This window comes from Lepidochelys kempii, chromosome 1 (assembly GCF_965140265.1).
Source record: "Lepidochelys kempii isolate rLepKem1 chromosome 1, rLepKem1.hap2, whole genome shotgun sequence".
NCBI classification, from domain to species: Eukaryota; Metazoa; Chordata; order Testudines; family Cheloniidae; genus Lepidochelys; species Lepidochelys kempii.
The window spans coordinates 184,122,452-184,266,630 of NC_133256.1; the positions used below are offsets into that span (position 1 = coordinate 184,122,452).

Sequence of the window (144,179 nt, forward strand, 5' to 3'; positions counted from 1 at the left end):
AATCAGTCATTGTCTTGCAAGTTTGTAACAGTCTTACCTAACAGTGGCTTTCTCTATAGTTGTCATTGCCAAGTGGCAACATTAATTTTTTTCTCTAACAAAGCATCTCACTCCCAAAGGTTCCACTGGGATCATTGGGTTTGGTTTTCCCTGGGTTGGGCTCCAGTGTGCTGGCTTCCTCTTGACTGGAGGAGATGAATTGTGGTATCTCCCAAACCCTCCCACCATGGCACCAAAATGGGATGTTACTCAAAGTAAATACCTTTCCTTTCTGACAAGCTTTTGATGAGCAGGAAAATAGTTAAGAGTGTCACCATTTAAAGTATCATCACTGGCATCTGAGTTAGCACCCACTGAAGGGGGAAAAAATCAGAAAGGCTAAGGCCCAAATGAGTTACACTTAGCAAGGGACATAAAAGGCAATAAGAAGAGGCTCTTTAAATACATCAGGAGCAAGAGAAAGACTCAAGTGTAGGTCCTCTACTTAACAGGGAAGAAGAGTTAATAACTGATTACATCAAGAAAGTTTCAGTCTTCACTAAAAAGGTCAATGGTGACTAGATACTCAAACACAATTAATATTAACAAGGGGGAAGGAATGAAAGCCAAAATAGGGAAAGAACTGGTTTAAAAATATTTAGATAAGGTAAATGTATTCAAGCCTGCAGGGCCTGATGAAATTCATTCTAGGTTACTTAAGGAACTAGCTGACACAGTCCCGGAACCATCACCAATTATCTTTGAGAAGTCCTGGAGGACAGGTCAGGTCCCAGAAGACTAGAGAAGGGCAAACATAGTTGGGAATTATAGACCAATCAGCCTAACTTTGAAACCTAGAAAAATACTGAAACAATTACACAATCAATTTATAAGCATGTGGAGGATAATAGGGTTATAAGAAATAGCCAGCGTGGATTTGCCAAGAACAAATCATGCCAAACCACCCTAATTTCCTTCCTTGACAGGGCTACTGTTCTAGAGGATAGTGGGAAAGCAGGAGATGTGATATACCTTGATTTCAGTAAGGCTTTTGACACAGCCCTCATAAGCAAACTAGGAAAATGCAGTCTAGATGAAATTACTACAAGGTTGGTGCACGACTAGTTGAAAGATTGTACTCAAAATGAAGTTATCAATGGTTTGCTGTCAAACTGGGAGGGTCTATCTAGTGGGGTCGCACAGGGGGTTGGTCCTGGGTCCGATACTATTCCATATTTTCCTTAATGACTTGGATAATAGAATGGATAGTATGCTTATAAAATTTGCAGATGACACCAAGCAGGGAGGGGTTGCAAACACTTTGGAGGACAGGATTAGAATTCAAAACTACCTTGGAAAATTGGTCTGAATTCAACAGGATACAATTCAATAAAGACACGTGCAAAGTACTTCACTGAGGTAGGAAAAATCAAATGCACAACTACAAAATAGGGAATAGCAGGCTAGGTGATAGTATTGCTGAAAAGGATCTGGGGGTTATAGTGGATCATTAATTGAATATGAGTCAATGTGCTGCAGCTGCGAAAAAGGTTAATATTCTGGGGGTGTATTAACAGGAGTGTCATATGTAAGACCCTGGAGTAATTGTCCTGCTTTACTAAGCACTGGTGAGGCCTCAGCTGGAGAACATTGTCCAATTCTGGGCATGACACTTTAGGAAAGAAGTGGAAAAACTGGAGAGAGTCCAGAGGAGAGCAACAAAAAGGATAAAAAACCTGGCCCAAGCAGAAAGGTTAAAAAACCCTGGGCATGTTTAGGCTTGAGAAATGAAGACTGAGCGGTGACTTGATAACAGTCTTCAAATATGTTAAGAGTTGTTATAAAGAGGACTGTGATCAGTTGTTCTTCTTGTTCTACCTTTAGTGGACATGGAGAAGTGGGTTTAATCTGCAGCAAGAGAGATTTAGGTTAGATATTAAAGGAAAAAATTTGTAAGTATAAGGCTTGTTAAGCTCTGGAATAGACTTCCAGGGGAGGTTGTGGAGTCCCCGTTATTGGAGGTTTTCAAAACCAGGGTGAACAAACACCTGTCAGGGATGGTCTAGGTTTACTTGGTTCTGCCATAGCGCAAGGGGCTGAACTTGATGACTTCTTGAGGTCCCTTCCAGTCCTACATTTCTATATTTCTATTAAGTGAATGGGGCCAGCCACACTTCAGCACTATTGTTTCAGACTCCCTGCAGATTCAGGCAGACATTGTTGCATCAAGTACAATCTGGTCATGTTTTCAAAGATTTTCATCCATAAATCTCTAGCAGTTAGTTTTCATTTTAAATGGATGTGGAGACTCTGGAGAGCAATTCAGATGCCTGTCTGCATCCTCACAGGCTAGGCCTTTGTGACCCCTCAACACCAACCTGAGCTTCACCACACTCGGGGAAACATTGGACTAGGGAGTTCTGCATGCCCCGTTCTAGCTCACTACAGAAACTTTTCCCTAAAGCAGATCCCGGACCAATTTCTATGTGTGTATGGTACAGGGCCATATCTGATGGCCAATACTAAGATTTGGAACAAATCCACCAAGCCCCAGGCTTAACCTCTGCAGATCCTGGGCCTTTCCGTGTGCCAAGCTGCAGTCACCATTTAATACACTTACTGAGTGGATGCTTTTTCTCATTCCTCTTACCTCCTTGCTGTGCAAGAATATTTCCACTGGGCCGGCCTGGTCTGCTGCACCTGTGGTTAGTGGTCTGGGCTGAAATGCAAGATACTGGGTTTAATTTTCACTACCGGTCCCCTACTCACCTTGGCTTGGTCTACGCACTACCAACTTACGCTGGGATAACGACATCACTCAGGTGTGTTGAAAATTGCAGTTATACCGACTTAACCTCCAGTGTACAGCGCTATGCCAACCCTCGAGATAGCTACCGCCTCTCGGGGAGGTGGCATACCTGTGCCAATAGGAGAAGCTCTCCAGTCAGCATAGCTAGCGTCTTCACTAAGGGCTATTATGGCGGAGCTGCATCAGGACAGCTGCAGCGCTGCAAGTGTAGACAAACCCTAAGCTAATAGAGTCCAGGGAAGCTTTAGAGGCAGCACCATTATCCCTGGGAGAGCGAATCCCAAGCTAGACATAACAGTCATGGGCTCTGAAGGGAGCATCATCCAGCCCTCTTCAGTCCAAGAGAGATTATCGTGATGTGGTGGGTTCCAGAGGGAAAGCTTTCACTGAGGAAGAAGTTATTCACTGAGAAGTTAGAGTCATACAATAAATGTTACTGTTCCTGAGAATATTAACTACAGAGAGGGCTGGGTATGCAATTGTGTGCTGCTTAATGCATCCCAGGAGAAACACGCTGGTAGAGGACATTCTAAGTATTACTACCACACTCGTAACCCTAGGATCGGAGTACCTTTCAAGTGTCTATAAATCCAGACAGGTGATATAGGCCTTGTCATAAATATAAAGGAAAGGGTAACCACCTTTCCGTATACAGTGCTATAAAATTCCTCCTGGCCAGAGGCAAAACCCTTTCACCTGTAAAAGGTTAAGAAGCTACGGTAACCCCGCTGGCACCTAACCCAAAATGGCCAATGAGGGGACAAGATTCTTTCAAATCTGGAGGTGGGGGGGGTGGGGAACAAAGCGTTTGGTCTCTCTGTGCGATGCTTTTGCAGGGAACAGATCAGGAATGCAAGCCTTCCAACTCCTGTAAAGTTAGTAAGTAATCTAGCTAGAAAATGTGTTAAGTTTTCTTTGTTTAATGGCTTGTAAAATAAGCTGCGCTGGAGGGAATGTGTATTCCTGTTTTTGTGTCTTTTTGTAACTTAAGGTTTTGTCTAGAGGGATTGTCTGTGTTTTTAATCTGATTACCCAGTAAAGTATTTACCATCCTGATTTTACAGAGGTGATTCTTTTACCTTTTCTTTAAATAAAATTCTTCTTTTAAGAACCTGATTGATTTTTCATTGTTCTTAAGACCCAAGAGTTTGGGTCTGGGTTCACCTGTACCAATTGGTGATAATATTATAATCAAGCCTTCCCCAGGAAAGGGGGTGTAAGGCTTGGGGGAATATTTTGGGGGAAGACGTCTCCAAGTGGTCTCTTTCTCTTTTCTTTGTTTAAAACGCTTGGTGGTGGCAGCATACTGTTCAAGGACAAGGCAAAGTTTGTACCTTGGGGAAGTTTTTAACCTAAGCTGGTAAGAATAAGCTTAGGGGGTCTTTCATGCAGGTCCCCACATCTGTATCCTAGAGTTCAGAGTGGAGAAGGAACCTTGACAGGCCTAGAGTTCTTTCTTCTCTCCCACTCTGAACAGGAGATAACAAAATTCCCCTCAGACATTCAGTACAATGATAATCGTGTCCTGTAACTCAAATGACAGAATGCTGCACATTATAATTAACATCCCCTCTGTTGTACTCTGCAATGTATGAACGGATTTGGAGAAAACAGCTAACCTGAAACATGGCCCCAAACAAAACCAAAAATGAATCTTGAAGCATAACATTCAGTTAAATGGTTTCTTCTTGGTCAGCTGGCGTACAATTCTATTATTTAGTGAAGTTCTGAACACATCTTTTACATTGTGATGTATGAATTGTTCCAATTTATGGGTCCAGTCCAAAACCCCCTCAAATAAATAGGAGTCTCACAATTTATTTCAATAGTCATTGGAAAAGGCCTAAAGTGAACAAATTAATAAAAGTTATATCCATAATCCTGATTTTAGCTCTCACAAGACAAAGGTATGCATAAAAAAGAAGCAATATCCATTAAGTTACCAAGCAGAAGATCAGTCTACAAATACTTCTAATAAATTCCCTAAGATCATTAGGTTTCAGAGTAGCAGCCGTGTTAGTCTGTATTCGCAAAAAGAAAAGGAGTACTTGTGGCACCTTAGAGACTAATCAATTTATTTGAACATAAGCTTTTGTGAACTACAGCTCACTTCATCGGATGCATAAAGTGGAAAATACAGTGAGGAGATATATATACACACAGACCATGAAAAAATGGGTGTTTATCATACATATTGTAAGGAAAGTGATCACTTAAGATGAGCTATTACCAGCAGGAGAGAGGGGTGGGGGGAGAGAAAACTTTTTGAAGTGATAATCAAGGTGGGCCATTTCCAGCACATTTCCAGGAGTTAACAAGAACGTCTGAGGAACAGTATGTGCGGGGGGGGGGGAGTGGCGCACGGGAGGAATAAACAAGGGGAAATAGTTTTACCTTGTATAATGACTCAACCACTCCCAGTCTCTATTCAAGCCTAAGTTAATTGTATCGAATTTGCAAATTAATTCCAATTCAGCAGTCTCTTGTTGGAGACTGGTTTTGAAGTTTTTTTGTTGAAGAATAGTCACTTTTAGATCAGAAATCGAGTGACGAGAGAGATTGAAGTATTCTCCGACTGGTTTATGAATATTATAATTCTTGACATCTGATTTGTGTCCATTTATTCTTTTACGTAGAGACTGTCCAGTTTGACCAATGTACATGGCAGATTATGGCATATATCACATTGGTAGATGTGCAGGTGAACGAGCCTCTGATAGTGTGGCTGATGTGATTAGGTCCTATGATGGTGTCCCCTGAATAGATATGTGGACACAGTTGGCAACGGGCTTTGTTGCAAGGATAGGTTCCTGGGTTAGTGGTTCTGTTGTGTGGTGTGTGGTTGTTGGTGAGTATTTGCTTCAGGTTGGGGGGCTGTCTGTAGGCAAGGACTGGCCTGTCTCCCAAGACTTGTGAGAGTGATGGGTCATCCTTCAGGGTAGGTTGTAGATCCTTGATAATGCGTTGGAGAGGTTTTAGTTGGGGGCTGAAGGTGATGGCTAGTGGCGTTCTGTTATTTTCTTTGTTGGGCCTGTCCTGTAGTAGGTGACTTCTGGGTACTCTTCTGGCTCTGTCAATCTCTTTCTTCACTTCAGCAGGTGGGTATTGTAGTTGTAAGAATGCTTGATAGAGATCTTGTAGGTGTTTGTCTCTGTCTGAGGGGTTGGAGCAAATGTGGTTGTATCATAGAGCGTGGCTGTAGACAATGGATCGTGTGGTGTGACCTGGGTGAAAGCTGGAGGCATGTAGGTAGGAACAGCAGTCAGTAGGTTTCTGGTGGTGGTGTTTATGTGACCATCGCTTATTAGCACTGTAGAGTCCAGGAAGTGGATCTCTTGTGTAGACTGGTCCAGGCTGAGGTTGATGGTGGGATATCATTAGAAATACTTCCTGATACATCTGCCAGTGCCAAAAAACTATAGAATTACATTCAGTCAGCAGTAAAAATGAATGTATAAATGAGCTGATCTAAGATAATTTTTATTCCTACAAAGATATTATCACAGTATCATAACCATTTCTGCTACTCTTATCAAGAATCATTTTTGTATTTTAAGGGTCTCTTTTGCTGACACTTCAGATAGACCAAAAAAGATTTTAATGCTTTCCTGGGAACAAGATACTCATGACACTTCACAGTTAAGATGAAGCTAACTTTAGAGAGTGGAATTTTACTGAACTGTAACCCTTAGCATATTTTGAAAACTGGTGTAGGAGATATCTTGTGGTTAATACATTGCTAAGGTATGAAACAAATAAATATGTCTAGAAAAGGGCATAAATAGTGACTAACCTTCAGGTGTTGAGACAGTTGGAAAGTTGCAATGGAACAGGGAACCTTGGAAACAGCCTAAGAGAAGAAGAATGTGTACCAAAAATAGGAAATAGAAAAGGATCAGAAAGAAACACGATAACGATGACAAGGGTATAATTACCATACAAGATAATGAGGAGGTAAAACCATCTGCAATCTGGATGCAGGATGTCAGTGAAGTACAGGGAAAGGTCTTCCGCAGCTGTTGGTAACTGTATGTCCCTCTGTGTATGTGATGTCTTTACTAACTGTTAATCAATACATCCAATCACATTGATTTATCGAAGATCTGTTATTATTAAACTAATCCAGATTTGATAGAAACCCTCTCACAAAACATATAATCCCAGTTAATTTTTATCAGTTATGAGTTATCAATTGGTTATTGATTGATAAATTATTATTGATTATTAATTATCAATACTTTATTGTTTCCATCTCTTTACATTATCTTTCTTCCAATAACTGCCCTACGATGGTATAGAGCATATATATTATGCACATAAATAAAATCATTATTTTATCATGGAGCTAAAATTGCCTTGAATATAATATCTGAAACAGTGCTGCTGTCATCCTAATACTCTGTATGCCAGACTCCTTCAATTGGCATGGAAGCTTCAACAAGAAAACACCTCTTTTAATTAAAAGAAAATAATTTAGTGCTGTTGAAAGAGTGCTGGATTAACAGGTCTGGAGACTGAATTCCTCAGTTTATATCCATAGCATAGTACTAGCTAGTGCACTGGCAAAGGCAGTGCAAATTTCCCCCATGCTGCCACAACAATCTGCCTCAAACTTCGTGTGAAAACTACCCTCCCAGGGTGACAGAATAGTCTCTGGTTTCAGAGTAGCAGCCATGTTCATCCGTATCCACAAAAAGAAAAGGAGGACTTGTGCCTCCTTACAGACTAACCAATTTATTTGCATCCGATGAAGTGAGCTGTAGCTCACGAAAGCTTATGCTCAAATAAATGGGTTAGTCTCTAAGGTGCCACAAGTCCTCCTGTTCTTTTTGCGAATCTGTACTCATTCGATATTTGGCCCCTTTGCTAATGCTGATCAGACAGGTGCCACTGCAGATTACTGCTATCTGATTATAGTTTGCATGATGTGGACACCGGTCTATTAGAATTTGCCCCGAGCCCAGCAACTCATTTGCCATAGACCAACAATACTGTCAGAGGGAAACAGCTTAGTCTTGTCTATGAAGTACTCCTCACTACAGGAGTGTGAATTGTAAAGCACAACACATTAGAGTGCTCTAACTGCCCCATGAGGACCCTGCTGGTGGCATGAACTAAAAATACCAACTTCGTTTTGACGTAGTCCTGTTTCAAACATGGCTATGTTAATACAAACTAGGTACCTTTTAGTTTGTGCCAGCAGGGGGCACACAGGTCAGAAATCTAGGGCCATTACATAATGATATGAACAATTCTGGTTTTTATTTACATTATTGTAAATAAAGATCCCAGTCAGGATCAGGACCCTTGGGTCTGGTGCTGCACAAACTCAAGTAGATACAATGCATAATTGAAGTTATCTGTTGACATGAACCATCCCATTTGATACTACAGAACAAACAGTATACACATATCCTCAATCATCTAAAATTTACAATGTTGACAAGGCATTAACAGGAGCTAAAGTGGGACCTTATAAGTCAAAGAAAAACTACCATTGACTTCTATCAAAGGGTTATTGGGCCCTAAAATAATAACACAAATGGAGGGGCAAAGTTAAGGTTGTTTGACTGTGGGTCAGAGAATGTTTCTGTTTAAATGGTTACCCTGTGTGAATCCCGTGTTAAAGTTGGTGTCATCCTTACTTATGTAACCTTAGTTTGTGATTTCCATATTTTCAAAATGTTCAGGGTGTTTACTGATATGTTAATTCTATGTCTTCTCTTTAGTTGTACTTTAGAAAATGGGCTCCTTAACTGCGATTTAAATAGATTAGTTTCAGAATACAGGATTAAATTCTGTGCTAATTACACATGTGCAACCCCACTGTACTCATGTGGTATAACCCAGCCCACAATTTGGCCCATAGTTTATTAAATAATTGTATGACTTTATATAATGTGTTTTCTGGGTTACTCTGGCCTTTTGGAGAAAACATGAGATATAGCTAGTGGCTGACATCTCCATGGAGCCATGGATTTATTACTTTTCCAAACACACTCTTCTTGGCAAATTAAACCAATGCAGTGGGTCAATACAGGGAAAGTTTTGTTAAGCATCTTTCATAGACAGCCAGGAGTGGACCTAGGATTGGAACATTTGGTTCTGTATTGTTAGAATATTAATTTTCATAAATGTCCTCTGACTGGTTATCATGCAAGACCCCCGACATGCCTGAAGAGTGCACACTGGTGTTATCTGGCGCAACCATGAGGTTCAGGCTCATGTTATTTCCTGTCTGAAAAACAGAGGGGGGAAAAGGAACAGATTTTTTTTTTTAACAGGTAAATATTAGTTAAAACAGACAGGTGAAAACTGAGAATAATGAGTGTAAAAGTTGCAAGGGTGGAGAGATAGCACCAGCTGGATTGTGATCATGCCAATGCAGGATGCATTGGTACCTGCAAAGCTCAGGTCCAGCAGCACTTTCTTGTTCACCAAACCATGTCTGAGATATACGGTTGTAGGAGCTGCTTCCTCCTGACACTGTGACTCAGTATATGAGTCAATGCCCTGTCTCAAGAGCCCTCATACAATGCCATGTCTTCAAAGATTTTCGGACAGTTCAAAAGGATGCTTTTTACTCAGGGTAATACTGTTCCTTCTCTTTCCAATATAATAACCCTTAGCTTTTCTACTTCTCATTTGTGCAGCAGTTTGTAAAGGGCCAGATTCTGCCCCCTTTCTTCACATTGAGTAGTTTCTTATACCACAAGTAGCCTCATTAAAATCAACAAAGTAAATCATTAAAGAGAGTTGCTGAGGCTAGACAAAGATGGTGAATAATGGACACCATGAGTCTAAGTGTTAGTGCTCTCATACCACAGTGGTGTAGGTGCCTGAAAATACCCAGACAGAAATTGAAGACCGAGATGTTATTTCCACTCAGACCCTTCAGGTGTCATTTTCATTTCTACATTCAGGTCTGACTCTTTTTCTTCAAGAAAACACGACGTTAATGAAACACTAAGGCTGGGATTTTGATTGCACAAGAGGCAGGACATTCAAAGTTAAAGTTGCTGTGGAAACTCTAATTCTGTCCAAAACTCTGAATTTCCTGACTTGTGTGATTAACAAAGCAGCATTAACATTGCACTGACGTAGTTGATGCCAAATTCTAGTTCTCCTCATTTGTTTACTTTGTACAGATCGAACAAACAGCAAAACACATAGGTCTAAATTTTCAAGAATTGGCTCCCCGAATTGTGCCACACACCCCACATACAAATGGGAATGAGTGCATGCAAACCAGATGCGTACATACAGGAGTGCTCATTCATGTGGGCGATCACAAATGTGGGTTTTAATCACTCAGAAAATATTACAGTGTTTGGCCCACAGTATCTGCCTCACACACATATGCCAGTGCGTACACATAGGGTATGTCTTCATGGCAAAGCAAAGGTGTGTTTATAGTGTGGGTAGGCACACCTGTGCTAGCTTTAATCTAGTTAGCATGGGGAATAACAGTAGTGAAGATGTGATGGTATGCACTTCAGCATGGGCTAGCCACCCAAATACAAACCCGCCAGGGACCTGGGTGCGTACTTGGGTTGCTAGCCCCTGCTGCCATATCGTCACTGCTATTATTACCTGTGCTAGCTAGATTAAAGCTAATGTGAGTAAGCCTACAACCACACCTTCACTTGCAGTAAAGGCATATCCAAGTCTGCCACAGACACTGGACATCGTCATCGGTTGGACTTAACATATGACTGTGGATGCTGTCAGCACAAAACAAATCCAAACATCACTTAGCTTTGTTAGCACAGAAGCAGAAGCTGCCTGTCAAGAGAGCTCGAGGACTGAAAATGAAATGCCCAGAGGTCAGAAGAGTTATTCCATCAGCACAAGGTGTTTTAATGGCATGCTGTAAATTTAGCCTGTAAGTTTAATTTACACTTTTATATATTTTATAGCTCATTTAAGTGAATATGCTTCGTAAATGTTTTGAGCTCTGTTTCTATAAAAAAAAAAAGGTACAATAATTAGTAAAGTTTGGTTAAATGATTAAAGAAAGCCCTAATCTCTTCTTATACTAGTCCTGCCCCTATTTTACTGTATATTTTACTTATATTATTAGGAAACATCATGTATGCTCAAACTGATCTTGATCTTTAACCAAGATTTTGGATCAAGACAAGATTTAGGAGTCAAATCAGAAGTGTGGTTATGCATGTAATACACATATGTCCCATAAAGTTACTTCTGAGCAAATATAGCAAAAAAATTGCATATTCTTCTACATAAAACACTCTGCTTCATTTCCCTGGCATTTGCAACCCATTTACTATATATTTCCAAACATTTGAAAAAGTCAGGTTTCCTCCCAAGAATTTTCACAGCAAGCTAAAGATTTGTGAATACTTGTGTGAATGAATATTTATGAATGAATGTGTGAATGAATATACACCCTTGATGTGCTCTCAGAGCCATTTGGAAATACTCTCCCCCAACCACCACCACTCACACAAGAGGTCTGTTTAACAATTATGTGTAGGAAATGACTTTGTAATAACTATCCATGGCAGTAATTCAAGACCAGAAAAAGGAAATCCTCTTGTTTATAAAAGCTTAGTTCATCCACTCAGAGAACAGAAACAATATCATGTGACCATACTACATGAATAGCAAATTTAATAGCTAATATTCATGCTGACAGGTTTGCAAGCAATCACTAATTTACATTTTCTGCTTAAAATCTGTGCATTGTACAACAAAATTATTAACAAAAATTACCTGTTTATAGATCATTCATGAGCAGAAAAAAGGGCTACATTTATCAGATGAATTATTCAAAACATAATTCAACTAGATCTAGTTACCTTACCATTGAGTCTCTATGTTTTGATTCAAGAAGCATCCAGTAACCTGGGACCATTAAAGATTACATCTCATGCTGTAGCTCTCGGTCCCTCTTACACGCACAGTCTGTACTATTAGGGTGGAAGGTGGAAAATAAAAAGGCACCACTAGAGGTGTTCGCCTCCCTCCACTCCAGAAGGAGAATCAGTCCTCTTCAGGAGGGAACAGAAGAGAGTGTGTAAGGTACACCAGCATCTCCTGGAATAGGAGAAGGAGGTGGTAGAGGAATTGGCTCCTCTTTTTCCCCTGTGGAGGAAGCTGGAAGTGGCTCCTTCTTCACCTTACTAGAAGTCAGATGGCAGAAGCAGGCTGGGAGGGAGCTATGGTATATGCTTCATCCATGTAAATAACTACAAAAGTCAGGACCTGCCTGGATGGGATGTTCATACAATCTCAGATCCAGTCTTCCCCTTTGAGTGTGGCACGCTCTCTGTTTGATAGGAACCAGACCCAAGATCAGTACCCTTGGATATTCCACAGAGGACAACACATCTTTACGATCCACCTAACTAGTCCCTGTAAATTCTTCCAGTAGGAAGCAGAACCGGGGTTTCCAGGGACAATTATCTTTTTAGTCAGGGATCTGATTGGGAAGGATGCATCACCCAAACAGGAAGAGATTAAGCCAGCAATTTTACATCACCCCACCAGGAACTGGGGTAACACTGAAATGGAAAGAATAATAAAAGTTTAAAAAATACATATCTAAATCCACCAAAACAGAAAATCTAAAGCAGAGTTGAGTGATTTAAATCAAAGTGATTTAAATCACTGATTTTAATCACAATTGAAATCAGCAAGCTGATAACCTTTATTTAAATAATACATTTTAATTGTTTTTTTGCATTATTACTTTTTAGTTATTTTCCTAATGAAAGACTGATTGTCATTGGGTGGTAACCATTAAAACATGTTGATTTGCAAGTAAATATGGTCTTTATACTTAATATGGTACTATTTTTTGCTAACCCGGAAGATAGCTATGTCTACACACATTTATATAAGCAATTGTATAGTTCAGCATACTTTTATTTTAGATTTTTAATTTTTACATTTTTATTATGTTAGAAAATAGTGAATGATGATTTTCTTATTTACTAGATTAGTTTTACACTCATGATTACTGTCAAGCTGCATTCTGATGGAAATTGCAATTCATTTAAAAATGCGCAAAAACATAATTTAAAACTTGTTTTATTTATTAGTTAAATAAAACTACCTTAAATATGCTGGCTACATAAGGGGAAGTAAGTTCATCAAACTTGTTTAACATTTAAAACTAACTGATTTATTAAACAAAGGAAATATCTGTAGTTAGTGAATTGAACGGCTTGTTTTCATGTCCTTCAAGGTTTTAGAACTAGCAGATCTCATCCCCACACCTCATTTTTATTCATAAATAGGAAGAGTAGAACAAACTTCCCTGCTTTTTCAGCTCGAATCGGTTTCTCAACTTTGAGTGAATTAGTCACTGAACTGAATAGCTGAATAAACTGAAATGAAGAAAATATTCTCTCTGCACCTGCAGAGGCGGCTACTGCTGTCAAAAGCTGGTTTAGCACTTCAACAAAGTCTAGTTCCAGGTGCTTAGCCAGTGATTTCCACCAGTTCAATGGTTTGACTTTCTTTAAAATTTCATCAGCAAACATGTACTGCTTAATTTTTTTAATTTCATTTAAATGATTTTGATAGATTATAGTAAATTTAGGCTAAAACATAGGTTGTCATAATTTGAAATAAATACATTTTTCTTTTAAAAATAAACCTAATTTAAATAATCAAAATTAAAATTAATTTAATTAATTTAATTAATTTAAATCAAAATCAGATTTTTTTTACATTTTTAAAATTTATTTTTATCCACTCTTTTCTAAAGCCAACCTTCTTCAGAATGTGGGAATGAAATTTAATGCTCTCTGATCTCTGCCCAACAGAAATACTAATGAAATGTCAATAGTATGTAATGGTCACAGTTTACTCCTAAAATCTTCCCGTTTCAGACTCTCAACTAAATGACATTGGATGCCAAATGGAATATCAGTGACTACTGTTATTGTCCTTTCAGAAGTAATTGCATTGAAGTCAGTAGAATTACATTGGTGTAAGGCCAGGGTGAAAGGAAAATATGGCCCATCAGGAATAAAACTTTGTATTCATTCTCAGCAATGTGTCAGGTAGTATAACTTTAAAGCAATAGTATTTTATTAGTGGAGGTTAGAGGTTTACCTTTCCTGCCTTCAAAACAAAGGGGTCAGGGAGATGTCCCATAGCTCTGAAACTTATTCAGGCAAAGAGAAAAGGGAATATTTGGTAGGATTTTAATATAATTTTTAAAATGTTTGGTCTACAACTAAATTAACTAATACCCTGTTTCTGCTGTCTTTCCATTGCGGGGCCTAGCTATGCCCCACCGTCTGCACAAAGAGACAATTTGACCAAGCACCTAAGTGTTTTCCTCCACTCCCCTTACCTGTCATATGGGTATTAGGGTGTTGTCTTCTGCTTGACAGGAGTCACTGACTAAGCTCCAAGTGACTTACCTCTGTGTTGTAAAGTACAGTATAAAATAGTCACAATAATGACACAGGAAATGATGCTGCCTGTCAGGAGATAGTGAAGTAGAAGGGAAAATCCCTCGTGCTCTAGGAAGATAGAGAAAGATATTAATAGTTACAGTGTAGGAGAGAAAATCCACAGGTGGTGTCACTGGTAGATGGTGTCTCAATCAAGTCACAAATCCTCTGACTAGAGGATATTCAGGATAAAATGGGTAGATGATCCACCTGATCTCTACATTAACCAATTGAAAAGTGGGTGTGCACACATGATACGGAAAGTTTAGGCGGACAAGGACACATTTCTGGGGTGATTTTAATTGACGAAAGTCATAGAAAGGTGGCTTAAGGAAGGGAGTCACTTTAGAGACATGGACAGGCTCACTGTCTGTTAATTCCTATCTCCATCCATAGGTATGCGTACGCTACATAAAACACCATGAACAGCAACATATTTTCTTCTTGTAGCAGCATTTCCTATGGTGACTACTATTATTTTCCATTAATGAACAGGCTTTTTATTAAAACACTATTAGATCTCTGTCTTACTGAACCCAGTGATGATACATGTTGTGTAGCAACATGTATATCTTAGTAGATTATAGGTGTACTGCAAGCTAGAGGTATACTGCGGCCAGATCAGCAATGTGCATACAAATTTCAGTTCTCTGGATCCATGAAGGTGCAGCCATGGAAGAATCTCCAAGGGGAAAAAATGGGCCAGAGAAAGAAAAGAGAAAGCAAATCAGGAACAATACAAAAGAACAATAATTTCTTTTTTTTCAAGATCAGGAGAACATAAGGTCGCAACTGTTCCCTTTGCCCAGGTCTGGCAGCTATTAGTACTTAATAATATTTCACAAAAGTCAGGAACATAAGTCCTGGTAGACAGTACTGTGGAGTGGTACATTGGTGAGTGACAGCGGTAGTGACTTAGCCAGGAGTGACTGTTTGGTGAAGAAGTGAGAGATAAGTAATGAGTGGGTAAGTGAAACTCTCAGGATGTTGGCCATGAGAGTGATTTCTAGTTAGAAGAGATAATACAGTGGGTTTTTATATAGTGCAGACTAGGGCTGTCAAGCAACTAAACAATTAATTGTTATTAATTGCACGATTAAACAATAATAGAATACCATTTACTTCAATATTTTTGGATGTTTTCTATATTTTCAAATATATAGATTTCAATTACAACATAGAATACAAAGTGTACAGTGCTCACTTTATATTTATTTTTATTACAAATATTTAACTGTATAAAAAGAAATAATATTTTTCAATTCTCCTCATACAAGTACTATAGTGCAATCTCTTTATCATGAAAATTGAACTTACAAATGTAGAATTATGTACAAAAAAAACTGCATCCAAAAATAAAACAACCTAAAGCTTTAGAGCCTACAAGTCCACTCAGTCCTACTTCAGCCAATCACTTAGACAAATAAGTTTGGTTACAATTTGCAGGAGAGAATGCTGCCCACTTCTTGTTTACAATGTCACCTGAAAGTGAGAACAGATGTTCGCATGTCACTGTTGTAGTTGGTGTCGCAAAATATATATGTGCCAGATGCACTAAAGATTCATATGTTCCTTCATGCTTCAACCACCATTCCAGAGGTCATGCGTCCAAGCTGATGATGGGTTCTGTTCGATAATGATCCAAAGTAGAGCGGACCAACAACACATGTTCATTTTCATTATCTGTGTCAGATGACACCAGCAGAAGATTGATTTTGTTTTTTGGTGGTTCGGGTTCTGTAGTTTCCTCATCGGAGTGTTGTTCTTTTAAGACTTCTGAAAGCGTGCTCCACACCTCGTCCCGCTCAGATTTTGGAAGGAACTTCAGATTCTTAAACCTTGGGTCGAGTGCCGTAACTATCTTTAGAAATCTTATATTGGTACCTTCTTTGTGTTTTGTCAAATCTGGAGTGAAAGTGTTCTTAAAACAAACAACATGTGCTGGGTCGTCATCTGAGACTGCTATAACATGAAATATATGGCAGAATGAGGGTAAAACAGAGCAGGGGATGTACAATTCTCCCCCCAAAGAGTTCAGTCACAAATTTAATTAACGCATTATTTTTTTAACGAGTATCATCAGCATGGAATGGTGGCCAAAGCATGAAGGGGCATACGAATGTTTAGCATATCTGGCACATAAATACCTTGCAACACTGGCTACAAAAGTGCCATGCGAACACCTGTTCTCACTTTCAGGTGACATTGTAAATAAGAAGCAGGCAGCAGTATCTCCCATAAATGTAAACAAACCTGTTTGTCTTAGCGATTGGCTGAAAAAGAAGTAAGGCTGAGTGGACTTTAGGCTCTAAAGTTTTACATTGTTTTGTTTTTGAGTGCAGTTATATAACAACAACAAAAAATCTACATATGTAAGTTACACTTTCGCGATAAAGAGATTGCCCTACGGTAATTGTATGAGGTGAACTGCAAAATACTATCTCTTTTGTTTATCATTTTTACAGTGCAAATATTTGTAATAAAAATAATATTAAGCACTGTACACTTTGTTGTAATAGAAATCATTATATTTGAAAATGTAGAAAAACATCAAAAATATTTAACACATTTCAATTGGGATTCTATTGTTTAACAATGTGATTAAAACAGTAATTAATCATGATTAATTTTTTTAATTGTTATTAATTTTTGAGTTAGCATGAGTTAACTGTGATTAATCAACAGCCCTAGTGAAGACATATTTTGCGGTCAGCAGTGGCTGATGTCATGGTATAATACATATATATTTTTGCTGTCAACAGATGACAAGATACAGTGCAAATAAATCTTCATTGGCCTCCTCAGATATTCAAGGTCTAGCCAGCTGCTACTAAAAAACAGAGTAACCAGAATCCCATCTATACATACACGGCTGCACCTCCACTCTTCTTCACTCAAACATTCTGTACCTCAGTCCCAACTACATACATCTGGTTTCTCTGCAAATTTGCTGTCAGCCTTAATTCTGAAATCACATGACTTTTGCATCGTCGAGATCTCGCTGTTGCATCAGTGTAGTTCTTGGCATGCAATAACTGGAGTGAAGAATGAAGTCTGATTCCCATTTGTTTTGTAGTTTGGCAAGTGAGCTACTAACAATGTAGCTTGAGGAGGGCAAACATACACACAAAATATACTAACGCAATACTGAGTCCACTCGGTCTCAGAGTATCAGAATAACCAAAGCCCCCTTAAAAAATTTTCATGTAGTTGTGAATTTTTAATGCTTGGACACCAAGGGTGGGATTTTCAAAAGTGCTCGGCATTGGCCCACGTGGTTTCCACTGAAATCAGTGGTGACAGTCCCATTGACTTCTATGGGTGCAGAGTTAGAGCAACGCTGAGCGCTTCTTGAAAATGCATTTGGTGAACCACATAGATGCTATGGACCTCTGGATACTTGGTTAAATCAGTTGTAGGCAAATTGTTTCTGCTGCTGAAGACTCAAAAGCCAAGGGAAGATCTTATTATCATTACAGAATATTTGGTTGAAGCTCTATCAAAAAGTTTATGGAAACTCTGTAGAGTTCTAAGAAAGGGATTTTAAAAAATACATCACTTTTTCTTTAGAGCTGCTATAGCAGGTTTGATTGTCCAGTGTAACTACATTGAAATCAATGTAGTTACTCCCCAGTAAATCAGATGTACCAGAGCAGGGAAGTGACCCCAGAATATTTCTATAGATCTTTTCCCTCCAAATAGGTGTTTTCGAGATGTCAGAACAGTGAGTCTCTGAATTCCCTGGAAATTCCCATACATAATCCCAAATCATGAGACCAGCATACAAATCATGAGATTCTTTAAAAAGATTAAATCATGTTTTTTAGTCTCTCTTCTGATTTTAGTCTGTCCTCTGCCCACCTCCAATGTGTGTGAGACAAACACAGTACCGCCGGCTCTTGCGAATGTGTTCAAAGATGATTTTGCCCTTGGCTGCAGGAACTCTTGCAAGAGCTGTTCCCACACAGTCACCTTTATGCCATTTTGCACTGAGTGCCTGCAAGTCCTTGTCCCTAGCTCTCGGCCTCCCAGGCCATGGCAGGTACCTGTTTCCATAGCCGCCAAAGTCTGTGCAGCTCTAGATGTGGCATTTCTCACTAGTGTGAAAAACTCATTAATGTCCCCTACTGCTGCTTTGGGAGCTGGAGGGACCACGTGAGGGACATTGGTGCTGTTATTAGTGAGACAATCTCTAATGTGGCTGCACAAAACTTCACTTCCCCATTTGAGCCAAGGAGTGATGAGGACGGGTGAGCAGGAGCTTCAGAAAGCTGGAGAGAGGGAGAGACGAAGGGAAGCAGCTACCTACTGGGGCTGGGGAAGAGGAAAGCAGGTGGCTGCTGGGAACATTGAGGGAGGAATCAGGAAACATGTAGCTGCTGGAAGTGGAAAGGAAGTGAGAAAGGGCACCAGCTCCAAAATCATGTGAGGGCAGGAGCTTTTCACATCATCATGAGAGCTCTTGCAGCCGAAGGCAAAACCATGGGACTTGTGGTCAAGTTGCAAGAGTTGGCAACGCTGGGGCACATGTAGGGATGTAGCTCTGGCTGATGCTCCCTGGTTATAGCTCACAGACACCCCCAGTCATGGAGAGGTGTCAGGGCATTGCCCGGTGTTACTGTGGTCCGACCTCCAAGCCTATAGCCATGGGTGGGGTGGGGAACTATGTATGAGGCTGCATCTCTATGAGTAGAGTCCAAGATGGAAGGGAGAGTGATCATATACATCCTGAATAGAATGGCCACAAACACAGAGGCAGCCCAGAGTATCCCTACAGGTCTCTGACTGAGGAGACAAACTCCTGGCCAGGTACAGAAAGCACCAGAGAGTGGGAGTGTCCCATCCACCTCTGGTCTGGCTGGGATGGGGATGAAGCTGAGGTGGCAGCAGGAGGAGCAAGGAGGCTGTTCCTTCCCTCCCTGCCTGGGTCCCACCAACCCTGGAATTTTGCCTGATTTTTCCACTCAAGCCCGTGGGAAGTGACACATCAGTTGCCCCCTGCCCATTACATGCTGTAGTTCTGGGCTGCACTCCACTGGGTGGGAATGTGACACAAGGTGTTTCTTACCTAACACACTCAGAGTGTAGTTCTGATGGAGACTTCCATCAATGTTTGCAATTTCACACATGTAATATCCTTCATCAGAGAGTCTCACAGGGTGAATCTGAAGGGTGGGGTCATGATCAGGTCGAGCTGCCCAGTCCATCCTCTCACTGCAATTTGTTCTGACAGTTTTATTTAAATCAGCCCTGTATGCTAATAAACAGCAAGCTCCATCCCTTAGTCTTATCTTCCATACTGCTGAGATAAGATTCACTAGTGACATATTAGAGCAACTCAGCACAGCCCTGTAACCAGTCACTGAAGACAGCACGACGTTATCTGGAGAGGATACAAGAAGGAAAGAAAAATGAAAAGTGTCACTTAGGATGCGATTACAGATGAGCAAATTCTGAATTCCCCTCAGATTAATGTTTCTGCTCTTGTACTCCATGGAAACCTCCCCATGAAGTAGATCCCAGGTCCATTTGGAGGTATTATCGGTGCACAGCTTTAAATAGCTAATTGTGTGAGGCGTGGGACAAAGATACTGATCAACAAGATTTATCTCTCCGCAGACCCATAGCCTCTTTTTGTGCCAGGCTATAATCACCATTAAATGACCTTTATTGGGATGAAGCCTGATTTGTATTCTCCCTTCCCTCCTGCTCAGTAATTTTATCATGGCCAGCCTGGTGACCATGAGATCATTGCTCTGGGCTTTCACCCAAAAGATTGAGTTTTAATTTCCAGGCTTGATCTCCCTTGATCAAAGCCAGCAGGATCTGAGAGCGCTTCAGAGGTAGCACGATCACCCCAGAGTTAAGGGGCATCAAAATAGGAATAACACTGCTAGGCTCTGAAGGGAGTCCCACCTAACTCTCCTCAGTCAAAGATCTCCATGATGTGGTAGTGCAAAAGGCAAATCTCTCATAAAAGACTAAATAAAGAGTTATGTTGAAATGTTAGAAAATTCTCATCCAAAAAAGCCATTTCAAAGCTGCCATAAGAACCAGGATGGTAAGAGGCAGTAACCTGTCACTCCTTCATTCTAGCAGGTATCAAAGTGATCATATCACTAGTTTACTTCACGCTGTTGCAGGGTGGCACCACTGTGAAGGAATTTGTGACAAGTAAACCTCTAAAATGTTCAGAAGTTCCAATAAACACCCCAACATTTGGACAATTTCAGATAAACACCCCAATTTATTTGATCTAGATGAATTACATGCATTAAATGAAGCCTCATCTTAAGCAGGTACAATTCCCACTGAATTTGGCCCCTGGGCAAGACTGGGCTGGAAATCTTATGAGGACTGAATTTTTCTTGAGATTTCCAATACTTTCTGTGTGTTTGGATTGCCATAGATATAACAAAAAACCAAACAAACATCCTAGCCCAACCCCAGCAGTTTAGTACTCAAGCCCTCTGGCAATACTTCAGTACGATCATTTCTTCTTCCAGCGAGAACAAGGAAATGCGTAGGAAACCAAAGCTGAAAAGGGATAAAGAACTGAATTTTTCAAACTTCAGAAGAGGTTTGGTTTCGTTTGGTTTGAGCCAGGGTTCCAGTCAGTTTTTATTTTCGTCTCAGCAGCCCACCCAGTTCTACTAGAAGCTCTGGCTGGGATGATTTAATTGGGGATTGGTCCTGCTTTGAGCAGGGGGTTGGACTAGATGACCTCCTGAGGTCCCTTCCAACCCTGATAGTCTATGATTCTCTGCACACGTAGCACTAAAATTTTACTTTGTGGATTCCGTCATTTAGTGGAAACATCTGAGACAATATGTAAAATTACAGAGTGGGTTTTGATACCTCTAGTGTCCTCCTCCAGCTCTTCCTGCCTTCACTGGGCCCAGTGCAACCCAGGGAGCAACTGCACTTACACAATCCCTCTGCTCCTCCGTGCGTAGGGTGACCATATTTCCATAAACTGAAAACTGGATGCACAGAGCTGGACCAAGTTGCCTGGAATTGCCACTCACCCCATCCCCAAAGGTTCCTCCGTGCCCCCAACTGAGCCAAGTAGCAGAGATGGGAGGTCGGGGGAGGGGGGGAGAAGAGGAATGGGTGTGGACTGGGATCTGGGCAGCAAAGGAGGGTATGAGTATATGAGTACTTTTGAGCTCAGAGCCAGGAGATGAATCTATTGGACTATGATCCAGCTAGTGGTACTATTCACCTTTGGGGACTGGGATAGCAGAGGGGCAGAAAGGAGGCTCCGGGTAGTGGGGGGACCAAAGAGACTCGAGACAGCAGCCCTGGGGAGGTGTGGAGAGGCTGGGATGTGGCAGAAGCAGGTGACTAGAGGCAGCCTGAGGAGGGAAAGAGGCCAGCTGGGGAAGGAGGGAGGGGGCTGGAGAGGGCTCTGGATACCAGCCCCAAAGGACAGGGGAGGCAGGAAGACCACAAGGCTGGGGTGGGAGCTCCAGGGTCCACATGGGGGGCATAAGGCCCATGGGGGGCATCCCATGCTCGGTGGCCCAGCACAAGGGGATGCTGCAGGACCTGGTGAGGCACTTACCAGCCAGGTTGCCCGGCAGGACCTGGGGCTCACAAGTCATGGGAATGAAGTCAGTGGTTTCTGAAAAATAAAAAAATAACGGAGCGTGACTTATTGGTAAATCAGTTTATCCTGGTCTTCCACGCGTCCTGTCCTGTGCGACAGTAGTTCAGGAACAGTTGGCATTATGACTTTACCTACCAGGAAGGAAAGGGAAAGGTGTATGGCAGCTCTTGTGCCTATCCTTCTCAGCTGAACACTCCCCAGAGTAGACACATTTAGAAAGACAACAACATAGGAAATGGCCGTGTTCCTGAGAGGAGAGGAGGGTGACATGTAGGATGGGAGAAGAGAAGACTGACAGCCACCTGTTAATTTGTTTTTACTTGTGGTGAATTTCCCATGTCCCATCCCACAGAAATGGGTAGTCTTGCAATTAAGGCACTGGACTGGAACTCAGAAGATCTGAATTTAATTTGTGACTCTGCTACAGACTTCCTGTGTGGTCTTGGGCAATCAATATCTCTGCCTCAATGCCCCATCTGTAAAATGGGGATAATACTTTCTTTCTTCCAGGCACTGCCTTTCTTGTTTATTTTAATTTTCTTTCTTGTAATTTTAAGAAGTTTCAGCACCTGTAATGTTTTCAAGGCTTAGTGGTTTGTGAGGAATTCACACCAGTGGGTGGTGGAACAAGTTCCATGAGATCAAATTTTCTCTTCCCCATTGTGCAATTGTGGTTGTGAGTAACGCAGGAGGTGGCTCCTTGGAAATCACCCACTTCCTCTCCTTTCTCCTACAGTGGCCCCTAATGCAGGTGGCCATGGGAGCAGCTCACAGGGACAAGGCCACAAAATCTGGCACTCAGCTTAAGCTACAAGAACGTGTCTCTCTAGACTCATGAAGCCATTAATGGATGCCCCTCCTTGAAGCAGTCTGTAGTCTTCTGTTGCTGCCCGGAGGAACTGAGAGGGGGAATAAGAAAACAAATGGGGGGGGACAAAAAGGTGGAAGAGGGAGGGGAAAGAGAGAGAGAGATGAGAAGGTAAAAAGAACAGAGAAGAAAGGCAGACAAGTACAGGACAGATAAAATACACAGGGAAGAATCTGGCCGCAGGGCCCCTGCCTCATTCAGTGCACAGGATGGACAATACTTACTGAACGATCACCTATTCTATATTTTGTTTTATCCTCATTGTTCAATGTGTAGCCACACAACTTATTTACTGCTCACTATTCAGACCCTGCTCTGAACACAGAATTAGTCATTTCCTGATGGGCTTTTCTAAGGTGCTCATCACTGTAGTATTGGAGTGCTTCACAAACACTCATTAATTTATTTTCACATTTTACAGATGAGACATCTGAAGCACAGAGAGATTAAGGTGAAAAGTATACACTATTTTGGGTGCCCAATATGAGATGCTTAGGACCTGATTTCAGAGTTCTTAGCATCATATAGGACTTTGTTCACTGAAAACCCATTGACTTCAGTTGTGGCTGTGGGCACTCAGCAACACTTCTGCAAATCAGGGTCTCAAGCTGGGCACCCAAAAATGAGGAACACACAATTAGTGACCACCCATGAAAAGTGTGGTTTAAGTGACTTGACTAGCATTGTACAGGAACTTTGGCAGATGCAGGGATAGAATCCATTTCTCCAGGGCAGCATTCAGCTGCATTAACCACCAGACCATTCTTTCTCTCTGCAGTCCCCTGCCTCCTTCACTACACAACTGAGTTTCATCTACAAAGCATACTACATCTTGTGTCCTGAATGAGGTGCAAGAATTCCTATTCTCGGTTCTGGTGCCTGGTGCGACAGGGTGCGTCTATACTTTGTTTTAAAACCTGCGGCAGCAAGTCTCAGAGCTTGGGTCTACAGACTCAGGCTCACACTACTGTGCTAAAAACAACTGTGTATACATTGCAGTTCAGGCTCTGAAGCCAAATCCCCTTCCCGGGCTTCAGAGCCTGAGCAGGCATGTCTACACTGCTGTTTTTAATGAAATAGCGCTGTCCCTATGACTAATGCTCGGGCTGTCATGAGAAAGATCTGGGTTTAATTTTCAGGCCTGGTCGCCCAATCTCCAACCCAGTAGCATCTGGGACCCTTCAAAAGGCAGCATAGTCAACCCCCGAGACAGGGACACGGAGCTAAAATAACACTGACAGGTTTTGAAGGGAGCCTGACCCAATCCAGGTTTATCCATGCTAGATAAAAAGGTGCATTTGTAAAATGTGATAGCAAACCTGCTTTAAAACCCTAACGTAGACAGGGCAAGTTGCATTAGCCACTCGAACTGAATGCAGATTAAAAGAGATGAAAGAATTCCAAACCTCTCTCAGGTCGGGACTGATGTGCATTTGTAAGGTGCTGGGATAGTGATGAGTGCAGATTTCATACTTCAGTAGAACATCCATCACCATTTTTATCCCCCTGGGATGCATTAAACAGCATCCAAAAGCAGATCTGTATTTAATATGCAGGAGCATACGTGATCCTGGTACCAAACTCACCTCTAAGAATAACCCTTATTGCATGGCTTTCATGGCTCAGGCTGCCCACAACAGCTCGGCAACGATACAATCCACTGTTACTCTGTTGAATCGACATAAAGTTCAGAACAGCCACATTCCCCTCTCTCCACACTGAGCGTCTTGTTGGCCCATCTTTCAGAAGTAGGCACTTCATCCCCTGTATCAAGCACCACTTTATGGCTGGCTTTTCTGTGCAGTACTTTACTGGACACTCTATACTCAGGGAGTCCCCAGGTTTGCCCTGATATTGGTAATTTCTTGGAACTTGAACTTCAACCATACAATTAACAGTTACATCACCTGAAAAAAAGAACAAAGGAACATTACACTATGAAATTCTGCCCTCTTTATCTCTAGCTGTTTATCTTAGAGCAGGGAGTATGAGGACAATAACAAGGTGTAAGTTTTAATAATATGTAATGGAGAATATAATAACTGCACTGAAACCCAAATGTTTTTATTTATCAATATTTCTTTAGCTGTTATGAAATTAGAAAAACACGCTGGGCTAGTTAACTTACTGGATTATATAAGTGTTTAAATGGTAGCGCAGGTAGATTACTAAATGGAATGACATCCTTTTTAGTCAGATCTTGCAGCTAGGTCTCAAGTTCCTTATTTTAAAGGTATTATTTTGTTTTGATTACCACTAGAAGTGGAAGGGCTGTAAAAAGACCTGCTAGATTTTATGATATGCTTATGTAAATTAAATACCGGATTCTGACTTATTCCAGGTTTTATATCATGTTATGTATCAAGGAAGTCCAATTAGATACCTAAATTTAGTTTTTAAAAGATTTTGCACTGCGCAAACATAAGAAAGAATACAGTATATTCAGGAAGTGGAAACATGATGTGACTGCAATGTAAGTTCAGTCAAACTCAGAAATAGGAGAGAGACATGAGGCCAAACTCAGAGATGAGTAATAGGGATTGACTACATGTGCAAGTTAGTGTGCAGTAAATGAGGGTGTGAATTTAAAGCATACTAGCTTCTCCTCACGAACTGCCCATGTGGACACTCTGATGGCACCCTCAAAGTGCTCTGGGGTGGTTTAATTTAATGCACTTTCAAATTGCATTAAGCTGTTGCGCACAAAGGCACTCAGTGCACAGTGTGCACTAGCTACTGCTGTCTTTTTCTCCCCCGCCTTGTAGACAAGCCCTAAGTGAGTATCAGGCTATGGATATGTCTGCACAGGCACAACTGCACCACTACAGCCACGCTGCTTAACACCCTTGTTACAGCAATGGAAGGGGTTTGCTGTGTTTGTAGCAAATTCATCTCTGAGAGGTTGTAGCTCGGTTAATGGGAAGAATGCATCCACAGTGGGGCTTAGTTCTATCTAACCACATCGCACAGGGCACAATTTTCTCTCTCTTTTTTTACAGCCCTGAGCGAATTCACACACACCTGAGCGATGTTGCTAGTTCAACCACTATTTTAGGTGGCCTGACAAAGCCAAGAAATTATTTAAATTAGCATAACACACACAGAGGGGACTGGAGGAATGTGTACATTATGCTGATTTATACTTGTTCTAAACTCTCTCTAACCTCTTAGGAGACAAGTTGGAGGCATGCTGGTGACACATTAACCTAGGCTTTTCTTAAAGCTACTTGGACTAGGAGAGCAAATTGGAGTAATTTACATGCTGAGAAGTCAGAGAAATGTGTAAACTACAGAAATCCCTTACTCTAATTTGATACATGTAAATTACAGTAACCTCTTGCTCTAACATGTTACAATTTCAAAATATCCCTCTAGGTTTGCAAGAGTGGGACTGGATGAAGCCCTTCCTCTCTTTCCCTCCATTACTCTGAAATCCATTGTATAGACTTGGCCTCAGGAGAACCAAACCTAATTCGCTGGGGCGGAGTGCCATCCAAAACAAGGACACCGAATTGCCTGTAGACCAACAGGGTAGGGTGACCAGATAGCAAGTGTGAAAAATTGGAGCAGAGGGGTAGGGGGTAATAGGTGCCTATATAAGACAAAGTCCCTATAAAATTGGGAAATCAGGTTACCCTACACCGGGGAGAGTCTGAGTCAGTGAACACTTGGAGAGGCGGTATGAAAAACCAAGGGCAAGAAGTTTGGAAGGAGAAGGAAGAAGGAACAGCTGCCCCAGCAGCAGCAGAACCAGCAGCTCTGAACAAGGGGCAGACAGACACCAAAGCACAGGGATGCAGAGTTTCACCTAAGAGCTACTAGATGGGGAGCCAGCTGCTGCACTGGTGACTGCAGCCCTGAGGGGACTCCTGCAGACATACATCATATCCCGGCCTCTGTTCCACAGCCAACTGCTCAGTAACAGCAGTAATGGCCAGATTTCAAGAAGTGCTCAGGACCCAGCAGCTCCCATGGAGAACAGTGAGAGCTATTCCATGCTGAGCAATCTTGAAAAGTTGGATAGAAGGGTCCAGATGCAATCCCCCACTGAAATCAGGGAAAGATTCTTTCCGTTGACTTCACTGGCAGCTGGATGAGACTCTAAGTTGTTAGGAGTAGTTAGTGAATTGCATTTACTCAGTGAACTTTCTCACTTACCTACCACTTGAAACAGTTTGAAAAGGAGGAGGGGGAGGAGAGTAACCAGAGCTGCCTGTGTTTCATACATCTTTCAGGAAAGATCAGGGTGAACTGCAGGAGGTAAAAATAGAGAAAAATCACTTGGACTCACAGGGAACTGTGCAATTTGTTCCCAAACTTTCCTCTGTAACAGGATTGCAACTTTAGTTATGAACTCTCTGTTGGCTTATCCAGGGGCTGAGGTGGGAAGGGAACAATAGGTTATAACTATGTTACCACAGTTAAGGCTTCCAAACAATCTTAACTCGGCCCTGAAGTGAAGCCATGTAATCAATGAGCACGCTGAAACAAATGTAGATCTTCTGTACTTAGAGGCTATTATTTTACGATTATGACTTCCTGTTCCTGTTAATCGCTGAGGTCTCGTTAAGACTTCCCGGTCACAAATGCCTCTCCATTTTGGATGCCCAGTCTGAGTCATGTGATTTTCAGAAGTGCTGAGCAACTGCAGTTCCCGTCGTAAACAACAGAAGCTGCAGGGAACTCTGAAAATCCATTGTGCGGTGTCTCATGCAAGGCATCCAAAACCTGAGGCCACTTTTGAAAATTGCGGCCTCTATATGGATTACAGTCTGCGAACAGGAATTGCGCTAGAGTGAAAGAAAGATGATAGTCCAGGCTCTGAATGAACCCAGAAGAGTTTTGCTTCATAACTCGAAACTTTGTGAAGCTGTGGGCCGAGACCAAGAAATATTATTTGTCCTCCACCATAAACACTGCCAGGAACAATCTAGCTCAACTGTTTCAGCTAGCTCATTCATTTGATTGCTGTGACAAGTTTGTTATCCTGAACTATAGTGACATCATTGGATAAAAATTGTATGAAACAATCTGCTGTGCCCTTAAAAATCAGTTTCATTTTACCTAAGACCACAAAAGGTGATATGCATTAACTATAATTGTATGTTTATTGCATGGCATCGCTACAGGACAGTGTTAAGGTTGTTTGGGTACCTTCACCATGCATTTCCAAACTTAAACAAGTTTTGATTTTTTGTAAGGTTAACCTTTACTCTGAATTTTCTGAGGTTAATACTTGGATTTGGAATAATTACAAATATCCAATCCCACACAGCTAGTCCTGCCCTGGACCTGATCTTGGGCCTACAGGTCAACATAAAAGTCATCACAATCCAGCTGCTGTCTTGGACAGACCATCACCTCACAAAAACAGGCTAAGGACACCATCCCTGTCCATCCTGGCTAATAGCCATTGATAGACCTATCATCCATAAACGTATCTAGTTCTTTTTTGAACCATGTTATAGTCTTGGCTTTCACAACATCCTCCGGGAAGGAGTTCCACAGGTTGACTGTGTATTGTGTGAAAAAATACTCCCTTTTGTTTATTTTAAACCTGCTGCATATTAATTTCATTTGGTGACCCCCTAGTTCTTGTGTTATGAGAAGGAATAAATAACACTTCCTTATTTACTTTCTCCACACCAGTCATGATTTTATAGACCTCTATCAGATCCCCCCAAGTCGTCTCCTTTACAAGCTGAAATTAATCTTATTAATCTCTCCTCATATGGCTGCCGTTCCATACTCCTAATCATTTTTGTTGCCCTTTTCTGAACCTTTTCCAATTCCAATATATCTTTTTCGAGATGGGGCAACCACATCTGCACACAATAGTCAAGATGTGGGCATACCATGAATTTATATAGAGGCAATATATTTTCTGTCTTATTAGCTATCCCTTTCTTAATGATTCCCAACATTCTGTTTGCTTTTTTGACTGCCGCTGCACATTGAGTGGACGTTTTCAGAGAACTATCCACAATGACTCCAAGATCTCTTTCTTGAGTGGTAACAGCTAATTTAGACCCCATCATTTTATATGTATAGTTGAGATTGTTGTTTTCCAATGTGCATTACTTTGTATTTACCAGCATTGAATTTCATCTGCCATTTTGTTGCCCAGTCACCCAGTTTTGAGAGATCCTTTTGTAGCTCTTTGCAGTCTGCCTGGGACTTAACTATCTTGAGTAGTTTTGTATCATCTGCAAATTTTGCCACTTGACTGTTTACCCCTTTTTCCAGATCATTTATGAATATGTTGAATAGGACTAGGCCCGGTACTGACCCCTGGCGGACACCATTATTTATCTCTCTCCATTCTGAAAACTGACCATTTATTCTTACCCTTTATTTCCTAACTTTTAATCAGTTACCAATCCATGACAGCTTATTTTGCTTAAGAACCTTTGGTGAGGGACCTTGTCAAAGGCTTTCTGAAAATCTAAGTATACTATATCCACTGGATTGCCCTTGTCCACATGCTTGTTGACCCCCTCAAAGAATTCTAATAGATTGGTGAGCCATGATTTCCCTTTCCAAAAAACATGTTGACTCTTTCCCAAGAAATTATGTTCATCTATGTGTCTGACAACTTTGTTCTTTACTATAGTTTCAACCAGTTTGCCTGTACTGAAGTCAGGTTTACTGGCCTGTAATTGCTGGGATCACCTCGGGAGCCCTTTTTAAAAATTGGCACATTAGCTATCCTCCAGTCGTTTGGTACAGAAGCTGATTTAAATGATAGGTTACAGACTACAGTTAGTAGTTCTGCAATTTCATAACTGAGTTCCTTCAGAACTCTTGGATGAATACCATGTGGTCCTGGTGACTTATTACTGTTTAGTTTATCAATTTGTTCCAAAACCTCCTCTAATGACACCTCAATCTGCGACAGTTCCTCAGATTTGTCACCTAAAAAGAATGGCTGAGGTTTGGGAATCTCCCTCACATCCTCAACCATGAAGACCAATGCAAAGAATTCATTTAGTTTCTCCGCAATGGCCTTATCGTCCTTGAGTGTTCCTTTAGCATTTCAATCGTCCAATGGCCCCACTGGTTGTATAGCAGACTTCCTGCTTCTGAAGTACTTAAAAAAATTTTTACTATTACTTTTTGAATCTTTGGCTAGCTGTTCTTCAAATTATTCTTTTGGCCTTCCTAATTATATTTTTACATTTCGTTTGCCAGAGTTTATGCTCCCTTCTATTTTCCTCACTAGGATTGAACTTCCACATTTTAAAAGATGCCTTTTTGCCTCTCAGTGCTTCTTTTACTTTGTTGTTTAGCCACAGCGGCACTTTTTTGGTTCTCTTACTATGTTTTTTAATTTGGGGTATACATTTAATCTGAGCCTCTATTACAGTGTCTTTAAAAAGTTTCCATGACGCTTGCAGGGGTTTCACTTTTGGCACAGTACCTTTTAATTTCTGTTTAACTAACTTCCTCATTTTTGTATAGTTCCCCTTTCTGAAATTAAATGCTACAGTTTTGGGCCGCTGTGCTGTTTTCCCCACCACAGAGAAAATTGCAACCAAAAATAGAGTTTTTACAATGGAACTAGCTCTAGCATCATTTACTGCTACACAGTGTATTTCACTAACATTTTCTTGATTATAGTAGCTAGAACACTGTTGAAGCCATAATAATAAATATTCTGTATTTCATTCCTTTGATTGGCATTGATGCCTCAACAGAAAAATGCCACTTTTAAATTTTTTAAAAATGAATTTAGTGCTGATAAAAGGTGCAGGGCTGGTACCCTTGGAGACTGAAGACTTTTATCTGCACAATAGGCACTGGCTCTGAAAGCTTCCCCCACATTACCACAATACCATGTCTCAAACCTGTTCTGGAAGCTCTGGTACTTATATGGCCCAGTTACCATAATATCTGAGTGCCTCATAATTCTTTAATGCATTTATCCTCACAACACCCCAGTGAGGTATGGAAGTGCTATTACCCCCCACACACACTAGCCTAGAAGGGGTTAATGAGGCTGGAAAGGGGCCAATTAACCATCTAGGTCACAGCTGAGGGGAATTAAACAAACCATGATGGAGCCAACTGAGAAGGAACAGGTGGGGGCTAATAGAAAGTCAGGAAGCTGCCAGCAAAAGACGGCTGCAGTGAGGGAGCCTGCAGCCACTCTCTAAACATTAGAGAGAGAAGGAGGAAAGGACAGGGTGTAGGAAAAGGCTAAGTGAAATGACAGCAAAGTTTAAGACGATACAGATCTTAGCTGCTGATTAACGGGTCCCTGTGCTGGGACCTGGAGTAGAGGGTGGGCCTGGGTTCCCTACCAGCCACTGGGGAAGTGGCACAGTTGGAGCAGTGAATGGGAAGACTGCCTAAGACAGTTTGTAGGCAAAGACTTTGATACCCTGGAAGGGGGAAAACCACTTAGTGACCTGGCTGGAGGGCCAAGCCATGGAAGAGAGCATCCAGAAAGTAAGAAAGAGAGCCATCAGGGCATGCAATGAGTGGCAGAAGGGGGCATCAAAACTGAAAAGAGCTAATCCCCAGAGCATCCAGTAGGAGGTGCCCTAGTGATGAGAGACCCCCCGTGACACCCCATTTTACAGATGAATGAGGTCTAGTCTACACTAGAAAAGAGTGGCTGGTGGAGCTCTACCAGCAAACCCTCCTAGGGTAGACGCAGCTTCTACCAGCAATAACTGTAGTTTTGTTGGTATAGTTCATACCAATTTCCCCAAATAACTACACTAGGGTTTTTGCCATTATAAAAATGTTGTAAAATATCACAACCCTAAGCAATATTACTACCTGGCTAAAAGTTTCTGGTGTAGACGTGTCCTAACTCCCTCCCTCTGGGAATGGCTGAGAAGGTATCACAGAATAGTATTCTCTGTACTCTTTCAGTACTTGGCTTTTCTACCAAGACTGGTGATAAAAGTGCCATTGCAAATTAAAGTTAGCTGTGATTATTTGTTATGGCATTAACACCTGTCCACTGGAAACTGATCTGATCCCATCAACTCCTTGTACATGGACCAAGAAAACTATTAATCAGAAATTGTTTTAAGCCAATACTCACTTGGGTTATATGCACTATTCCATGCGCATTTATGAGTCACCTATATTTATTTTTTAAAACTATATTGTCTGAGAACAATAAACAGAATGACCTAATTACATTTGGTTTAAGTCTGTGTAGGACCCAGAGCTGTCTCAACGTTTGATTTAAGACACCTCAATTCTCCCTACTTTCCATCCCGAGTGCAAGATGCACCTTTTAGACTTTGCCATAACGAATACAAGCATACCAGTGCATAACAATAAAATCCATAGACACATTTACACCTTGAGAGAAGAGAGAAGTATAGACGGCAACGTACGTGACAGAAACCAGTCACATCACTTCATGCATCTCTGAAAGGTGCTCAGATATCACCATGATGGACATGTTGTGCAAACCAAAATATAACAGAATCACATTGTAAAAGTAATAAATCATAAGAGCCAAAAGCAAGCCTCATTCTGCCTTGATTCCTAACTTCCTATTGTTCCTCTTACTATGACAACCCACCTGTTCTCGGCTCTATGCATCTGTCCAGAAACCTCTCAGCTCACAGATTCAGAATGTCCATTGAGAGTCACCGTCTGGTTAGCCAGATATTCCCTTTTCACTATGACTTCAGAGAAGATAAAGTTAAAGCAACTGATCTGCTACTTTGCACCAGACCAACTGCGCCTACTTAATGCAGCTCAAAGATGACACACATCAGACTGACCAGTACATCACAGGATGTGGGAAATAATTTACAATAAAGAAAATTAACCACAACTTGTTTTATTTCTATCACACACAACAGATAAGCACAAGAACAAACTAATGGCCGAGTCTCGTTTTCTAAGACAGACTAGAATATATATCTTCTGCCATACCTAACTTGTACCACTTGGCCATCGGCATGACAGCAGAACATAGATTCACAAAGGGACTGACCGTTGCAATGCCTAACTTTTAGGCAACTAGAAAACCACTGGGATTCACAAAGCCTGAGTTAGATACCCAGGCTCCCTATACAATGAATGGAGGGAGATGTGAATCCCATTCTTAGGCACCTAAGAGTCAGGACACTGAACAGGGAGCCACCTAAGCTAGACGATGGGAGGGGCAAACAAAAGGGTTGTCTCTTAAGCCCCACCCCTCGCAGGGGGCTTGGCACCTAAATCTGAGCTGGAGGGAGACACCTATATCGGCAAGCGTTATAAACACCTGTAAAGTCTCTCCTAGAGCCAAGCACCTAAGGCATTTCTTATGCGAGTGCTGGTGGAGGGAGGACACTGCCTCCTCTATAACCGTTAGTCCAGTGATTAGGTTACTTAGCCAGGATATGGGAGACCTGAGTTCAATTCCCCCACCTACCTGCGGGAGAAGAAAGAATTAGAGTAGTGGTTCTCAAACTGTGGGTCACGACCTGGGGTTGCCAGGGCTGGCTTAGACTTTCTGGGCCTAGGGCCAAAGCCCAAGCTTGAGGGCTTCAGGCCTGGGCAGCAGGGCTAAGGTTACAGGCCCCCAGGCTGGGGCAGTAGGGCTTTGGTTTTGTCCCCTGCCCTGGGGTGGCAGGGCTTGGGCAGGCTCAGGCGTCAGTCCCCCCCATCCTGGTGTCGTGTACTAATTGTTGTTGTCAGAAGAGGGTCACGGTGCAATGAAGCTTGAGAACCCCTGAATTAGAGCATGGGTCTCCCATCTCTCAGGTGATTACTGTAACTCCTGGGCTATTGGGCATTCTGATGTGGGTCTCTCTTGTTGAAGCTGGTCCCCTAACGTGCAGTTAGGCACCTAACTCCCTTTATGAATCTAGCCCGTAGTGTACGAGAAGCAAGGTTATAGACTTCACACCACAAGGGGTCAACTTTGCCCCTTGGGTACAGCGAGTGATTGAGAAACAGATACATTAATCCCTCCAAAAATTTGCAGCATCTGTTAGTTTAGCTGAGCAGGGACTTGCTGGAGTCCAATGGTGTTTCAGGTTTTTGCTTTGATGTAAGCCAGTGATGGAAGCAGAGTCGGACTGTCCCGCAGGGCTACAGAGAAATTTTCTGGGAGGATGATGAGGTTTCTTGGAAGTGTGGAAGAACCAGACCTCTGCCTACATGAACCATGCCACAGAGATGAAGCTGCACCCTGCATCACCTTCCCCAGCTACCACATAGCACCAGCAGCAGATGCTGCTGCAGCCTCCTCCTTCTTCCTCTTCCCCCTGCCTGTCAGCTGTCATGCGGTAGTGCAAGTAGGAGTGGGGAACAGAGGCGGCCTGTGTGACTGCAGCTGTATGAGACAGAACTCAGAAGTGAGGCAGTATCAGCCAGCACAATTTCCCTCTGCATTTCAGAACAAAATAAGGATACTCAAAAGTCCAACAAGTTCTGACGACAAACTTTAACTGAACACAAGCTAGACGCTCTGACCCTGCTTCACACTCAGTCAGCTCTGTAAATTGACAAGATCTTATCACAACTCCATTGTCAAGGTTCCTTCCCCACTCTGAACTCTAGGGTACAGACGTGGGGACCTGCATGAAAGACCCCTAAGCTTATTCTTACCAGCTTAGGTTTAAAACTTCCTCAAGGTACAAACTTTGCCTTGTCCTTGAACCGTATGCTGCCACCACCAAGCGTTTTAAACAAAGAACAGGGAAAGAGACCACTTGGAGACGTCTTTCCCCAAAATATCCCCCCAAGCCCTACACCCCCTTTCCTGGGGAAGGCTTGATAATAATCCTCACCAACTGGTACAGGTGAACACAGACCCAAACCCTTGGATCTTAAGAACAATGAAAAATCAATCAGGTTCTTAAAAGAAGAATTTTATTTAAAGAAAAGGTAAAAGAATCACCTCTGTAAAATCAAGATTGTAAATACTTTACTGGGTAATCAGATTCAAAACACAGAGAATCCCTCTAGGCAAAACCTTAAGTTACAAAAAGACACAAAAACAGGAATACACATTCCCTCCAGCACAGCTTATTTTACCAGCCATTAAACAAAAGGAAATCTAATGCATTTCTAGCTAGATTACTTACTAACTAACAGAAGTTCTGAGACTGCATTCCTGATCTGCTCCCGGCAAAAGCATCACACAGACAGACGAAACCTTTGTTCCCCCCTCCCGATTTGAAAGTATCTTGTCCCCTCATTGGTCATTTTGGTCAGGTGCCAGCGAGGTTATCCTAGCTTCTTAACCCTTTACAGGTGAAAGGGTTTTGTCTTTGGCCAGGAGGGATTTTATAGCACTGTGTACAGAAAGGTGGTTACCCTTCCCTTTATTTTTATGACATTCATCCTGACTTGTGGCATTAAATATCCTCCAGACTGTTATAGTCCCTCCAGAGAGTTGAGGAGATCTTTGAGGTGGTATTTCAGGAATAGGGCAAATCTGAATTCTCATTCTGCAAAGGCAATCTGGCAGGGCATTCTTGCTGTTCCCACACCTGACTTTGTTGTGTTCTTTAAACCCGTATCTTTTATTCTGGTCAGAAATATGGTAACTCTTGCACTAGGTTTTCAGCTGAAAAGTTGATCTTATCTTGGAATTCTTGTACAGCTTTTTCTCTGAAGGTTTTCAGGCCTAGGTTGGCTTACAGACCCCAACTCCACAGTATCTGAGTGCCTTCCAAGTACTTAAATTATGCATTATTTTCCCCTCTTCCAGTCTACAAGAGAAATAGCTTGAATAGTTCATATGGTGTTTAAGTGTTTGTATGTGTGGGAGTCTTTTGTATGCCTGTATAGAAACAGAGAAAACTGTCATATGTTCTGCATTTAGCTGTGGAAAGTGGTTAGTTGTGTGGTCATTCTTGTCGCTTGTGGGAGTGAGTTCCATCCTCTAGGTCCAGCTCTTGAAGGTTCTGTCTCTGATGTGCGAATCTCTCTCTACAGTTTTGCGGTTTCAGTAGAACATAGCTATCATCGGACTGCGTGGTCAGGAACGGGGGGGCACTCTCTCAGGTACCTAGGGCCCATCCTATGGAGGGTTTTGAGTTACATGACCGAGATCTTGAACTGGTGTCTGTATTCAATGGGGAGTCAATGTAGAGATTAGAAAGCTAGGGTGGTGTGTTCATGACAACTTGTGAAGCTAGGCAAACAAGCTGCTGGTTTTTGGAGCAGGTGGCTCTTTTCCAGGAAGGGTGGTTTCATTCCTAGATATGAAGAGTTACAAAGGCATCCCTGGGAGTCACAGATTGAAAAAGCACCACTACCAACTCTGGGGCCAAGAGAATGAGAGAATCTTCGGGACAGATGCAGCAGGAAGTAGACTTTTGTATTTTCTTGGATAGCCTTTTTGCCACCAACTGCTTCTGAGGAATCTAAATGTGCAAACCTGTACAAATGTAGAGGGGACCAAGGGATCCTCTCCCATAAGAAGAATAAAACAGCAGATGCAATTTCTTTCATTCAAGTATATGTGAAAATATTTCAAAACAAATAGTTCAATATTTATTATTACATTTGTTTTCCTTTTTGAGTGTGCTCTAAAAGTTAGGTCCCAAAACTCAAGTTAAAGGTTGTTTTGCCACATTTTCAGCTCAGTGGCTGGGCTGGCAGGACAAAGTGGAGACTTCATTTTAGTCGTACTGTTAATGAACCTCCACTACTCAGCCACCCTCATTCCCTATTAAACTTGCCCATAATGCCCTCCCCCGGTATCAGCCAGCTCTGCTGCCTTCCCCTTCTTTGCCTCAGCACCCTAAAAACACCTCACCTCTCCTCAGGTCTCCGCTTTCTACACACACCACCTTGGTTGCTAGGAACTCCCTCAACCCCAAATCTCCCATTCCTTCCTAGAAATCCCCCAGTGTGTGCCTCCTTCCCACTCCCTCTTCTTCATGGAAACTCCCCACCCCCTAAATATCACCCCACAGGGTCCACAGTGAGCTTCGTGGGCTGCAGCTGCTGACATCACCTATAAGGCAGGGAGTTGGAAGGCAGAGTCCTGGTACCTTATGTCTCAGAGATGGGGCTGCAGAGACCCACAAACTGGAAAAATCCTGGGGCCCAGCTTTTTGTGCTGGGTTCCATAGTTGGAATTCTGTCCACTGCTGCATCTGCTCCACTCCGCTGTCTGGTCCAAGGGTGGCAGCAGGCCATACCAGGAGGAACCAGAGCACTACCCAGCCAATAAGCTTATGCAGCCAATACAGCACCATAATTCTGTGTGTATGTACAAGTGCACAATAATAGTGTGACATGCAGAAACACTGGCAAGCAACTGAAACTTTACGGTGCAGTCTCAACACATAATCCGGGTCAGAGATCCAAATGCAATACCTCTCATGACAGGGGTCATTATCAACGCTACCGTTATACCTTCACAAACGAATGACAAATACTGTCCCTGGATCTTGATCGCTTCCTGATCAGACAGTCACTTGTTCTCAGAAGCAGTTTCTTTAGCAGTGGCACTCTAGCCCTGCCATACATGGAAGCCAAGAAGCCCCAACTGAAGCTGAGGCTCTCAGAGCTTTCAGGCTCCTTGTTGCACAACAGGAGACACCCCCGATTCTGGCGGGATTCCCACAGCTGTCCCCTACTGCAGGCAGCTGGCCACTGAAGAGAAATGTTCTGATTTTTCCAAACTGAAAATTTTTCAGGGTTTCCTGTCCACAGGAAATTTTGGAATTTTCTAGATATCATTCCAAATCAGAATGGAACTGGAATCTGCAGAATGGAAATTCTAAGTTTCTACCAGCTCTATGACAAAGTCTGTTCTTGGGAGATTATCATCCCAATAGTAAACAGAGATAGGTGGAGGTAAATAACTACCTCCACCTATCTCCACATACCAAGATGCAAGGAAGGCTGCACCAGGATGTAAAGGAACAAGTTTCTCCCCTTTCTGTCCCTGCACAGGCTGCCCACAATCTGGTCCTTTGTATTTTTATGTTGCTCAGTCCCGAAGTCCTCTGAGTACCTAACATAAATATCTGAGCACTGCATGGCCATTCATTTCTAAGTGGTCAAATAACTGTATACCCAAAGAGGTTTGGATGCAGATTCAGACACACATTCATGGTTTTTAGATGTTTACTTGAACTAAACTTTTCAGTGTTGCCCATCACTCATTCCCACTTACAGATCAGGTGCAAATGCATTTGTTTTGTATAGACCTTACATATATAATGACAGAAGCCAATCAGAAAAATTAAAAAAAGAAAAAAAAAGTCATAGGATATAATGTAAGATCAGTTGCTACCAGTCCCATGTTGCTAATTCTGAATGTAAACCATTTTTTCTACCTAGTAAAACTTCTTTTAATTCTGCCAGCTAGACAAGTATTGCATTTCTGTAATGGGGGGGCTCCCTATCCTTAGGAGTTTTTGGGGTCCTTAGTTTCACTTGTTTCCACCACAGGATTCCAGGGGTAGTGCAACTGTCAAAATGCAATTCCCATGTTCTCACAGTCGGCTGGCAACTAGGCACACAGGTATTCATTTTGCATGCCCAAGGCTCCAGCTTACAGATGACATTTTGATGAATGTTTTTGAAGCTTGGGCCTTAACATTTCAGACAAAGGTATTTATGGACATCCAAAGAGGGAGAAAATTTACTAAAACATGTTGTTCCCCACCCGTCTTTCTGCCTCCATTTTCCTGAGCGATGAAGACAATAAGAACTCCTTCAATTTATGAAGGCCAACCACAGAAAAGTAATTCAGCAACTCCGAGAGGAATCTGCAATAGGTGGATCAAAGCCAAGTCTTCCTGACAGAAAGGACAGAATTTTTGGAGCAGGTATATGTATGTGCTGCAGGACTTCTAGCCCCATTTCAGAACGGTCCCAGGATGCGTTAGATATTCTTGATACAGAAAATAGCTGAGCTAGGACTAGATTCTTTGCCTTTATGTTTTAAGAGAATTAACCTTTTTATGTATGTTCTGTACACTGTAATTCTGATAGATACTTTCCACGGTGGAAGAGTTAGTTGTGTTAACTGTCCCAGGCCTGGATGTGAGTTTGAGGTTATTCCCAGTCTGCAATACAAAGAAAAATCAATACATTAAGCATATTTTTATACAACATCCCAAATACAGACCAAAGTGAAATGGATGAAATCAGGACAATGACGTGTGAAGTTCCATCACAATTTACTCTGAATGAAGAGATGGAGCAGAGATGGTGACACTTGAGGGTAGAGAGAAATACAGCAGCTTAGTGAGGACCTGGTCCATGACTCAGACTCCTACACACATAAGTGTTGGAACTAGGGGCTCTGCCGCACCCCCTGACTTGAAGTGGTTTCCATCATATATACAGGGTTTGTTTGGTTCAATGGCTCTCAGCACTTCCACTATACAAGTTGTTCCAGCCCCCCTGCCTACATACTATGAGAATACCAACCACCACCACCACCATGTCGTAAATTACCAACCTATTACAGGAAAGAATGAGAGACCTGTTCAGTTCAGGCCCTGTAATCTCGTTCCCCTTCCCCATATCACCGTTTAGGACAGCAACATTTGCACTTGTCTGAGACTATATGACTCAGGACATGAAACTGTGGTGTAGCTATTGCTGGGGGGTTTGGGCCAAATCACCTCCTACTCAGACATTGTCCTTCCACCCACCTAGAATTGTTGTCAAGAGCACAGACCTTTAATGCAGGGTGAGCCCAGCAGGCATCTTTTCACAGATACAATAACTCTCCTTCACTTTGCAACAGCAACATGCAAAGCTGTTTATAAAATGCTGACGCTAACAGTATAACATAACTGAGGACATGGTGAAATTCTCTTGCTTGGGACACTCTGATGGGTCGCTGCCATCATTAAGCGGAATTTACAATGAATAGAAGTCGCTGTTTTACTTTCATAGTAACACTGTTGTCTGAGAAGCTGCACAGCCCATTGTGCTACTGATCAGACCCAGGGAGTCGGGAGTGGTACTAGCTACACTGGGTTAGGATCTGTGCATTCAGCTTTGCCCTTGCCAGGGACAGCTGATTGACCTCCAGAGTAACGGCCCAATAGTAACCAACCTGGAAGGAGATAAAACAACAGCTAGGAATAGGCAGCGAAGCAATTCAGCGTGTATCACTGCTACTGAAAGGCACTGGGAGCAAACAAACTGCAGAAGAGTGAGACAAAACAAAAAATCTAACCACAAAAATCACACAAAGGCATCTGCTTAAGCAGAATTGTTGTTCCCATTAAGAAGTAATCAAATAATATTTGGTGATTTTGCTTAAATGCTCTCTCTCTCTCAGGTTTCAGAGTAACAGCCGTGTTAGTCTGTATTCGCAAAAAGAAAAGGAGTACTTGTGGCACCTTAGAGACTAACCAATTTATTTGAGCATGAGCTTTCGTGAGCTACAGCTCACTTCATCGGATGCATACTGTGGAAACTGCAGCAGACTTTATATACACACAGAGAATATGAAACAATACCTCCTCCCACCCCACTGTCCTGCTGGTAATAGCTTATCTAAAGTGATCAACAAGTTGGGCCATTTCCAGCACAAACACAGGACTATTACGGAAAGAAAAATCCCCCCAGATTTTCCTTTAGTTCTATAGGTAGTCTCCTTGCTTTCGCATGCAAACATCCCTGAATAAGGAGATATTTCTTCATTTGTAATGTACTCGCTTTATGCCAGGTCCTGAGAGGAGCTGAACACCGACTTATTTCCTGAAACTCCCGCTGACCAAAGGGAGCTTTGCAAGCTCAACAGGTGCTCCTCACCTCTCAGGGTTTAGCCAGTTTGTTACCTTCCTCTATTCCTCACTGTTCATATCAGGCTTCATAGTTTTTAATATATCCCTGCCAGCCTGCACAAGTGCAATAATAATTCTGAATGTTATTAATCTGCAGAGGGTAACGAAGCTGCTGTGTAGATAATAAGATGACAGAGAGAGGTGCTGAACAAGGATGGTTGAAACTAGACAGCCTGATGAGTAAAAAACAATAAGGTCTAGAGAGACTGTGGCATCACTACCACCGCAAAATTACAGTGAAAACCTGCTTTAAGTTCCTGACCTTACTGAAGTCCATGGGTGTTTTCTTCAGTAACTTCAGTGGGGCCAAACCTTTGGTAGGTATTTTCATACTGTATCTATCTAGCATTTCAATTGTACTGAAGGAAATTATATTTAAAAGCGAAGGTCAATATTTAGATTTTAACTGTACAAAATCAGAGAGTTCAGAGAGCTAGCTCCCACAAACACTTTACCTCTTTCTCCTAGAATGTGTGCATCACCACGGGGCCTTTCACTACACAATCACACAGCAGTGGCCCATGTGACATAATACAGCTTGACAGATAATACAACATAAGGGAAAGCAAGTGCAGCTTTTCTGTACCTATAGACGAAAACAAAATGCTATGGATGTGCAATACCCGTTTACTCATGCAGAATGCGATGTGGAATCAAAGACTCTAGTATACTGCTTACATACACAAGGGCAGAGTTAAGGTTGACATGGGAACCATAATTCTGATCTCAGGAAAGTCAGTGCATTCAAAAACTCAACCTTAAAGCTGCATTATCTTTCTAATAAATAATTTATGATATTTTTATGGCAGATGTTGCATTACATTCCTTGCCTACAATTATGCAATTACTTCGTGCATTTTAAACAAACACAAAAACAGACACAAACATACAGGTCACAGACATTTTCATTAATATATAGCCACATAAACAATGACACAAAAACATAGAAATTGACATCTGGGGGCTGTGTGAGACCAAGTAAGTTAAAATGAAACTGGATGTGTCAGCCCAAAATAAGAACAAATTCTACTTACTGTATTCGGCACTGTGGCAGTATCTGCCAGTCCAGTTAACCAGGAGGCTGAAAATAAGACATCATCAGATCAAAGTGGTTTGATGGGACAACACACACACTGTAGTTATCATCTATACTTCCTCTGCTATTAGTTGAAAAACTTTCATCTCAACACAGCTGAACTCCTTGGCTTAGTTGACAGTTGTATTGTCTCTGTTAGAATTCCTTTATTGCCAGCAGGTTTGCGATTGTTTTACTTTCCATTTCTAGAACATGTTCAGATACTCCAGTAGAAGTAAGAATATGTGAAAGTTAAAGTCTGCTGTCTGAGAAGCTTGCAGATATTGAATTGAACAGGTCTAATTGGGTGGAGGCTTCCATCTTAAATAGAAGTTTCACATCTGGCCCCCAGGGCTGGAGGAAATTATCACAGGAGTTTCGATAACAAGGAAATGGTAGAAAGAAGAGAGAGATGCTACACCTAATGGCAGATCATCCACCCACCTCCCAGGCAGGATGTGAAAGTGAAATTCAATGGCCTTTTGGCCCCATTCTAAAACATACAGGGGAAATATTAAACCCCCTTGTATCAGGATATGTCTACACAGCAAAAGCTGGGCATGGCCTAGCCTGCCTGAGCTAACTTGAATCCAGCTAACGTGGGTTACAATTACATTGTCTTCACTGCTGTGCAGGAAGCATAAGCCCAGCATAGACTTTGGATACATACTCAGCTCAGTAGCCTGCTCTGAAGCCTGTGCGGCACTGTCTTCACTGTTATGGTTACCGGTGCTAGCTGGATTGAAGCTAGCTCAGGTAGGCTAGCCCATGCCCAGCTTTTGCTGTATAGACATACCCTCAGACATAGCTCTAACATTCACAAGAGGTCGAGAAAACCATCACTGATTGCATAGGTGCACTTCTCCCATCCAGTTAGTAAGAGCACTGGGGCACTTCCATCATCTGGCAGTGGCAGAATAAAGGGATATTTCCCCCTACTAGGTAAGTCAGCCACGAGGTAATGAAACATTTTTGTATATCTAAACAGGGACACAGCCCTTAATACAAAGCCCATAGGATTGAATGCAGATGAAACCAATAGAGGTTCTATTCAATTATTCTAAAACCCCTCATCTTGAAATAAAGAATATCTGTTCTACAAAAATTTTCAGACACATATAGAATTTAACAGAGAATTATACCTCTGCTGTGGAATTCTTGGGTTGGTTTAAAAGTTCTGTAGAAAAATCACCACTATTTCTTTAGCACATTTCCATAGGTCTTGGACATCGTCAGTAACTGGAGCCCTGAGCTTTTCCCTCAACCTCAACCTGGCCAAACAGGTCAGTGATAAGGTATATTTCCTTGTAAACATGCAGAGTCAGTAATGTGATGCTGGGGCATTTCCACCCCTTATGAAGCAGTAAGTGACTAAGTTCCAAATGGCTTTCCTCTGCATTTTAAAGTCTGGTATAAAATCAGAGCAACAACTGCAACAGCGACACACGAAGAGGTGCATATCAGGAAATAATGGAGTATGGGTGAAAGTGTCATGTCTGCAGAAAGTTCTGCCAAGATACCAATACAATGAAAGTTATAAAGCTTGATGGAGAAATCCACAGATTATATAACTATTGGATTTTACCCAAGCCATGGAGAGGGGAGTTTGTCCTCTGCTCTTAGGGTGTATGAGACAGAGAGCTCATACCTACACACACACACACTCTCAATCACTCCCCTCTGGCCAGTTTATTACAATATCTTACATCAGGCTCCTCTGAAAACTACATGGACACCTAACATGGTGTCTTTGGAAGAGTTAAATCCAGATGAAGCCCCAGAATCACAGTGGTTCTCCTTGTGTTCAGGAATCACCCTACAGGTGGGTTAGCCTGGTCCATTCTTGTGGGTGGAATGCCAATTGTACTGTGTCTCTCTTTAGTCAAGTAAATTTAGTGCTGTGGACACCAGACCAAGCTTCCCCTCACACCCTGCCATTGTGTTTCAGCCCTGATGATAAGTGACTGTCCTCAGGGAAGGAGAGCATAGCTCAGTCTTCATGTCCTGTTTGGTTCTTGGTCTCTCTGCTGTGAATTCTAACAATAACTATGACAGGCTATATAAACCCCATACCAGCAAGGATGAGGGTAAGGAGCTGCTTGGGGCTGCAGTGGCCCTGCCCCTCCACACATGCAAATCCTGCCAGAACTGGAGGAGGAGTTAAAAGGAGGGACCTCCACTCAGGTGGGGGCAACCTTGGGAAGGGAAGAGGCTGTTGAGAGAGGTCTGACACCCTGCAGAGTCCTGCCGTTGCAGAAGGCCGACATGGATTCCCTGAGCTAAGAAGGGGAAGGAGACAGACTTGTACTAGAGACCAGTCAACTCTGAGTTGGACTGTGATATTTCCAAGGCCCTCTGAAGTAAGAGGGGCCAATATCCTGACTAAAGCTGCCTGCATGTTTTCTTCCTTTTCCTTTTATTTAACCTTGTTTGCTGATAGGGGACTGTCCTGTTGTTTCACCTGGAACCCTGAGAACCCTGAAACAGCCAAAAGGCCTCAGCTGGAGGGCTGAGGGCTGGCCCCTGTTAGACTGATACATCTCACAGTGTCTGCTGGGGTGGGGGCAATTTGACCTGCACAATTGCGCTCCTCATGGAACTCCTGAAGGGGGTGCTCTGCCAAGGACACTTTTGTGACAAAGGGTCTTCTGGTGTCCACTGTGCTGGGAGTTCGCAATGTGGACACCTGCCCAGCTCATTGGCAGAGACCAGGTTTGGACTCTAAGCAGCTAGTGGTGACCTCTGTCTGGAGGCTGACTTTGCTGTGGGACTGCACCCTACACAGTGCCACATTCAAGCATTGGACAAGAACCCTTGAGACCTTAGATAGCAGCTGTATCAGATGAGCCCAAAGGAAATGTCTCCTGGCTGAGCCAGTAACAAGGGCTGTGCTAAGCTGATCTTTCTATATAGCTAGATATAATTCAGCACCTGGGGTTCAAATCCCACTTCTAAAACCAGTGTGACAAATCTGTGGCTACTTGAGACATTGTGGCTGTCCCCGGTGATTGAAACAGGAGGGGGAACTCTCACTACATCAGTCAAGGAGGAGAGAGCGAGCACTGCAGGGGAGCTGCAAGGGCCATTACAACAGCTTCGTTCTAGAATGCTCTAGACATTCTGTAGAAAGTGGAGTATAGAAATGCATCATTTGTCTATTGTTGTAGAGTGTTTCTTTAGAGCTTTACCCCATTAACATTCAGTGTAGCACATCAAAGTAACTCAGCAAAGTTCCTTGGCCCTCACCATTTGCACTGGCACTTGTCTGAACTGATAAAGTAGAGATGTACATGGAGTAACAGAGACCAGTTACGGAGAAGTGGTACTCACTGGGTGATAGTTCTATAGTCTGGGTCTGGTTCATGGCTGGATGGATAACTAAGCAGGTCACGTGAGCATTGGTGCTATTGATCATAGACATACTGCTGAGTGTGGTCACTGTTCCATTGGTGTGATGAGTTTTGTTCTCTATGCTGCGACCATTCCCTTGAGCCCATGAGATTTCTGCAGCTGGTTTCCCTGCAGACGCGTGGCACACAACAACCCCGTTGCTATCATGAGTCAGAGTCACCGCAGGAGGGACTGCAGGAGAGGGGGGAAATAGTTGAGTTTTTTTTATTGCAGTAGGAAAAAATTCCCCTACCAAGGCCTTCAAAAGTGACTAGCGATGTTTGGGTGCCCAAACTGAGACACTTCAAAGGGGCTGGATTTTCAGAATGTGCTGAACACCCACCCTCTGAAAAGTCAAGACATCTTAAAAAGACCTGAATTGGACACCTGAAAATCACTAGTTGCTTTTGAAAGTCTTGACCCCCTTTGTTTTGTGCATGAAGATCACAGCAAAAACAGAAGAAGATGATGATGATGATGGCAGTGGGGAGGCAGCAAAAGGAAAGGCATGGGATTCTCCATCACTGGCAATTTTTAAATCAAGGTTGGATGCTTTTCTAAAAGCTATACTCTAGTTCAAACGGGAATTATTTCAGGGGAGTTCTATAGCCTGTGTTTTAAAGGAAGTCAGTCTAGATGATCACAGTGGTTCTTTCTGGCTTTAGAGTCTATTATTACAACAAGGGATATGACTATCTGTTAGCAAAACACAGACTGAAGAGAACACAGCATGGTAAAAATCACAGCTGGAATTTTTTTGAATACATGGGAAGAATTCAGAATTTGACAGTAGGAAAGGGAAGTGGGCAGGGCAAGAAGGAATCACATGGAACTATTCAGTCTAGACACCAGCAATACATATTCTGCCCTTGATCAGACAGAAAAAAAACTCAGATTAAGAAGAGGCAGGGGACAGACAATAGCTTAGCCATTATCTGAGAGGCAAGTACCAAGAAGGAAAAGTCAAGTGACATGAATTATGATAAGGTGGGTGAGGTAATATCTTTTATTGGACCAACTTCTGTTGGTGAGAGAGAAAAGCTTTTGAGCTCCACAGAGCTCTTCCTCATTTCAATCACAAAAAACAAGACACACAAGGTGTTTCTTACCTAACACAATGAGAGCAGAGACTAGGCAAAAAGTCCCATCGCTGGTTGCAATTTCACAGGTGTAATTACCCTCATCAGCAAGTCTCACAGGGTGAATCTGAAGGGCAGGGTCATGATAAGGACTAGATTCCCAAGTCATCCTCTCATTGCAGTTTGTTTTGTCTGTCTTATTGGTATCAGCTCTATATGCCAACAAGCAGTGACTTCCAGTCTTTGATCTTATTTTCCATACTACTGAAATCAGAGATGACACTGAGGTGTTACGGCATCTCAGCACAGCCCTGGTACCTACCACTGCAGGCACTGTGCTGTCAGCTACATGGGAAGAAAAGTGGAATTAAAAACATCACTCAAGCTGACATTATAGTTTATGGAGTTTTAATTTCATTAGGATCAAACATCTCTGCTCTCATACTGTATTGAAACCTCTTCCTGCAGCAGATCCTGGACCCTTCTCTGTATATTTATGGTAAATGGTTTAAAAATTAGATGAGAACTTGAGATGTGCCAGAGTGACATCAGTTTCCAGGACTGACCTCACTAGTCCCACCTTCTATGGAAGCACCTTGCTACTGCAGATCCTAGGCCTCGGTCACCATTTACAGACACTATGAAGTTGGAGACTAACTTCTTTCATTTCTTTGCTGCTCAAGAATTTATCCAATGGGCTGGCAACTCTATGTTAGTGCTCTATGCTGCCACATAAAAGATGTGTTTATTTTCCATGCCCAGTCTCCTGCTTGTCTGGCGTCAGGAATTGGGTGTGCCTGGGAGACAGTGCCTTGTGGTGCCTTTTATTGATTCATGATGGTGGGCTAAAGTCACAATGAAAGCCTCAACTGCCACGGAATTTTGTTCACCTTGATAGAGGGCTTTGAGAAAGTGGTAGGGTGAGGGAACCACTCAAGAAAGGAAGGAAATTCCTTGGAGGACCTGATTATAACACAGCTAAAAAAAACCCAACAACCTGTAATATAGATGGAACCTAATCACACACTTGTAGCAATCTTTAAAACCCCAGGTTGCCCACAGCATCAGTACAGTTACAGGGACACAGAAAAGTCCTGTCTATACAGCAAATTTTCAACCCTGGTGATTCGCATTAAATTGTACTCTATGGGGCCTTCATATTAACTGTGCTGCCATCCACAAGTGGGAATTGAGTCATGCCACTTTTCCCTACCACCAGTGGTTACAGATCAAAACGCTGCCAAAGATGGTGTCTCTTCTAACTTGGAATATCTAAATTCAAGAGTGGGGATGGAGATTGTTATCATAAAATTTCCTCTTTGCTTTTAAATCGTGCTGGAAGGTGAGGGGATGTGGGTTGTTTTCCTGAGTACAATAACTTTCAAGTCAGTTCCACCTCTTGTGGAAACTGACCATAAATTGTTTGCAGAAAGATTGTGTGTACTGTAATCCTAATTCGTGTCACTCTTCTGCTTTCACATTAAATAGCAGAATTACTCCTGCTGCCTTGGCCAAATCTGTCTGTGAAGTTTATTTTTCTTTTGTAGTAGAGCCTCTCCTTTGTTTGTACTGTGGCTTGCTTTATTCAGTAGTTTTCCCTTGTCAATTTTAGAGTAACAGTTTGTTGAAAGAAGAGACTACATAGCAGTCCTCTGGAACTCATGGTATTACATTCATTTAATGATCTTCCACGCTTACCTGGCCCTTGAACCACTTTAATTAGGAAAAGAAGGAAGTCAGCCAGAATTGGCCACATCTGGGCCATGTTGTCAAGGTTCCTCCCCGACTCTGAACTCTAGGGTACAGATGTGGGGACCTGCATGAAAAACCTCCTAAGCTTATCTTTACCAGCTTAGGTCAAAACTTCCCCAAGGTACAAAATATTCCACCCGTTGTCCTTGGACTGGCCGCTACCACCACCAAACTAATACTGGTTACTGGGGAAGAGCTGTTTGGACGCGTCCTTCCCCCCAAAATACTTCCCAAAACCTTGCACCCCACTTCCTGGACAAGGTTTGGTAAAAAGCCTCACCAATTTGCCTAGGTGACTACAGACCCAGACCCTTGGATCTTAAGAACAATGAACAATCCTCCCAACACTTGCACCCCCCCTTTCCTGGGAAATGTTGGATAAAAAGCTTCACCAATTTGCATAGGTGACCACAGACCCAAACCCTTGGATCTGAGAACAATGAAAAAACATTCAGTTTCTTACAAGAAGACTTTTAATAAAAATAGAAGTAAATAGAAATAAAGAAATCCCTCCTGTAAAATCAGGATGGTAGATATCTTACAGGGTAATTAGATTCAAAAACATAGAGAACCCCTCTAGGCAAAATCTTAAGTTACAAAAAAGATACACAGACAGAAATACTTATTCTATTCAGCACAATTCTTTTCTCAGCCATTTAAAGAAATCATAATCTAACACATACCTAGCTAGATTACTTACTAAAAGTTCTAAGACTCCATTCCTGGTCTATCCCTGGCAGAAACCAGCATATAGACAGACACAGACCCTTTGTTTCTCTCCCTCCTCCCAGCTTTTGAAAGTATCTTGTCTCCTCATTGGTCATTTTAGTCAGGTGCCAGCGAGGTTACCTTTAGCTTCTTAACCCTTTACAGGTGAGAGGAGCTTTCCCCTGGCCAGGAGAGATTTCAAAGGGGTTTACCCTTCCCTTTATATTTATGACACATGTGTTGGGAGGGGATTCAGGGAAACTGTACAAAATGAAGGTAATGACGAGGACTTGTAATAATGGGTCACTATGTATGTCCCCGCAAATAATTTCCTGTTTTGAGAGAAGAGCAAAGTTAGAACATGAAACAAATCATTGGCTTCCCTTCAAAATAAATGTTCTGTAAAAGACCCTTTGTCAGGCTATTTCAGATATTTTTTCTGACCCCTCAAGAAGGTATATCAGCAAAAGTTATATCCAGCTTTGACTAAAGGTTCATGAAAATGAAGAAACTTGTTTCACAAATAAATGTCAATCTCTCTACAGCTGACTTTTTTATTTATTAGTACTAGTAGTATGCATCCATTCACTGATAGAAATCTCTTTGTGTTTTTATTTGATCTTTTTATCAGTCAAATATTCTAAAGCAGCAGCAAAGAGTGCTCTGCTTGTAAGAACCTGGACACTTTGCATCCCATTTTGAAAACTGAGGCAAATGTATGTATAAGAATATTCAGGATCTAATCTTCCATCAATTGATAGGGCACCTACATTCATTAATGAGAATAACCCTGGGAATGTAAGCCCTCCTTCTTTGTAATTTCTGTAAGAGTGCTGCCATTTCCATAATAGAACAGAATAGACAGCAGTTTGCTGCAAATGACCAGAACCTTTTAAATGAGGTCTTGTTTATTTCCTATTTTCTTCAGAGAAATAAGGCATGGTGCATTTAATGCTATTTAGTAACATATCACACAATGCATGATATTCCACAAGCAAATAAAGAGACTTTTGTTTTAAAGAAATTACTTTTGCAAGTTATTGACTGCATTAAAGCAAATGCTGAAGTACTGATCATTAAGAATGAGATGGTGCTTTCATTCAAATGTGCTATTTTCAGGTGCTTAAAATTTCATTAAAAGATGACCTGCTGCATGAGAATTTTCAGTACAGATTTTCAGCCAAGAAGCATGTGTTTTGCAGAGGAGAATTTTGAAGAAAATCCTTTTAGCTGTGGCTGAGCATAATTTTTGTTGTTAAGGAAACTGGTGATATCTGTGATATCTCAATGCAAAAACTATAACTAATTTTTAAATGGAAGACTTGGTGTGTTCTACATGGTCCTGGATTATATATGTATGCTTTGGGTCCCAGTTTTCAGACTTATGGAGCATCCTATTGACAGCATCACTTCCGTTTAGGTCACAATCCTGCAACTGATTATGTGGGAACACACCACTGTATAGCTTGTTAAAAATTGATGGGGCTCCCGAGGGTTGCACTGCTGTGCCCATACAGAGTCATTGCAGGATCAAGGCCTTACCCTTTAGCTCATTATAGCAGGTACTGTGGCTTAGTGTGTTTTTGTGAAGCATTGATCAATATGGACCTTGTCCTACTGTGGCTTCCAGACACTACTGCAATAAACTAACAACTAGATTTGTGTTTGCTCTGAAAAGACCTTTTGTTTTGCAATACAATGACAAATGTTTAAGCACAGCATTAGGGAGCAGTCTGTTTACCTTAATTCCAGAATCACACAGGTGTGCTGCTTCAGCCACTTAGGTGAGAGAATCTTAAAAGCTGCAAGTGCTTCTCTTAGAATGAGAAGTCTTTATTTTAAAATGATCAAACTTTTATGATTCACTCACAATGACTCATTTTCTGTTTTAACCCTCATCCCATTCCCTATCCTTTGTTTAACTTCATGGCCTACAGTTGTCTAATTTAGCACTCGATCCTGCAAATAGTTGCATCTGTGCATATGACATCAGTGGGACACTGAGCATAACTATACAAGTGGGCATCATTATTTGCAAGATCAAGGCAAAAACAGTGTAAATTCTTTGTTGCAGGGACCATGTTTTTTATCATCTGTGCAGGGCACCATGCAGTTATGATGCATAGAAATGTTTATTCATAATATTGATACATTTGTAAGTATACATATTAGTATGTGAATGTATGAATTAGTTTCACAGTTTGAAACAAAAACAGTGATATTGATGCAACACAAATATGTTACAACAGAGCTTTTCTTCTGGGCAATCTGTGTGTACTGAGAATGATCACCCTTGCATTTAAATGTAAGCGCACTCTTTAGTTTGGGGTATGGAGGAAAGAGAACAGCTTAGGATACAGTCTCTTTACACTAAACAATCAGTATAACAGCACACACACAGTAGGTCAAAGCCTCAGATGGTATAAACTGGCAAAAAGGTTACTCAATTTGAATGGAGCTATAACGATTTAGGATCTGGCTCATGTGCTGGTATGTTGGAGTCAAGGGAGGGATATGTCACTGAGGCCACCCTCCTAAGCGTTACACTAATGAGTAGGTCATTTGGAATGGCATCATTTAACACTTAAAATTCCATTTTTCTGACCAGCTCTAACGTTTGGTGCACAGAAAAATAAACAAAATAAAGCTACATTTCTGATATCTGAGTGTAAGAAATATCACCAATTCCCTTAACGACCATGTTTTAATATATATTTTATATAAAATAATATTCATGCTCAGACCACAGCTAAATGGATTTTCTTCACAATTTTCTCCTGCAAGACACACACATATCTGGGTTGAGAACCTGTGCTGAAACTTCTCATGCATCAGGCAATTTTTTTAATACAATTTCAAACACCTGAAAACCAGAGTTTGAATGAAAGCACCAACTCAGCCTTTTCAATTCACTAACCATTTGCTACAATGCAGCTAATAATTTGCAAAATCATTTATTTATTTATTTTAAAAGTAGCCTTATTATTTGCTTGTGGAATATCATGAGCAGATGATTTTTCCTGAATTTATTCAATGCATATAAATTTTAGCTCGACAGGATGGTTGTGAATGATTGAAAATGAACATAAGAACTGTCATACTGGGTCAGACCAAATGTCCATCCAGCCCAGTATCCTGTCTTCTGACAGTGGCCAAAGCCAGCTGCCCCAGAGGGAATGAACAGAACAGGTACTTATCAAGTGATCCATCCCCTGTTGCCCATTCCCAGCTTCTGGCAAACAGAGGCTAGGGGCACTGTCCCTGTCCATCCTGGCTAATACACATTGATGGACCTACCATCCATGAACTTATCTAGTTCTTTTTTGAACACTGTTACAGTCTTGGCCTTCACACATCCTCTGGCAAGGAGTTCCACAGGTTGACTGTGCATTTTGTGAAATAATACTTCCTTTGTTTGTTTTAAACCTGCTGCCTATTAATATCATTTGGTGACCCCTAGTTCTTGTGTAACCCTTCTGCCCGTCAGAGTTGGCAGCAACAAGGGCCGGGTTCAATATCTAGGGGTTCGATTCCAATAACACAATGCAAACCGGCTCGAGCCCCCACCCAGTGACCTGGGACAAATATATACCACCCCCGCTGGGCACCTCCAAGAGGCAATACTTCCCCTCTCGCAAGCACATAGTCTGAGTGTAGCAAAAGTCTTTTAATAACAGAGAGAAACAATGTGGCATTATGTTGGGGAAACACCACCAACCGGATTCATAACACAACCCATGAGCAAAAACAACCCCACCCCAGGCAAATTGGGGCATGCCCTTTTCCCTTTGGTTCTTGAGTCCAGCAACCCCAAAAGTCCAATGCCCCAAAAGTCTCTGTCCCTGGTCAGGGCAGCCCCAGAGTTCGAAAGTTTATCGGCGGAGCTTTACCTCCCAACCTGGGTGGAAATGGGACGGGGGTAAGAGGCACCTTACGTGATCTGAAGCTGACCGCCCCATAGCTCCATAGCGGCGCTCCGCTCCGCCAGCCGCCCCACAAAACTCCTTCGCGCAGCTGCACTCCGCTCCACCAGCCGCCCCACGAACTCCTTCGCTCAGCTGCGCTCCGCTCCGCCAGCCGCCCCACGAACTCCTTCGCTCAGCTGCGCTCCGCTCCGCTCCGCCCCGCCAGCCGCCCCACGAACTCCTTCGCTCAGCTGCGCTCCGCTCTGCCAGCCGCCCCACGAACTCCTTCACTCAGCTCCACGGCCCACAAGCAGCTCCTGCCATCCACACACTGCTCCGTGTCGAACTGCTTCACCAGCCGTCCCGCAAACTGCTCCACAATATATCTTCAGGCTCCCCCACTACTTAACACAACACTCAGTGATTTCAGCTCTTAGGTGAATTCAGCTTATAGTAGGGGAGCCCCAGTGCTGGTGCACTGTCAGCCCAAAGTGAGCTCAGCAGCCTATAACTAGACTTCTAATGAAATCAAAATTAGCTCTGATATTCCACAGTGGAGAGAGGAGGAAGTGCAATCAGCATGTAAGGCCCTCACCAAGGGGCCCATGCCACCAAGTATTAATACTTGTCCCCAGCCTCTCTCCATTCACACAGTTTTGGAACCCATGACCCTTGCCTAGCGAGTGCTACTTAGATGATGGTGAATCCCTCCATCGTAACAAAAGGCCACGTACAGTTCCAAGCACAGTTCCCATAATCAGGGTAATAACAATTTATTCTTTCTGCCCCAATAACAGAGACACTGGGGATCCCACAGCAGCCAAAGTGACCATTTGGGCAGCTATGGTCTCATTCTAGGCGTGGTGGGTGTGCCTATGCAAATGAGATCAGCCCCTAAAGTTCTTTTCCACAATTTACCACACCTCACCACCAGATGTCAGGGTGGAGCTCATCCTGACACTGCTTACACTTGTGTTATGAAAAGGAGTAAATAACATTTTGTTATTTACTTTCTCCACACCAGTCATGATTTTATAGACCTCTATCAGATCCCCCCTTAATCGTCCCTTTTCCAAGCTGAAATGTCCGACTTATTAATCTCTCCTCATATGGCAGCCGTTCCATACCCCAATCATTTTTGTTGCCCTTTTCTGAACCTTTTCTAATTCCAATATATATTTTTTGCGATGGGGTGACCACATCTGTACGCAGTATTCAAGATGTGGGCGTACAATGGGTTTATATAGAGGCAATATGATATTTTCTGTCTTATTATCTATCCCTTTTTTAATGATTCCCAACATTTTGTTTGCTTTTTTGACTGCCACTGCACATTGAGTGGATGTTTTCAGAGAACTATCCACAATGACTCCAAGATCTCTTTCTTCAGTGGTAACAGCTAATTTAGACGCCATCATTTTATATGTATAGTTGGGATTATGTTTTCCAACGTGCATTACTTTGCATTTATGAGCATTGAATTTCATCTGCCATTTTGTTGCCCAGTCACCCAGTTTTGTGAGATCCTTTTGTAGCTCTTTGCAGTCTGCCTGGGACTTAACTATCTTGAGTAGTTTTGTATCATCTGCAAATTTTGCCACCTCACTGTTTACCCCTTGTAAACCGGAACGGTGTTGCTTAGCTGGAATCAGATAATATTGTTTCTGCCCCTTGTTTGGATGTTTAGGCATTAAATGAAAAAAATTGTTTGTGACTTTTAAGATTTACTTTCCCTGAATAGTTTAGCCTATTATGAAAAGCAAAACACAAAAGGGGACCAAACATAGCTGAAATGAACCCATTTAAAAAAAAAAAGGACTATTTTCAGATTCAGGTTTGTATTGTTTACTCTGTGCTAACTAATGTGTTGCTACTGCAACATTAAAATAAATTGTAACTGTCACTTAGACTTGATCATAGCAGCCGGATAAAGCCTTTATAACACATGCTCTACTCCTTCCATTTGTATTGATACTGCGGTAGGAAAATGCCACTGCTGTTTTGCTACCTTTCAGCAGCACTAAAATTCATTAAAAATGAATCCGATTGTCAGCCCTGCAGTAGAGTTGGCTGGTCGCAGAGAAGGAGCAGCATAGGCAGCAGCACCATTATGCTTCAGCCTTTTGAAATAACCACCACTGGAGATGTGTCTGTGCAATCCTTGACTGCTCCCCCGCCCACACCTGCTAAAACCCTATCAGGGTACTAGTTGTGATGGGAATTTATTATGTGGATACCTGTCCACTAGAAACTGAACTGAGACCCCCAATTCATCTCCATAGGCCGGGGTGGGCAAACTTTTTGGCCTGAGGGCCACATCTCGGTATGGAAATTGTGTGGAGGGCCAGCTGGGGCAGGGGATTGGGGCACAGAGGCACGATGAGGGCTCTGGCTGGGGGTGACTCTGGAGAGGGCTGGGAATGTGGGGTTTGGGGTGGAGAAAGGAGCTCTGGGCTGGGATGGAGGGGTTTGGACAGTGGGAGGGGGCTCTTGGTTGGGGCAGGGGATTGGGGCGCATGGGGGGTGAGGCTCCAGCTGGGGATGAGGGGTTTGGGGTGCAGGAGGGTGCTCTCAGCTGGGATCAAAGGGTGTGGAGGTCAATCAGGCTGGGGCAAGGGGCTGGGGTGGGGCAGGGGCTCAGGGGTGCAGGATCCGGCTGGCGCTTATCTGAAGAGGCTCCTGGAAACAGCAGTCTGTCCCCTCTCTGGAGGCAAGGCCATGCCCCTCTGTGTGCTGCCCCGTCGGCAGGCACCTCCCCCGCAGCTCCCACTGGCCGTGGTTCCTGGCCCATGGGAGCTGAAGAGCAGATTCTTGGGGCAGGGGCAGCGTGCAGAGCCCCCTGGCTGCTCCAGCTTCCAGGAGCCGCGTGGAACTGAACTAGGCAAGCCCCCTGACCCTGCTTCCCAGCTGGAGCACCGGAGCGGGCAAGCTCCTAACCCCGGCGGGAGCTCGAGGGCTGGATTAAAAGGTCCGATGGGCCAGATGCAGCTCACGGGCCATAGTTTGCCCACCCCTGCCATAGGTCAAACAGCCAATGCAGAGGAACAAGCTTTCAATCACTATCAGCCTGAACTATGAAATATTCTGAATTCCATTTTCAATCAACCCCCTTTAAAAACCAAAAACCCCACCAGATCCAATTGTCACAATGAAAAACCTAAAGAACCTCTGAGTAATATTCTAGGGTGCTCTTTTTTAATCAAACTCTATGCAAAGTTCTATTCAAAGTCATTATTACTAGACTAGAAACAATTTCTGTTCTCACTCGGTTCCTAAATCCTCATTGCTCATTCTTTTTCACTGTGATGCCCATGAATGTCTTGGATGGTTTAACCAACAAATCCTACATTTTGGCAGCGGGTAGACTAGACAACCCTTGTGGTCCCTTCTAAGCCAATGGTTCTATGATTCTATGACTATTCTGATCTGCCTGAAACAATCTCAGTCCTGGACCGCGTAGTGCTGGTCATAGATGGGCATCACAATCCCCTCCGTCCTGCGCTTGTGTGCCACACAGCGATTTAGATGGTATTTTCTACCATCATCACCACGACTTTAAAGGAGAAGTAATTAAGATTACTGACCTCTCACAGAACCATAACGTCTTGCAACAGTGCCTCAGAGAAACTGTCCCTCAGCTACAACTCAGCTCAGCTACAAACAGACTTCAGCATGAAGGCTTGCCCAAGGAGGATGTGGGCTCACAGTTAAAATCTAACAAAAACTAACCACTTAGATAAGCTATTGTGCATATTTAACAGACAAGCTGCAAAAGCCTGCGCTGTGCAAAGCAGTAGAATAAAAAGTTAAATAAAAGCAGACACTGGCATCAATGTTATTAGAACAGTGGTTCTCAAACTAGGGGTCAGGACCCCTCAAGGGGTCACAAGGTTATTAGATGGGGGGTTGCGAGCTGTCAGCCTCCACCCCAAACCCCGCTTTGCCTCCAGCATTTATAATGGTGTTAAATATATTTAAAAGTGGTTTTCATTTATGAGGGGGTGGGGGGCCGCACTCAGAGGCTTGCTATGTGAAAGGGTCACCAGTACAGAAGCTTGAGAACTACTGTATTAGAATTTATAACATCCAAAGCAGAGGTTCTTAAACTGTGGTCCGTGGACCACCAGTGGTCCGAACTCCATTCAGGTGGTCCGCGGTTAGATCCCTCTAAGGTGAGAGCCTGGGCAGCAGCACACAAGAGAATGAAGGGCCATCCAACTAATTAGTGGAGCTGCGCAGGCATGGCTCCACTAATTAGGTGCCTGAACCCTGGAGAAGACGCACGTGTGAGGTGGTAGCCATGGGGGAAATCGGAAGGATGGGGGAAAATTTGGGATGTGCAGGGCTGTGGCGGCCAGAGAAAGAGGCGATTTTCCCCAGTTCCAGGGCTGTGGCTGCCAGGGAGAGACCCCCCTCCCTCTCAGCCCCAGCTCGGGGGCTGCTGTGGCGGGGGAGAGAGGGCACATCCATCGCATTAGAAAGGTAAGACTACCGATATTAAAATATGAGTTTTATTTGTAGAACAAAAAAGTTTATTAAGGTTTTTTTATATAGTACTTTTATCCAAAGCGCTTTACAATAGTTAGCTAACAGTACAAACAACCTTTGGAAAGATCATTAAGTGGTTCACCGAGACCCTCAGCAATTTTCAAGTGGTCCGCAGGGAAAAAAAATGTTTGGCAACCACTGATCTAAAGTGTTCCATGCTCCTCTGACGTATCCTTAGATATGCCACAGTGCAGATCATGAGGACAGTGCAACACCGGTCTACATGTAATCATGGCCTCACTCACCATTGCATTTTTCAAAACAACACTCATCTTCTAAAACAAAGCAGCTTCTCTCTCACAGCGCCATACATTGTGAGGGCAGGGGGGACCATTATAGTCATCTATTAATAGAGCACCTTCATACAATCTTTATAACTTCTTAAAACTAGACAAAAAAAGTAAGGTGGCCAGAGCAATGTTAACGCCCCCTGTTGTTAAATGCACAACATAACATGTCCTATAGTATAGAACAGTAGAGGTAACCAGAAGAATGAGACACAGTTGCATTGCCTAAACATCCATACGTTTTCTCTGCAGCCAGAGTCCTCACACAGCAGTACCTGGATCTACCCTAGATCTAGTTGCAGGCAGCATGGTTCTGCTACCTAGTCAGCTTTAATCCACCATTGCCCTCCGCTTCAGGGACTAGAGCTCTGTGCTTCAGAGGCAGATCAGCAAGTCTCTTTAAGGGGAACCCCTGCCTCTTGGAGATAAGTTATGCTGGAGACTTAACTTAGAAACACCAGGAGCCAGCTGCAGTTTAAGGCTGACCAGTATACGGTGGGCAGCATCACACTCCAGTTGCTGTACATATAGTTCCCCTGGGCCTGCACGAGTTATACCAAGATACCCACACTATCTTCCTTATACCTGGGGCTATGGATCCAGTGAACAGGCCCTCATTTGATGGCAGGCCAACTCCCCCATTATGCTTTTAAAAATACATTAAAAATAGATTTTAAAAGGGAGCTGTATTTCATGTATGTGTACACCTCAGTATGTGGGCATCATGAATCAGATTGGTTGGTATTGTCAGAACTTTTCTGTGAAGATCCCAGAACCCTATAGGAGAGGCCTTAAAATAGACTATCAAGTCCAGAATGGGCAGGAGGCACCTGCTCAAGGGCACAAAGCCTAGAGAAGGAAATGTGGTGGTTGTAGCAGGACTGCTGCTTACTGAGCCTCCATTCTGGCCGGGGTGTCTCTGCAGGCTCCCCTCCTTTGTTTTTCCTCTGTTCAGGGCCCTTTAAGAACCCATAGAGGCTTTCTCTAGTTAACAGCACCCCTGCATGGGGCTAGTTTAATACCACAAGCAGTTTACAACAATCTACAGCCCCAAACTAAAATCCATTCTAGCAACACAAAGAAAAGTCCATACTTGCTCTGGCCTGTTCTCTCAGCGCTAGGGCTTCTCTTCCATCCTGGTCCAATCTCTCAGCCAGTCCCCCCCTCACTGGGGCTCTGATATCCAGTCCCAAACACAGGCAGGGTTTTCTGCCCCTCAGAAGCCTCCTGCTCACTTGGGTGTTACCCTCCAAACTCTCTGGTATCATGATCCTACCAGAATGCTTTTTTCTCCCTGAGCTTTCCCCTTTTGCTGTAGCCACCTCTGCTCTTCATGGGGAATTGCCTGATTCCGCTCAGGTGGGGCTCATTCTGTAAACAGGTGTGACTTAGCCCCAGGCTCTCCAGCCCACAGGACAAGCCACCCTGCTACAGTAGTGCAGAGACCAGTGCTAGGGCCCTCAAGAATAACCTGCTGAGGTGTGGATGCTTGTATATGACAAATTAAAATGAGCTCTTTGGGCTTTTTGAACAGTTGCCACTATCAAATGTCTGAATTGTGTGTGATTGTTACACTGTGTATTGTTATGGCTCGCTTCTGAGGAGACTCTGCTGTATGTTACTGCAACTGCTGAACAGCCAAAAATATATAAATTTGAGGACTGGGAGGTATTAGCAGAACTTGCTTCTGGCAAGCCACTTTTAATAACACAGTTACCTACATTATAGCTCTATTTAAACTGTGCTGTAACTTTAAATGGTGGTGCCTTCTCTGATCTCTGCATGGGAGAGTCACTGACATTTAACAAAGGTCTCCCAACTGTTTTGAAAATCTCACCCATAATCTCTGGACTCAATATCCTAACACTTACCAGTTTACTCAACTAAGAGACAGAGAGGGGTCAGCAACCAAAACTCTGTGTGTCCCAGCTGTAGCCAGACAGCCAGCCCCTCCCCCTCAGACCAGCATTGCTGGAAACACAGGAGGAAGCAGGAACAGGGCACTTAACATATATTCCAGCACAGCCTTTGAAGCTGTGAAAGCACAGGTGTGCTGCTACAATGTGCCTCTGGGAACAGATACAACGATTAAGCTCACAGCAGGCAGAGGCCCTGTGACAGACATGGCTGTTAGCCCCTACTAAATAGCGTGATGCACACACACCAACATCCTAGTTGGGAAAATATTTACCCTGATAAAAGAAATGTCCAGTCGTCGACACTTATTGTTTCTCTCCTTTGCAAGTGTAAACTACTCTTGCGAAAGCTGGCGTCACCCCGACAGACCAGCCTCAATTTGGCATAAGAAAGGAGAAAGAGAATAAAGGAGTACAGAGGTATAAGTAGGGGACCTACAGCACCATGATTTTTGAGTGCTTTTCACTATCTATCTGCTGGTCAGATAAGTGACAGCCTCCCAAGGCTTCTGCAGCTAAGAGGGTCCCTACGCCTTGTCCCTTATTCGTCTTTCCGCGGAATTGAGTGACCGATCCTGGCTTGGCACCGCTGAAATCGAGAGATGCAAGGAGGGTAAGAAGCACCCACACCTGATCTCCTATCTTTAGTGTACACATATTTTGACATAGAGCTCTATACTTTGTTTTCTTTCTTTGGGATTGTGGCTTCAGTTTTGTAACTTGTTTGTGTGTGTAACATCTCTACATTTAAATAAGTAGGCACTAGCAATTTTGTAACCACATGATTAGAATCTAGCTTAATAAATTTTTGGTAACCATTTATGCATAAGCCTGACTTGTTTTCTCTGGTTTACTGTAAAGCAGCCAACACAATTAAAGAACCTCAGCCGTTTTGGCTCTAAAGCCTGGCCATTAGGTGAGAGTACTAAGAGCCTAGCGTTGAGTTGTGCCGCCTCCACGGGGCAAACTCTTGGGGCACCTGTCAGTCAATCCTGGCTGCCCGCTGCGAAGGAGCTCTGAGCTCTAGCAGTTAAAGTCACGGGTGGTTAGGACCTTGGGGCATCCGTCAGCCTAGCCCGGGCTGCCCGCCGCGAAGGGACAGTGCGTCCTAGCGGTTAAAGTCACGGATGGTATAAACGGGCATAGCTGGCACCTCACCAAACATCCTTGGCCGTCGGCTAACACCAGCCTAGACCAAAACTCTGTGTGTTCTGTCTAGAAATCCTCCAGCAGAATTAGGTACTATCAGCATGAGGTAGCTTGGCCATGGTACAGCTGATCAGAAAAACGGATTATTTTTCACTGAAAATTTCAACATTTCAGCCAAAAGTCTGAAAATGAGTGTGTGTGTGTATATGTGTGTGTAGCTGGGGGAGATAGTGTTTGTCTTGCTTTTAAATAAGTTGAAATTTTCCACTGAAAATTTCATTCATTCAAAAGTTCAGTTTTCTATTGACAAACTGTTTTGATGGAAAATTTTTGACCAGCCATAGCCAACACTCCAAATGTGTCCCCTCGCCCCCACCCTGGAAATATAACAATATCTTAACCCCTCCATCCCCCCCACCCAAAACTGCCATTTTCTCTGTGCCCAAAAGATCTCCAAGTCAGAGCTCCTATTGGTACAGTCCACTGGACCCTCACAGTGCTCTGTGCAGCACCACTGATCTGAAGAGTACTTGCGGCTGGTTGGCAGAGGCTGAGGGAAGAGAATGATACTGTGATTTCCTTCGGGCAGAGATGAAAGAAGGCTGTTTTGGTGCGACATGTCACCTTAACTCTTGGTTTGCCAACGTTTGAGCTTTTGGAATCAAACTCTCCCATGCTAGAAGGGCACTGGGAGCACAGGGCTACAGAGTGTCTACAGCCTTAACTGCATGTTACAGGTTTTTGCATGTAAATATCTATACCTATCTGGGACCCCACTTTTTGTCAGTATTGGACAGATAAATAACGTGTAGCTATTCCATAGAAACAGGAGTCACACTGAGTGTAGCTTAGCTGAGGAATATGTTCTGTTTCTTTCAAGCCATCCTGGAAACAAACTCAATCCTTTCTCCCAGTATAGAAGTGCTGCATGGTCTCCTATTAGTTGTGGCCCTGCTGTGATCAAGGGTTATGCATTTTACTGAAAGGATTACATATATAGCCTGGGGGTTGTAGGTTGCAACAACTTGTCTTGTAGCTGCTGTACATGAAAAGGCTTATACCTTGTATGTTGTATAGAATATAGAAACTCAAGAAAGTTCAAAGAGATTTTAGCTTCTTAAGTAAAGTGCGTCTCTCTGCGGGTACAATCCTTATTTTCTCTTCCAGTGCCTGGCAAAGTTTAAAATATGAGAGTTCTCATTAGTCTCTTTATTTAATTGCTACTTATATTTTCACCACTAGATGGGAGTATAGCTATACCATGCTACAGAACTAGAATCGTGTTCCTGTGTGTGACTATACAGAGTGCTGTCTGAGGAATAACAGTCCTAAAAACACCTCAGCGGAGCCTGAGTCATCTTAGTGGAACCCAAACCATAGCATCACACGATGTTCTTCCTGCCCAACGTGCCTGGTGAAACGCACATGCCATATGCTGCCTCTGCAAGGTGAGGATGCTCTTTGAGCACCAGGTTCTGTCAGCCATAAACAAACACTTTATTATTTCAACAACTCAGACGGAGCACTTACTCTCAGGTTACTTGTGATGAAAGGAATCACAGAGTATACATAAAAAGAAGCACAGCCCTTCAGAGTTGATAAATAACTAGGATAATTCTCAGTGATAAATAGGGAGATAGACATCATATGACTTATGTATTTTATTCATTTATAGGACAATTCTCTACCTTTACATTCCATGCAGCGCACGCAACTATTACAACATGGCATAGGTCAGACATGCTTATCAAACACCAGAAGCAGGGCAGCTACTCATGGACTTTGAAACAAAAATACCAAGAGGCATCATGCTCATGCATGTGCCAACAGATATAAACACAGTGCCTTCCCATGTAGATTTGGTAGCAAATTTTGTGTCTAAAAGGAACTCCCTATTGCCCCAAAGCAGATTTATAGAATTATATTTGCAAAAAAGCCACCTGTTTTTAAAAGCATATAGTCAAGATAAAATGCTGTATTTAAAAAGTCTACAATTATTAAAATGGAAGAATTTTTAAAAAATAATTTGCACATTTATGGTCTCTGTTTGTAGAACATTCTATTTAACCTTTAGTCTTTAAATCTTCAGCCATTTTCAAGTTCTCATGCACTATCCCACTGCTGCTGTGTTTAGGTTTACAGTTATTACTTAGCTATTTCCAGAAATACCCACAGTGTGCTAGTTTTCCAAACAGAGAAGAAGGTGTGACCTCTGCTCTGAGAAGCCCACAATGTACACATGGAGGATGTTCAATTGCTCCCCAAAGAAGTTGTTAACTGAAATTTAAAAAGTCGTATATTGTTCCCTCTCCCCCCCCCCACACACACACACAATTTTGGACCTAAACGAACAAACAAGTATCTAGGAGCTAATCCCTGGAGGGTCTCTTTCCAATTCCCCAAACTGACCTGTAGTATAAATCCAATTGGAATCCATCCCAACGCTACAAAAGCTGCAAAACCCTCTGTAGAGAATTCTACCTCCCACTGCTTGGGATTAGATAAGAACTTCCAGCACCCTTAAAACAACCCAGAGAGAACAGGTAGTAAAACAGAACATGGCAGAAGACAATGCGGATGACAGAGTGGCACAGAAAAGCAGCACTGTGGAATCTTTCTTTAAAGAGCGAGCGTAGCAGGTTGAGGCAATGCGTACTAGAAGATCTCTCTGGATAGGTCCAGAAAGAAGACACGGAAAGAAATCTCTTCCTGCCCTTTAAATGCTCTACACTGAGAAATCCATCCTCAGTAATAGCGGAGACAAAACACACAAGACTGACATCAGAGACTACAGAAGTCCACTTCCAATGCTGACGAGTGTGAGAGTCCCTCTGTCTGACGAGGGGGTGTTGACGGCTTAACCACTAGTATAGGAAACAATAAATAATCCTGCAGAGCTGGCGTCCAGGTGCTCAGACATTAAGCTACTGAAAATCCTTCTTCAGAAACAGTGTTCCATGAAATGCTGAAATGCAGTCCTGTGCAATACAATGAATTTGCTATTACAACTTTATAGAAGTTTAGTCTGTTAACTTTTACTCTGCTGTTTAGAGGAATCTGCCCAAGCACCAGAAACTGTATCTTCGTCACATGTGCCCGAAGAAATAAAAACAACTAGCTGCCCATTAATGAGTCAAGTGCTATGTCAACATTAACAAAGCATAAGCTTGTCCAAATACAGACTGGCTTAAGTCCCCAAAAGCCAGACCAGCGTTCAAGCTGAAGGGTCATCATGCCTCTAAGACGGCCATCTCATTTTTAAATCAACTAAATGGCTTCACACTCAATATTTGATTGCACAATGGCTCAGATCACATTACCACATCTCAGGGCTGCCTGCGAATCCCTAGAGGCTCATGACCACATATAACAGGAAACACTTAGAGCCCATAAGCCAAATCAGCTCTGGGGCCACACGGCCTGCTTCATAAAAGTCGTCAGAAAACCACAGATGTCACTCTTACTGCTTGCAGGAGACCAAGCTTGAAGCAGTGGCACCTTGTGCCACCCCATGAAAACAAAGGCATTACTAAGAGTGGGGTTCACTTTGCCTTTCTGGCTAAGGACTCTAGTCCATTCATCTCTATGGTATGGCAGTGATGGGAGATGAAGCAATCCACGAAATAGCAGTTTTCTTAAGAAAAAGGAAAACGGGGTCATGCTGAAAATCCAGCTGTGTGGCTCTACTATGATCTTAGAGGATGGCAGATCACAGGATCTCTCTCTTTAGAGAATGTATACATCTTTTCCTACCTTTTAAGAAAGGGTCAGCCAGAGTATCATGATCAGTGCCCATGTCTTTTCCAGCCAGGAATCCATCCTCAGAGCTTTGCTGCCTTGGGAGACAGCCTCTGGACTCCTTGTGGTGTTCAAAGAACTCACATGATTTAATTCTTCTGCTACAAGCATGAACAAAGTGCAGGTAAGTAAAAACACTTGGCGGAACTGCCCTGAGTCTCACTGTAAACTCAAACCACAGCGGCTTTCTTAAGCCACAGAGAAGGCAGCTAAAGAAAAAAAATTAAAAGTGAGTTGAAACATTTTGGAGAAAGCGCCACGCAGTATGGTGAATGAGAATATAATTTTGATGCATTGTTAACAACTAGGCTGTGTGAATGGCTTGGAAAGAACATGAACCTGCTCCTCCCAGTCAGAGTAGCACAGACGTGACTCTGGCAGGCTCCAACGTAACACCATGCTGCAGTGTTACAATGCTGCACTGCATTGTGAAGATGATGCATAAGAACTAGTGAGGTGACTCCAGTGTGGTCGAGTTCAGGTTTGGTTGCCACTTTTAGCAACTGTGGTCCACAGCTCACTCATTACATGTACAGGTGGGGGTTAGCGGATGGGGAGAGCAAAAGCAAGTGTAAAATAATAGTGTGGCTGCAAGGCAAATCATTCCTTTGTATAAGTGAAAAGAAGCGGGGCCAACTGATGTTGGCAGGTTTGGGGAGCTGGAACTGGAGTCTGGAACACAGAAGGAAAGGAGAGTGATGCTGAAGTGGAAAGTCATTTAAAGGCAGAATAGCATGTTGGTTTATATTTGTGGACAAGGAGGTGGAACAGAGAATGTCTGGACTAGGGAACTGCTTGGATTCACAGGGGCAATAGCTTTGGCAAATGACCAAGCATGGGCACAATGTCAAACACACACTTGCTCCACATCTGTCTGGCCCTCCTCCCTCAAGCTGCAGCATAAAAGTCCACACACGGTATTGCCTATACTCAAGGGTGTATCCCACTGGCTATCCCACATGGTATGAATGATTCCTCCAGGGCTGTGCTTCTGCCTTTCTCTGACTTCCCTGTTGGCTTATTAGCTGTGCAAACCTGCCCTGAACTTCTGAAGAGTTTCCCAAACAGCACTTGCTTGACAGCTGGGTTTTCAGCCACTCTCCTCTGTCCGGCTCAGGAACATTCTGTATCCAGCCCAGGGATGTACTTTTTCTTTGGAGCACTGAGCAGGGGTCATTTTGTAGCTCAGATGAGAACATATTGCATGATCAACCAAGAGGATTCAGGGGGGAAGGTGGCAGGGATCCTGGTGTTTCTCAGTCCTTCCTGTCCTTTCTTTATACAGCATTTTTTTCTTATTCGTGTGAAACGGAAAAGCAGTTCAGCTCTGTGAGAAGTAGCTCAGCAGTGCTGGCCCTGACCTTGTGAGCCCCATCTCTGTGAGCACGGACGCTTCAAAAATCTACATTCACCTCAGGGCAGCTGTGGGCGATCCTCACCCACAACACTAAGGATTCCATGCTCATATACACCCAGTCTTCAATTTAAAGCATTTCTTTGCCACGTGTTAATGTATCAGGTTCTGTGGTTAAAAATAGGAGCAATATCAGGCGAGCCAGTGTGGGAATGAACTTTGCCTCTGAGTTACAGGCTGGCAGCACGTCACTCTAACACTCTTCTCATCATGCCCTTGTCTGCCCCTCTTCCTTCCCCCCCCCAAATTACCTACAAGAACTGCTTTGGTACCCAAAATACAAAGCATGCTGCTCCCACCCCTAGTAGATGAAGTGGGGCCACCAGCCAATCTGAAATTCAAGAACACCTCAGTTTTCATATTCCTGTCCCACATCCAGCAAGACAAACTGGAGAGAAAATTTAAAAGCCTTAAACTGATTCCAATTGCACAATACAGCGATCCTATATCATGAGGTTACATTAGCGTGTGATATCATTGCATCAGGATGAGATGATGCAATTCATTGACATATTTTTTATCGTACAAAGACAAATGTAAAGGACAAGAATATGTTGCCCCTCTCGCCTCTAGCACCTCCCTGCCCAAAACAAGCCTAAAAGCTACCACTGCTTACCTGTTACATTCACTCTGATATAGTGACCCACAGCAGTCTGGTGACTTGCATTGGCTCTGCACTGGTAAACACCGCTGTCTGAACGGCTGACATTATGAATCTGCAGGAGCAGAGACAAGCTGACCCGTGCTTGGGGATTTAAGTGCTCTGTTGATAGCAAGCATTCCAGATCTTTGCCAACCCTAGCACAGCTGTTCTGATTTTCCGCCAGTTTACACCAGTAGACCGTCAGATCTGAAGACTGTTTCTGTTGATGCCACACTGTGCAATTCAAGGTCAGGGGATCTCCTTCTTTAAGGATAAAACTGGCTGATGAGTAAATGATTTCAAGCATGTCACATCCTGGGGAGTAAGAGAGCAGATATTAACTGGAGAGGCTATTGTATGAGCATTAACCTGCCCCCTGTCCCGGACACCTGCCACTTCTGCAGCGTGAGGGAGACCCTGGCGCACGTTTACCTGGAGTGCGCCAGGTTGCAGCCCCTATTCTGGCTCCTCTTAGATATCCTGTTACGTTTTTGGCTGCACTTTTCCCCTCACCTTCTTATCTATGCACTACCTATCCGTGGCCCCACAAAGTCATGGGACCTCGTGGTCAACCTCCTCCTGGCCCTGGCTAAAGTGGTCATCGATAAAACCAGGGAGAGGAGATTGGCAGACGGGGCCTCCTGTGACTGTGGGGCCTATTTCTGATCCTCCGTCCGTTCACGCATCCGGGCAGAGTTCTTCTGGGCGGTGTCCACTGGCTCCCTTGATGCCTTCGAGGAGCAGTGGGCACTGTCCAAGGTTCTCTCCTCGGTGTCCCCGTCAGATTCCCTTCGTTTGACCCTTTGTCCGCACTCCTGTCCCTGTTATTTCATTAGCTGTCCTCTGAAATCACTTGGCTTCCAGATCCTGTGGATCCTCCCCTGTGGATCCTTCTGCCCGCCCACTTCCTGGATCCCAATAGGATCTTTCAGGTGACTTGTAAGCTCTTGGGGCAGGGATGGTCTCATACTCTACATGTACAGTGCTTAGCACAATGAGGCCCTGACTTCGGTTAATGCCTCCAGGTGCTGTTGAAATACAAATAATTAATAATTTGGCTTTTCCCATAACCTCAGTGTTTCTTGGCAGGCCTTCTGTGGAACTGTGTGATGAGGGATAGCACAGTATCCCCCACCTATCTTCTACAAGGTCTAGGGCACGCAGGTTGGCCAAATATTTTCTGCCAAGGAGAGTGTGAACAGAAAATCGGGTTTGATAAATGTCAGCTTTCCTCAAAAAAGGTTTATTTTTCATTAGAAAACCTAAAAGCCTAAAATTTTCAATTTTCAGTAGTTTGACTGAAAACTTTTGGTTTTTCAAAAGAACAATCACAATGTTTCACAGGAAAAATAAACCTTTTTCTAGCCAGCTCTAGATATTCCTCCTTCTGAGGTCAGAGTTCACCTTCTCTCTCAGGCTATTCAAGGGAAAGGAGTGCTTGTAGCATAGGTAGGCAAACCTACCTTGGCTTTAATCTAGCCAGCATAGGTAACAATAGCAGTGTAGATGTGGGGGCACAGCTTCCGCAGAGGCGAACAACCCAGGATCCCTGGAGGGCTTATACTCTCCTTGCTGGCTAGTGCTTGAGCCGGTGCCCACCATGCCTACACTGCATCGTTTAAAGCTAGCATGGGTATAATGCTACAATCACACCTTTCACTTGCAGTGGACACACACCCTCAGTCACTGTGCCAGTGAGCTAAATTCACCAATGGAGAAGACATGAGGAGACAGACATGATTCAGAGTCTGTCTAGGAAGGGTATTGAGATATACCTCTCCTTTCCCATTCCCCAGACAGCTTCTCTCTTCAGCATAGAAAACTAACTTCTAGATTGGGCTTGAAAACTGTCAGCAACGTCCTCCGTCTTGCCTGGCTTGGCCTTACCTGTAGAACCCTGGCAGATACAAAATGTGTATCCGCATCCGAGCCGCAATCTGCAAACATGGTCCATAGATAACCCCAGATTTGCAGGGTTCTACTTACCTGTAACTTTTATTCCCAATGCTGCCCACAGGAGAGCAACAATAAGGCTGCTTCTTCCACGCCCAATCAGCCAATCCCTGATCCTCATCATTTTCTGGGATACCATCAGATCAAAATCTTGGACAATTATCAGCAGACCCCTTTTCTCTCACAGCAGAGAAAGTGCATTAGAAGCTTCTTCTGCCGTTTATGAGCTGTCAGGAAATTACAAACCTCCCCCCATTAGCTACATGCTCACTGGTTAAAGCACATTGCCACTTAACCTCACTTGAACAGACATCACAGAGAAGAGATCTTCTTAAAGAGCCAGAAGACCATTAACACTTTCACAGTACAACACACACACACACACACGCACACGCTGAAAATCACACCTCCCTAAAACAGAGTGAAATAATCATCACTCTAATTTGCAGTCGTTTTAATGACATTTAAGAAATTCTCAAGTATTCAACCATATTGTCTATAGCTTCTCTTCCTTTTCAGCATGGCCTGGCACCAGCCATCTTATCAAATTACTTGTAAAGCTCTTCAAAAAGCAGCCGTGAACCCCCAGCAAAATGTCTTTAGAAAAAAAAAAATCCCAGTTTACTCCATCCCACTCACCATTGTCAAGGTTCCTTCCCCACTCTGAACTCTAGGGTACAGATGTGGGGACCCGCATGAAAGACCCCCTAAGCTTATTCTTACCAGCTTATGTTAAAAACTTCCCCACGATACAAACTTTGCCTTGTCCTTGAACAGTATGCTGCCACCACCAAGCGTTTTAAACAAAGGACAGGGAAAGAGACCACTTGGAGACATCTTCCCCCAAAATATCCCCCCAAGCCCTATACCCCCTTTCCTGGGGAAGGCTTGACAATAATCCTCACCAATTTGAACAGGTGAACACAGACCCAAACCCTTGGATCTTAAGAACAATGAAAAATCAATCAGGTTCTTAAAAAAAGAATTTTAATTAAAGAAAAAGTAAAAGAATCACCTCTGTAAAATCAGGATGGAAAATACTTTACAGGGTAATCAGATTCAAAACACAGAGGATCCCCCTCTGGGCAAAACCTTAAAGTTACAGAAAACAGGAATAAACCTCCCTCTTAACACAGGGAAAATTCACGTAAAACAAAAGATAAACTAATCCACCTTGCCTGGCTTACCCATACTGGTTGCAATATTGGAGACTTAGATTAGGAGGGGTTGGAGAAGATGGATTTCTGCCTGGCCTCTCTCAGTTCCAAGAGAGAGCCAACACATAAACAAAGAGCACAATCCAAAGCCTCCCCACAAAGATTTGAATGTATCTTGTTCCCTTATTGGTCCTTTGGGTCAGGTGCCAGGCAGGTTAGCTGAGCTTCTTAACCTTTACAGGTAACAGGATGTTGCCTCTGGCCAGGAGGGATTTTATAGCACTGTATACAGAAAGGTGGTTACCCTTCCCTTTATATTTATGACAATCACCATTTAGCAGAGAAGGCAGACTTCCTTTTCCCACCCTTATGAACTCATTTGAACATCCTGGGTGTGAAATTTTGACTTAAGTGCTATTGTTTTCATATTCTGGGGGCTTAAGGGAGTGAGGGAGGAAGAAAGAATTAAAAATTATTAGGGCTGTCAACCGATTAAAAAATTAATCGCAATTAATTGCACAATTAAAAAAAATTAATCGTGATTAATCGCACTGTTAAACAGTAATAGAATATCATTTATTTAAATATTTATGGATGTTTTCTACATTTTCAAATATATTTATTTCAATTACAACACAGAATACAAAGTGTACAGTGCTCACTTTATATTGATTTTTTATTACAAGTATTTGCACTATAAAAAACAAAAGAAATAGTATTTTTCAATTCACCTAATACAAGTACTGTAGTGCAATCTCTTTATCATGAAAGTTGAACTTACAAACATAGAATTATGTACAAAAAAACTACATTCAAAAATAAAACAATGTGAAATTTTAGAGCCTGCAAGTCCAGCCAATTGCTCAGACAAATAAGCTTGGTTACATTTGAAGGAGATAATGCTGCCCACTTCTTGTTTACAGTGTCACCTGAAAGTGAGAACAGATGTTCACATGGCACTGCTGTAGCTGGCATTGCAAGATATTTACATGCCAGATGCGCTAAAGATTCATATGTCCCTTCATATTTCAACCACCATTCCAGTGAACATGCGTCCATGCTGATGACAAGTTCAGCTCAATAACAATCCAAAGCAGTGCGGACCAACGCATGTTCATTTTCATCTTCTGAGTCAAATGCCACCAGCAGAAGGTTGATTTACTTTTTTGGTGGTTGAGGTTCTGTAGTTTCTGCATTGGAATGTTGCTCTTTTAAGACTCCTGAAAGCGTGCTTCACGCCCTGGCCCTCTCAGATTTTGGAAGGCACTTCAGATTCCTAAACCTTGGGTTGGTTAGAAATCTCACATTGATTCCTTCTTTGTGTTTTGTGAAATCTAGTGAAAGTGTTCTTAAAATGAACAACATGTGCTGGGTCATTATCCGAGACTGCTCTAATATGAAATATATGGCAGAATGCGGGTAAAAGAGCAGGGGAATACAATTCTCCCCCAAGGAGTTCAGTCACAAATTTAATTAACACATTATTTTTTTAACAAGTGTCATCAGCATGGAAGCATGTCCTCTGGAATGGTGGACGAAACATGAAGGGCCATACGATTCTTTAGCATATCTGGCACGTAAATACCTTGCAATGCCAGCTACAAAAGTGCCATGCAAATACCTGTTCTCATTTTCTGGTGACATTATAAATAAAAAGAGAGCAGCATTATCTCCTGTAAATGTAACCAAACTTGTTTGTCTTAGCGATTGGCTGAACAAGAAGTAGGACTGAGTGGGCTTTTAGGCTCTGAAGTTTTACATCATTTTGTTTTCGCGTGCAGTTATGTAACAAAAAAAATCTACATTTTTAAGTTGTACTTTCATGACAAAGAGATTGCACTTCAGTACTTGTATGAGGTGAATTGAAAAATACTATTTCTTTTATCATGTTTACAGTGCAAATATTTGTAATAAAAATAATATACACTTTGATTTAAATTACAACACAGAATACAATATATATGAAAATGTAGAAAAACATCAATATATTTAATAAATTTCAATTGGTATTCTATTATTTAACAGTGTGATTAAAACTGCGATTAATCGCAACTAATTTTTTTGAGTTAATCGTGTGAGTTAACTGCAATGAATCAACATCCCTAAAAATTATATGTACCAAATATAGGGCACCCACTTGCATCAGCCTAATGTTGAGGGCTACTAGACCTCCAATCCCTAATACAGAACATATGCTTTCCTTCTAGCTAGGAAAATATAGATGTATTTTTAAAAGATTCTATCACCTACTACAGAAAAAAGACAAGAGTTTAAATGACTTAGAAAAACCTATGAACCTAAAACCTAGTTAGAGAAGTTTGTGAAATCTTGAACTCTGAGTTCACTCATCCCTACTGATTAGCAACACCCTCTGCTAGAAGCAAGGATGAGCACATCTCAAGAAGTTCTGAGGTTTGGTATGGAAAAGTATTCAGAAGTGGGGAATTTCCCTCCCGCCAACAGGCTCAATAAGCCATACACAAGAACAAAACCAGGCTGGGAATCTTGGCTTTTGTAAGTTTTCAGGTACTAACAATTTCCATCTGAGCTAGAAACATGACAAGAATAGCTCCGCTCTCAGTATATTTCAGCTCTTCTGCTCTTGATTAGAACCAGGAAGAACAGAGAGGTGTGAAAATGACAAATATGTATCCAAACCCCAGAGAAGTTTCCATGATGCAAAGGTTTGGGGTAGTTCCTACATTACCCAAACCACCTCGCATATCACTAACTAACTGTTTCTAATGGTCCCAACTCAGTAATGAGGCACTGTTTGGCAAGGACCCCCATGGTCTTTTTGTGTTAGAGTTTTATTTACTGTAGGTGCTAAGTAGCAGAGTAATTCCAATCTCATCTTCTTCACTAAGAACCGACTCAGTGCAGTTTAAACTGTCTGATAGCCCAGGTAACGTTTTACAAATATCCGATTAATTTTAGTTACAGAGCATGAACAAAGGGTGCAAACGCTGTTGCTCTTTCAAAAGCTTTTTAAAAGGTGGTGGTTAATGTGTGTGTGTGTGCACGCGCGGGGGGGGAGGGGGGGGGGAAATCAGTGAAGCCACGGTACAGTTTCAGTAATTCATAAAGGCAAATCAAGACCATAGACTGTATTAGCAGAGGGTAGGTCAGCCTTCCATACTCATTCAGAGCCTGAGAAATAAAATCCTCTACTCTGCAAGGCAGTTTGCAAGAGCAAACTAAATGTAAATGACTTTAATGCTGGTGAAGGCTGCCAGATTGATAGCCCTTGAAACAGACATCCTCTGCCAAAAGTACGAAGTCTCAAGCAGCAGTCCAAGATTCTCCCACATTGCTCTTCCTATCCACCCTTCATTGTGCCTCAGTATTACCCTAAGCAGGCTACTTCTAATGTTGAGAAAGGGACTTACTGTCTAGGGCCCATTAAATCCTGGGTCTCTGCTGAGGGTACTCACCGAGGTAATCAACTGTGACTATGATGTTGTAATGTGGATACACATCCGATAGAAACCGAACTGAAGCGCCTCACTCTTTCCAGACCAGCCATTCTACAGACATCAGAAGGTTAAAAACCTTTAAGCTGCTAGAGACCCAGGCTAGATTCAAGCTGGCAACTTTGCAGTGTATGGCTTTGCATCCTATTACTGCTCCCCTGAACCATCCACTTTCCCACATAGCTACTGGATTTTTGAGCGAAGTAGGACGATGTCAGGAGTAGCATGTGAAATTTAAACATGCCCAGCTTATTTTATATAGGGCTACAAAAATAAAATAGTCAACCAACCAATTCTAATCTTCAACTAAAGAAATTAACAACAAAATTCTATTCCCCCACTCCCTTGAAGTAATGAATGCTTGTTTTAAGGCAAATAAAATCTCTTTAGATTCATCAGTAACCGTAATTATTCAGTCATAGTAAAGGGTGGGATGAGTGCATTTTGTGCCCAAGATGTATGTTTTCATGACAGTTTTGCAAGGCAAAAGGAAATGACCTGCAATATAAGATCATCTAGTCTTTCAAGGGAAGGTCATGCCTGACTAATCTAATCGCCTTTTATGATGAGATTACTGGTTCTGTGGATGAAGGGAAAGCAGTGGATGTATTGTTTCTTGACTTTAGCAAAGCTTTTGACACGGTCTCTCACAGTATTCTTGTCAGCAAGTTAAGGAAGTATGGGCTGGATGAATGCACTATAAGGTGGGTAGAAAGCTGGCTAGATTGTCGGGCTCAACAGGTAGTGATCAATGGCTCCATGTCTAGTTGGCAGCTGGTATCAAGTGGAGTGCCCTAAGGGTCGGTCCTGGGGCCGGTTTTGTTCAATATCTTCATAAATGATCTGGAGGATGGTGTGGATTGCACTCTCAGCAAATTTGCGGATGATACTAAACTGGGAGGAGTGGTAGATACACTGGAGGGGAGGGATAGGATACAGAAGGACCTAGACAAATTGGAGGATTGGGCCAAAAGAAATCTGATGAGGTTCAATAAGGATAAGTGCAGGGTCCTGCACTTAGGATGGAAGAATCCAATGCATATATTCTCCAGTGTGTTCATGTATTCCATGATTTTTCTGCTCTGCAGAATCTTTCCATTCAGAAAAAATATTAAGGTTCCAGTACTTCTGTATAGCGTGCTGCATCAGAGATGTAAAATGGCACCTATTTATCACAAAACTAGAGGTAGCTTCAAAGCCTAACTTTATTTAAATCCAGTCACTTTTAAATTACTTTGCTCAAAAAAGACAGTATAATCATTAGAGCTGGTTGGAACCTTTGTTGCTAAAATGAAATTTTGGCAAAATGTTCTGTTTTATCTAAGCCAAACTGTTTCATGAAGACATATTGGGTTCCATGAAATGTTCACCAGGAAGGTTTTTTGAGGGGAAGGGCAGGAAGAGAGACATGCTATTTGAATAGCTGAGTGATTAGGGTACAGGCCAGGGAGGTGGAAGATCCAGGTATAGGCCTCAGTGGAACACCAATTTTGAAACTCAAAAGTTGCCGTCTAATTGACTTGTCATCCTCCAGTCAGCTCTAGTAATTATAAAGTGACTAACACACAGTTAAAAGCTACACATATTCGTCCCACACTGTTGTGTGTGTGCCCATATGAGATGATGGAGTCTGAGTCTGGAACTTCTCAATGCTGAATAATGGAGGTTATTTTGCTTGCACTGCCATGAAGACAATGTACCCTCCAATGTTTTTATCCCGGAAAGGAGGAGAGTATATTTTAAACAAGACCAACTGTTGTGAGTGAAAAACAGCATAACTACTTGGATATAAAAATAACCTTAAGATTGAATCCATTCAGATGATGCAGATCGTAACTACCATGACAGATATCGAGCTGAGTTGTAAAATTATACATTTATATGATGATAGTGCTGAGATTCCACCTAGTGTCTTAAAAAGGCAATTCAGGTATCTAGATGTGTAGGCTAACCAAGACCATGACAAGCTCAAACCTCGTTGAAAGCTAAAAAGTGGTATTGAAGCTATAAAACTGCTACTCCCCAATGTAACCACTGGTTCATTGGGATTTTTTTTAATAAAGAATCCCACTGATTAAACAGCTTACTGGTTATTTTTACTTCTTGATTTGTGTGTGTCTGCCCTTTCGGTCAGTGTGCATCTGCTCTGGGGAGAGCTAGCACCTGCATCTAGAGTCTGGAGACTATAATCAGCCTGTATCGCCTCCTCATCACCTCCCCTGTTGTAACTGCAAACAACAGAGGGCTTGTTCCGATGATTACCATACTGCATGTGTTGTCAGACACAAGCCTTTCAAAACCACAGTGACACTAGCTAATGGAGTGCAGGAACTCTCCTCCCCCACATTTCTAGCAGCTCAACACAGTAGGTGCACTGCCGCGTATTACCTCAAAAACAAAGCCAAATATCAATTAATCTAAGATGTTCAAAGATAAGACAGGAAATTAGTGCTGCAGGGGTTGCAAATAGGTCGCCTCATCACCTTCACAACCATGTAGACTTTCCAGTGTGTCCACAGTGCTGAGAGAATCCAAGTCAAGTTACTTCTTGTGGCAGAACTTGGATGCACCCAATAGGAATTCTACCCCCAAAAAAGACACATGGTACATTTAATTTGCACATTAGGACCTAGCATGCTCTTCTGGCTCACAGCTATTTCTACATCAACAGTGCATGAAGGAAACACAAACACGGAATTGGGAACAAGCAGCCAACTTTGGCCTCAGTTTTGCCCTTGGATGCATCGATGTCTTCTCTGTATGGGCTGGAAACCAGAACTATGGGACGCTACACTCATGCCTAAGGCACCACCATCTAACCCAGCTACACCAATTTCAGTTCTGTGCGTGCTGGGTAAAAGGAGGCTCTTCACTGGAATTCATTCTGTTCTGTCATTGGACTCTGCAGCTCAGCAAGGAGCTGCCTGGGGAAAGAGGGCATATTCTTTAAGTAAAGTCCTTTCCACCAGTCTGAGGACCTAACGTTTCATTACCCCACACATCCAAAACTTAAGGGAATTTTAACGAAAATGACCAAAATGTTCACACTGGCCTGGTGGGTATCAACCATACAAATAAGGTTGGATTCATTATCTCTTCCTCCACTTCCCCAGTACATGGCATCAGACCACATACCATACCAGTGACAGAGGGGAGGAAAGCAGGTATTCAGGGGAAAAGAATTCCAAAGGCAGCAGCCCTCAGTGAAAAATATCCTGTGTTCTGCTCCCAACCCAACATATCAGAGTACCCGAGCAGTTTTGATACAATCGTAGTCCTGCATGCAGACTGAAATTTCCTCTCTCTCTCTCTCTCTCTCTCTCTCTCTCTCTCTCACACACACACACACACACACACACACACACACACAGTAACAATGACAGATTGTCAGGAGACTTAAGGACCCCAAATGTCTGGTTCAATGATGGAACATTGACTAGACAAAGTTTGAGTTTTATATTTTATTGATAGATCTAGATAAGTAACTAAGCCAACACCCCACACTAAAATAAAGCTATCCCGATGTATTATAGAAACATTACAAATATCTCAATTAAAAAGATAAGATTAAAATCCCCAAACTAATAAATTCATATCCCAACAAACAATCCTTAGCCAATAACCTAAAAAGGTGCTGCTGGGGGTCTACAGTCCTCAAATAAAAGGGACATTATAAAAGCCAATTCAATATTTATGCACTTTGTTCAAAGAAGAACAAATAGTGGAGAAAACAACTCCCATTTTAATTCACTAAGACATAAAACTACAAACCCAAAAGAATGGCTTTGCCAGTCTTTATTTAATACCAATGTTTTTGCTCCCCTCCCCCAAAGGAATGGTCATAGAAAATGTTTCAATATCATTTATAATGAAAATTTTGAGGATAAGCCCAATTTGTTATATCTGGGTAACCAAAAAATTAGGTGAAAACAACATTTCTCAAGGTTAGATATGTAGCTTCTTTTAACTCAAACATGAACACCTGTGGGACTTTTCAGAGTAAATCGTTATTTGACTCATAGCTCTTCTCAGCCTGGTTATGTGCCACTGCTCTGTAGGCTTTATCAGAGCTCATTTACACTCTCACACCCACACTCACTCATTCATACACACACCACTAAAAATGCACATTCATACCTGCATGCAGTGTAATTATAGCCATGTTGGTCCCACGATACTATAGAGACAAGGTGGGTGAAGTAATATCTTTTATGGGATCAACTTCTGTTGGTAAGAGAGACAAGTTACCTCACCCACCTTGTCTCTCTATTAGTATCTGGTCAGCATGGGTGATGTGTGACTCCTCCATTGGGGAAGCTGCGCACACCTGGACTGTGGTCCTGCCCCAAGGCTTGACCCCACTCAGCCTCCTCCTCCGGAAGCCCTGCCCATGCTCATCCACCTCCCCAAGACACCCCCTCACCCCCGCCGCTCTGTTAGGTTAAAAACTTCCCCAAGGCACACATCTCTATTTGTCCTTGGACTGAGGTATGCTGCCACCACCAAGTGGTTTAGACAAAGAATCAAGGAAAGGACCACTTGGAATTCCTATTCCCACAAAATATCCCCCCTAAGCCTACACCCCCTTTCCTGGGGAGGCTTGAAAAATAAACAAGATGAGCACAAACCAGACCCTTGGGTTTGTAGGACGCTAAAAACCCAATCAGATTCTTAAAAAACAGAACTTTATTATAAAGAAAAAAGAAGTAAAAGAAGCACCTCTGTAAAATCAGGATGGAAGGTAATTTTACAGGACAATCAGATTCAAAACACAGAGGATTTCCCTCTAGGCCAAATTTTAAAGTTACAAAAAGAAAACCAGGAATACACCTTCCTCTCAGCACAGAGAAAATCACAAGCCAAAACAAAAATAAGCTAATGCATTCCCTTGCTAGTACTTACTAATTCTAATGGAGTTGGTTTGCTTGCTTCCTTGATCTGTGTCTGGCAAGCACTCAGAACAGACAGACCAAAACCATCCCCTCTGCCCCCGATTTGAAAGTATCTTGTCCCCTTATTGGTCCTTTTGGTCAGGTGCCAGCCAGGTTACCTGAGCTTCTTAACCATTTACAGGTAAAAGGATTTTGTGCCTCTGGCCAGGAGGGATTTTAATAGTATTGTATACAGGAAGGTTGTTACCCTTCCCTTTATATTTATGACAGAGCTTTACCATGCAAACACTCCACATAACTTTATACCATGGGCTACAGATGTTATAAGTGAGATCAATACATTTAGCATCCTACAAGTATTTCATCATCTAAACACTAAACACATTCTTATAAACTCACCATCTATTTTAACAATGCTAACGCACAGGTGAACCAGACTGGTTTCTAGCTATGCATTTGTCTGTGTTCAGTGAGGCCTAGGGCCCTCGGCATGAGCTGACACCTGGTCTGCCAGCCTCACACACATCTCCTACTTGCCAAAATAAAAATTCAAATAAAAACTTAATGGCAACACAAGCTCTTCATCCTGACAGCACCTCTCAAATCTTTCTGGAACATTGCTTGCCTGTAGATGGTGGATTTTCTCAGCTTCTGTTGGTGTTTAGTTAATTAGCTGGTCGCTTGGATGCTGTCAGACTCACCTGTGATAAATCTTAGTTGCTGGCTATTATTGGGTTCCATCAACCCATCACTGGCCAGATGCCAGGGAAGGAAGAATAGACCTTGCTTATGTGATAGCCAAGCTCTTGGGAAACACACCAAGGATTGAACAGGGGACTGCCAGAGATAAATGCATGGGCTGCTACAGTTCGAGCTAAAGAGCCATGGCTTGGTAGCTGAGGGCTGTAACAACTCATCTCTTCTGTGTATTGGGCACAAAGGTGGGCCGGTAACACACACTCAGCAGTGGGTTACATTGAAATCACATGGCTTCTGACGTGGGGATGGGGGTGGGCAGGGACATGGACTTCAAGTCACCTTTCACCACCACTTCTACAGGGACATGCCCACACCTCCTCCTCTGAACTACCTGGCCGAATCAGAATAAGGCATTTCCCAGGAGTTGTTAGGCCTTTCACCCAATGTGGATTTATTACGTCATCTTTCAAAATAATCAAGTCCCAATTTGGGAGATGTCTTGTCGAAATCTGGAAAAAATCCAGTAGACTCAGCAAGTTTCTAACTGAACATTGCAGAAAGTAAATTGTCTATTTATCAGTCCCAAAATATCAGATTGATTCAGTCAGTTTGATGATGTTGGTCACAAGATCTTCTGATCTTGAACTTTTGAAAGGTTGAACAAAATTGCTGGCCATCTTTTAGAAGTTGTAATTTTAAAAAATCCATTCAATTCAAAACAAAACAAAAAAATTTAAAATAAATTGACTGAATTGTAAGTCTTAATTGCAAACATGCCCATTCATATGCATCTACTGCTGCATGTTATTTCTTTTACTCTCAGGACAAGCGAAGTAGAAAAAGTCTTTTTTTTCAATGTAATTCATAAATTCATAGATATTTAAGTCAGAAGGGACCATTATGATCATCTAGTCTGACCTCCTGCACAACGCAGGCCACAGAATTTCACCCACCACTCCTACAAAAAAAACCCTCACACCTATATCTATGCTACTGAAGTCCTCAAATCGTAGTTTAAAGACTTCAAGCAGCAGAGAATCCTCCAGCAAGTGACCCGTGCCCCATGCTACAGAGGAAGGTGAAAAACCTCCAGGGCCTCTTCCAATCTGCCCTGGAGGAAAATTCCTTCCCGACCCCACATATGGCGATCAGCTAAACCCTGAGCATATGGGCAAGATTCATCAGCCAGATACTACAGAAAATTCTTTTCTGGGTAACTCGTATCTCACCCCATCTAATAGCCCATCACAGGCCACTGGGTCTATTTATGAATATTTAATTACCAAAACCATGTTATCCCATCATACCATCTCCTCCATAAACTTATCGAGTTTAATCTTAAAGCCAGATAGATCTTTTGCCCCCACTGCTTCCCTTGGAAGGCTATTCCAAAACTTCACTCCTCTGATGGTTAAAAACCTTCGTCTAATTTCTAGTCTAAATTTCCTAGTGGCCAGTTTATATCCATTTGTTCGTGTGTCCACATTGGTACTGAGCTTAAATAATTCCTCTCACTCTCTGGTATTTATCCCTCTGATATATTTATAGAGAGCAATCATATCTCCCCTCAACCTTCTTTTGGTTAGGCTAAACAAGCCAAGCTCCCTGAGTCTCCTTTCATAAGACAAGTTTTCCATTCCTCGGATCATCCTAGTAGCCCTTCTCTGTACCTGTTACAGTTTGAATTCATCCTTCTTAAACATGGGACACCAGAACTGCACACAGTATTCCAGGTGAGGTCTCACCAGTGCCTTGTATAATGGTACCAAAACCTCCTTATCCCTACTGGAAATACCTCTCCTGATAGGTTTCAGAGTAACAGCCGTGTAAGTCTGTATTTGCAAAAAGAAAAGGAGTACTTGTGGCACCTTAGAGACTAACCAATTTATTTGAGCATAAGCTTTCGTGAGCTACAGCTCACTTCATCGGATGCATACTGTGGAAACTGCAGAAGACATTATATACACAGAGACCATGAAACAATACCTCCTCCCACCCCACTCTCCTGCTGGTAATAGCTTATCTAAAGTGATCACTCTCCTTACAATGTGTATGATAATCAAGTTGGTCCATTTCCAGCACAAATCCAGGTTTTCTCACCCTCCGCCCTCCCCCACACAAACTCACTCTCCTGCTGGTAATAGCTTATCCAAAGTGACCACTCTCCCTACAATGTGCATGATAATCAAAGTGGGCCATTTCCAGCATAAATCCAGGTTTTCTCACCCCCCCACCCCCTCCCACACACACAAACTCACTCTCCTGCTGGTAATAGCTCATCCAAAGTGACCACTCTCCTTACAATGTGTATGAAAATCAAGGTGGGCCATTTCCAGCACAAATCCAGGTTTTCTCACCCACCCCCACAAACTCACTCTCCTGCTGGTAATAGCTTATCCAAAGTGACCACTCTCCCTACAATGTGCATGATAATCAAGGTGGGCCATTTCCAGCACAAATCCAGGTTTTCTCACCCCCCACCCCCATACACACACAAACTCACTCTCCTGCTGGTAATAGCTCATCCAAACTGACCACTCTCCTTACAATGTGTATGATAATCAAGGTGGGCCATTTCCAGCATAAATCCAAGTTTAACCAGAACGTCTGGGGGGGAGGGAGGGGGTAGGAAAAAACAAGGGGAAATAGGCTACCTTGCATAATGACTTAGCCACTCCCAGTCTCTATTTAAGCCTAAATTAATAGTATCCAATTTGCAAATGAATTCCAATTCAGCAGTTTCTCGCTGGAGTCTGGATTTGAAGTTTTTTTGTTTTAAGATAGCGACCTTCATGTCTGTAATTGCGTGACCAGAGAGATTGAAGTGTTCTCCGACTGGTTTATGAATGTTATAATTCTTGACATCTGATTTGTGTCCATTTATTCTTTTACGTAGAGACTGTCCAGTTTGACCAATGTACATGGCAGAGGGGCATTGCTGGCACATGATGGCATATATCACATTGGTGGATGTGCAGGTGAACGAGCCTCTGATAGTGTGGCTGATGTTATTAGGCCCTGTGATGGTGTCCCCTGAATAGATATGCGGGCACAGTTGGCAACGGGCTTTGTTGCAAGGATAGGTTCCTGGGTTAGTGGTTCTGTTGTGTGGTATGTGGTTGTTGGTGAGTATTTGCTTCAGGTTGGGGGGGTTTTTGTAGGCAAGGACTGGCCTGTCTCCCAAGATTTGTGAGAGTGTTGGATCATCCTTCAGGGTAGGTTGTAGATCCTTAATAATGCGTTGGAGGGGTTTTAGGTGGGGGCTGAAGGTGACGGCTAGTGGCGTTCTGTTATTTTCTTTGTTAGGCCTGTCCTGTAGTAGGTGACTTCTGGGAACTCTTCTGGCTCTATCAATCTCCTGATGCATCCCAAGACTGCATTAGCTTTTTTCACAGCCATATCACATTGGCGGCTCAGAGTCATCCTATGATCAACCAATACTCCAAGGTCCTTTTCCTCCTCCGTTACTTCTAATTGATGCGTCCCTATCTTATAACTAAAATTCTTGTTAATAATCCCTAAATGCATGACCTTACACTTCTCACTATTAAATTTCATCCTATTACTATTACTCCAGTTTACAAGGTCATCCAGATCCTCCTGTAGGGTATCCCTGTCCTTCTCTAAATTGGCAATACCTCCCAGCTTTGTATCATCCGTAAACTTTATTAGCACACTCCCACTTTTTGTGCCAAGGTCAGTAATAAAAAGATTAAATAAGATTGGTTCCAAAACCGATCCTTGAGGAACTCCACTGGTAACCTCCCTCCAGCCTGACAATTCACCTTTCAGTAGGACCTGTTGTAGTCTCCCCTTTAACCAATTCTTTATCCACCTTTCAATTTTCCTATTGATCCCCATCTTATCCAATTTAACTAATAATTCTCCATGTGGCACAGTATCAAATGCCTTACTAAAATCCAGGTAAATTAGATCCACTGTGTTTCCTTTGTCTAAAAAATCTGTTACTTTCTCAAAGAAGGAGATCAGGTTGGTTTGGCACGATCTACCTTTTGTAAAACCATGTTGTATTTTGTCCCATTTACCATTGACTTCAATGTCCTTAACTACCTTCTCCTTCAAAATTTTATCCAAGACCTTGCATACTACAGATGTCAAAGTAACAGGCCTATAATTACCCGGATCACTTTTTTTCCCTTTCTTAAAAATAGGAACTATGCTAGCAATTCTCCAATCATACGGTACAACCCCTGAGTTTACAGATTCATTAAAAATTCTTGCTAATGGGCTTGCAATGTCATGTGCCAATTCCTTTAATATTCTTGGATGAAGATTATCTGGGCCCCCTGATTTAGTCCCATTAAGCTGTTCGAGTTTGGCTTCTACCTCAAATATGGTGATGTCTACCTCCATATCCTCATTCCCATTTGTCATGCTACCATTATCCCTAAGATCCTCTTTAGTCTTATTAAAGACTGAGACAAAGTATTTGTTTAGATATTGGGCCACGCCTAGATTATCCTTGACCTCCACTCCATCCTCAGAGTTTAGCGGTCCCACTTCTTTTTTTGTTTTCTTCTTATTTATATGACTATAGAACCTTTTAGTATTGGTTTTAATTCCCTTTGCAAGGTCCAACTCTACTTGACTTTTAGCCTGTCTCACTTTATCCCTACATGTTCTGACCTCAATAAAGTAGCTTTCCTTGCTGATCCCTCCCTTCTTCCACTCCCTATATGCTTTCTGCTTTTTCTTAATCACCTCTCTGAGATGCTTGCTCATCCAGCTTGGTCTACAACTCCTGCCTATGATTTTTTTCCCCTTACTTGGGATGCAGGCTTCCGATAGCTTCTGCAGCTTTGATTTAAAATAATCCCAGGCCTCCTCTACCTTTAGATCCATAAATTCTTCAGTCCAATCCACTTCCCTAACTAATTTCCTTAATTTTTGAAAGTCAGCCCTTTTGAAATCAAAAACCCTAGCTGCAGATTTATTTTTATTAATCCTTCCGTTCAGTTTGAACTGAATTAGCTCATGATCACTTGAGCCAAGATTATCCCCTACAACCATTTCTTCTATGAGGTCCTCACTACTCACCAAAACCAAATCTAAAATGGCATCCCCTCTAGTCGGTTCAGCAACTACTTGCTGAAGTAATCCATCAGCTATCGCATCTAGGAAAATCTGAGCCCTATTATTATTACTAAAAAAGAAAAGGAGTACTTGTGGCACCTTAGAGACTAACCAATTTATTTGAGCATGAGCTTTCGTGAGCTACAGCTTATGCTCAAATAAATTGGTTAGTCTCTAACCACAAGTACTCCTTTTCTTTTTGCGAATACAGACTAACACGGCTGTTACTCTGAAACCTGTCATTATTATTACTAGCACTCATCCTCCAGTATATACCTGGGAAGTTAAAGTCTCCCATGATCACACAGTTTCCATTAGTGTTTACTTTATTAAAAACATTAAAAAGGGCTCTATCCATATCCAAATTAGATCCCGGCGGTCTATAGCACACCCCAAGCACTATCCCGGGGAGGCTCTAATAGTTTTCTTCCCCAATGTAATTTTTGCCCAGACAGACTCAGCCATATCCATTTCATCGCTTCTTATTTCTTTACATTCTACCTCATCATTGATATACAGTGCTACTCCACCACCTTTACCTTTATTTCGGTCTTTCCTAAACAGCACATACCCTTCAATACCTGTCGTCCAGTCATGACGACTGTTCCACCATGTTTCTGTTATCCCTAGAATATCTGGTTTCACTTCCTGCACCAGTAGCTCTAGTTCCTCCATTTTGTTACCTAGGCTCCTCGCGTTGGTGTACAAACATCTTAATTTTTGCTGTTTGGCCTCACTCACATTCTGTACCCTACTAGTCACGGTCATTCTACAGACAGTATAACCTATTAGACTTGTATCTACACTGCCCTTCCTCCTACCCCTGGCTGTATCCACTCTTACTTCATTTTCTTTCCTCTCAATGCTAAATTCTGATGTGGAGATTACCTGGACATCTCCCAACCATCTCCCCCTAATTCCTAGTTTAAAGCTCTCTTAATCAGTTGTGCCAGCCTCCATCCTAGCAGTCTATTTCCTTCCTTACTCAGATGAAGTCCATCCCGAGAGAACAGTCCTCTGTCCATGAATGCCTCCCAGTGGCCATACATCCCAAAGCCCTCCTTATAGCACCACTGCCTAAGCCATCTGTTGATAGTCATAATCTTGTCACACCTTTGTTGCCCTTCTCTAGGAACAGGCAGAATCCCACTAAAGATCACCTGAGCCTCAATTTCCTTAAGCATCTTCCCCAGCCTAGCACAGTCTCCCTTAATACTTTCCAGTGAGAATCTAGCCGTATCATTTGTTCCCACATGAAGGATAATTAGGGGATTCTTTCCCGCTCCCTTTAGAATCCTTTTCAACCTCAGGTCTACATCCCATATCTTAGCACCTGGAAGACAGCACACCCTCCTATTCTCCAGATCAGCTCTGGTTACAGGCCTATCTATTCTTCTCAGTAAAGAGTCCCCAATTACATAGACCTGTCTTTTCCTAGTGACGGTGCTATTCTCCAGTCTATCCCCCGTTCCCTCTGGCTACAAGTTCTTTCCATTCCTATTCTCCCTTGTAATCCTCTTTAACCCATCCTGTATCCTCCTGGGGCTCATATTTGGTGTAATCTCCATTAACTCTTCCCCTTTTCCTATAGGACTAGCTGCTCTTCTCTTCTTCCTTGCCCTTCCACCTTCAGTGACTACCTGCTGAGCCCCTTCTTCATTTTCCAACTCTGCATACCTATTCTTAAGCTCTATTTCTCCTTCACTAGCCCGTCTTTTCCTCTGCCTGGTTCTTTTAGTCACGTGCGTCCACTGACCACTTTCCTCACCCAGTCCCCACTCAGAATTCCCCAGTCCTGCTTCTATCTGCAAGTCTGAGCTTTTCCCTTCAGATACCTCATGTCTTTGCTCCATAATCTGCTCAAACCCCTTCCTAAACTCTACCAGACTTTCCACCTGCATCTCCAAACCTTGGATCTTTTCCTCCATCCGCTCTATCAGATGGCATTTCATACAGACAAAACTCTTACCAGGTGCCCCCTCCAGGATCATGTACATACCATAGCTTCCACATCCAGTCATCTTCATTGTGTCTTCCACTACATGGGTCACTCCCACTGCTACCTCTGTATCTGTCACAGCCTTCCCACCTAAATCCTTTTAATCTGGGAAACAAAAACCACCCCAGAACACCACCACCCACAGCAAACAACAAGCACCACAAGACAAACTCCCCTTACAAACTCCCCCTCAGACTCCCCTGTTTACAGCTCTGGTTGCTAGCTCCTGTGCCGCTGCAGCTGTCTATATTTCCCCTTATTTTCCACTGACCTGAGCAGAAATCAAAATAGCTGTTCAAATGACACTATTATAAAAGGAGAAAAAGACATTTCTTTAGTTTACTACAAATCTGCATTTTTAAATCCTCAGAGGACCCCATCCATTAAACAGTCATCACAGTATAGAGACCAGGAAAAAAAATCAGAAGATGTACACAAGAAAAATAAGCGGAAACAACGTTTTTCATAGAGTCATAACTCCCAGGCCAGAAGGGACCACTGACTGCATAGCACGGGCCACAGAACTTTCCCAAAATAAGTCTTGTCTGTACTAGAGCATCTCTTAGAAAAACATTCAGTCTTTATATTTAAATTGCCAGCAGTGGAGACTCTACCATGACCCTCTGGTAAACTGGAACAATTATCAATTAATTACCTTCTCTGTTAAAAATGTACAGCTTATTTCCAGTCTGAATTTGTCTAGTTCAACTTTCAACCACTGGATCTTGTTACACCTCTGCATGCTAGATTAAAAAAAACCTGTTATCAAATATTTGTTCCCCATGTAGGTATTTATAATCTGTTGTCAGTCACTCCAACATCTTCTCTTTGTTAATCTAAATAGATTGAGCTCTTTGAGTCTATCACGAAAAGGCATGTTTTCTTATCCTTTAATCATTCTCATGGCTCTTCTATGAACCCTCTCCAATTTATCAACATCCTTCTTGTATTGTGAACAACAGAACTGGACACCGTATTCCAGTAGCAGTCACACCATTGCCAAATACAAGAGGTACTATAACTTCTGTACTCCCTACTCACTATTCCTATGTTGTATATAATGACACTGCAGGTTTTCTCAGGAGCCAGCAATAAAGTAACCCTCAGTCCTGGTGCTGAAGAATGGATATCTCACAGGGGAGCAGAATGGGCTTGTGGTTAAAGTAGTAGTTCTCAGCCATTTGCACACCACGATCCCCCGCCCATTTAGCAGTATCGTAAATGACAGGTTTTTTGTGACCCCCTTGACACCTGTTCCCAACCTCTCCCACTGAGGACCACTAGGTTAGAGCAAGGATTGACAAAACTTGGGTTCCATTCCCAGATTCTCCTCTCTCTTTCTGTGACCTCAGCCAAGTCATTTAACCCTTCCATGCCTCAATTTCATTTGGAAGATAGGGACATAATAGTTACTATATGTAATTTGGATGGAGGTTTTATAGAGGCTCTAAATGTTCTTTTACTTACTTGCTGGAGGATTGGCTAACTTTACACTTATTAAAACCTGGGATTGCCCTTACACTCTGTAGCTAAACAAAGTTTTTTCTCTTAACACATCATGCAAATACGATCCTGTAATCTAAGATCAATAAGGCACCACAACGTGCACCTTCAATCCCTGTAAAACATTTATGTGTGATACAAAGCTAGAATAAGGTCTAATAAATAGGCAATTGTTCAGGTGGCACAGATAAACTTTCAGGAATTTGCTGAGCCCACATCTGCCAGCACCACCTGTTAGGATCAAATAAGAGCAGAGAAAACACAGGGTTGCTTTAAAGCTGTTACTCCCTAAATGTTAGCAGATGTGAATGCACAAAGAGGCAAATGCAGCTGAGATGGGAAGGAACACAATAGATGGAGTGCACCAGGCCCTAAACCACCCCACCCAGGATTTAGGAAAAGGTGAATTAACCAAGGGGAGAATGACCCCATAAATTGGTCATTGTTAACGTGATCTTATAATTTGTCATGGAATATTTGAATCATTCTATTAAACTGTCCTGTGTCAGTACTGATGAGTCATGCAATATTTGGTGTTTCCCTTTGACCTCCTGGAATCAGGTGATTACATGAAAATATCAACTTTCTTTGATATTTTCTCTTTCTCTTTTTTTTTAAGTAAACGTCTAGCCCCCACAATGGCAGAGATATGCTTGAAAACAAACATGCTTATCATAGGGTGTGCAGGTGGAGAGGCTGAGGTCAACATATTATCAGCAACACTTCAGTCCCCAAATATGCGCTTCTCCCTGCTGGCTGAATGTGGCACTGCAAGCACTCCCTGCCTCCATTTTTTTTATTTTAATTTTATTCTTTTATTACAGAACTCTTCTAAAACATTTTACAGTGTAGTGATAAACTTAGTACATCTATAAATACTCAAGTATAAATTGACCTATGGAACGAAGGTTTTCTGTCTCCCCCGGGATTCACGTGGCTCAGCCCTACAGCTGGGTCACACTCAGCGTTCAATTCCCTTCTGGAATAACAAAAGTCCAAACAAACAAAACATTATTTCACCCACCTTGGGCCTCTCTCAGGTCGTCCTTTGGGCTCAGTTCCCAGTCCTCTTCTGGGCTATCTTTTAATCTCTCTGGGATAGAGCCCTGACTCCCAAGCTCTTTCCTCTAAGTACCCTTACAGTCTCAGCTCCTTTGGGATATCTTTGAGTCTTCCCTGCTCTGGGGTAGGGTGCTAATTCCAGGGAGTGTTCCCAGACCCCACTTCAGGGCCTTCCATAGGAGTCCAACTTGCTCACTGCAGTTCCTCCTCCAAAATCAGTTCTTCCAGCCCCTCTTATGGGTGCATCTACACAGCAAGTGGCCGTGAGTCTCAGAGCCTGGGACGACAGATTCAGGTTCGTGCTATGGTGCTAAAAACAGCAGTGCAGACATTGTGGCTTGACCCATGAAGCCCACACCCCTCCCTAGGCTACAGAGCCCAAGTTCTGACTGAACCCCAATGTCTGCATGGCTAGTTTTAACATTGTAACGAGCCCAAGTCTGTAGACCGAAGTGCTGAGACTCCCTGCCACTCACTGTGTAGACATATAGGGCTGCCAGCCCTTCAGGATTGTCCTGGAGTCTCCAGGAAGTAAAGATTAATCTTTAATTAAAGATTATATCATGTGATGAAATCTCCAGGAATATGTCCAACCAAAATTGGCAACCCTAGACAACCCTATGAAGCCCAGGTGTTTCAGCCAATCGCATGACCCCTATTAATTCAGCCCACTCCCCCATCCAGAGCCTGGATGACAGTCAAGCTCCAGCAGTTGTCTGGTGCAGGAACCAGCCCCGCAGCAGTGGCAAGGGGCAGCAGCACTGGCCACACCACTGCTCACTCAGGTTTGGCTCCTCTGCTATGAAGGAAACAGGGTCAAATCTGAGTGAGTGGCCTTGTGACCTGATGCACAGAGTCGGAGCGACACTCACGGTGACCCCTTTCTCCCTCCCCACTGCCCACAAATTGGGCCCTAGGCACATGCCTAGCTTGCCCATGCTTTAATGTGGCCCATACACTTGCAAATGCTGCCTCACCCTTCCCCAAAGCCCCTTGCCCTGGCCTCACTGCCCGATTACTCATGCACCCACACCCATTTTCCTGCCCAGCTGCAGGGCCAAACCCACCACACTCATACCTAAAGATCATTCCCATCCCCATTCCCAGTTACCAAATTTTCCTGCAACTCATCCACCAGAACAAGAGAATCCCAATCCCGCACCCTCAACTGGTAGACACTCCCCTAACACTACCTCCCTCAACCCCTCCGGAACCTACCCACACAGCCTACACCCATATTCTGACCCCTCTGGAACTGCTATATAGATGTAAAATACTGTTCTCAAAACAATACATGACTCTTACAGCCTCATCTGTACCCACCAAGCTCATTGAACCAACTGGCCCTTAGTGAATATCAAATGAAGCTACATTACATCAACAAAACCACCTGACACATTACCCAAATATCATGCTGCTCCTGGAGGGGCACGTGACCCATGGAAAAGACTGGGATATGAGAGACTTGGGTTCTATTCCCACCTCCGCAACTGACCTGCTGGGTGACCTCAGACATGTTGCTTTTCACCTCTCTGCTTCTGTTTTCCTGCCCACTCTTTGTCATTCATGTTGGTTTACATTGTAAGCTGTTTGGGGCTTAATACATAGTGGACTCTGTCTCACTATGTATTAAGCCCCTAGTACAATGGGGCTTAATACAAATAATAATTCCTACCCTCAGCATGCCTTGCAAACTCACACAGAGTCCATGCCCAAGGTCCAGTAGGAAGACTTTCATATATGTATGTATATATATCCACATTCATCCTGTCTATATGCAAAGATCATATTAACGCAACATTCAGATTGAGATTTCCATGCCTTTCACGTCCTCTACCCATACCCCTCTTGGGACTGTTTGTTCCTATTCTTTAGCCCATGACAGACATGGATATTGTGCCTCACTGATTCCATAGAAAATTTGCTCAGTTTACACAGGGAAATGTGTCCTTTAAATTTACTTTTCGTTGTAAACTGAGCTAATTTGCTATGGAAACAATCAGACGTTATACATGGAACCCCACAATGCCATTTTACCACACTGTAAGTAGGCCAGTTACTAATTTGGAGACTACAGCCAGCAGAGGTGCAACAGAAGTGTTATTTCCAATAGCTGAGTCCGTCTGTCTGTCACCAGAGTCTGCAGAGGCTCATTCCTAGTGGATAAGCCAGGTCTTGGATCTGCTCCCTGGGAACCCTTGTCTCTCTCAGGGGAAAGGTCTGACCAAGAGCAAAGATCAGGCTTATCTTGGATCTGCTCCCTGTGAAGGTCTGAGTTTGAGAGTATAATGATCAATGAAACACCGCAGCAGAATTCAAAGTTGCTGAGAAAGGAGAAATGATTTGCACCTCTACAGGCTGGTTATCAAATAGGTGAACACATGCAGTGAGACTCAGTTAAATAAATCATCTTTTAAATCAACCTTTGCTCAATCAAAGTCCAGCTGTACCTATAGGTACAGCCAAAGGAGAGACTGCTGGAAAGAATTCCCTAGAGAACAGCTCCACGCAGACACAGGTAAGAACTTCCCTTCTTTCTTCACTAACCCCTTTCCCCCCAAAACATCCCGTAGTTACTATCCTGGTTACCTTTGTAGGTTTTTTACTCCCATTCCCCATAAAGCAGCAAAAGGAGAAGTAACATTGAGCCCAATGCTAGCTTCCCCACTTCCCTCTGAGGTGCATGAGTTCACCATCTGCCTTCCCCTGCACTTGAATGTTTCTTAGGCCTTGTCTACACTGGGATTTGCCTCTGTTTCAGGCTCTGGTGTAAACTCCTAGAGTTCACAGGACAAACCGCTATGAGCTGCAATTTTCACCAATGCAGCCTGCTCTGGTTTCCAGCAGGGTAAGCTCCACGAGTACAAGTGGTAGCTTTGCCTTTCTACACTGAAGATTTGCCATAGTACAACTGCATGGTGGCTAGAAACAGGGTAAATCTTGAATTTTCAAAGGGAAGGCAGATAAATCATGTGCTGTGGGCGCCTCTTCTCTACCTGCAGGGGAGCTGTATTTGGGATGGCCTGAAGAACCTCTGCCAGGAGAAATTTTCCAAATTGGGTCTAGTGATAAAAGTATGTGTGGATACTAGGAAAGGATGCACCTGCTACAATAGAATTTACTTCAGTCTTAATTTCCCTTTTGTGGATATGTTCCGAGCTAAGTTTGAGGTACTGCAGTATATTAAATCCTTCCAGCTGTCTGATCAATGGGCAGGGTCCCAAGATACCAAAAGCTTCCAGTATCTTCCTTCAGCTTCCATAACACATCTGTGCCCCTCTGACCATCAATACGCTAGCTGGCCTGAGCCACCTATGCCTCTTCACTAAAGGGACAACTATATTTTTTTAAGAAAGGGGGGGGGGTTGTTTTAGGGCTTGTTTACACATGAAAATTAATCTAGAATAAAATCTGGTGTGAATTTAAAGCAGACTAACTATTCCTGATTAACTCTGTGTGGGCACTCTCATTCAAGAATAAGAGTATCTTATTCTGAATTAGTTAAATAGCTCAGAATAAGGTACTCTTATTCCAGAATGAGAGGGTCCACACAAGGAGTTAACTAGAAATAACTATTCCAGAATATAACTGGATTGACAAGAGTGGCGTGTGCATAATGGTCTAGCACCCAAAAGAAGAGTTCCATCCCACCTCGTAGTATGAAGAAAGGTCACTTCGCTCAAAGCTACCTGTTTCTTTCTTAATCTTGCCCTCTTCTAAGAATTCCATTTTAGCCACACCTCAATTTTCTTTACCACTGGCAACTCCTGTCAGCTTAATCGGCAGTATGGTTTCTCTCCCGTGAGGCCTAGTTCTGGAAGAGACCATGACCACAGTTTTCCCATCTTATTTTCCACAGCAGAAAAGTTCTCTCTGGCATTCTGCCTTCAGTCAGTCTCCTCGTTAGCAAGAGGCAGACACCATCTTCATCTAAGATGGAGGACAAAAGCATTTTCTTCTTTCTTTATCTTTGTTAAAAACACTTTGGCTCAAATGACCTACTCAGTGCATATTTAATGGGGACATACTTCTTTTCCTGGTCCTGTTTTTACACACACCCCTTTTCCATCCTGCTTGGCAGAAATGACCTCTGCTCTCCAGCCTCGAGAATGCAAAGTGACCAAACAAGAGGGGGAGAGTTATGGATTCTATCTGCGCATTGAGAAAAACAAATTGGGTCACCTCATCCGGAATGTGGAGGAGGGCAGTCCAGCTGACAGGGCAGGCCTGAAGGATGGAGACAGAATTCTGAGGGTCAATGGGTTGTTTGTGGACAAGGAAGAGCATGTACAGGTAAGTCTGACTATTCTTTTGGTCCCAGCCATTTCTCAAAATCTCAGCCCCACTTTTGGCATTCAGTTCAGCAAACCGTCACCTGCCACTCCTCACAGTAACTCCTGCTGGGAAATCTGAGAGCTGAATAACTGAGCCCACAGGATCATTTGTACCTCACATTTTGGCTTCACTGGAGCTTGAGCAGAGGGGAAAAGATCCTTGATGAAATACCAAGGGCAGTGGAAGCTGCAGAGCTAGCATGTGCTGTGCTCCAGAGGGGGAAATTTATATCAACCATCTGGATGCTTTTCTGCCATTACCACCTCCAAGCTCATTCTATCCATTGCAGGTAGTGGAGATGGTCAAAAGGAGTGGGAATTCTGTAACTGTCCTCATTCTGGATGAGGCATCCTATGAAAAGGCAGAGAAAGAAGGGGTGAACTTTGAAGAGTTGGGTCACAAGCAGACAACCCAGCAGCAAAAGGAGCAGCCGCCAGTGACGAATGGAGTGACAGCACCAGTTCCACAGCCTCGGCTCTGCTACCTGGTGAAGGAGAGAAACAGTTATGACTTCTCCTTGAAAACCACAACTGGTGAGAACAATGGGTGTAGGTGGTAGGCAATTTCCCAAGGGCACATTTCCTCTGGTTAGGTGTGGAGATGGGAGTTGGTTCTTTGCCAACCTGTCCAATTTTCTGTCAGCTGTTGAAGCAGACTTGCTAAAACCATTTGTACCAGGCCCTCCTCAGTTGCCAGAAGCACCCTACAAATGATTGCTCCAAGTCCCATGCACCTCCTTTGAACTACCGTGGGAACCAGCCCTCAGGGTTCTGGAGCTTATCTGAAGACAACCATCTGAAAGGGGCTGAAGCAAAGGATGACAGTGTGTAAAAGGCAAAGAGCTTCTTCTGATCTAGATGTGTTCACATGGGAAGCATGAAATTGAACTAAGGAATTTTATTTTTCTTTTGAACCCTCTCCACACTTGTCCTTTCCAAAATGCTAGGCAAAAGAATGGGTAGGGTTCTGTAGACCTGTACTGTCTCTCTCTGTTTGGAAAGTGCCTAACTCATGGAGGGTGCTAACACACACACTGTGCACTAGACTAACCCACGGATGCAATTTGGAAGTCTTTTAAACACAAGAAACTCTGACATGTGGATAAGCCACATTAAATAATAAAATTGGGCCTTAATCAATTCAAACTTTAGAGTCACTCCATTCTCAGTAGTACTAACGATCAACCAAGCCACCATAATTGGTGCCATGGGCACTCTCAGCAGAGAGGCAAACAATAGTTTGGGATAGATGATGAAGGTCCCTTCCCTCTCTAGGTTATCCCTCCAGGGTCAGGATAAGGCACACAGGTGCGGCTGTGTAGAGAAAACTTGTGCTGTCATGGTACCTCTTCTGTGGATAAACAGAGTCCCTTGGTCTCCAGGGCTGTCACTACAGCACCTTACATCAGCATGGCATTTGCTTGGCAATCAGTGCAGGCATGTTCCAGTGGCTTGCTCTGTATAGTAAGTTCTCTCACCTGTTCTAGGTCAGAAGGGAGTCTTCATAATAGGCTTGTCCCCGCAAGGAGTGGCTGCAAAAGCAGGAGTCCAACATAACGACCGCCTGATCGAAGTGAATGGGAAGAACGTGGAAAACGACAAACATAAGGAAGTGGTTGAAAAGGTATCTGCTAGCACGACTCCTCTTCTTCCCTCATTTAAGGCCAGTTCCTCTTCCTGAGGCTACTGAGCAGCAGTGTCAACACTGTTTGAATGCATTCACAGAGCAGGTGAAAAAGCTGAGGTCAATACCGTGCATTATCAGCAACACTTCAGTCCCAAAATATGCTGCTACTTTGGCCTTGTTTCTTGGATGGGTCAGAGTAGCTGGAGTGCAAGGCTGCCGAAAAGTTTGGCTGTTTTTGAAAGTCAGACTTCCACCAGACACCCTAAACTTGCTTTGGAAGAATACTGCCCTCAAGTCAGGCCCGAGTGGTGTAAGCACCACAACTGTACTGTTGCCATAAGCCTAATTAAATAAATGGCAGCATAGTTCTAGGAATTCTGAAAATCTTTGTGGTGCCCAGGAGGATGAAGTCAGCATGTCTGGGATGGAGTCCAGTACAATGGGGAATCTTTCTAATATTAGGATGGTAAGACTGGAAAGCACAGAAGTTTGTGCTCCATGATTTACCTGAAGGAGGGTTTGATGTGAAGATCTGGATAGTTAGGGAAAGAGGAGGATTTCCATGAAATGGGATTCCCTCCTGCTAAGAAACGCAAAACTATTTTTAACAATGCAGTTTAAGGACTCGATCAGAGCCAAATAATGTAACCTAGCTGTCAGTAAAAGGGGCCCAGAGCAAACAAAGTGTGCAAGAAAGCCTGCATTTCTGATCATGAAATGTCCTTCTGCCACATCCTCCCAACAACTGGTATATTCCTGTTTGTGGTGATGGTGGTTTAAAGATCTTCTTGGTGTTAGGGAATATAATGAATGTAGTTTAAGAGATCAAATCAAACACTGATCCACTGAGGGTAGCATCAGAGATAAGGATGGAAAGAAGAGAACATGTGATTTTTCCATTAGTCTCTTTGGTAAAAATCACACATGCTGAGACTTTAACCATTCAAACATAGTATGACTATGAAGCAGCTTGGGCTAGAAAAGCTTTCAGAGTACCACTATCCAAACTACAAATCCTACAGCTTTCCACTGCGGTTCTCAAACTCCCAGGAGAGGTTTTCAAACTCCCAGGGGAGATGCAAGCTGTGTGGGGGGTTTTTTGTTGTTGTTTTTGTTTTTATAGCGCTCTGGCTGTCAGCCCTGGGTGGCTGGGGCTCACGCAGAAGGGCCATGCACTCCTGGGAGGCAGGGACAGCAGGAGCTCCGCCTCCCGGCCTTGGGCTCTCCTCTCCTTTCCCCCCTGTCCCTCCCCCCAGTCCCTTACTGGGAGACAGCACAGGCTCAGGTTCTCCTCCCCACTGTCCCAATCCCATACCTGGAGGTGGCTGTCAATCCTGGAGTAGCAGCGCAGAAATAAGGGTGGCCATGGGGCGCTAAGTCTGCTGTGAAAAGTGATATTGCTGAATCTCTCTTTTTACATTGACACCCTTACTTCTGTGCTGCTGCTGCTGGCACAGCACTGCCTTCAGAGCTGGGCACCCAGCCAGCAGCCGCTGCTCTCAGCTCTGCCTTCAGGGCTAGGTGGCAGTATTTGTACATGGTGGGAAGACACAAACTACTACAGACACAAAGAAGGTGGGGGGGGGGCAATCAAATAAGTTTGCGAAGCAATCCACTATAATGATCCAAACCACTATATTAACTATGAAAAACTGCAGTACTTGTGTTCTGTACTATTGTTGCAATACTTTTTATAAGGAGAGAAAACATGCAGGTTTTGAGTGAGGATGGAGAGAAGAATGGGAGTAGAGAAGCAGAGATATGATGGGGATAGACAAAACACACAAAGTTAGGGTATGGAATGTAGGGGGATGGAAATAGCTCCAGAGCAGTCAGAACTGAATGTTATAGCAACTTGTGGTAGGTGTGGCTGAGTCTACAGTCATATAGGCAGCACATGGGTGCACATATTAGAGCACCACCCCACAACCTAGTCTGTGTAGACCCTACATCCCATTCACCTAGAGCCCACCATTGTACATCAAAGAACCTGCCAACATAAAGCTCTCCACAGCCCCCATGCTCCACTCAAAGGCCTGTGTTTGAAATTGTGTGTGTGTGTCGTTGCAGGTGAAGAAGTCTGGGAACCATGTTGTGTTTCTGCTATCAGACAATGAAACTGACCAGTATTACAGCAATCACCAGATGATGCTGAAAAGAGACACAGCCAGCCTGAAACTGCTTCCCCATAAACCCCGACATGTGGAGCTCAAGAAAGGAGACAACGGCTATGGGTTTTATCTGAGGGAGGAACAAAATGGTAACGGTGAGAACCCAGCCATCAGCCAGGCCCCTGCATGCTCTGTAGTGCGCTTTTATGGGGCCTGCAGGACTCCTACTCTCCAGTGCCTACTACTCATCTTGGAAAGATCATTTCCTGCCCTGCTGCCAACCCAGTCCCCCCAAACACACCTCACCACAGCCAGGCACCCCCAATTTATAGCCTGTTTTATACAGGAGGCCAGACTAGATGATCACAAATGATCCCTCCTGGCCTTGGAATCTATGAATCTCTAACAAACCTTCCCATCTGAGGTGGAACATCCCACAGTGCTGCTTGTGGCCCTCCTCACCCACTACAGTCCAGCTCCCATAATCTCCACTTGGGGCAGCCTCCAACCCCACATTTTTGAAGGTCAGCAACATGTCCAGAGTAATGTCTGATGTTTTTTCACAATAGAATCCTGGCTTATCTGAATCACTTGAAAGGGATCCTTAGTTGCTCTCTCACAACTGGGTTCACCAAAACCATGAAGCACTCAATTTTAAGTAGGCTTAAACTCCCCCGCCCCTTTTCTCAGAGTAAACCACAACTTCCATGTGTCTTGTTCAGGGGAAAAGGAACCTGTATTCTAGTCACTTGGAAGGAGATCTAGATTCTGCACTAGGGTTACTGCAGAATGAGCTAAATCAGGAACCTTATTTCAACCTGAAATCAAAGAATGAGTTTCTACCATCTTAAATATCTTTTATCATCCAAACCAAACACATCCCATGAACAACTGCTTTTCTCTATTTGAACTAGGCCTGTATTCTTTTTTTTATTTTTTTGGAGATCAGGTCATTTAATTAAGGACATTGATTCTGGCAGCCCAGCAGCCAAGGCGGGACTAAAGGACAACGATATCCTGGTCGCTGTAAATGGGGAGTCAGTGGAGGCACTGGATCACGACACCGTGGTGGAGAAGATTAAGAGGTGTGGGGAAAAGACCACATTGCTGGTGGTGGATAAGCAGACAGACACCATGTATAAACTGGTAAGGCAATGCAGGCTGAGGCTGGGCTTGCACAGCTCCTCACTAGCTAAGACAGGGGCAGCAATGAAATAATGGGTCCATTCTGAAAGAAGCACCATTTCAAAGGCTTTTTAATAGCCCTTATTCAAATACTCGCTATAGCGATCATCTGAGATGGGCTCATGTCTCAGTCTCCCTCAGAAGAGATTTCTGCAGTATGTCACTAAACTTTCCAATTTACTCTTGCCTTAGACCTTCCTATATACTACTGGAACAATACCATATTTGAGCAGGTCAGTGCAGAGACCAACATGCTAACCAATTGCAACTACCAGGCAGTTTCCTACATGAATTAGAGGAGAAATCCCTGCTCACATTGTGAGCATGTTGCAACTTTCTACCTCTATCACTAAGAGGTTTTAATAAGCAAGTAGAAATTCACAGGTGGGACCTATACTGACTGTTGTAAAGATTTCAAACGCAACAAGATGTTAGACTAGGGCTGTCAAACGCTTTAAAAGATTAATCATGTGATTAAAAAGATTAACCGTATCATTAATCACACTGTTGAACAATAATAGAATACCATTTAAATATTTTTGGATGTTTTCTACATTTTCAAATATATTGATTTCAATTATAACACAGAATACAAAGTATACAGTGCTCACTTTATTTTTATTACAAATACTTGCACTGTAAAAAACAAGATATAGTATTTTTCAATTCACTTAAGTACTGTAGTGCAATCTCTATCATGAATGATGAACTTACAAATGTAGAATTATGCACAAAAAAAAGACTCCATTCAAAAACAAAACAAATGTCAAAGTTTAGAGCCTACGAGTCTACTCAGCCCTATTTCCTGTTCACCCAATTGTTCAGACAAACAAGTTTATTTACATTTACAGGAGATAGTGCTGCCCACTTCTTGTTCACATTGTCACCTGAAAGGGAGGACAGGTGTTCTCATAGCACTTTTGTAGCTGGCTTCGCATGACATTTACATGCTGATGCGCTAAAGATTCATATGTCCTTTCATGCTTCAACCACCATTCCAGAGGACGTGTCCAGACTGATGACGGGTTCTGCTCGATAACAATCCAAAGCAGTGCAGACTGACGCATGTTCATTTTCAGCATCTGAGTCAGATGCCACCAGCAGAAGGTTGATTTTCTTTTTTGGTGGTTCGGATTCTGTAGTTTCTGCATTGGAGTTTTGCTCTTTTAAGACTTTTGAAAGCATGCTCCACATCTCATCCTTCTGAGATTTTGGAAGGCACTTCAGATTCTTAAACCTTGGGTCAAGTGCTGTAGCTATCTTTAGAAATCTCACATTGGTACCTTCTTTGCGTTTTGTGAAATCTGTAGTGAAAGCGTTCTTAAAATGAACAACATGTGCTGAGTCATCATCCGAGACTACTATAACATGAAACATATAGCAGAACGCAGGTAAAATAAAGCTGGAGACATACAATTCTCCCCCAAGGAGTTCAGTCACAAATTTAATTAACACATTTTTTTTTAAACAAGCATCATCAGCATGGAAGCACGTCCTCTGGAATGATGGCTGAAGCATGAAGGGGCATACGAATGTTTAGCATATCTGGCACATAAATTCCTTGCAATGCCAGCTACAAAATTGCTATGCAAATGCCTGTTCTCACTTTCAGGTGACATTGTAAACAAGAAGCGAGCAGCATTATCTCCCGTAAATGTAAACAAACTTGTTTGTCTTCGCAATTGGCTGAACAAGAAGCAGGACAGAGTGGACTTGTAGGCTCTAAAGTTTTACATTGTTTTGTTTTCAAGTGCAGTTATGTAACAAAAAAAATCTACATTTGTAAACTGCACTTTCACGATAAAGAGATTGCACTACAGTACTTGTATGAGGTGAATTCAAAAACAGTTTCTTTTATCATTTTTACAGTGCAAATATTTGTAATAAAAAATAATACAAAGTGAGCAGTCTATACTTTGTATTCTGTGTTGTAACTGAAATTAAAATATTTGAAAATGTAGAAAAATATCCACAAATATTTAATAAATTTCAATTGGTATTCTATTGTTTAACAATGCAATTAAAACTGAGATTAATCACGTGAGTTATCTGCGATTAATTGACAGCCTTAGTTTAGACAGAGATTTCTGTAGGAGTTTTTACATTCATATAAACTCTTTCCTTTGCTTTTGGTCTTTCAGGCTCAAATTTCCCCGTGTTTGTACTACCGGGAAAGACAAGATTCCCTTCCAGCTGAAGCAAAGGAAGAGCCGACCTCACATGCTGAGCAGGTGGTGAATCACAAGCCCAAAATCTGCAGGCTGGTGAAGGGTCCTAGTGGATTTGGCTTCCGTTTGAGTACAACCAAGAATATGCCCATGCAGTTCATCAAAGAGGTACTAACCTGGGGCTTCTAGCCTGGGAGAAGGATGAGACACCGGAAGGGACAGTTTGTGCTACAGTTAGACATGCATTCTCTACTTTCTGTGCTGTGACTACACTCAGAGCAAGTCATTCTAAGCCATACGTAACAAAAAGGCAAGGTCTGTCCTATGTGCACTTGGCTGGTAGCAGAGGTTTTTGTCCTTGAACTCAGGATGAATTCATACCCCTAGAGGTGAAAGGATAGTCTTGTGATCAAGGTACAGGAGCGGGAGTGAGGAGACCTGGGATATATTCCTAGCTCTGCAAAACTTCTGGGGTAAATTGCATAACTTTTGTCTCTATTTTCTCTTTTTCCTTAATATTTACCTAACCCACAGGAGTGTTGTACTGAATATAATAATATATGCAAGGGATCTGAGATCCACAAGTCACTATAAAAAGATAAAATATGACAAACCATTCTCTGATCCCCTATGATACCACCACCATGGCCAATTCCCCACAACACAAGTCCTGTCCAAGTCAAAACCCATTACAGAACTTGTAATAAAAGTGGAATATATTGGAATACTATGTTAAAAGTCTCATCCTTTCTCCTTCTCCAATTAAGTTCTGCTCCAGAATAATTTTTTCCAATCCTTACTCTACCTCCTGTATTGGGGAAAAAAAATCACAGAATATTCATTCTCTATTTATAATACTTGGGTGTTAATTCAACTTTAATGGTACTGTGCTGGTATCACAGCTTCAGAGCCTGTGTTTGCAGATACGGAAAGGTGGGCCAGCTGATGCAGCGGGACTGGAAGAAGAGGACATTTTGGTGGAAGTGAATGGCGTGAACATACTGAACGAAACCTATGACAAGGTTGTAGCAAAAATCAGTGACAGTGGTGACAGATTGACGCTACTGGTGTGCAGAAAAGCAACCTATGAATACTTTAAGTCTCAGAATATTCCTATTACTGCCTCTCTGGCAGATCAGCTATATGACACTACTGACCCTCCTGCTTATACAGAGAACCCACCAGCAGAGCCTGAGAGGACCTCACCAGAACCAAGAGAAAGGGTGGGTAATCTTGAGTTAACCAAATTTTGCCGACCAGGTGGTGGGGAAAGGAACCTGAAACAGTCACTAATTTCACTTGAGGTAGGGTCTGTGAATTCTAGTTGTATTCTGGATTTACAAGATCTGATCTACATTAATTAGTATGGAGAGGCACACCTGGTTACAGCAGGGTAGAACTGCCTTCTCTCCCTACTCCACAGACACAGTATCTACTGGACCCTGGGAGGGGAGGGGAGGGGGAGAGAGAGAGAACGTATGTATGCACATGAGTATGTGAGAAAGAGCATGAGAGAGCACGGAAATACTCCCAGTATAGCATTCATTAATGTAGATGAGAACCATATCCTCAGGAATTCTCTGTCCAACCACAGGGAGCACAGGACCCAAGTAACAGGGCTTAAATACACCTGTGAACATGGGAAAACCACGTGAAGTGCTCTAAAACAGTGCAGATTCTTTGGTGGGTGTGGGATGGGTAGACTGTGACAAAGTGTGACCAACAAAGGTCCTGAGAAAAAAAATAAATATTCTGACCACGCTGGTCCAGGGAAATTGTGCCAGCAACAAGAGTTTGAAATTTGCTATTGTCAGAAAAATGACACCAGTACTCAACTGCTCTGATCCCTGTGTGGATTCAGGGTCTTATCTTCTTTGCTGTGAAAAATAAACAAGTTTTTACTCCTGTTCATGCAGGAGACACAATAAAGCTTGGAAGAAACGAACTGGATTCTATTCCTCCACACATATTATCACCAGAATTGTTAACTAAGTTCCAACTGCAGATTCTTTCAGTGATGGTCTTACGTCCAAGGCTGGGTTTGCAGAGCTATAGTTAAACCCTTCTTTTTATCTGTGACCTTGGTGGATTTGATATGGAAGTTGAGCAAGAACATGGAATTCACACTAGATAATTTAGTCACTTTGTAAAGTGCATTTAAAAGAGCAATTCACTAGCTCCTCATGCAAAGTCAAATACCTACTGGGCATGGTTCAGAACAGACTGATAGTTCACAGTGGCATGAGGAATCTCTATCACATTATCTACAACCATAAAATAATCAGAAATTTCTACTTATTGCTTTTCCACAGGCCAGCTCCTCCTCCTCCTTTTCACTCTCAATCGCCTCAGCAGAAGAGGATTATGACACACAGTTATGATGAGACAGACCACAACAGAAACCAATCAGACGTCTTCCAAGGTTTAAAAAAGTTCTCTTCCTCTGAGCAGTCTTTGTTCTTTTACCTCCCAGAACCACAGTGTGCTATGGAACTTCATACTTGTGAGGACGGGAACAGTGACTTCCTTCTAACTAGCTTTCCCTGAAGGGGAACATCCCACTACCCCCAAGAACTATCACTCACTTATCTAATGCTGCTAATCGTAGTTGATTGGCCTTCTGCTCGGTGAAGTGGACAGTTACTTACTTCTACTATTGCTCTGTAAAAGCTTAAATGACTAATCAGAAACATCTGTCATCTTGCGGGGGAGGAAATGTGATTCACAAATCAATAAGTATTTTGGCCTTTTAAGCACAAGAAAGCTCCTTAACATAGAAATTGATCTCTCATGTCCTCCACAAGAGACCTCTTTCCTCCTAATCAAAGCCCATCTGCCAAATCACTGTGGCTATTACATGCTATATTTACTGTAACACAATCAGTTTAACCCAGTAGATGTAATATATCATGATAAGCTAATGTATTCTGTGAATAACTCTCCTTTCACTTGCTAACAAGCTGTAGATATTGTCCATTCAAAACAATAGGTTAACTTAATTGTTCACTGTTCAGAAGTTACAAGCACCATTCCCTCCACCCCACTCTCCTAGCTGAAGATCATGGCAGTTTGAACAGTGTCTGTAATTCAGTGTAAACAGCTTTGTTTGACTACATGCCAATACCTTGTCTCTAATGCAATATGAACCAGCTCTGTAGTACCCATAGTGGATGCTATACCTCCTTGCTGTAAGCTTGAGACAAAGCATAAATAAATCATTCAGAGTGGCTATTTCTCTTTCCCAGGTCTTACTCCTGCCATCTATGATGTATGTTCCACAACAGCTTTAAACTGAGCAAGGTCTGGGAGAATGGTTTTCAGGAAGCTATACGTTTAAGTTGCATGGGTGAAATTTATCTTAGTGACTTGCATTAAGCCAACAAGGGACATGAACTGATGTAGAATATATCGGTCAGTGGGGAGCACTGAATTTCTAGTGTATAACGTAAACTAGTTGTAGCTACCATCTTTGACTTCACACTAAACTCCAGTGAACAGTAACCCAAGGCATGGATTCTGATTCATTAGGCCCTAAATGGTAACACAGGACTGAATTCCAGTTTCTAAGGAAGCTAGATACTAATCATACACATCTCCCTTGAATCTCAATCCACTTCCCCCTCTGCCAAACAGTGACACATTCACACACTTGCTCATCTCCATTAAAGTCCCTGGGACTGACACAAACAATTAAGATGCTAGTGGTGAGGTATTATGAAAGCTGATTTAATTTCACAGACTCAGACATTCAGATCCAGAATCAACACCCTCCAACTCTGGACTAAGACTGATTTGTTTTTAAACTGAAATTACGTTTCCTCGGTGCCCTCTATGCAGAATTCTTCTACCCGTGATTTTAAGAGATCTCTCCTCAGACCATCCCTGGCAGATTTTTCAATACCGTAAGACACCTCTGTCCCATGGAGTTTCCTATTCCACGGCTCTCAGCTGTCCTCCACTTTTATCCTGCCTCTGCTGTTTGTTCAGCTCATGGTACCCTCTTCACAGGATGAACCATGTAGCTTCTAAGTGCTACTGTGGAAGTCAGAAGGGCCAGTTACATCATCAAAGCACAGAAAGAGCTGCCCTCCCTCTCTTCAAATCCTGTCACCCCTAATGAGTTGCAGTAGTCCACCAGGAGGGATTACAGAACAGTGGGCAGAACTAGAATGGATTCAGAGCGCCATGTGCTTCTCTGGGGCCTGTTTATGTGCCAAGTAGAGGAAAAGGATGCTGGAGAGCGCGCTAACCAGGAATATCACATCGAACCAACGGTGATAGAAATTGAACTGCAGCTCCCCCAAGACTTCTGTAATAATAGTGCGATACTCTGGGGGCATACTCATCCGGATTAGGAGAACAGAAGAGACGAAGTACATCCCCTGGAGATAAGATACAAGAAGCACATCAGTTAACTGCTTCACAGGTGGCTACTTTGCTGAGATGTGACAATTTGATAAAAGCTCACTAGCTGGTCTGGATACTCACCATAATCTGTGCCAACAGCAGAACAATAACATTGGAGGACTTGCTGCTGGAGATGGCATAGAAGAACTGTAAAGAGGAAAAAAAAAGTACTGAAAATAGGACTCTCATCCTATTTTCACCCACAGGCAAGTTTGTGCTCCCTTCTACAGGAACATGGAAGGAATACATGCTCCAATCATTTCCCTTTAGTCCTAGAAACCAGCACTGAAAGAAAAAGACGTGCTTCCTAGATGTACATGTACACCCCACTTTTCAAAGGTACAGACCTGAGCCTTGTCCCCAGTAGAGCTACAAGTGTTTTAACGTGTGTCCCACTAAACCAGCTACTAACACTGCATGGCCAGCCTCTGTGGAGAATCCAGTTTTAAAAAAACAAAACAAACAACAACCCAAAATACATTCTAGCCTAGGTACGACTAAGCCCAGTTTACAGGCCAGCATCAATGGGTCACCCTGTTGTGTGTTGCCACAGTTTTCCCTCATGGTTGTACTAAAGCATTAATCCCCTACCTGCTCCCCAGAAATAGCCAGCAGTTTAAATGAAGTAACCCAAGTCCTCTTAATCACCATTCAATACCAAATACTAACAAATCCAGGCTTCCACATCACTGTTAAGCTTTGTCTACACTACACTTCCTCTCTTAAAATTTCCCAATCTTACTACCACTGATCGTAAAAACAGTGGAAGGGCTAATATAAATCACCCACAGGCAGCAACCAAGGATTTAACCATTAGATCTGTTCTGAGCAGCTAGAAAGCCTGCTGATTAAATTGATGGCAGCCAATTTACACTAGCATGACTACTGTTGGTAGCAACAGGGAGATTCTGTTTTGAGAGAGGAAGTCTAGTGCAAGGACAGTCTCACAGATTATACTAAGAGTTTTAAAACATTTATACTATTTAGAGCCTTAACATTAACACCATTCCTCTGCTTGGACTGGAGGCACTTATAGATTGTGCATTGCATTTAGTGACTGAAATTGCTGAAAGAATTCTTATTGGGACCATTCCCCAAATAAGACAGAAAAAGTTATCCTCCCCTTCTCTAATTCAGCATAAAAGACCTTTTTCTCCATCCCATTCCCTGCAAGGACTTCTATCCCAGCCCTCCTCACCCCTATTTGTTCACTAACTGAATTGAGACCACAGGTCCTACATTTGTACTGAAGGTTTACACCAGAGGTTTTCAACCTGGGGTCCGCAGACTATGTCTAAGATTTCCAAAGGGGTCCGCACCACCATTCAAAAATTTTTAGGGGTCCACAAATGAAAAAAGGTTGAAAACCTCTTGTTTACACAGTGCTCTCTTGACTAATTTAGAAATACATGAAAGCTCTCCTGGACTGCTATCACATAAAAGGGCCCTGGCCAGGCATACCTTTGTGAGTGTGATCAATAAGCCTCTGATGGAGGTGACGATGATTATTCCAACAAGGATAAAGGAAATGTGCTGAGACCAGAATTTTACCTGCACCAACAAAAACAGGAAATTGTTAAATCCCTGGAGCCAGGCATATGAAAAATGTGTGTGGATGTGCACTTAACGGGATCTCTGAATTCTCATACTGTGCAGATACTCACTACAGAGAAATTTACAAACAGGTATATATTCTCCTGCAAGGACACACAGATGGGTACTTTCATGTGCAAGTGCTTACTCTACACACATGGGAAATGCACAGATCTAGCCTATGTGGACTTCATGGAAGGAACTGGGGGTCCAGAAGTGAATATTTACAGAAGTAAATACAAAAGAACACACATCTATTTGGTATATAAAGGTAACTGCCTTGTAGATACATGAAATATACTAGGCAAGGTCCATCTGTGTTTCCATCTGTTCACAATAAACATGTGAATCACTGCCCTCTTCTGGATAGCTGGTATATGGCTACAACAAGCAGAGGAGATTATTATTATAGGAAGGGCTGGTAGCCCCATTTATTATTAAGGTTGCCCAACACATTTCTTATAAGACTCTCTTTTCAATTGGTTATAACGTGGTCACATTTTAATTATTTGAGCTGAAATTTTCCATGGAAGGTGTCTGCCTCAAAATTCCAAAAAGTTTCGGTCAAACAATTCAGCCATTTCTAAGCTATGAAAAAGTACATTGTTTTGACCATGTTAAAAAATTCCAGAGACCTTTTCTTTGAAAAGCAGTATAGCCCCCATACATTGGAGTAGGGACTTGAAATTGGGGGGGGGGGGGGGGAGGAAGAGGAGGCGAATATGCCTTTTGACATCCTTGTGAAAATCCACCCAAATGTGTCCAAGTTACATAAACCTGAGATAAACTGCAGTTCGAACAGACTTGGCAGAGACTTGCTGGAACGCAGTTATATTCCCCGAAGATTCAATTCATATTGAAACGGCTCCAGCCCAAGGCTCAGCAGGACTCTCCCTACAATTGCAGCTCTGAGCTGCTGGGGGTTGTGCCAGGTCCAGCAGGGTGGTTTAAAATCAATTTTTATTTAAATAAGATTTTTTTTATTGTTGTTTAAATTACAATGTTTTTCTTTTTAAAAATAAACATGTTTAAAATGAAATCTTAATTTGATATAAAATACATTAGGTCTAAACTTCTAATAATTTATTTGTAAATGTGAAACATATATTGGTAAGAGAAGTTTATGTATACAAAACATTTAAGGTTGTTTTGTTTAATAAATATAAATATATGCTGTTTTGTGTATTTAAATAACTTCCAGTTACCATCCTAATGCAGTTTGATACAAATGATGAGCAAAAAGTTAATTATCTAGTAAAGAATATCTCATTCACTATTTTCTAACATACTAAAAATGTAGAATTAATAAGAATCTGAAAATATTAAGCTATGTAATTGCTTAAATAAATGTAGATACAGTGTTGTATCTTCCTAGGTAGCAAACAGGCGTATCAAATCTAGTATAAAGGCTCTATTTAGCTGTAAGTCAACGTTTTAATGGTTAGATCAAGGGTGGGCAAACTTTTTGGCCTAAGGGCCGTATCTGGGTGTGGAAACTGCATGCAGGGGCAGGGGGGTGGGGCGGGGCATGGGAGGGAGCGTGGTGTGCAGGACAGGTCTCAAGACAAGGGGTTGGGTGCAGGAGGAGTGTGGGAGGGGGCTCAGGCAGGGGGTTGAGGTGCAGGAGGGGTACAGGGTGCAGCAGGGGGCTCAAGGCAGGGGTGCGGGGTGCAGAGTGTGGGCTCCGGCCTGCCTCCACTGCCAGAAGAGGGGAGAGACCGCAGGGACATGGTGCAGGCCACTTCTGGGAGCAGCATGGGGCCAGGGCAGGTAGGGAGCCTGCCTTAGCCCTGCGGCGCCACAGGAGTGGCAATCCTGCAGGCCAGATCGAAAGCCCTGATGGGCCATATCCAGCCCACAGGCCATAGTTTGCCCACCCCTGGGTTAGATCAACCAATGAGAATGTACCTTCCTTTAGTAAATAACAAAGAGTGGAAAAATGGAAAAGTTGATTAAAAATCAATTATCAAAATAGAGGCTTTCCACTTGGTGATTTAAATCATTATTTAATTTGCCTTGATTTAAATCAATCCATCCTGAGGTCCAGACACCTAAACTGAGATCAGGGAGCCTGTCTCTGATGTGCTCTCAATTATTCCCCGTCCTCCTTCTGCACCTGATCCAGGAAACCTGAGGGAGGAATTGGGGGGGGGGAGGGGGGGAAATAGTATGTGATCATTAGGGTCCTATCAAATTCATGGCCATGAAAAATGTGTCACGGACCATGAAATCTGGTCTTTTGTGTACTTTTGCGCTATACTATGCAGATTTCACCAGTGTTTCTCAAACTGGGGGTCCTGACCCAAACAGGAGTTAAAGAGGGGCGGAAGGTTATTGTAGGAGGATTGGGTATTGCCACCCTTGCTTCTGTGCTGCCTTCAGAGCTGGGTGGCTGGAGAGCAGCGGCTGCTAGCCAGCCAGCCACCTAGCTCTGAAGGCAGTGCCCAATCATGCCATCCCTACTTCTGTGCTGCTGCTGCTGGCAGTGGCTCTGCCTTCAGAGCTGGGCTCCTGGCCAGCAGTCACCACTCTCCAGCCAGCCAGCTCTGAAGGCAGGACTGCTGCCAGTAGCTGCACAGAAGTAAGGGTGGCAATACAGTGATTCCCCCACCACAATAACCTTGCAACTCACCCCCCACAACCCCTTTTTGGGTCAGGATCCCTACAGTTATGACACCATGAAATTTCAGATTTAAATATCTGAAATAATGAAATTTACCATATTTAAAATCCCATGACCGTGAAGTTGACAAAAATAGACCATGAATTTGGTAGGCCCCTAGTGATCGTGTAACTACAGACTGTACCAGAATGCATACACACAAGGAAGCTGAATTAAGGCTTCACTGGCAACCTTAATGCTGGCATTTCCTAACTTTTGAGTGCTTGACGTCACAACCTTAATCACGTCCTTTTAATGTACTTTTGCGTGTGTAATTATTTATATCGCATCAGAAAAGTGTAACACTTTACAAGAAAAAAGTGAAAGCTGAAATAAGCAGAAATAAAAACACAAGCCCTAATTCAAATGGAGCATACGGGAAGGTGGAGTCATTTCATGTGTTACATGTAATCATGTGCCACAAACCAACTAGTATACAAATTGTAAAAGCACACACTTATTACGATCCACATAGAATGCAATTGTAAATATTGTCTGTCCATGAATACACTAACGCAGACTAAATTCTGCAGGTCAGAGACTATTAATCTCTTATTCACAGCTGAGTATGTTGTCCATTCTTACTAACAAATATTAATTTAAGTCCTCAGAGATCTATTCACATGAACTGTAAATTCATGCAGTGTACGTGTACACACATTGTCCACTGCGCCCCTCCATACATTGACACGTCGGGGGACAGCCACTTCCATAGTGCCTTCCATTGAAGTGCTCAACATCCCCTAAGACAGGTATTGTTCTAATTTTACAGATGGGAAAACTGAGGCTCCTAATGGTTAAGTGACTTCTCCAAGGACACAAATCAATGGCAAAACCACAAACAAAAATCCAGCTGAGAGTTCTCTGCTCTAACCATGAATCTCTGCCTGAGAGTTATAAACAACCACCTATGGAAATAACTCCATTAAGATGGGGGTGAATGGAATGCTTGCACGTCACGGGGCCAGGACATAAAAGCTCAAAGGACCCTTTCCTCCCTCCAGGTCAGGATGTGCAGCATGGTGAGCTACTAAAATGCAATAGGTCTGTTGTGTGGATAGTGGACATCCTCCAGCATTAACTTCACTAGAAAAATGGTTAAAATCATGTGCTCTCTAAAGGCGATACCTAGAGGCTAATGCTGCATTATATCCATCTCTAGCATGGGGATAGTTGTGGACTCGGTGTCATAAAAGATACCTGCACAGGCGAGTCATAACTTTATGATGAGAGGAGTGACCATTAAGTTTGGATACTAGTGTATTAAGAGCAATGTTCACACCATATTTCCCATCTTAGAGATTGGTGGAGAAATCTAAGCCCCTTCTCGGAGTCCTATTAATACCCACCAGCTGCTCCCATGACACCAGTTCAGTTAGTAATAGATAAAACAGCAATTACTGATGTGAGTGGGGGTTTTAAATGGTTCTCACATCAAACTGGATTCCCAGATAATTTACAGTGATCTCAATTCCTCTTGTGACTGGATCAGTCTTCCCAACTCGATCAAATACGATGTTGATGGTTGCCTGCAGGAGAGACACAAGTGCATCAGTTCAAGGGAATGTGGTATACACAGCACAACTGTATCTGTGAGACTCATACATGTCCTTTGCTCTGTATTTCACTGCAGAACAATCCTATAGAGTTAACTGAGAGTATACAAAACGTATGAAAACACACAATGCAGTAAGGAACAGTTATCCTAAATGGATGCTAATTTCAATCAAAAAACTAAATTTCCAGGAGCAGGACGTATGAAAGGAAACTGGAAGAATATTCTTAAGGTGCAGGCAAGAATGTGTGTGTAAAGTCTCATTACCCATATGTGTCAAACACAATCCAAGCAAGGTGTAACCCTCCATGCAAGATGTTTATGGACAACAATATACAACATTTACGTACCATGAAGATTTTCCAGACACAATAGATGGAGAAAAAGTAACCCAGGAAATTAAAATATTTCCCCTGGAAAGTTTTGGAGTATTCTATTCTCTCCTGAAAGGGAACAAAAGCCACTCATACATTTAACATTTTCAGGTTCACATAAAATTCAAATTTATAAGTTTTAAATAATTACCAGTAAAAAACAGCAATGACTACTTTGACCTTCTACAGCTCTCGCCATTCAAGTGTTTACAAACACTTACATTAATGAATGAACCTCAAATCCCATGTGAGATAGAGCTGTAACAGTAGCTCCTCTTATGAATGGGGAAACTGAGGCACTGACCAGTGACGTGCCAAGGTGTCACAGCTAATAAAGACCTGGAAGGAGAATCCAGATCTCCAAACTTCCAGTCCTGGCTTCCATTAAGCCATGCCACCTCTTGACATTTTAGCACTGGCGTGTATTAATTTTTATACAACGTAAGAACTCATCACTTCAGTACATTGTGAGGCCAATCTGCAGAAGAAAAGACTAGGTCAGGGCCTTATTAGCAGGGGAACTGAGCACAGGCCCCTTGGTTACTCTTTCTCCTATCCCAACACAGTATGGGATTGTTGGCCTTTTCTGAGACATAGTACATGTTCCATTGCATATTTGAACTGGGGAAAATGGCTTGCCATCTGACCCCCAGATTTGAGAAACAGACTCTTCCAATATTGTGCCAAAGCTGAGAAACCAGCTACTGTTTTTGTCGTTGTCAGCTGAATGACTTTAAAATTACTTCTGCCTATTTTGCTCATCCTCTCCCAGACTATCAATCTAGCTCTTTGCTCTGTACCTTGGTTGCATGCAGGTCAGCAGTTTCTAGGAAAAGCTGCCGACTCAGCTCTTCCAGCGCATCCACTTCCTGCTGGATAAGGGACAGATCTGGCAAACCAGAAGAGTCAAGGGTAGAATTCTGCAGAAGTTGCTAACATCAGCTGGAAACAAACATACCCTGAGGTTCCTCCATTCCTGGACTCCCTGCACAGACACAATCTCAGTTTAAACTGCACCAAAAACCCTCATATGATAGAATCTTCAGAGCACTCCACTGTAACAATGCTGGGCAGCATAGTCCCTTCAACAGGGTCGCATAACTGATCTCTGTATCACAAGCAGAGGAATCCACACTACCAAATAGAACCAAGTCTCTCCCAAAAACTAGCTGCTTTGTTTTGATAACATCCGCATACCTTAATCTCCACTAAGAACTTCCTTGTGTTACTTGCATTCCATCACCATCTACAGGACTTCTGCTGGGAGTTACAGACTGGTTATCAAAGCATGTGGAGAATTTTCCTCACCATGCATACCCTTCTGCTCCTTCCTGTTGGCCCAGAATCCTACCCAAATGGCTCTAAGTAAGGTTCCCTGCCCCTCCCCGAAGCGTTTTGGGGGATTTGAATCTGAATGCTTAGCAAAAGCTATTGTCTTTCTGTAACTCCTGCAGTTTCCTAAGCCTCACCGCACCCCTTCTCACAGGATTCCTTTCTATTTTGTTCTCATCAACACTCTCCCTACACCAACCCTTACCTGATCAGATGTCCAATATTTTGTTGTGCTATAGTGTAAGCTCTTTGAGGCATAAAGTGTTTCTGACTCTATGCTTTGGGAAGAGCTGTGTGATATATAAATGCTTAACAACACTGGCCTCCCTGTCCTTTTTCCTAATTAAATCCCATTTCTACTCAGCAGGGAGCTAGCCTGAAGCCCCACGGACAGGAGAGGAAGGATACTTTCACTGCCAGGGGCCGATGTGGTAACACTTTTTATCATTCCCCAGAAGCCAGTGGGTTTGTTGTGCACTTCCCCCCTTTGGAACATGGTCCTATGGGCCATTGCCATTCTGAAAAGAGAAAAGATTCAGTTGTTAGAAAACGATGCCTTGTGCAGCAGACATTGTGAAACTTATTCAGTGCAGAGACACACCCCTATCATTCACCCAATCACCAGTCCTGCTCCAGAACATCTCACTCAGCTCAGGAATGGAACCCAGTCCTAATCAAACAAGCTGCCATGCTGTTGAGGTTTCAGTAATACAGTAATTCACACCAATTAAAAATAAAGATTCAAATAGTGTCTCAGTCATGTGACTTGTCAGCCTCCTATGTCCTCTTCCAGATCATGTGACTCCACAGTCTTCAATGTCAGAGGGCCTTTCAGTGACCACACAACCCACCAAATGCCTCTCTCCTTTGGAGTACCTCTGTCATTGTACAACTGCCTTCTCCCCAGAGCTGTGAGGACTGGACTGAATCCAGCAATACTCTATGGCAACGGTTCTCAAACTGTGGGTTTGTACCCCATCCAAACTGGGTCGGGACCCCATTGTAATGAGGTCACCAGGCTGGCATTAGACTTGCTGGGACCCAGGGCAGAGGCCTGAACCCCACAACGGAGGGCCGAAGCCAAAGCTCAAGCTCCACTGCCTGAGGCAAAAACTCAAGGGCTTAAGCCCTGGGTGACAGGGTTTGGGTTTTGGCTTTGCCCCCCTTGCCTGGGGCGGTGGGGCTCGGGCAGGCTCAGGCTTCAGTCCCGGGGTCATGTAGTCATTTTTGTTGTCAGAAGGGGTTCGCAGTGCATTGAAGTTTGAGAACCGCTGCACTTTGGTAGTCATTAAGGGGCTGTGTGACAAGCTTTCATAAAACAGAATCATGTAAAGCCATTAAGGGTGGGACTGTTTGATGCTTTGGACCATCTGTACAAGACTTCAAGAACTGGTTCAAATACAAAAGCAGCTGCTGTATATTGTCTCTCATGCTCCCATTTACACTACAACTCAATCTCTATAATCACTGGCTCCCAGCCTCATTACTTCAACATTTCACTGCACTGAAACGTATGAGCCACTTATCCAACCCTAAGCTGAAACCTTTTCATAGCATTGTCAATGCAATCTATGATTCCACTCTGTTTACTTGTCCCCTTTTTTGTATCTGCAGCCAGTAGAGCCACATTTGGCATCAAGCCCTCTTCAAGGTCATTGATAATTATTTTAAACTAAAGCACCCCTCTCTCCCAACTCAAAATATTGACCCTTGTGACACCCAGCACAGAACAGAGGAAAAATTCTCCAATAACAAAGAATCTCTAACTATTTAATTCCTCCTTATCCTAAAAATGTGCAGCTGGAAGTGACCTCAAGAAGTTCAGGGTCTAGGCCTGTAATGGAACAGAACAGATTTTGTTTCAGGCCATGAAATGACTGCTACAATAACATACACCATTCTAACCCCTTCAGGCCACTTGTTTCACCAGAGCAAGGAATCTTATCTGATACAGTTATGCAACTACTTTCCACTCCTGACAGCCAAGATTTTGGCTATTCCAAAGACACCATATCCCTGCAATCTGCTAATCCCAACAGCATTGAAGTATCTTAATTCTGCTCTGTTCTCCTCACCTTTTCTTCTTGCTGATAATCATGTCTATGGTTTGGAGGAGACGGCGCTCCAGGGCTAGAATATCTGCATCTGTCACATTTCTGAAACATACACACAATAGCCTATTAGCCTTGGTACTCCACTCCAAGGAGAATGTGAACAAGGACAAGCATGTGGGACAAACAAATTGAAATTGAAGAGCTTTGTGAGGACAGCACACATCAGTGATGGAAGGGGTCTTGCAGTATAGACGGGACAGCTAGAATCAGCAGGCTTGGGAGGATGGGAAAGGAAAGGCCAGGACCAAACCTGGGCAGTGTCCTAGGGGAATCCGAGAGAGTGCACACACAGGAAGAAGGCAAAATCTCAAGGAGTGTACAGAATAAAATTCCAAGAGGCTGTGGTTACCTGAGAAAGTAGGACATGTATGTGTACGGACAGTTGACAGCACCAAATCCAGAAAGCAGAGCCATGAGTGTCACCCCAATCACACCTACTCGGCTGATGAGCTGCTCTATGGACAGGATTCCTGCAAAAGAGAAGACAATGTAAGTAAGGGGTTGTTTTTAACCGTATTACTTTACACTTTGGTGTCCTCCTAAAAGAATATAGTACTCATTCAATTACTTAGCCAAACTAATTGCCTTCAGAGTCCAGGTGCCAGAGGTAATTCAAAGTGTATGCAGGCAAGGGGTGGAGAGAGGAGGAAGAGAATGCTCTCCTAGGGAAGCATGTGAAACTCTCAGGTTTAAAAACGGGACAGGAAACCAAGGCTAAACAGAGTCTGTAGGAGACTGGGAATGGGCTGCACATTACCCTTCCGCTCTAAATCACTAGCCTAGAAGTGACCAATTTTTGTCATATGATGGCTGCTTGGTGGTCTTAATTCACTTTCTGGCAGACATCTGTCCATGTCACAAAGCCCACTCCTACAACTAGCACTGTATGGTACCAAGGGTATCATTTTCAGCAAAGAGACCAAGAACTGACGAGACTACAGAGATCAAAACTGGCCCCTCACTTGTAGAAGTGATCCCTCCACATCAGATCTGACACATGCTTGCAGGGCATGGCATTAGAGTAGAGAAGCTTATGCTGCTTCTGGCTGCGCTATATCCATCTTGTGGATACAGAGACTATCAGAGGTGCTATCTGTAACAGACATAGCAATTTCCTGCAATATCCCTGAAAGACTTATGGCATTACATTTATGTATTATTGTGAATCAGACTGTATGTAACATCTTCATGGGGGAGATATTACAACCCCAAGAAGTACCTTTTGGGTCCACTGGTTTACATGAATGGTTTAAGTATGATTGTGTTCTACTCCATAAGGCAGGGCTACCTGTTTCAGACTGGATTCTCCAGAGACCAACAGATAAAAAAAGGACATTTGGATAAATAGCCTGAATTTAAACTGACTCAGGGCCTTCCTTCTGACCCAGCAAATGGACAGGACCTGCTGTCTAAGGGGGACACCAATCTTCTTGGCAGGGGTAGGAAGGTCTTTGGCCTACTGAGGCCCCATAAGACTCATGGGTGAGCGCTGGTAAGTTTTTAACATGTACAGGAGCTTTTATTGTTTTTATATATTTTCTCTGTTATGTGTTTACCTTAAAAATACACATGAGTGCTTAGAAAGTGCTGCGTGGTAACTTACAACTGCTGGCAATTACATTTTTCATAGCATTTGAAGAGAGAGCAAAGAGCAGACTCTGGCCTGGTTAGGCAGTCTGACTTGCAGGGGAACTCAGTGTAGGCAAGGAACAGTGCAGCCTGGAAAACCCAGGTCAGGAGAGAGACATGGGTCACCAAGAGAGGTGACTGTTGAGGCGCCTGTAGCCGGTGCCCTCAAGGGACCATGGAGGGGGAATACAGGTGTAACTGCCATGAACTGTGACACTGTCACTGGCATTTTGAATTAGAGCTAAATTCACACTAAAAACATTGCAATAAAACACAGACTAAGGCACTGCATTGCAACCAAGGCAGTTAAAAAGCTAAGTTCCAAAATTTGGACTGAGTTTCATTTGTCCTTCCCAACCTTTTATTACCAGCCACAACCACACACCAGGTTTTCATATAAATCTGGTACCATGGACTAGTAAACACCACTCACCTTTGGGGAATGAGATACAAAGCAGCAGCCACACACTGCACATTTGGAGCTTATATGATTGCAAAGCTGAAGTGGCTGAGAGCCAGGCCACATTTCATGCTTCAGGGAAGGGAAATAAATGATGAAAACAATAGCAAAGGGCATTAACAAAAGGGGATTGAGACCACAGAGTCATGTGCAGCCACATGCAGATTTACATCAGTTACAAAGCAACAATACATTGGCCTTTTGCCCCACGTGCTATTATATTGGAGCAGGTAAAATACAGATGCCTTTAAAAATGACATGTTCAACTACTTAAAGCAAGATATCCCAAGCTTTTCCCAGCATTCTTCCTCTTGTGATCAGAGAGGAGACATACCAAGTGTTCATTTTATAAAGTCAGAATGAGGGGCAACAAAAGTTTTAGTGGAAAACTAATTAAAGTATATACTAATCATGCTGGTGATGCAACAGTGGGCACTCTTCTCTTATAGTCTTTCTATGCCAATGCCTGCATATGGTGCTAAGGGGCACCGTGTGACTGTAAGTGCTGTCTTTAAGAGTAGATGTAAAAAAAAAAAAAAGAGAGATTCTTGAAATTTCCAGTGGTCAAAGATTCCATGGCACTTTCACACATAGATTAAGAGGGTTAGCTCCCATGCCCTGGCCAAATTCCAGTTGGGTGGTCACATTCTGCCAAACCAAGCTCCTCCTGCAGCTTTAAATGGATACACACTACTTTCCTCCAATTCCCTAAACTGCTGTGCAATGTTGCTCTACACTACTGAAGAGCTGCTGTATTCAATCCCAGAGGAGGGTGGATTTCAGTGGGATGTGAAGTAATCAGGCATTCTTTCTCCGAGAGAAAAAATGTTTTCGAATCACAGGTGAAATCTTTCAGCTATTATAGGGTCAGGCCAGCCTGTTAATTTCTCCTTTCTTCTTGGGTCCTTTCAATGCTGGGGATCAGCAAGTGAGGGAGAATTCATCCATTAAGCATTTAAGGCCTGATTCTGCCGCCACCTCTGTGCACAGAATTCTCATTCATTTCAACAGGAGCTGGAGAACAACATGGTAACAAAAATCCGGTCTCAAGAATTCAGTACTGACTATTCAATAATGGGTGCTGATTCTTCTAAGTTCTCTTCTTCCATGGACTTGCTTTAGCACCCGCAAGAAAAGGAAGAATGTTGGTGGTGAACATTTAGGTCTTACGTTTTGGGGACTCTGCCCCCCAAAATGCAAGCAATGTTAAGTTCCTCTGGATTCCAGATTCACCCAGGACTTCCTGACCTGTTAGATTTCTGCTGTTTTCTGGAGGGAAAACAATACAAATGAATTAGGTAGTCCAGTTGTTTGGACCTGTGTTGTGGTGACATTAAAGGTTCATGGGGGTTTCCTGACTTTCAGAGCTTATTTTCGGGAGTAAGCAACCAGCTATGGAATGTACTTCAGTTCACAAGAGTTGCCAAGAGCACACAGTGTAATGCTGAAGCACTGTCTCTGCAGAGGAGGAGGAGGAGAAAGAAACATACATATGAAAACTCACCATGTTTTGGGCTGAGGATAGGAAATGGGTCTCCCAGTTTCCAGAAGAAATACATGAACGTCAACCAAACAACACAGGCAAAGAGCAGCCTTTGTCTATGCACTGAGAAAAGGGGAGAGAAAACAGGCATTATTAGGAAGTTCCTGTGTCTAGGCTTCATGCAAGGCTGCAGAATCACTACAGTGGTCTCAAGATTGTGTTGCACAGAGATGATTAAAACAGGAGCAATCTGGCAGTGCTACTGTGCTGACAGTATCTATTACCGTAACTCTTATGAAACTGGCCAACTCCAAACGGCTCAATCACCTGACAGGCACAGTCAAGAGCAAGGAGTAATGCAATGCTTCCTCTTTTTGGGAGCTCTGGGACAGCCTGCTCCTCAAGGAGGTATAAACAATCCTGGAGCTCGCACACACTGGGAGGACACATGCTGCCACATCTCTTAAGGAGATGCAATATGCATGATCAGCTGTTCTAGCTTGGGCAGGGATAGAGCAGAGCCCTGACCCCACTTTCTGTTAGTACTTCCTACCCCCATTAGCACTGTAAGGCAGTGGTTCTCAACCTATTTACCACTGTGGGCTACATATGCAGCTCTCTGTGTGTTATGTAGGCTACAGCCACACAATATATTAACTACCTGTATGGCCCTAAGGATGTCAAATAGGCTACAGCTGTGTGCTGATTGGGCTGTAAGCAGCCCATGGGCTGAGAACAACTGCTGTAAGGGAACAGTTCCTGCACTTGGAAGAGTCTGTGGACTGCATCTTGCCCTTCTTCTGTATAGGGGAGAGAATGAGGGGAACCTAGCCCTACTTGTGAATGCACACAGAAAATTGGGCTAGAAAGTGTTACAGCTGACAGTGTCGGTATGTGCTCATATGTGACCCAGGCTTTATGATTTGTAACTATAAGCCTTTCCTGAGCTCTGACCAGCAGAAATTCTTGTTAATTAAAAATAATACTTTTAAACAAACAAATTTTCCAAAAGGAATTAAGTAATCTTGTGATTAAAGGCCAATGGGAGGGAATGTTTAAATCCATCAATGAAGAATGCAGCTGGGGAACCCAAAACATTGCCAGAACTAACAATGCTTCTGGAAGATATTACAAGGAACACAAGGATTAATGAGCAGATCAAAGTTCTGAGTTTAAAAATACCTGCAGAAGAAATGGAAGACACTGGAGGCTAAGTAGCAAGAACACATAGCAAGAAAGAGTTAATGGAAGCACTAAAGTCAACACCCATCCCATGTGTCCTCTGCCAGGAACCTCTTCTTCATCCCAGTCAGTGCACCCACCCTCCACTCTCAAGCTGTAACAACAGAAAGATGGTGAACATCAGCAGCTAAGGCTGGGGAAGGACTAGCACACAGGAGAGTAAGCAGCAGCAGCAGATAGGTATGTCAGCCAATGAGGAGCCTGAGTCCTTATCTTAGGAAGGTTGGGGAGAAGAGCGAGGACTAATTTACTAGGCTTCTGTGTGTCATTTGACTTCCCCCCAAAACAAGACAGTCAACACAAGGGCTCTAAGGACCCTTAGACCTGCAAATGGTAAAGCAACAAATTCCAATAATGTTACCAACAGGCACCAATCACCTTCAAGAACCAGGAAAGGGAAGAAAACATGAAGAAAAATATCATCTGTAGGTATCATGCAGAATGTCTCCCAACCTGCTTAGTGGGGGCTCTGAGCCCAGAGAGGTATTGTGACTAGAATTTGGTGCTTTACATTTACCGATCAGCTTCAATATAAACAAAGACTGAAAATCAAACAAAAAAAAGGGGGGGGGGGAGGAAGGGGGGAGGGAAACAAAGCTAAAAGAAGTAAAGAAATAGAAAGAAAGGTGAAGAGGCAGAAACACGGCTGAAAGGAAGAACCGAAATAGCAGTTGCTGAATTTGGGCAAGAAGAAATAAATAATAATCAACTCTTATGTAGTGAGACAATTTACTGAATACCGGTATTTTTAATGAGCCCCCTTGTTTAGAGTATTAAGGGCCAAGGGTTGATTTAATTACTTCCAGAGTGAACAGTCTGTCACACGGGAAGCCCCGAAAACTTTCAGAGACAGGGAAAGAGGAGTTACCCAGTAAGAACTGCCAGAGTAGGGAGAAAAATGAGACATCTTTCAAAGAGAAAGAGGCCTGTCCCCCACTGTGAGGCATAATTCTCAAACCTAACAATCTCACTGCTGTAAATCTGCATACTCACATAGTCGAATATTGCTCACAATGAAGTAGCCAATGTAAAAAGGCACCATGAAGACTAGGACGAGCAAAATCACACACAGGTTCAGTTTCCAATGAAAATACCGAGAGCTGAAAAGGAATCAGAAGATTGGTCAGGACCTGATCATAACGCAAAGGATTCCTCTTAAAGCTGAAAACATCTCACCCCTTCCCTTCAGACTAAGTTGCACAGCTAGATAACACTGACCTAAAAGCAGCACACTGGGACACCCCATACTGGATCTTACTCTAGAGCTCACAAGTGTGCATAAAAAAGCAATTAGCATACCAGAACACAACAATGGGCCATCTAATCAAGTATCCTGTGTCCACAGTGGCCAGTGCAACTCCATAATGCACCTAATTGAGCAATAAGGCAAAATTTCTTCCTAATTCCAGCTAAGGATCAATTTATGCCCCAATGCAGGAGAATGAGAGTCCCTGTCAATTTTTCCTAGCTAGTATAATTTAATATGTTCTTATTTATAGTGGTACTCATGCAAAGATATTTTCATCACTGACACTGCAATGGCAAATTCCACAGAAAAATAATACATTTCCTTTTATCTGTTTTAAATGTGTTGCCTTTTAATTTCCTTGAGTGCACTCTTATTCTTGTATCATGGGAAAAGGTAAGTCGGAACACCCAGCTGGCAGCCTCTATATCCCTCTGTTCAATATCCTCTTTTTCTATTCCTTTCTGAAGTAGGCCTAATACTTTGAACTCTCTTTTTATATGGAAGCCCTCACTCCATGTCTTCAGTCATTTTAGATTAGTCAAGCAATCCTGATTTCACGGTTCAAGATTTACAGTTACTGTTTTATCATTCTTACTGTTCAATTAACATAGTATCTTATTTGCTGTTTTCATCACAATCAAGCACTGAGCAAATACTCTCTGTAGCTCTTTATAATTACAGAGCACTTCACAAACATTATCTGAATTAATCCTCACAACAACCCTGAGGGAAATAGTGTAAACAGAATGCTCATTTTATAGATGGAGAAACTGAGGCAGGAAGATAAGTGACTTGCCCAAAGGACTCAGAGCAAGCTGGTAGCAGAGACTGGATGGGAACTCAGCAGCACCTGGCTTCCAGCCTCATGCTCAATCATATGAATGACCCTGTTGTTCAGATGTCTTCATAGAGCTATTCATAATGTTGCCTTCAGCTTTTCCTTGATATGGGGACAATTAACTCAGAAATAGTACCAGAGCAGCTAGAGAATAAAACAAAGGCCAGGCCCTGATCTTGCAGCCCCCATACTTACCTGCTATTTAGCACCCCCAGGATCTCAAAGATGATGAGTTCAAACATGGTGCAGGAGAAGGCAAAGGTCACAGAGAAGACCACCTGCACCACATACTGTCGCACCTGTGATGGAGCAAACACAAGACAGGAGTCACTTCCATCCTCACTGGGTACTGGCCAAGTACATATCAGACAGGGGAAATAAACCATGAGGTGCCTCAGTACACAACAAGGTCTACACTTGAGGTGCCCGGACCTTGCCAAAACAGGGGGGATAAGCTAGCAGTTTGCAAGGAGACAGAGGACTACATCCAGTTTGTACAACATTGAGCTGATTGTAGCTGCCTTTGTACTTAAGACAGGTGCTGTACGTAGAAAGACTACATGCTCCAGCATACAATGCAGTCAGGCCACATGAATCAAGATGGTGGATCACTTGCTGGGTCCTGTAGTCTCAGCTGGCCCAAACTCTGAATTCTAGACATGAGTATCCATGGTTCGTATTGTAATACTCTATGGGACTACATTTGCCCTGCACTTTGGCCGTTCCTAACCTACACAATACTCTCTCTCATATCCCTCCTATTTTGCTACACTGTCACAATTTTATTCCCCATCAGCTTCTTCCTAACAATCCAATCACGCTGTCTTTTAACAGCTTTCCAAAATTTAAATTCAAGGGACACTATCAACTTAAAAATAATGTCTGTGTGAAAATTTTGTACCTATGACTGTTATGAGGAACACACACGGTGAGTATAACCAAAAGTGATGAGGAATATATCTAAATATATATTTTCTACATTTTCAATTTGTTTATATTTAACAGTACTGTGTATGATAACTTTCACGGTTTCCTCAGTATTGTCCATTTCCCCTGTTGTCTAGGTGGGTTTTTCAAGTAGCAACAGGGGAGGAAAAACATTCTTTTTTAAAAACAGGAAAATGTAACTGTAAAACCACAAAAATACAGCTGAGAGGAGTAACTCAAAGGAAGGGGAAGTACCCCAAACTGTTTTTTACTTATTTTATTAAATGGACTAGATTCCAATGTTACAGCTTCACCGTAAGATGTAAAGAGTCACAGTTTGAATGAAATAGCCCCTCCTCACCTCATAGTCCTTGAATAGCTTGCGCATGAAAAACAGCCACCCAAATCCAAAGAAGAGCACCTGTAAAAGAGAGGCCAATCCAAAGGTATTGGTTAGGAAAAAACATGCAAAATGTGAAGTCCCAAGCTTCAGGACAACACCACATCAGGCAATGCAGAGAAAGGACTACAGCACCTGGTCTTCACACAGTTTCCAAATATCCAATAACCAGGGAGGTCTAAAATGGCTGCTGGCATGGGGAGAGGGAGAGATTAAAGTGAGATGAAATGTAACAGAGACACAGAGTACCACTGCCTTACTGCAGACCCAGTAATGCACAACTTTACAATGAAAGCGGGCAGAGGAAGTGGGAAATAGAGGCAAAACAAGCATGCCTCTTCTAGGTATAAGCAGACATTACAGAAATCATCTCTTTCACTAGACTAATGAAGACCTAGAATGCATTCTATTTTTACATAGCAGCCTTAACACACTATCTCACAATGCTTTAGAAAGACTGGTTTAAGTGAAAGAAAAAAGTTTAAGATGAGAAGCAGTTTACAGGGAGAGGAAGGGAGTTACAAATAAGGCAGAATACATGAAAGCAAGAGCCTCCTCATCTGTAAAAAGTTACAGGGAGAAGACAGATCAAGCTCAATAATGCTTTTCCTTATATACTGCTTGTCATCAGAGATTCGCAAAGCAAAACACTTTACTAACTTACATTAGCTAAGCCTCACAACACCCTTTCGGGAGGTAGAATAAATACCATATCTATTTTGGGAATGGATAAACTGAGGCACACAGAGGTTAGATGACTTGGTCAAAAGTGAACAAGTCAGCTGCAGAACTAATAGAACAGAACTCTGGAGCCCTGACTGCCAATGCCCTGCTCTAGCCACAGGACCACACCTGTCTCCCAGATGGCACAAAGGCATTGGTCTAAAAAACAGGTGGATAAAAGTTAAGAGAAGATGAACAGAAGGAACATGGAGGATTCTTTTTTAAAATTTATTTTAAAGGGATATTTTTGATGTCAGAGATAGGATCAGAAAGGCAGAACAGATGGCAGTGATACAGTGTCACTTCCTAGAGTGGGGGTAGTCTATTTTTTGTCAAGGTCCAAATTTCTGGGTCAAGGTATAGTCGAGGTCGGACAGACGCCAGAGAAGAAAATAAAAAAATAACAGCAATAATGATAATAAGTAAATAAAAAGATTTTGGGGTCCTTTCAAAAGTGTCTGGAAGTCCAGATTTGACCCACGACCCACCTATTGAGTACCCCTATCCCAAGAGCACATTAAAAATTTGATAGCATTATGGACCCCTGACATGCAGAGACCTGGGATTAAGGAGGAACAAAGAAGTTAATAGTAACAAGCAGTAAATGAGCAACATGAGGACGAATTCTGGCTATGCTCCTGAAATAGAAGAAATAAATTTACAGATAAGGAAGATCTGGAAAGTATGAGTCAAGGAAGACCAAACACTTTTGCTTGAAACCAGAATTAAAGTATGAATTAAGGAGGGTGATTGAGAGCAGTCAGAGAAATTGGGACAAGAAGGACTTCAGTCTTTGAAGTGACTGATAGCAAAAGGGTAAGAAAAAGGTAAGACTTATTACCATCAAGCAGAAGGTTTAAGGAATGAGTTAAGGAAGTATTGTAGGTGTTACTTACATAAAGTGATTCCAAGGCTGACGCTGGCAAGGAGCGGCTACAAATGGAGCAGAGAAGACGGACAAGACGCTGATCAAGTACACAGATCAATTTTTACCTAATAATATCAAGATTAGGGCTTCTTTGTTCCTAGCACTGTACAAACACTCAGGAAGACACAATCTGAAGAGGTTAGTGTCTAACTGAGGACACCACAAGTGATTGTGCCAATAATAAAGGGGTCAGAAGAGAAGAATAGTAATAAATTGGCACAATTACATAGGCTAACTTAAGTACGCACCTTGATGTTTCTGAAGATGATGCAAAGCCTCCCCCAGAAATAAAAGAGAAGCAATTTAAGAAGGTAAGAAATCAAATCAAAAATGACTAAAAAAGGAGACTTGCTTAAGGAGAACAGAGTGATCAACAGGTCCAAAAGACACACTGAAATCAAGCAGGATAAGAAGAAAAGGATGTGTCATTAGAGACAATGCACAAGTTATTACTAAGAAGAAGACAGCCTCAGCACTATGAAACGGTCAAAAACCAGACTGAAAGAAGTCAGAGAGGAAATGACACTATTTTTTAAGAACCTGGATGAGAGAGAAAAAAGAGAAAGGGGATAGGAAGAGTAACTAGCAAGTGAGGTAGGTTCAAGTAAGTGGGTTGTGTCCCGTCCACCCCCGCATATAACACTGTTTTGGCTATAACAGGGCAATGATCCATTTGAACTGGAATAATAAGGACAGGATGGCACGAGACACCGGAGGTTAATAAGGCTCTAAGTGAGATAGCTAGGTCTAAAATAGAGACTAAATGAAAGATGACTGATGGAAACTGGAGGAAATGAAAGAGATGGAGATGGTCCTGAGTTGCAGGTGGATCTAGGGAGAACGATGTGTCTGAGCTCCAACAGCAGTTGAAAAATACTTTCTAGAAACAGACTAAAATCTTTCAAACTTGGAAAGGAAAACTGTAGCAAATTCCTCAGCTCTAAGCAGGAGGGAGAGGCCATGAGTAACTAGCACTCTGGACAATGATAGACAGTAAGTAAGACAGTTCAAAGGACAGCAGGCTGAACTTTCGCCATGGGCTCCCACACTTGGCAAATTATGATTTGTGCAAATTATGTTGGGTTATAGGAATTCAATTTCTCACCCATGCTGCTTGGAAGCACAATCCTGAGATTTTACTTAGCTGAATACTGTTTCAGTAATTAAAAGATCCTGATTGATTTTGAGATTTGTATATAGTTTTATTCTGATGTGGACTTTACATCACAGAAGCAGGTTCTCAACAGGGGCCACCAATAGGTCCAGAGAGGGTTACAACCATCTTCTCTTGGTTACATGGGGGGGGGGGGGGGGTCCTGATTGTTTTTTCCTGCTGAAGCAGAGAGAGTCATGACACTGAACAGGTTGAGAAGCACGAGCAAAAGAGGAGGGAGCCGTAGTCTAAGCTAGCAATGAAAGTGCACTCACACTGGGCCACTGGATTAATGGGGAGCCCCTTCACCCCATAATCCTGGGGACTGCAGTGAGGCAGGAAGAGTCAACTCGAGGCATCAGGGAGGATTCTGCGGGCTTGTGGGCCACAGCGCAGCGAGTGCCCAGTGACAGGGCAGGATCTGGGGAAGAAGGAGGGAAATCTGGGGGCCCCCCGCCCGTTTCACTTTCTTTACACAGATATTACAGACCTCTGGGGGGGGGGGCCCAGTTCAATGTCCCCGCCTTAGTCAGTGCTGAGGGGGCAGCGCTGGGGGCCCCGGGACCATCCCCCCTTGGGTGAGCGCTGGGAGGGGGGTACGAGGCGCGTCACACGAAGCTGGGGTGGGGGCTGCAGCGCCGCCCCTTTACCGCCAGGCTGGGGCGGGGCCCAGCGATTTGGGGGGGGGGGGCTCGGCGTGCCAGTCAAACAGCCCGCGGGGCAGCCGGGGCCGGGTCTGGGCGGGGGTGGCGCCCGGCCCGGCCCCGCCCCGCTGCTGCGGCCCCCGCCTGCCCCGCGGGGGGGTCCGTGCCGGGCGGTACCTGGGAGGTGACCATGATGCCGGAGTCGATCAGGAAGCTCATGGCGGCGGCGGGGGGAGGGGGCGCTACCCGGAGCCGCCACAGGCCGCTCCGCCCCTCAGGCTGCGCGCGCGCCCCGCGCCGCGCTCCCGGCCTGGCTCCACCTCGGCGCCTGCGCGAGGGCGCGGAGCGAGCTCCGCAGCGAACGGGGCGCGGGAGTTAGATTAGAGGGGCGGGGCCATGAGAAAAAGGGCGGTGCCTGGGAGGTCCGCTTGGGGGCGTGGCCAATGCACAGGGGGCGGGGCACGGGAGCTCTTAGTGTAGGGGCGTGGCGGGCTTGGCGGGGCAAGGCCTTGGAGCTGAGGCATCCTAGCAAATGTTTTATCTAGTGCGTGTTATTTGTCTCATTTTCACAAGCACCTACGTTGCAAGCCAACTACCCCCTTAGTGGAAGAGTTTTACGCTAGGACTTGTTGAGCAGTTTCTGAGGCAAACTATGCTCTTAAATCAAAAAGCCTTTCACAAAATCTTGCTAGATTTAAGAAACTATATAAACCTGGCAACTCACCTAAGTACCATTTATGCTGTGTTTGGTCATCGCATCACATAGATGTAAAGCAGGGATCCCAAACTGTGCTCTGGCGGGAGCTGGCTGGTCCATATGGCACAGTTTGACTTTATTTGTAGCTGCTAAACTGCATTAAATAAACTGAAAATACATTAAACGCTTTCCTAATTTCACTTTCTCTGTGTGAGTAATTGCTGTAGTTACCACAGGGATGTTATTGTGATTGGGAATGGGAGGGGAAGGGGGCTAGTGCTATTATGAATAGAAAGGTTCATGATTCTCCATCAGCGGTGGTCCACACACAAAATAAAAGTTGTGCAACCGTTAGGGAAAGCAGTAAAATGTCCCATATTTACATGGCTTGTGCTTTGTCATTCCATTTTCTATACCCTCAGAGCTTTACATTTCACTATTTTTAAAGTAAACATTTTAGTGTTCAAAAGGTTAACCATCCAGAGCACTACTGGAAATATTTTGTTCCTAACATGTCTTTCCGTTTCAGAAGAATTAAGTTACTGACCATTAGAGTAGGACTATTATTGCTGACAACTAGTTAAATGTTGAGGCCTGAATGCTAGGAATTTATAGTTGTAATTAGAGTGCTAATTAGGAACAGAGAGGAAACCTGATTCACTTTCCTGGCTAATGCCAAGCAATGAGATAAGCGACTGACAGGGAACGTGACCACAGAATGTGTACAAACAAGAGGCAGAAGAGGAAAGGGGCAGCAGCCACCAGTGGACAGGAAATCAATAGGAGTTATGAGTAGAGTTCCACCACTTTTCCCTGCTTTGACTCCTGTATTCCAGTTACATAATCACACATGAGTCAAGATCATCACCTGAGTGCTCCAGGCACATCATCCTACATAAGGGGAGCAAATTCTGCTACAAAGAACAAGCTCCCATACAAAGCCCATTAACTGCATCATGCTTTCAAAGAGATACAGAGCGCAAACTGGAGAGGTTGAATTTTGTCCCTTAAATCCAGCATAAATAGCACAAATGGGAAGTGAAAGTTCAACCATGGAATTTCCTGGATTTTATCAGTTTGAGAGCCAACGCTTAATATTACGATCATGCACTTATTTGTATTTAATGGTATTCTTTATTTGTCTCTCAAAAAATCTTCTGGCCCAAGCCATCTCTAGTTAGAAATAAAAAATAACTGTAAACAAAAAGGAAAGTGGGTTAGTTTGGAGTTTGACAAAGCACAGTATCCTTGCTGTTTGAAAATCAGGGACCTTTATTAATTACAACTTATTTTATTATGAAAATGATTCTCCATTGGGTGATGTTGAGTCACCAGATTGGTCCCAAAGTCTCTCAAGCCATTTGGGAATTCACATTGCCAACCTTCTTGCTTTGATTTTTTTTTCCTTTTACATTACATTGTGAAGAAGCAAAACATCACCACCAGTGGGAAAATTAACTCAGGGGATAGAATACTATACAGGATCGGAGGCCTTTCTTATAATGCCAACTGCTATCATCCAGTGGCAGAGCTGACTGAAGGGTAGGAGGTAGGGTATAACCACCCTTCCCGCCCAGCTGCCTTTAGGTGTATGGTCAGCACCTTTTCAAGCCAACAGGTATACTTGAAGGTGTTAACCAGTGGCCCAACACCCCCTCTGGCTCTGCCACTGCTCAAAACCTGGCTCTGTTAGTGCTATCATCTACTGTAAAACTGATGTCCAAGTTCTCCAACGTCTTCTTCCTGTATCTACGTCTACTTAAAAACTCATCTCCACTAATTCCATGGGGGTGTTGGATTTTGTAAGGGTTTTTTTATATTTCATATCAGAAAGAACCATGAAATCTATTCAAAATTCAATTATACAAGGCCAAATTCTGCTCTTGGTCACATAGGGTGACCCGATGTCCCGATTTTATAGGTACAGTCCCAATTTTTGGGTCTTTTTCTTATATAGGCTCCTATTACTCCCCACCCCCTGTCCCAATTTTTCACATTTGCTGTCTAGTCATCCTATGGTCATATGCCACTGACATAAACACATAGGGATAACTCAGGGCAGAATTTGGCCCCTGATTTGTATCTGCTCTGCTCTTGCATGTATTTATACAAATCCTTGAAGTGTTTGTCCCTAGATGTAAATGGCTGATCCCTGAGCAATGAAAGATACACACAGGGAAGAAGACGGTTTCTTTTGAAAGACCTCAGACTCATACCTTCCCCAAAAGAGCAGTCCTGCAGGGGAGGGAAAAAGAGGGTAAAAAGAAGGAGGGAGATTTATTCTATAATATTATTTATGTAGCACCAGGGGTATGCATGGTGCTTCACAGATATATAAAATGACAAGTTCCCAGCCCTGAAGGGCTTACAATCTCAATAAACAGAACATGGATGGGGCTGGGGGGGAAGAGTTGTACAAAGGGTGTAACATAAAGATGAAGAGATTGAACATGTTTCCTATTAGTTCCATGTTTTAAATTTAAAAAATCATCATTTTTATGTTCTGTTGGTAATGGGAGCTAAACTAAAGGATCTGAGCTAAGTCATGAGAGCAGGGTGGACAGTTAGTGGTGGAAAACTAACCTTAGAAGTGTATTGTTTTTAAGGAAGAACTTGAAGGATAGCACATTGGGTTTCCAGCATAGCGACTGCCACATGAAAGCTGTCTCATTGGAATCTGCAGACCTCTCAATTCTTGCAAGTGGTACCATATCCACTTGGCTTTTGCTGCTGTTTTCTCCATCCTTATTTAAAACAGTAACAGGAACTAGGAGTCTGAGCCTTCACCTGTAAAGTCAATGGGAGTTTTTCCATTGATTTCAGTGGGTGCAGAATTAAGCCCTATGTGCATAGAATACATTTTTTCAAATGTGGGTGTCTAAAAGTTAAGTTTCTAAGTGCATGTTGAGGCTCCAGAGATGCTGATCATTCCTAGCCCCTGCTGACTTTGAGAATTTTGGATGCTCTGATAACTGTGCCTAAATACAGATCTGATAATACCTAGCTCTTTTCATCTGTAGATCTCAAAGTGCTTTTCAAAGGAGGTGAGTGTCATTATCCCCATTTTACAGATGGGAAAACTGAAGCATAGGGAGGTGAAATGACTTGTCCACGGTCATGGAACAGAACCACGAAAAGTACCCACATCTCCTGCCTCCCAGTCCAGTGCCATATCCACTAGACTATGGTTGAATATACTGGCTATACTATAAATGAAAACAGACTAGGACTCTCCGGAGGCTACAGGATAGCCCCTAATTTTTCTCCAAGCCACTCCAGTCCAAACCCTTCTTGATCACTTGGAATCCAAGACAACTGGGCAACTGCTTAACATAATTTCAGAAGATATCCTGTGGTCATCCACAAAGAAACAAAATAATCATTTGCTTCTGCAAAATGAACAAGACATCTGTAAGGTAGCAGTTAGAATCCTTGCACTTTTTGTTACAAACTACTAGAAGTCCACCTGCCCCATTGGCAGGGGTGTTATTAGATGGATGACAGAAGAAATCATTTGAAATGTGCTGACAATGAAGCTACAAATAAAAATAACTGTTTATGGAAACACACACAGCCATGAATCACTCATAATGTCTGGTGCTTTTTCCATAGGGGGCTGTAGACTTCTTACCTTCTCAGTGCTTTACCTTTTAACATCACTTTTATTTTAAATTTCAGAAAAATGAATCTCGGACAGAAAAAGAACGGGAGCAGTGGTAGCCACTGTGTCAATTCATATCAGTCACATCTGCCCCTGTAGTGGCTGGACTACAGAGAAGATAAGAGCTCATTATTGTACTAGGTAATGGAGATACTCCAACTTAAGTAGTAGAGTATGGTTACATGATACTTTGCGGATTTGTGGGAGATAACAAGACCACCAAGCAAAGGAAGGAGATAGAGCAGAATGAATGACCCATAGAAAGCTGGCATTATGGAATCTGTAGCCAAGGGAATGTGTCAATATAGCTTGTGCACCTGCAAATGTCTATGGGACGAATTAATGAAATTTAGGCTTAGCTGGCAGTTGTCTATTTTCTTTCATTTTCTCTCCAGTACAGCTGAAGTTTATGATCTTTGAGGGTTGAAAGAATCAGACATTGCTATGATTTCTGAACTCTTCTGAATTCATTTGGTGCAGGCTTAGTGTGTAGCTGCAACTTGGCTCTCACTAGCTATGGGTGACCCTTCCAAAGTTTATTTATGGACTCACTTCAGATAAACATTTAAATTGTATGTGTTTATCCAAACATATCTGAACATCTTTGTTCTGGTACTTCTGAATATAAGCCAGGCTGTAATGACCTCAAGAATAGCCTTCTTCATGCTAGTTTTGTTTCTTATCTTTGCCAAAATCAAGGAAATCCAGGGAGAGGTGCATGCATATTATATATACGCTGAAACAAAGGTTTCTGAACTTTTCCAACCTCAGAAAAAGCTTGGGTTCAGTACAGTTCATGGTTTCAATAAAGCCTCAAGTTCCTTTGTCCTTTCCTAGTTCATACTTGGTACCAAACTGGTGCTGTCACCCACAACCTAGCCTCAGTCTTCACCTGCATTCTTACACTCACCTGCTATGCTGATCTGGAACCTGACACCCATGTGCTGCTGTTATGCACAGGTGCTCATCTGCAATCTGACATCTGCTTGGTGGCTCCATGCAATCTGATACTTTTGGGTGCTCACTTGTAACCTGCTGTTCCTTTTATTTTCTGCTCAGTTTCAGTCTGACACTCCCCTGAATTGAAGAGAGACCCAAGGAAAGCAGCTCTCAACAGATGTTTCCATTTTGTGTTTCCACAGAACTGTTTCCTGGCCACAAATTTTCATGGCATTGACTTACAAACCTGATATTTGTCTGTCCATTAACTCCCAAAGCAACACAGCCTTTCCCACTGTGCTAACCAGAAAATGACATGTTTTCCTTTCACCATATAGTTCTGGATTTAGGAAATTTAAAGGTTACTGCTGAAAGTCAACAAAAATCATTCTTCTTTCTCATGTTTTCCAAAATAGCCCTGCCATCACCATTTCTTCTCAGTTCTACTTTGACTCAGGTCAGCATTATCCTGGCTCTAAGGTGACAAGCTTTCATCTAACAGAACACTAAAGCCCTGTCTGCATTATAACTGAGATTTTTGAATGGATCTAGATGTACAATTCCCATTGAAATGAATAGGAGCAATGCATCTAAATCCCTTCAGTGGCTTTGAATATCTCAGACAACAAAGACAACCATATTTTTGTCACTGGTTTGTGACATTCTTATCTGACCCAGTTACATAAAATCAAATATGGTTATGTTCACACAGCAGCTTTTTTCATGACACAACCATGTGCCAGCTGTGTTTGCACATTGACAGCTACCATGCTGCCTAACTGTGTTTGTTTAAGTGCATTTTGGGAAAAACTGGGCTGTGATTTCTATACCCACACCCCGGTGCCTCAGCAAGGGGAAAGTTCCCAGAACACATGCACACAGTGTGGCATTAGCAGCACATGGGACAATGCACTCTGGGATGTCCTACTGCCCAGAGAGCTGAGAGGAAGGAGTACTGGTCAAACCGTTTACACAGGCATGGTTAATGGCTCTTGCCCGTACTGCTAAAATAAGAACATGCCAAACTAGTTACAGGAAGATAACTACAGGCCAGGCTAGGTCCTTGGCCAGGACAACACACTATTAGTTCCTGTCATTACCAACTATTAGCTACGTTGTGTGTGGCACAAAACCTATTTAGAGCTGTGTTAAAAGTTGTAGCATAGACAGGGACTAACAAACGATAACTCCTTGCATTTTGGGAAGGAAGCTGATGCCATTGTCTGGATGATTCTCCTGATGTGATCTGTTCATCTGACTCCCAGGAGCTTTGCCCCTCTCGCCCCCCCCCCCCAGTTTTGCCCCCATCCACTCGTTCCTCCCCCGGTCTTACAGTCCATTTTTCATGGATGCTCCTACTTTTATAAAACAAAGACAAGCTCAGGTTGGGATTACTCTCAGCTGTATGCCTGAAAGGCAGCTTTGTGTTTAAACAGCAAACTGCCACTTTTTCACCATTGTGTGGCATGGCCTTTCTTTACATGTAAAACTGCATGATCAGTAAAACAGGGAGTGACAGGAAGACTGGATTCTCTTCCCTCAGCAAGTGGATTTCATGCCCGCAGAAGTCCCCGCTAAACCAATCGCTCATCCGACACCACAGGGCTGACCCGTTCTTCAGAGATTTTTGTTAATTTCTCTCTCATGTACTGGAAATAGTTAATATACCAGGATATTTGTGTATCCGTATGGATGCAGGGGGATGGCAGTTTTTCTGCACCGGCCATGAACTATTATTAGTAAAACTACTTTTACTGCAGGACTGCAAAGTATCAGGTGCTTGCTTGGATCTGATTAAAATTAGGGTTTAGCAATCTCAGAGAGCTTTGTAAATACTGGGCCAGATCCTCAGCTGGTGTCAATCAGCAACTTCATTGAGGTTGATGGAGCTGTACAGTTTTACACCAGGTGAAGATCTGGCTTTCTCAGTATAACTGTGGTTCTGAAGCCCACAGACACTTTATATGATTGATCCCTACTATGCAATGCAGCATTCTTGATCTGAATCCATTTCCCCTCTGGTCAAGAAGTCATGTACTAACCAAGATAAATGCTCTATCATTAAAGAAAAACTATACTGTGTAGAATTAATGAAACCTCACAACATCCCTGTGAGGTAGGTACAAATTATTACAGCCATTTTACAGATGGAGAAACAGAGGCACAGAGAGGTTTAATTATTTTCCCACGATCACATAATGAGTCAATAGCAGAGCTGGGAATAAATCTGGCAAAACTAATTCTACATCCACTGCTTTAGACACTAACCAACACCAACTTCCATGTTCTACTTTAAGTCAAGACTCTGCCTCTCTCTCCCCCACCCATCTACTTTGGTGAGTTTGACGCTTGCATATTACACTCCTCACAAAAAAAACCCATGAAATCAGTCAGTAACTTGTTTGTAGGGAGAAGCCAAGCACATTCCTACTCTCAGCTTCCTTATTCCATGGCTCTAACTGTTCAGTGACTTCCCAGCCAGGGAGTGGATTTTTGCCCTCCTTGCTATGTTTCCCTGTGTTTTGCATTACCATTTGTTAAATATATTATGTGCTAAACTCACAGCTCAGAGGCCATTATGTGACTTCATTAGGAATTTCACCAAGAAATTGTTGGATTTACTGTCATTATTTCTCAAATAGTTTCAGATCTTGAAATTATGCTAATACTTTTGCCCTCTATAGGGCCTTGCATCTAAGGATCAAAAAGTGCTTTACTAATATTAATCAATTAAGCCTCACAACACCCTTGTGAGGTAGGAAATTATTGTTCAGCCTGATTTTACAGTGGGAAAAATTAGTTGCCCGAAGTGACCCAGTGAATAAGTGGCAGAACTGAGAATAGAAACTAGGAGGCCTGATTCCCACTGCTCTGCTCTGATTGTTAGGAAACACTGCCTCTAGTCCACTGTACACACATTTAGGCTACAGAGTGTGTAAGGAACACAGTGGGACAGTCTAGAACTGGGTTGAGGAACGAAACAAGCAGTTGGTTGTATGCCGCAGGGAGAGTGGAGTGGGTTTTCATTGTGCTGTGTATCATATTTGGTGTTGTAGCAGGAGCCTGCAGGTACTGCCATGTAGTAGGTACATCACATGCTCCAAATAAATTTAATACATGGACTTTGTGCAGTCTTTTACACCCATATGCTACAGCACAAATGACATATTCCACATGTCATGTGTAATATCTGGATTGGGGCGACGGACATATTCCGCCCTCTGGTACATGAGCATGTAAGTCCCAATGACTGTGATGGGAGTGCTGCATGCACAAAGGAGGGCAGAAATTGGCTCTAATACATGTCAGATTGTCAATAACATAGACAGTTATTAATATGTCTGATTGTTTAAAGAGACCTGTCGAGTAATTAGAAATGTAGGCATTAGACCCCTATTCTGATATTTGGCAGTGTCACATGCTTCTCAGGGAGGAGCAAGAAACCTCATAATGAACAGTAGTTGAATTTCCTTCCATAGGGGAAGTGTGTTTCTAATGCCATTCAGTTAGTGGTCTCATTCATGCCATGAAGCATGAAGTTTTATATCCCATCTTTAAATTGAAAAATAGTGTATCTTATCCAGTGAAACAGCAAATGTTCTTATAATTCATGTAGATGTCTGATCCTATTTTGAATCCTACTAAGCTTTTGGCCTCACTGAATTCTTGTGGCAATGAGTTACACAGGTTAATTATGAACTGTACAGAAGGTATTTTCTTTTATTAGTTTCCCAGTTGTTGCCTTTCAGTTTCATTCATTGCCCACCCTTGTGTTTGTATTATGAGAGACTGATTGGGAGAATCTAAATGGTCTTCTCTGCACCATCCATTGTTTTATATTCCTCTAATATATCCCCTCTTAATTACCTTCTCTCTGAACTAAACAGTCGCAATCTTTACAGTCCCTCTTCAAAAGGAAGCTTCTTAATGCCCCTAATGATCTTTATCAAGAGCATGTGTTGTGAGATCAGGCTGCAGACATTAGGAAAAGACAAGCCCAAAAGGAACAAAATTATTAATAATGTAAAAATGTGGTGCTGTTATAGTACCAAAGAATCCAAAAGCGCTTTACAAAAATTATACATACATAGAGTAATCACATCACCCACCAGTGAAGTGCAGCTATCTCTGGAGTGTAATGTGGCAGCTCTTTAACAAGGCACAGGAACTCCATAGAGGATAGTAACTGCCAAATATCATAGTATCCAATTGAAACTGTAAGGGGCATTTACTGTAGGGGAACAGAATATTGCAATTCAGCTAGGTCATCAGAACTAGGCATTTGATCCAAAGCATACTAAAGTCACTAGAAAGATGCCTATTGACTTCAGTGGGCTTTCTGTCAGGCTGTATTCAGAGTAGCAGCCGTGTTAATCTGTATTCGCAAAATGAAAAGGAGTGCTTGTGGCACCTTAGAGACTAACAAATTTATTTGAGCATAAGCTTTTGTGAGCTACAGCTCACTTCATCAGATGCATTCAGTGGAAAATACAGTGGGGAGATCCTGCTCTCATATAAGAGTCTATGGGCTTTTTCTAGTCATTTGCAGGATTCAGTTTTGTCCCATGTGAAGTAAATTTTCTGAACTGGATTATACTCCCCACTTGAAACAATACATATGAGCTGCTGCACAGAAGAGAGAATTTGCTGAGCTATCAGGGACTGAGGTCTGGAAAGCAGAACAGAGGAAAGCATGTACCCAGTAGCATAGTTGAGGGTAAATGTAGGTAAACGGCATTTACCCACTTCTCAGTTGGGAAATAAGGTTCGCACACTCACTTTTTTTTTTTTAAACCACTTCACATACCTATACTTTTCGGGCATCAGACTCAGTCTTTGCAGGAAAAAGTGATTAACCTGAAACTTTTAAACAAGTTTTAAACTTTTAAACTTTTGCTGCTCTGTCCCAGCCAAAGAGAGACTTTTGTGTCCCTAAAGTTAGAAATCCATGGATATTTTTAACATTAGCAATTACACACTCAGAAAATTGATGTCCTTTCTTCTTCATTTCTTTTTAAACCAAAACAGACTTTGCTGGAGCTCTATGGCATTCCTTTAGTCCTCTGGGTACAGATATTTTCTATTACTGATACTTTGAATAGCCTTGTTATATTCCTTTGTGACATTTGTGTTCAGTAGCTAAGTAGATTATTGGAAGCCTCCTGCAGATGGAGTTTCTTAACAAATTAGCAACAAAGCAGGATGTCTAATGACGATTGTTACATCATTCAAACTAAGGGCCTATTTTTCAAACTTAGGCACTTAAATCGGGTCAACCAATTTTGCATTTGGGTGTTTAAGCAGTCACTTGGCCACCAAAATCCACATTTTAGGCTCCTAAATGCCAACCTGAGTGTCCAAGACACTCCCTCAGATTTGCAGAGTGCGCATAACTCTCTGGGAATTACAAGAAGGAAGTACCTTTCACAATCAAGCTGCAAATGCAGGGCTGGGAGCCTTAATTTGGGCGTTGTGCTCTATGTACTGTAGTTGTTCTACTTACAGATGCCTTCCCATCACTCCTTTGCTAAGTCAATTCCCACACCTCAAGTCTCACTCAGCAACCAATCTTACTTTAATTTACTCTTTTCCCCAGTTTGACAAAGGCCTTTAGCTGAAATGACCCTTTGGGAATAAATAATCCATTTGTGGACATCTGCTAAATTCTAACAAGAAACTAGCTTTAATCTTTTCTGTTATCAAGGTCACTTGTAGAGCAGAAATGTTTCTAACAAAGGGGCTGCTGGGAAAGTATAAACAGCTGAAATTTGCATTCACAGACAAAGCCAGGGCATTTTGGCAATAATATTTTGAACTAGTTTCATGATATTAAACACAGGATCCTTTTTTTGTGAATTAAATAACTGCAATTCTATGCCAGCAATGAAAGGAGGACCAATGTCAGAATGCCACAGGCTAAAATAGAGTAAGAAATACCCAGAGAGCTATTTTTCAACCCTTCAGCCAGATACTGTCTAAAAGAGCCATTCTCCCACATCTCCAGTGAAATGTGGAACATAAAACTGTCAGCAAGTGCAGTCACAGTGGATACATTTGGGTTTTGGGTTTTTTTTCTGTTTTAGTTTTTAAAATGCTTCAGTGCTGTGTATAGCACAGGTACTGGGAGTAGTGAGCTGGTATCTGGAGAAAAGAAACCGTTCCTTTGAATATGTTACAGGATAGCTAGCACCAGCCATGGGACATACAGGACAGATAAGGTGCAGTTACAATGATAGCACCTTTCCAGCTGAGAATCTCAATAGGAAATATTCAAATGACCATTTGAGCGCTTTGTTTAAAAACATCTGTGATTGTGTGTGTGTGTGTAGTTGCTTCCCCACACCCTTATACAGTCAAATCATCTGACCTGGCCCGGCTGCTGGCTTTGCTTAGCCTGCTGGGAGGTCTCGTATCAGCTGACAGTTCTACAGGCACTGAAGGCAGTTCCTCTCCTGGTGGCTCCTGCTCCTCTACCACCTTCTCCACCTCCTGCTCTTCTTCTGGTTCCTGTTCCTCTTCCCCTGCTTCTACCTTCTCCTCTTTCTGCTCTTCTGCTTGAGCATAGGAAGGCAACCTCTCATCAAAGGCCCTGGATAGGTCTTCCAGGGGCCCCATACCAAGCTTCTCATCCAAGTCATTGAAAGAAGATGGAGGGGGACCAGCTTCTACCCCCACTTCTGTCAAAGGTAAATAGTGGGACACTGGCTTCTCCTCCTCCAGCAGCCTGTAGCCCTTGACCTTCTGAATGGAAGAGACTGCAATGGAGTGGAGGGGCTTCTCTGGGATCTCCCTCTGTTGTTCTTCTGTTGGCCTCCTGAAAACCAGGCGGATCCTTTTCAAGATCAAGTAACTGATCTCCACAAGGTTGAGGATGAGGGATACTGAGGCCACGGCCAGCATAAACATAATGAAGACTGTCTTCTCAGTGGGCCTGGATACAAAGCAGTCCACAAGGTTGGGGCAGGGCCACCGGCCACAGCGGTACAGGGGCAGAATTCGGAAGCCATACAAGAAGTACTGGCCCACTATGAACCCCACCTCGAAAATGGCTTTGAAAATGATGTGACAGATGTAGGTTCCCAGGAGTGTTCCCTCCAGTCGGAACTTCTTGGCTCCTTTGGGGTTGATTTCATTGGTGTTCCTGGTGCTCTCTTGGTCTGGAGCCAGGGGTAGCCTCTCTTCATCCATCTCAGCTTGCTGTTGCCTTTCTGCCCGCTCCCTCTCTCTCTTCTTCTCCGCCATCCGTACATGATGCACCGCGTACCCCACATACACCAGTGAAGGGGTAGAGACAAAGATGATCTGCAGGACCCAGAGCCGGATGTGGGAAATAGGGAAGGCCTCATCGTAGCAGACATTCTCACAACCAGGCTGCTGTGTGTTGCACACAAAGTCTGACTGTTCATCTCCCCAGACAAATTCGGCAGCTGTTCCCAGAATCAGGATTCGAAAAATGAAGAGCACAGTGAGCCAGACTCTCCCGATGACTGTGGAGTGCTCATTCACTTCTTCTAAAATGTTCCCCAAGAAACTCCAGTCACCCATCTCTTACTATCTAAGGGAAGAGAAGGAAAGAATGGCCATAAATTACACTAAATAATTTTTTTTCTACTGATGCATAACTTGCGTCTTCCTTTAAGTTGTATGTATTTCTCCAAAACAGCCTATACCTTGAAAATGTTTTTGCCTTATGTTACAGTGCTCTATTAGAGGAGAGAAAACTAAGAAGCCAGGGAAATTTCCTCTGTAAACTCTCTCTGTTGTGCCTCTAAATATTCAATAACTTCTCAGCCAAGGAGTATATTTGACCACTCTTCTGTATAGCAGCTGTCTGTGAGTTTTGCATGATCAATTGTAAGTGTGTGAATGTGATTTTGTTTTATATATTCTATAAATACAGGACAATCGTGTAGTGTAAAGGTTTTATCGGCATGGAGTTTAGGGTGACTACATTACTTGCAAATGACAGAATCACAAGTGAGTCAAGTGGGTAATCCCAAATGAGTGTCCATGCCACACCACACTGTCATTAATTCTTTACAGGCCACACACATTACATCTAATCTATTTTAGGAATCTTTTAGATAGTTCCAATAACATTTTTTTTAAAACTATTTTGTGTGCCTGTAAAGTCGGATGCCTCCGTTACTCTGAGTTCAGCTCATAAAAACAAAACCATAAAAACCTATCAAAGTGGCCTAAAATAATATTTTATATCTAAAAATGTCATGACTTATCTCAGGATTTCCCAGGGCTAGAAGCCAGTGCTGTGGGTATCCCATTTAGAAGCTGGAAATCTCCCCTTTCTAAAGCTCCCATTTCTAGTCCTGCAGGGACAAACTTTAAAGTTGTGACATTTTTATACATAGAGAAGCTACCACCAGTCCAGAACTCAATCTGGCCCATTCAAGGCATCTGACTAGTGCAATTCTGGGGAAGGGAGGGGAAGAGGCCTCAGCTAGGGAGGAGCAGGCTGATTTAATAAATTAGGGCCATTTGAAGCTCCTGAGGGATTTGGAATGTTCCATTAAATCCCAGGGAGGTTGATTAGTGAAAGATTGCAAGTGAGGCAGTGAAAGGTGCTGAATAAATATATTCAATCACATGGGTCTACAAGATCACGGCCACATAAGTGGAATATATCTCCACAGCGGGGAGACCTCTCTGGGGTTTTCTGTCCTCTGGGAATGACACAAATTATTGGATAAGATAAAGATGTATCAAGACTAAAATGGAGTTATTATTCTGGCACTTGTACCACATGAAAATGTAAGTTCACATCTCTGTGTTAAAACCAATGAGAATGTGATGTAATTCTTCCATTTATACACACACACACACACAGATGTGCAAGGTAGGTGAACCACGATTTCAGGACACATGTGATTTAAACAGCAAGTCACATTGCTGCTTTATCAGCCACTAAAGTTGTGTAAAGAAGTGTATTAATGTGAGCACTTACTTGAACAAATACAGTACAAAGATTTCATTGTTTACATACATTATCTAAACTAATTTAAGAGTTCCGTTACTACAAATCCACATAGCATTTCCTTTAATCCTAAAATAATTCCTTTGATTAATAAACCAGACAATTAGCAGTCATGTGCAACTAAGTAAAAATCACTACTTTACCTACACAATATAAAGTTCATTCTCCAGTCAATGTAGTTAACACAGTCCCACTGATACGGGGCAGTCTTTGCAATGATCTAACACGGATATCCTCTGCTATCAATGAGCTGCCTCCACCCTAGCTTGAAAATGTGACATTGTTATGCATGGTAAATCTGTTTATCTTACAGACAACTCACTGTAACAGAGAAAGAAAAAATGGCTTCTGACTACTTTCTTCTAAAATCCTACAAGCAACTTGCCGCAGTTGGATAAACCCTTCTCAGGAACTTCTCTGAACTAGCATCACACATTTCAGAAATCTGTCTTGTTCCACCTTCTACTTAATGAGCCTTTGTAAATGAACTGGTTCTTAAGCTGCTGTTTGTGGGCTACCTGGCACAACCCTCCAATCATCTATTAAAATTAACTTGGACAAAGCACTAGAAAAGGTACTGCAAGGAACCATCCTGCATTGGCAGGAGTTGGAAAATATGACCATCTCTGATTTCTAGGATTCTACCAGAAACCAACCAGCCATACCAACCCCACAAGGTCCAACATGAACACTAGGCTCCAGTGCATTAAGTTTGGGTTGTAGCTTTTAGGGTGGGAGGTTCAAAAGTGCTTAAGTGAATTAGGAGCACAAGTCCCACTGAAAGCCAACAGTATTTGAAAATCCCTCCCTTAAATTCAAAATGGTATGATCTGATCAAGCTAGAAACAAAAGAAAGCATATATAAATTAAGGCTATCCAGCAAGCAACTTGCCACAGTAAAAGACTCCCCCGAAGGAATGTGTCCTCCTTCTCTCTTGGCACTCTGCAGCGAAGAGTGAACTTTTGTCTCTTTCCTTCCCTACTGTAAAAGTCCCAACCTGGTCGCACGACTGAGCAGATATGACTGAATCGGCTCTGATGGGTGGGTTTTAGTTGCCCTGCAATATTTAAGCTCCAAGCCAGACAGCTTTATGAAGTGAGTGACATTTGGTGATGTGGAGAACAATAGAGGAGAAAGAGTCAGAGATGGAGAGAAGAGGAGAATGCATTGAACATGAAAGGATGGGGGAGGGCTAGGGATGGGCAACCGGCAGTGAAAATTCAACACATGCACAAATGGAGTTTGCACAGCCCGGGAAAGTTTGTTCTATGTTCAGACGTTCATTTGTGTAGTGGGGAAACTATTAGGCAGAAGCTGAAGCATCTCTACTATTCTGCTTCACTGTAGCTGAAGAAAGAGCACTCACACCTCTCATGATGGCAGATCTGAATAAATGAAAGGGACCTCTGCCATCACCCTGTGCCTAGTTCTGGCAGCTGGACTCCAAAGGTGGTTTCTAGGGTATGTGTTTGTTGACACTTAAGGCCAGATCTTTTGTAGTTGGCAAACACATTTTTGGGGGAAAGGGAGTGAAAATATTGATTGTTCCCCTCACCTTTCAGCACAGGCATTAGGTATTTAATACTGGGGAGGTTTCTTCTGGTCTTGGCTCACATGACACATGCAGGGCTACATCCTCATCCGATGTCAATCAGTACAGCTCCACTGAAACCAATGGAGTGATGCCAGTTTAAACCAGTCTTTCTCTCTGCAGCCATAGAAATGCAAGCTGCTGGGTTCCCTTGTCTTCCTAGGAGGAAGGTCTTTGCCTAAGCAGGTTTCTCACATATATTCTGTTCCCATAGACTTCAGCCTACTGGGTGAAGAACCCGTCTCTCTCAGCTTGCAAGAGCTCTGGCCCCTTGTGTCTGTCCAGTGATGGATGCCAAGATGGCTTCTTCTCTCTCCTTATATCTGCCCAAATTCACTGTTTTGTCCCCAAACTATAGGCATCGACTACGTGAGTGCTCCAGGGCTCAGGCACCCATGGAAAAAAATAGGGGGTGCTCAGCACTCATGAGCCATAGTGGTTCCTGGGCCCCCTCCCTCAGAGTTTCATACCTGAGGTCTGCTCACAGTGCATGTCCTAGCCCCAGACAGAGCTTGTGTGTGGAACATAATAAATTCTGTGCTGCTCCCAGCTTCTGCCCTTGGGGCAGGGAGTTTCTTTATAAACAGAGGGAGGGTGATTAAGATAACAAAAAGCTTGTCATTAAATTACATTAAGGATCGTTAGATGATCCTGAAAGCATTGCCAGGCACTCCAGTTAAAAGATAGGAAACAAAGGGTAGGAATAAATGGTCCATTTTCAGAATGGAGAGAGGTAAATAGTGGTGTCCCCCATGGGTCTATACTGGAACCAGTGCTGTTCAATATATTCATAAATGATCTGGAAAAAGGGGTAAACAGTGAGGTGGCAAAATTTGCAGAGGATACAAAATTACTCAAGATAGTTAAGTCCAAAGTTGACTGCAAAGAGTTACAAAGTGATCTCACAAAACAGGGTGACTTGGCAACAAAATAGCAGATGAAATTCAACATTAAATTCAAAGTAGTGCACATGGCAAAATATAATCCCAACTTTACATACCAAATGATGGTGTCTAAATTAGCTGCTACCTGTCAAGAAAGATCTTGGAGTCATTTGCAGTACTCTGGAAGCACTATGCTCATTCTCCAGCTTCAGAAGACTTAAAAATTATCTCCAGTCATCAATGGGACAGACGCAACTGAATAATGTAGCTGTCCTTAACATGCATCAAAACCATACCTGGAAACTAGATGTAAATAAGATTGCTGACAGTTTCATCCAGAAAGACGTAATGTCTTTAAATTGGGATGTTAGTGAAGACAGCCTGTAGGTGAGTGCAATGATTGTAATATACTGTAATTCATGATAATGTAATTATGTAGTTCATAAAGTAATTATTAGAATAGTAAAGATACCAGTGATAGACATATTCAATAACTAGAATATGAAAGTATATGTATATGCCAAAAATAGTCTCCCTGCAAAACTGACAGAGCCTCTCCCCACAACACATACACATACTTCTTCAAAAGCACCTACCAGCAAAAACAAAAGACAGCACCTATGCCCCAGACTCAAGATGACCTTGTGCTGTTCTTCCATTCCTGTGGTCCTCCCATCCTCCTGCTGATTTGTATGTAAATAGATCCCCCATTGTTTTTGGTCATACCTTGCTCAATTTAATTGGAGACAGGTAGATAGCTGCCTTCCCTTCTGTTTCTCCCTTTGTTTGGTCACAGGCTTTAAAGCAGGGGTGGGCAAACTTTTTGGCTCAAGGGCCACATCTGGGAATAGAAATTGTATGGTGGGCCATAAATGGTCACAAAATTGGTGTGGGGTGCAGGAGTGGGTGCAGGCTCTGGTTGGTGGTGCGGACTCTGGGGTGGGGCTGGGGATGAGGAGATTGGGGTGTAGGAGTGTGCTCTGGGCTGGGACCGAGGGGTTCAGAGAGCAGGGGGGGTCAGAGCTGGGGGTTGAGGTGTGGGAAGGGGTGCAGGCTCCAGCTGTGGGGGTGCAGGCTCTGGGTTGCAGGAGGATGCTCCAGGCTGGGACTGAGGGGTTCAGAGGGCAGGAGGGGGGTCAGGGCTGGGGCAGGGGGTTGGGGCGCAGGGGGAGGCTCAGGGGTGCCGGCTCTGGGCGATGCTTAGCTCAAGTGGCTTCCGGAAACAGCAGCATGTCCACCCTCCAGCTCCTACACAGAGGCACGACTAGGCAGCTCTGCACACTGCCCTGTCTGCAGGCACCGAACCCTGGGGCTCCCATTGGCCACGATTCCTGGCCAATGGAAGATGCAGGGGTGATGCTTGGGGCAGGGGCAGCGTGCATAATGGATCCCCCTGGCTGCCCCTATGTATAGAAGCTAAAGTGGGGGCCATGCTGCTGCTTCTGGGAACCATGTGGAACAGCCCCCAACCCTGCTCCCCGGCTGGAGCAGGACAAGCCCCAGACCCCGCTCCACAGCAGGAGCTCAAGGGCTGAATTAAAATGGCTGGTGGGCTGGATCTGGCCCACGGGCTGTAGTTTGCCCACCCCTGCTTTAAGGCATATCATCACTGAGTAGCCATAATTCCTCAAATAGCGTTATTACATTTGAAAGGGGTTCCCGGGGTTCAACCTGAACTGTGGGATCACTGAGCCCTCTGTCCCACCAACTTGGGGTATCCCTCACACTGTAATGCTGTTGGCAAGCTACAAACTTCTGGCAGGTACTGTACTTACACAGATATCCATAGGCAGGGACACATCCAACTGAATGGCATGAATGCTTCTCCCAGCCACTCATGAACCACAATAGAGAGGCTCCAGCCAAATCCCCTCCACAGTTCCCCAGTCTTGCACCCCAGAACTGTACCATCTTCCCCTGGTCAGAAGCCTGACCAGTGTAAGTTCATTACCCAGTTTGCCCCTCCCTTGATGTGGAGAGGACACACACCAGCCTTTGTAAACCAAGCTGAGATTTTCCAAGCTTTTCAGCCAAAACACACTGTTTTAGGTAAGATATAAAACAGGATTTATTAGCTAAAGAAAGATAGATTTTAAGTCATTATAAGTAGTAAACATAGAGATCAAAGTTGGTTACCCTAAGAAATAAAATAACTTTGCAGTCTAAGTTCTATACACTAAACAGGATTTGAATCAAATAGTGTCTTGCCCTGATAGATGGTACAAACAGGTTGCAGATGGTACATACAGGTCAGAGAATGTCAATACACAGGCTGGAACTTTCCTCCAGCCCAGGACCATCCTCTGCAATTCAAAATCTTTGCACTCTAG

General features: G+C 42.9%; 4 protein-coding genes across 11 annotated transcripts; 1 reads left to right on the forward strand and 3 right to left on the reverse strand.

The window, feature by feature from the left end:
* Nucleotides 1-4,909: 4,909 nt before the first annotated feature.
* On the reverse strand, nt 4,910-68,987 carry LOC140895078 (CD160 antigen-like). Of its 6 annotated transcripts, XM_073304302.1 has the most exons (10): nt 66,088-66,165; nt 64,013-64,158; nt 32,257-32,362; nt 26,865-26,957; nt 24,293-24,613; nt 21,794-21,853; nt 19,295-19,609; nt 14,194-14,295; nt 6,582-6,638; nt 4,910-6,187 (listed from the first exon to the last, which is right to left on the reverse strand). In XM_073304302.1, the coding sequence occupies exons 4-10, from the start codon at nt 26,932-26,934 to the stop codon at nt 6,093-6,095; spliced, it is 1,020 nt and encodes a 339-aa protein (XP_073160403.1). In that variant the 5' UTR covers nt 26,935-26,957; nt 32,257-32,362; nt 64,013-64,158; nt 66,088-66,165; the 3' UTR covers nt 4,910-6,092. The 6 variants fall into 6 exon arrangements, with proteins under 6 accessions (XP_073160403.1, XP_073160422.1, XP_073160412.1 ...); XM_073304321.1 differs by lacking the exons at nt 32,257-32,362; nt 64,013-64,158 and having other exon boundaries at nt 66,088-66,144; XM_073304311.1 differs by lacking the exons at nt 32,257-32,362; nt 64,013-64,158; nt 66,088-66,165 and adding an exon at nt 38,600-39,383.
* Nucleotides 68,988-90,366: 21,379 nt separating this feature from the next.
* PDZK1 (PDZ domain containing 1) lies at nt 90,367-102,602 on the forward strand. Its single transcript, XM_073304205.1, has 9 exons — nt 90,367-90,464; nt 92,028-92,239; nt 92,571-92,814; nt 93,768-93,904; nt 95,978-96,173; nt 96,968-97,164; nt 99,345-99,539; nt 100,295-100,594; nt 101,684-102,602. Exons 2-9 carry the CDS (start codon nt 92,030-92,032, stop codon nt 101,750-101,752), a joined length of 1,548 nt encoding a protein of 515 aa, XP_073160306.1. The 5' UTR covers nt 90,367-90,464; nt 92,028-92,029; the 3' UTR covers nt 101,753-102,602.
* Nucleotides 102,603-103,076: 474 nt separating this feature from the next.
* On the reverse strand, nt 103,077-125,416 carry LOC140895056 (Golgi pH regulator). 3 transcript variants are annotated; one of them, XM_073304228.1, is made up of 15 exons: nt 125,262-125,406; nt 124,716-124,882; nt 121,598-121,657; nt 120,505-120,608; nt 119,216-119,322; nt 117,002-117,103; nt 113,758-113,878; nt 113,370-113,450; nt 111,703-111,812; nt 110,763-110,851; nt 109,939-110,031; nt 109,467-109,562; nt 105,240-105,329; nt 103,860-103,925; nt 103,077-103,753 (listed from the first exon to the last, which is right to left on the reverse strand). In XM_073304228.1, exons 3-15 carry the CDS (start codon nt 121,622-121,624, stop codon nt 103,547-103,549), a joined length of 1,293 nt encoding a protein of 430 aa, XP_073160329.1. In that variant the 5' UTR covers nt 121,625-121,657; nt 124,716-124,882; nt 125,262-125,406; the 3' UTR covers nt 103,077-103,546. The 3 variants fall into 3 exon arrangements, with proteins under 3 accessions (XP_073160329.1, XP_073160318.1, XP_073160336.1); XM_073304217.1 differs by lacking the exon at nt 124,716-124,882 and having other exon boundaries at nt 125,262-125,416; XM_073304235.1 differs by lacking the exons at nt 109,939-110,031; nt 124,716-124,882 and having other exon boundaries at nt 125,262-125,416.
* An 11,310-nt stretch (nt 125,417-136,726) lies between these two features.
* On the reverse strand, nt 136,727-137,926 carry GJA8 (gap junction protein alpha 8). Its single transcript, XM_073328738.1, has one exon. The coding sequence runs from the start codon at nt 137,924-137,926 to the stop codon at nt 136,727-136,729; it is 1,200 nt and encodes a 399-aa protein (XP_073184839.1).
* Between the last annotated feature and the right edge of the window lie 6,253 nt (nt 137,927-144,179).

Coding starts and splice junctions, on each gene's coding strand:
- LOC140895078 (XM_073304302.1), bottom strand. CDS start 26,934: ATGTATGAAACACAGGCAGCTCTGGTTACTCTCCTCCCCCTCCTCCTT. Junction 14,296..19,294: donor CTACACTCTGAGTGTGTTAG/GTAAGAAACACC, acceptor CTATCTTCCTAG/AGCACGAGGGATTTTCCCTT. Junction 6,188..6,581: donor AACTGTCTCAACACCTGAAG/GTTAGTCACTAT, acceptor TGGCACTGGCAG/ATGTATCAGGAAGTATTTCT.
- PDZK1 (XM_073304205.1), top strand. CDS start 92,030: ATGACCTCTGCTCTCCAGCCTCGAGAATGCAAAGTGACCAAACAAGAG. Junction 92,240..92,570: donor ACAAGGAAGAGCATGTACAG/GTAAGTCTGACT, acceptor TATCCATTGCAG/GTAGTGGAGATGGTCAAAAG. Junction 93,905..95,977: donor ATAAGGAAGTGGTTGAAAAG/GTATCTGCTAGC, acceptor GTGTCGTTGCAG/GTGAAGAAGTCTGGGAACCA.
- GJA8 (XM_073328738.1), bottom strand. CDS start 137,926: ATGGGTGACTGGAGTTTCTTGGGGAACATTTTAGAAGAAGTGAATGAG.
- LOC140895056 (XM_073304217.1), bottom strand. CDS start 125,303: ATGAGCTTCCTGATCGACTCCGGCATCATGGTCACCTCCCAG. Junction 109,563..109,938: donor GTGTCTGGAAAATCTTCATG/GTACGTAAATGT, acceptor TCTCTCCTGCAG/GCAACCATCAACATCGTATT. Junction 103,926..105,239: donor TATTGATCACACTCACAAAG/GTATGCCTGGCC, acceptor TCCTCTTTACAG/TTCTTCTATGCCATCTCCAG.